Below are 144179 nucleotides of genomic sequence, written 5' to 3'. Positions count from 1 at the left end.
CTTAGCCCCCTGCAGGCGGATCCCAAATAATCCAGCACGTGTCTTCCCATGCTTAGGGGTGCCTGTTTGTAAACATTAGGAGCCATCAACCTAAATGCAAATCCGGTTTGATGTCTAGCCTCCCCCTCACAGTTCCCCTGCCATGACTGCTAACATACAAGGGGTGGAGGGCAGTGGGAAAAGTCTGAAATATTTTACTTCTTTATTAATTATCATGGTACTCGGAGTCTGTTGGTTGGTCTGCCCATGGGATAGACAAGGGGCCAGGGCGAGAATATTTGTTTCTATAAATTAGGTTAGTAAGTTTTGTTTCCTTTCAGAAAGTTGACTACATACACAGCGTAGATTGGGGGCTCAGGAAGTAGTTGGTTTTTCAGTTGGTAGGTCTAAATAATTCTTTTGGGGGAGGAACAGTCAATACATGTACATGGTCTAGATTTCAAAAGACAACAAAAGACCCTATGGTGAAAAGCAAATCCCTCTCCTGCTCTGGACCCTAGCCATCCAGCTTGTCTTGCTGGAGGCATGTAACCTTCCAGCTACATTCTATTCGCACACACGCACACACACACACACGCACACGCACACACACACACACGCACACGCGCACACACACACACACACACACGCACATGCACATGCACACGCACATGCTCACAGATAGGCTTTGTGATGTTTTAACCATGCACACTGCTCTCACCCTGCTCATTTCTCTTAACAATGCATCGTGGAGGTCCTTCCATCAGTGAGCAGAGTTAAAACAAGTCGGGCAGGCCACCGGGACTCCGAGAGCAATCTGTAACTTTATAAATCTTTCTTAGTGGTTGCCAAAGTGAATGTTCATCCTGGGGATTAAAAGATCCTTTCCTCTTTTGAAGCAGCCCTAACCTTTGGCTGGGAAAGCTCCAGGATTTTTCTCATACAAGGTTTCTAAGTATATCTTCATTTATTGGACTGGATGATCCATTTCTATTATATTGGGTGCATTTCTATTTAATTTTCTTCTTCCATGAACTTGAAAGCATCTGTGAATCCACAACATAGTAATGAAGTTTAGTTCAAAGTAGAATGGTATGGAGTTAAAAAACAGAAACCCAAACTGTGACATTGTCTTGGGGGGAGGCAGGTGCTGTGGGAAGAAGATCAAGAAGGGGCAGCTCTGGGGAGGGGGCATGCTGCAGAAGTCCACACATCACTGTACCCCTCGAGTTCTGAATGGTTTCCGTGCTTCTCCGCCAGCATAGGGGGTCTACATTAGAAAGTTTTACTGACTTAATGAATTTAAAGGGAAAAGGAAACTATGTGAAATATGTGTAAATGGGAATCAGTATTTCCAATCAGGGAAGATGAATCTCTGTTCCATCTCCAGGTGATTCGTAACCTTGGAGACCGCGCGTAACACTGACTTGCTCTGTGACTGTCCTGGGCCCCAGGTCTGCGATGCAGGTGGCTGCCAAATCGGCTGGCCCCAGCCTCGCCACGCTTCCTCATTCTACTTCTTCCATGGAAACAGCACCGTTCTTCGTTTTCATAAACCTTCTACATTTTACTTTCATCAGCACGCTTTTTTTGGAAATTCAATTAACATACAGTGTATTATTAGTTTCAGAGGTAGAATTTAGTGATTCATCAGTTGCACACAACACCTGGTGCTCATTCCATCAAGCATGCTTTTTTCCTGAAAGATGCTGACAGTGACAGAGGGCATCACTCTGCATGGGACCGGCTCATTTTTGTCCATCTGCAAACAGGCCTGGCCGGTCTGGAGAGCAGCCGGTCCTCCACACTCAGCTCTTAACATCCATTCAGATCCAGAAAGGGTTGAAGGCCCCCTTCAGAATGCAATTCACCCATATACGAACAGAGCCCTTCAATTCCTTTGGATCCACAAACACTGAGTGGAGAAGCTAAATCCTAACCTCTGACCTTTCAACCTGCCAACGTTCCTAACACAACAGCACCCCATACCCCGGTTGGGGAGATTGGAAGTAAGCAGCAACCCTGCCCAGGGGTCCTCTGGGTCAAAAGCACACACAGTGTTTCTACAAAACAAAGGCAGATGCCTTTGGGAGAATGTCAAAATATGCTGCATGATCCCCAAAATACTCTCCCAAAGATGCACCCAAGGATAGTTCCCAACTGGCCTTGTGTTCCATGAAGACCAGGGCGATTCAGATTAATATCAACATTTCATAGAGTCTAATAACAAAATACTCCACACACAAAAAATGTTGTCTATCAAGAGTACATGAAACAAAGACTCAAATATTAAGACCAGATGTCGGAAATACTGGGGAAAGCAGTTACTTTTGGCTTGGCATACCCAGTGAGATATAGAAAAATGTACACGATATCAAATGGATATAGCTTTCCCCGGAATTTTTTTCTCAAATATTGACCAGTGACAAAGCAATTTATGCTTAAAGATTTTATCCCAAAAAGGAGGTTTCTTTCAGTTCTTGTCAGGAACCCCTTTTAGCATTAAGCCCTAATAGCTCAATAAATAAACAAAGTCACCCTTCATTGTCCAATGTTCAAAATGTCAAGTGCTAGGAGAGGGCAAATAGTTCACCTTCTCTCAAGTACCCATCGATTTAAGTTATAATTACTCCCCTGGTGACAACCAAAGGGGTTATGGAGAATGTAAGCAGGGCAATCCCCAGAGAGATGTGTCTGTCTCCTTCAAAGGAAGATTCCATTAAGAGAGAGCAACCCAGGGTTTAGTGATTGGGGTTTTCTTTGGACAGTCAAGTGACTTCCCTACCAACCCTCTGGGAAGGCAAAGGGGAGAAGAGCGCCCGGGGTGGAGCGATCTTTACAAATGCCAAATCGATACTGGGCAAAGCAGCTTGGCCCACAGAGAAGCTCTGGGCCCACTGACAGCACGGTCAAGGCCGTACCACCAACCCTGAAGCCAGCCCAGCCCAGAAAGATTGCAGGCCAAGGGCCCTCCGGGGGAAGAGCCTGCAGCCCTCAGTTTCAAATTTCCTGGCCATTGTCAATTTGTCCGGTGAACTCCATATTATCTACACTTCAGAGACTTTTAATTTCCTTTCTTAATAATAAAAGATCTGTCTGAAGTGGCTATAAAATGTATATTTATTTACCTCTGGGACTAGGGCTGAGGGCAGCATGAGTGAGCCGTGGGTTAGGGAGGAAAAAGGGGATGAGAAGAGCCTCTGGTTTCCTTTTGCTTAAACGTCACGTGCCCCCCCGGGCCTGTCCCCCCTTGCTCCGGCTGATCTCAGGACCAAAGCTGTCAGGCGAGGAGTACTAGTTCACCTTAACACCCCAGGCCACTTAAACATTTGCTGGGACTGACTGGAGTCCAAGCATCAGGAAATACTCCGTCCCCGGGAGGAAACTGTGGGGAGGCTCGCTGAGCAGAGGGGTCTGTCCAGTGAACAGGCTCGCAGCGAGAGCCGGGCTCGGCAAACTACAGCCCACGGGCCAAACCAGGCCCAGCCCCTATTTCACATGCAAAAATTATACGGGAACACAGCCGCATCTGGGCTCTGTCTGCTTTCTCACGAAGACAGCAGAGTTGAGCAGTTGAGAATTGAGCTGTAGGCATATGGCCTGCGATGCCTACAGTGTCTACTATTTGAGCCTGTATAGAAAAATTTGCCAGCCCCTCGTCAGAGAGGGTACAAAGGGCAGGTAGGAGGTTGTGCCTGTAACCCGGACAGGAGGTAATAGTGTTTTCATGTTCAGTGCTGCCAGTTTTAAACTTCCAGACAGAGTCTTTAACGGCTTGAAGGAAGAGCAGTATATATGTAGGAAGTCTCCAAAAAACTCTAAGGGGCTCTACTATACCTCTGACCCAAGCCCAGATGACAGTGAAGTTACTGGAACTAAGGAAGCTGGGCAGATTCCACACAGGTTTAGGGAACTGATTTAGGTCTGACAGACGGGAAGGAGCAACATAACCAGAAAAGCCTGGTGTCTCAGGGAAGGTTGTCATCATGGGAAACACAGAGACAGCTATCCTCAAGACCTGTGACAGGGCCTGGGGGGCGCAGAGGGCCCCTACTACTTGGCAGCAAAGAACAATAATGGCTACCTTACTCAGTGCTTTTGCTTATATTAACTTACTCTGTGCTTACGACTCCACAAAGGAGGCTGACTTATTATCTCTGTTTTACGGATGAGGAACTGAAGGAGGTTACATAGCAGGTAAGTAGCGGAGCTGAAATTCTAGCCCAGTGAGCCTGACACCAGACCCCATGCTCTAACCACGGTACTGAGAGCAGTCTGCAGAGAAAGGAGGAGGCACCGGGGTAGATTTTTTTTCTTGAGAATTGGGGTAAACTAGTGAGAGTGGTATTTTGGAAGAATTCGCTAGTGACTGAGAGATTCACAATTAAGGAGACAGAGAGGAGATAGTTGCTATAATCTAGATATGAGGGATGTGGAATTGAACCAAGATGGTGGCAGTGGAAATGGGGAGGAAGGTCAAGACCAGCCAAGACTGAGGTTGTCCTCACCAAGAAACATGCATCAAATGCTGCTGTGCATAACACCCTGCACTTCCCTCTCCCTAGTGATTGTTTATGCATCTCTCCCCTTCTCTAGTCTTAAGGTCTGTCAGTGATTTGTACTCATCTCTCTACCCCGAGCCCAAGCATGTTGCCTGACACACAGTGGGCGCCCAGTAGACTCTTGACAGCTGTCTCAGTTCCTAGCCAGGAGCTCTTGAAAGCCTGGCAGAGCCCTGACTGAAATGGACCCCTAGATGAGGCACCTGCACATCTTGAAGGGAGTGAGCAGGTGGGCATACTGAGACCGAGGGCCTTCAGGATATGTGAGGAGAGATGTCCTGTCAGCGGCTGAAAATGCTGTCTGGGCCACAGGAAAGGGTCATGGCGGAAAAGGTCGACTTGCTCAGCATCTGCAAAGAGGTGCTGATGAAACCATGAGAGGAGACGAGCTCATAGAGGGGGGAATGGCAAAGGGAAGGGAGAGGGGCTGAAAGAAGCCCATTGTTGGAGAGTGAGGGGAAGGAGAGGCGTCCATGGAGGGGCAGCCCAAGAGGTAAGAGGAGAAGAGCCGGGTCAGGCTATGGGGCACCCCCTTTCTTCAGGAGCTGACAGACTTATCAGCTGGCACAGGAACTCCCACAGCCAGCAGGGCCCCAGCCTCCCCACCCTGAGATCTCTCTGCAAAAACTTATCCTTTAGAGAACAGTGAAAATGTCCACACAAGGACGAACTCAGGAAGCTCACATGTAATTTCAGGGGGGTAAGCAAACTTCCCTTGCCTGAGGATGCCTGCAATCCTTCCATCGAACCTTCTTTCCTTTACCTTAAAGCTTTGGTTCCAGTGAAAACAGATGGCACCTCCCAGGACGCACGCCAGCCATCGGTTACTCCTGGGGGCAGAATGAGGGCTCTGTGAGCAGGTCTGGGTACAGTGTCCAAGGATAAGTGACAAGTTACGGGGCTCACGAAGGCACAACTCAAAGACATAGGACAAGCAACAAAGCGGACAAACGTTGCCTGTTTCATCATTCTGCCAAAAGGGCATCACACCATGGTTTTCTAGCCATTTCTTGTTGTTTATTTATTAACTTGTCCACATGACAACAATAAACTCAAGCAAACTAGAGCTTAGAATTCACAGTGGCCAGATCCACAGCCTGTGTGGGGGTAAGCACTTTAACCATGCCTACTGACTGGGGAATGGACTCTGGGCAGGAGGCAAGATCGTACCCACATTCCCAATGCCTAGGAAGGTAAAGAACTGGACAAGTGCTTGCAGAGCTGCCCCTTCAGATGGACAGGTGACATTTTTGAAGTGTTGCAGGAGAATCAGGGTGGAAAGGTCCCAGAGATCACAGCGGAGGCAGTGCCGTGTGAGCCGGGTGTTGGAGGCTGCGGGGGGTCTCTGGGGGAGGTTGTTTGGAGGGCCACCAGCTAGTGGTGCAGAGGTGGGGATCAGCCTGCGATGACTGAGGGGGGAGAAGAAAGGTGACTGCAGAGGGCTGGCTGGTTCCCAGCCGTGGAAGACCTTGAACGCCAGAGACAAGGCTTTGGATGAAATGGAAGCTGAACACCAGCAATAGCAAGAAGTACCTGCGTCCCTGGCAAGAGCTTCGCGGAACAGGAAACAGAGAGAATGGGAAACAATTCAGACCCCAGCTCTGCTGCTGACAAACTCTGGGACGCTACTCAGCCTGGGCGTGCTTCGATTTCCTCCTCTGTAAAACTGGGTGAATTACAGTACCGATTTCAAGGGTGGAGAAAAAGAACTAAGGGAGGTAGTGCATCCTCGGTGTTTAACACGGTGCTTTTCACCTCCTGAAGGTTCCATGAATGTTATTTGAATTGCTGAAACTACTACTTATCAGTGGAACATTCAGGAGGTGGACCCTCCCCAGGAATTGACTCCAATGGGCCCTACCTGAAGACCCTAGACTGAAATACTGAATCTGCCAGACAAATCTCGCTCTCTCTCTCTGCTCTCTGTACGCTGGCGGGTGGGCTCATCTAGCCACAGGTACAGGAACCAGACTTAGTTACATAGGCAGGTGTGCTCAAGCATCATAGCCTGGGTGCAGTGGGGACCTACCATAGAGAAGGGTCTTGAAAGACTAGGGAGAAATGGCTCCAACTTTGGGCAGGTCCTGGTGGGAGGGAAGACGGTGGGGAGTGAGCCTCGTGGGGGAAGGCCGTGCCCGTAAGCCGTAGAATAGAACAGAAACTATGCAGGAGACTTGCAGGGCAGTGATTAGTTTGCTGCTCTCTCCCTTGCCCAACTGGGAGCTCCTTGAGGACAGGAACGGTCTCTGTCTCGCCCCTGCGTGATCCCCAGGAGCTGGTACCCAGCCAGTGCTCCATGAACCTTCACGAGAGCACTTTGATCAACTTCATGGCCAGCTCATGCCCTTTCAAGTTCACGCTGCTAAGGACAGCATGGCCTCCTTCACTTTCACACACGCCAGCCTCAAGCAGCGTCAGCCAGTGGCTTTAAGTCAAGTGCAAGGGTTGCCATACTCTGGCCTAAGGCACCTGCAGGTAGAAATGCAGGTGGAAAGCGCTGAGGCATTATCGCACACGGTCACTTCCACTCCCATGTTGTTAATCACACGAATGATAAGAACCACTATTTACTGCACTCCTCATAGTCCCAGGCACTGTACTGAGTGCTTCGTACACATCATTATATTTGATCTTCACAAAACCCATTTTACGGGTAAGGGGACTAAGATACAGAAAGACGGAGAAGTTGCCCAAGGTCACTCGGCCTGCCAATGCCAAATGGGGGCCATCTGATCTGGGAGCCTCTGCACTCTGGGTGGGGCTGGGACCCTGGGCCCTCCGGGAGCAGGTCAGTGAGGGGACCCAGCTGGGACAGACAGGCACCCCCTGGGTCGGTGGCCTTTGGTGCAGCTGTGACTTACCCAAGAAAGCAGGACACAAGGGGAAGTAGCAAGTAGTGCCCCCGGGCCCCCTGCATACACCGCCGCCTTACAGTCCTGCTCCAGACCTACTCTGGAGGTTGGCACCACTGAGAGCGTTTTGGGGGATGTGGGGCTCAAATGGAGGGTCTCGCAGTCCCACTGGCTTTCACTGGAGTTATTTCAGCGTTGGAGAAACCCTGGGCTCCCATTTTAAATGTTACATGCCCAAGGACAATTTGCAACATTTAAAAAAGGTATTTGGGGGCTTCGGTGGCTGAGTTTTAAAGATGGTAGTTAAAATACCTTCTGTCCACAGTGGAGCTGGGAGCACCCAGGCCAGAGATGATGACAAAAATCAGCCATGTGCCAAAATCTGCTCCTGTATTATTCTAACCTGCTGTTTTCCCCTCTTCGACGGTCAGCAACTTCCGTAAGAGACCTGGGGAACAAATTCGAGATCTGTTGACTAGTTATCTATTTCATCCTTACTCCCTGTGAATATGGGGACATCACAATTGAAAGGTTAAACCCAGAGGAAAAATAGCCACCACCGTGGCAATTAACATGAAAGTATGCCGTTAGGACTGTTTCCAAAATTTCCTGAGTTAAGATAAAGAAGAAAATGGCTCAGGTACTACTGATGTCCATCGACAGGATTTTTTCCCCCTTGAGATGAGACTATATTTCAGGTTTCAACTTTAACATCAAAACTACTATGGAGTTCTCTCCTAGAATGCGTTTGGCCTTTGCTTCTGCTTGTCAGATCCCCCCACATGCTCCCCACCTCCCTGTACTTCACATGTAATTCTTGGTGTTATAGGAAATGACATCAATATGGAGGTAAACAGACATATGCTTTCAATATGTCATCCATCCCCATTACATTTGGGGAGCATTTAGGAGCAACAATAACAAAATTGGAACCTTGAATTCTGGAGAAGTTTAAGCTATGGAAATGTTGCAGTCTGGGGCTCACTAAGCCACATACACAAACCATCCATAAAATGACCTTCAGAGTAGAGCTTGGGGTTTTGCAGGTCAAAAGAAAGTGGCCAAGGACACCGATCGGAACACTTCTCACCCTTGCACAAAGGAAACATTACAAGAAGTACAGACGCATGAATCTGCTGCAAAGAGCTGAGGGGTCCCCCCACGACTGAAATTCTTGGAGAAATAGGCTCTTCCCCCCATCCTCCGACTGGACTTGATAATAGGAAAAAAAAGGATCTGAGTGAAAATATCTGTCTGTATTTACTTAGCTGTCCCTTCAAAACAGTAAAAGGGAGAGACCCTGAGTTTATTTCAGTTTTTCAAAATGCCTAAAGAAATTGCACATATCTGTTTTTTCCTTTAGTTTTGGTTGGAATTATCTCAACTCTGTGAGCAAATGTGGATTATCACAGACTAACCAGGTGTCAATATATCTTGAGATTAAGAACCAAGCTAGTTCATACCAGGTAAATAAAGTTTGTTTCTGAAGAAAATCTTTCCAATGCTGGGGACTGTAAGAGGAAAATGAGTAATGGGGTCATTACTGACAGAGAAATTGGGGGGCCCTCAGTGAGCCAGCATCAATATGAAGCAGGGTCCAGCCTCTAATGTGGACCAAATAGGGATTTTTCATTCCTTTCACATCAACTTTTGTTGTAATGATTTTTCAAGTATATTTTATGTTCCTGAAACCTTGCTCAAAGTTTTGAGGTTGAACAACCATTCACGGCTTGTTTTGTAATCTGGATGCTAGAGAGAACCAGAGAAGTAGATTTGGAAGTAAAAGATATTTAATTGAATTGCCTTTTGTTTTGACAGATGTTTTATACAGTACTTTGTCTGTTAAGAACAAGATGTTCCAATAAATACTGGATAAGTGGGAGAGAAAATTTACTACAAGGCCATAAATCAATTGGCAAGGGGTCATAAACTGCAAGATCGGTGCTCAAAGCATTTATTAGATTATCAGAATCTAAGATTGATCTGTAGCTTTATCTATCTTCCCCCATCCATCATTTTTATGGGACATGAAAAAGAGTTATAAAGGACAAATTGCATTTAAAAAATTAAAATACAGGTTTTAGACAAAGCAGTATGCCAGGATAGGGAACTAGATTAAAATAAGTGATAAATCCAGAAAGATGTCCCAAATAGAAATATTTCTGTCACTTGGCAGGAGAGATGGACCAGTTTAGGAGGGAATGAAATCCTAAGATAAAAGAAATCGTGGAAGTTTTAAAATACAAAGGGCTCTAGAGATTGCCTCATCTGAGCCCCCATCATCTTACAAACAAAGAAACCAAGGTCCAAAAGGTTAAGTGACTTCTACAATAACATGGCGAGTTAATGGCATCAAAGACCCTGTTTCCACTAAAGCTAATACAGAAAGTTTTGTGATTTTGTTTTGGGAAGAATGTATTTTTATTGACAGGTATATAATTCTAACTTGAGACACTTACACAGCATAGACTCCTCAAGGACAGGAATGGATTTTCCTTCTTACTACATATTCCCTGAATATTTGTCTGCAGACTTCAGAAAGTTTCAGAGACTCTTCTGTGTCCCTACAGTGTATGTTTCACACACGTGCTCTCGCGTGTTGGCAATGCGCTGGTGGCCCCACGGAGATAGGCACAGACCTCCGCATCCACATGCTGCCGATGAGGGGAGGGGGACACAAGCCAAACATGAGAAGTTTGGGAAACACACCCTACCACTTGGGTGATCCAAGGCCAGTTTTCTTTGGGGCCACGCAGTGAGTGTTCTCTCCCCAAGAGGCAGGGCCAGACAAGGGTAAGGTCAGCAAGACTCCTTAAAACATAAGAAGGTACTCACGGTCAGTGTCATGCAAGCTCAGGGTCGTACTTGCACGACACTGAAAGTGAGTGTCTCCTTAAATCACATGCCCTAGAGCCTGGCAAGGCGGGAAGAGGAGATTTGCCAAAGGGACTGCAGGGCAGCCTAAGGGAGGAGGGTGCAAGGAGAGCACAGTTTCCTGACAACTGGTTCCTAAGGGCTTCCGTTCCTCACTCCCACACCCAGAGACGCAAGTGCTGAGGGGACTAGACCATGAACAGGACAAGATCTCAGTCCTGGGGATGCTTGCAGGCAAATCAGGGAAGCAGACGAGTGACATCTCACAACACGGGGAATGAACTTAGTAGCTCCAACTTGTTTATTAGTCCCAAACAAAATGCTGTGGGGTCACAGAGGAGAAAAGAGGAAAATGTTTGGAAGTGGGGGGATTTAAGCAGGCATTGAGAAGTATGAACATGCTATGTATAAGAGGAAGAGAAGGCAAGGTGGGGGCATTGGTTCTGCCCACCCACTGGATTCTATGACGGAAGGGGTGGAAATGCCAAGGGGAGTCCAGGGGGGCACAGAGGTTTAAAGCCAGGCTGCTTCCAGCTGGAAGGTTCTATAAATCTCGAATGTTCTGCCATTTTGATGCTCTGAACATAGAAGTGCCAGATGAAAGGCAGGACACCATTAAATTTGAGTTTCAAAGAATCAACATAATTTTTTAGTATGTCACAAATATTCCATGGGACATTAGGCTAAAAACAGTATTTGTTGTTTATATGAGATGTAAATTGAAGTGGGAGTCCCATATTTTTATTTGCTAACTCTGGCAACCCTATCTGAATAGAGTGGGTGAAAAAGTGAACACAGGTGGAAGGGATGGAGGGCAGTTGGGGAAGGGGCCTGAGGAGCTTCACAGAGAGATCCCGATGGTCACCCTGCAGGGTGATCCTCTGTTCCAAAAGGAAAGTGGTAGAAAGAATCCTGGAACTGGAGGAGAATTCAGAGCAGTGGTTCTCAATTCAGGGTGCACGCAGGAATCTCCCCGGGGCAGGTGTGACAAACCATCAGTGCCTGAGTCTATCCTCAGAAGCTCTGATTTGATTGGTTTCAATGTGGCCCAGGTATTAGCATGTGTTAAAGCTCCCTGGGAGATTATCTTGCCAAACAAGAGTAAGCACCACTGCTTTGAAAAGCCACTAGGCAGAGGGTCAGACAGAGCTGGGTTTAAGATCCAACTCTATCACTTCCTGGCTGCATGACCGGAAACTATGCCTGTTTCACCATCTGTAAGACAGGGATAATAATTGTTCCTACATCATAAGGTTGTTGAACAGATTACTTAAGACTTGCAGTTAAATACTGCAGATGGAGTACATGCATTTAAATCCATTCTCTACCGAAGTCCTACTGAGATGACAGGAGAATAAAAATTATGCTAACCCGTGCACTCAGTCACCTACTAGAGTACAGAAAGCTGATATGTAACTGTCCACAAGTGAGGGGAAACCAATAAAAAGCAAGCCAACTTACAGCACTTAAATCCAGAAATGTTCCAGAAATGGAGGCAGTGGGGATGCTCTGCAAATCGGTCTAAGAGATGAGCTAAAAACCAGAGGATTCACTGATAGTGTGATAGGGAAACCCTCCCCCGGCCCCTGCATCTGGTGGTGGCCCCTCTAAAGAGAGAGACCACAGAGGGGTAGACTCAAGGGCACTCATGGATGCACAGGGATGGGGAGGCAATTTATTAAAGATGGGGAATGGAGTGAAGGACTACAGTCTGAATGGTGAATACCAGGACACTTACCCAAATGTGGGCAATCGAGCACACCCTGAAGGCAGGAGACTTTCTGAAGAACCTGGCCAGTGTGAGAGGAAGATGGAGAGATGCTGACATTTGGAAATCTCCCAAAGAAAGGCTGGGTGCCCCCATCACTCTAGGCCCCAAATAGATCCCCCTCAACTTTCCAACAACTCACTAGACAGCAAGGATAGAAGAAATTAGAAGAAGGTCTCTAACATGAGAGAAAGACCAAAATCAAACAGGGGGAAAAATGGCACTTGAAAGAAACAGATAGCTCAAGGAGCAGAATAAAACAAAAGAGAAAACAGGGGTGCCTGGGTGACTCAGTTGTTAAGCGTCTGCCTTTGGCTCGGGTCGTGATCCCAGGGTCCTGGGATTGAGCCCCACATCAGTCTCCCTGCTCAGCGGGAAGGCTGCTTCTCCCTCTCCCACTCCCCCTACTTGTGTTCCCTCTCTCGCTGTGTCTCTCTCTGTCAAATAAATAAATAAAATCTTAAAAAAAGAGAAAACTATAATGAATATGAATGAGAGTATAATAATAATCATCCAAGAGATCCAATAGCTGACTATAAGAAGTTGCAGCATGAGAAAATAGAAAGTGGAAATGGGTAAATTATCAAATAACTACTACATGAAAATTTCCCAGAAATCAACAAACACTTTTCTAGATCGAACAAGTCCAGTCAGTAGCAACCCACCCTACATACACTTCCACAAGAAAGTGGGGGTGACTGACACCAAAACACATCATCATGGAACTTCAGTATCCTGGGGGGGTGGAGAAAGACCCTAAATGTTGAGAGGAGAGAGAGAGTGAGCAAGAGCAAGAGAGAGAGAGGTCACATACAAAGTACTTTGGATCGGAATACTGTCAAATTTCTCAGCAGCTAGAAGCTAAAAGACAGTCAAGCCACTGACGCCTCCAAATCCTAGGAGAAAATGATTTCCTCCTTAAAATTCTATACCCAGCCGAACTATGAATCAAGAGTAGGGGTAGGATAAAACCATCAGACCTGCAAGGTATCCGAAATGTATGTCCTATGCTGCTTTTGCTGCTTCCATATTTGATGGGAGATGTGTGCCATCGAAACTTAACAGAAAACCAAGAAAGACAAAGACACGAGATCCAGAAAACAGATGATTTTCCAAGGGAGAGGTAAAGGGAATTCCAAGATGAGAGCGAAGAGGAGTCCCAGGATCACAGCATGGGGCAGGCAGCCCAGAGCAGAGCAAGACACGGGCTCTAGCAGGGAAGGCTCTAAGGACAAAAGAACAGAAGTTTATTTGATTTGTTTGACAATACAGAGAGGGGCTTTATGCTTCTGTTGGAGAACTTGAGACTTCCTTTTCTAGGCACATAGAAAATCAGGCAAACAAACAAAGTGATTATGAATTCCAGAGCAAACTCAAATCATAGAAAGAAGAACATGTAATCTTGCAATATTGTGAAAATATTGTTTATAGTCATTATAACAAAACTGTGAATATTTAATCAAAAACTGGGAGGACGAGAGGAGCAGCAATGTGAGAGGGTAGGTGGGGCATGGGAGCTAAACCACACTGTACTCTCCAATCAGTAGATAATATCTGTTTCAAAAGTTAAACAATAGCACCATAAGCACATTATTTAGAAATCTGGAGATAAATAACAGAGAAACAACTAAAGTCATTGCTTTAGGGATAGGATGGGGTTGGGAAGGGGATTGTTATTTCTTATTGTAAAGCTTCTAGTTCTATTTGACTTTTTATATTATATACATGTATTTCTTTAATGTAGCTCCTAAGAGCTTGGTAAATGTTGGCTGTTATTATCACCTCCTAGATTTAAAACTGGACAAATGGAGACATTGAGGCTTGCCCAAAGCTTTTCCCTCCCAAAATTACCAGCAGCAGAGCTAGGACCTCTTTATTCAAAACATTGTAAAAGGGCCTCATCTGTGCCAAACTCAATGATGAACTAGTCCCAGTCCATGAGGTTCAGTCTGGTCGGGGTCGGTGGCAGTGGGGGAACAAGCGTGAACATAAATATCACACCAAGTACACTCTGGTAAGCACCACGTAACCATATTATTAAACCAGCCCCCAACCAAGATGGCCCTCTCCATGCCACACTCTTAATACCAGAAGGGGTCATATATACTCAGGGCTATCTACTGCAGATGCTAACTTTTAAGGCATGAGAGTTTAGGCTCTCTGGAGATAATATATATGCAGTGCATCACATTTCTCTTTTTTACTTTCAATTTTTAGGGGAAAACCTGTATTCATCTTATAAAATATTCAACAGCAATCAACAGGACCATCCGAGTAGCTTTGGTCACTGACTAGAGACCTCTTTTTACTTGGGTCAAGTTTTTCCTAAAGTTCGGCTCTCCTGAAGCATTACCAGCATGCTGTCCTTCTGATGCTTTCCTGATGGGACTGATGGCCAAACGAGTCCATCCGACAATCATGGCCAAATGAGTCCAAACAATCATGGAACCTGGTAAGAAGAGCTAGGGTGTCCGTCTGTCCCCCTTTTACTACCACTGCTGTCCTTCACTGGGGCTGGCCATGCTGAAAAAGTTCATGGAACAGCAGGGCTGAGGGCCTATAAAAGAGTCTTTCCTGAAAATAAAATAATAAAAAAATCAAGCTCAGCTGGATTCTGATTTAATAGCATCTGGCAAGCTAACTATATTATTTTTGAACACACAGACATAAATTTGATATGAATAATAAAACTGAAGTATAACATGGACAAAGGAAATATAAAATTCACCTAATCTTCAAAAGAAATTCTATACTTGAATAATTAACTATGCTCTATTTATAAAACTAGAATAATTGAAAACAGAATTTTCAGTTGATTCATATAGCCTCTGAAATATTTATTATTGCAAGTCGAAAAGATCTATCTGGGGTTTGTCACTGAAAATGTCTAAACTCAGTGTCCAGATGTTTATTTAAGTTGCTCCCACAGAGTTCTAATGTCAATAACAGGGGTTATCAGAGAGCATCGCTGTGTATCTTCCTTGACTAATATTCTCATTTCTTCTGCATCTTTGATGTTTTCTTTCATTAAAATTCCTGGCCCATAGCCACAAAAATCTGCTGGGCTTGCATTAAAAATTAGTCTGCAGACTTGACATCTGATGATGCCCTACTTCTCGACAAAGATAATATTTAGCAGCAGCTATCATTTAGGCATTACGATCAGCAGCGGAGAGTCCATTTCAGAGAATGAAAAAGAATCCAGAATCTAGATTTTAGCTTGCAGATCCTACCTTCCTGCCTATTCTTTCTCCCCAGTGTTAGATAAGGCAATGTTGGAACTAGAAATGGGATTTCTCACCGTGAGCCCAGATGCTTTCCCCTGCCCCCCCACCTCCCTCTCACATGCCCTGTCTTCGTTGGAAAATCTAAAGTAAGATGACTTTAAAATAAAGGAAACCAGGCTCTCTGTCAAGACTCGCTTCCTAAAGTTTCTGCAAAATAAGACACCTGGGAGAACATTTTAAAGACATGCAATGTCCTTTTCCTTGGTGTGAAAGTGGAAAAGACAGAATATGTTTGAGTTGACCAGATGAGGATTTTGTTTTTAATCAGCTGTACCAAAGAAGCATGTACTAAAAGTTCCTCCTTCCACAAACTAACTGAATTTCACAAAAACTGTTAAACCATCTAGAACCCAAAGAAAGGTGACGTGGGTAAATGAAGTTTGGGTGTACATTCCTAGAAAGTCTTGTGCATCTGAAGTCTGGTCCAGTCCTCTGGACTAGAATCTGACGGGCAGTTACAACCAGCACGAGGTTAGCGCTACTTACCCTCTGCTGTTTCCTGTATTAATTTAGAAGAATTAAATCTGATTTGCACTCCAATACAATTTGAAGAAAAAATTTGGCACTGACGTGGAAAACCACTAATGATACAAAACAGTGCCCTCTGGAAGGAAGGAAGTCAAGTCCTGGGAATTGTGGAGAGATTAATTAGAAGGTATTGTCCATGGAAAAATCTCCATCTACACTGTTTATTTGATTAAATCATAATATTCATAAACTCATGTAATACAGCCCGAGAGGCAACTTCCTAGCACAAAGTAGGCGCTCAATAAATGTTTATTGGCTTTTCAGTGAACATCTAGTCTAACATTTCTATATTAATAGGAATTACATAAAATTGGATCTCCAGGCAAATACATTTGGGAAATGCTGAGTAAACAAAGTTAAATAGGCTTTTCACTCCAGGACCTATGAAAACCTTTAATATGCTAAGGTGATTTTGAATTCCCATGGGATAGTGAGTAAAGGGGTGGGGGGGGGCAGAGATTATGCTGCATTCCCCAAACTCCGTTTTTCTCAGGATTTCTGTTTTAAGACACACATTTTGGGAGATGTTGACCAGGTCCAGTGCCTTCGTTTTAGAAATGGGATGATTTAAATCCCCAGAAGTTAAGTGACTTGGGCAAGCACGCAAGCTATCTGATAATCTCAGAGCAAGGACTCTCCACTCCCTCTCTCTTCTTCTCCCCACCTCCCTCATCCCTGTCACCTAATGTATTTTCATATAATAGCCCAGGACTCTTCCTCAGAGCACTTTCATTGCTCTCTTGCTAATATATTTATTTTTGCTTGAAGTGGACCCCAAAGGGAACGCTCTTTTAAACCCAACAGTTGAGATAATGCAACATTACCTGGTGATGTGCTATAATAATTTTAGCAAGATGGTGTCTTTTTTGAGTGGACGACTGAGGGAAGCAGTTAAGACTTTTTTTTAAGGAGGTGAGTAGAATTCATGCTTCCATAGCATCCTTCCATCACACTTCCCACATTTGTAATTGTTAGTATTCCCCCACTAAACAGTTAATTCCAAGAGGTCAAGAAATCTCAGTGCCTGGTATGTCACGGGTGTTAGTGAACATCAGTTGAATAAATGAGTGAATGAATGACCAACCGAACAAACCAACTAGCTGTCTATTGTCTTAAAGAACCTCTCAGCTCTTTCAAGGAAAAAATGACCAACCACCCCTCTGCCCACCAGCACCAGAAGATACAAAGAGAAAACTGTGTCTGTTTCCGAAGAAGATCCAGGGTGGGACAAAGGGCCGGACAGAGGAGGCCAGCCGGGATGATCACCAAGCAGCCTCGAGGGATGATATTTATTTTGTTGGTTTCACAAAAAGTCACCAAAACTGTGTGGTCAGTAACAAGTTAATCAAAGTTAGCAAACTGGTTTTGTTTCTTGTCTTGTCTATATTTTTAATATATAGATTTATTTGGGCGAGGGGGGCACATAACCCTATTGGGTTATGTACTAATGTATCTAAAGTCAACAGTAACAGTAATCCGTGCTGAGTTACCTAGTTGGAAAGCTCACTTTGCCTGAAAATCGGGAAATGTGGAACAACTGTACCTGGAACATTTTTAAGTGTGTAATTCAGGTCAAGCCCTCTAGTGGTGAAAGCCCAAAGTCCCCTCTGAGTGGAGAGGGGTGCATATGGAAATTTCTGGATAGCCATTGTCCTTTCCTAGTCCCAGATTGTGTCAATGTGAATTTTATCTCAGTTATTTGAATGGAGGAGAAAACTCCTTTTAACATTAATCGCGTGCACAATGGCTCTGTATGCAAATTCTTCTGGGAAGAAATGCATGGGTCAAATGTGAAGGGCCCCTCTATTTGGGTGCCGGATGTGCCAAGGCAAAATTCTTCTGATGTGGTTAAGAGCATTTAAGCAATGTGTGCATCATCTATGCTATTCTGAATTAAGTGATCATTTTTAAGGGTAAAGATTTTTTTTTCTTTCTTTTTCAGAATCAGCCTAATGTGAAGGGAGACATAACACACAGAGACACACAGCCCTGAACTCAGCCCAGGTATGTATTCCTGGGATCCAGAGAAGGGGCAGTTCCAAGAGAGGGAATGTGGCAGGGCCTCCTGATGAAAAAACCCATCTGGGACTGGAGAAATCTGGATTCAATTCTTGGCTCCATCTCCAGCTCACCACATAATTAAGAGGGCAAATCGGCTAATCTCTCTGTCCTTCACATTGTCCTCTGTAAAGCAATTGTGTCTGGCCTCTCCCCACATCTCAGGAATGCCGTGTCAGCAGATGCTGGGATGCAGGGCCGGCCGAGCCAATGAGCTGTAGGCAGAAGGGACCTGTGCCCAGCCCCAGCTGCCCCTCCTGCCCCAGCCTGTCTTGCAAATTAATGTCTTTGGTCACACAGAGTCTGCCTGGGAGAGTGTGAATGAGTTTCAGACAACTCGAAGCTCTTCCCTTCAGATAACCAGGCAAATAACATTTCCTTTGTGAAGCACAAATTTGGTTTCACTGCAAAAAAATGCCATCGGCGTCATGAAAGAAGGCCTGATCAGGCACACGCAGAGAGGGGATCTATTACAGACAAGGGGGTGTTGGCCTGAGAGGAAATCTGGGCTCTGATCCTGGCTCTGGCCTGTGTGACCTTGGATGCACCCCTTATGATAAGAGCCAACATGGGGGGCCACATACAAGTATGAACTCAAGTACAGGTGTGCCTGCATGTAGACAGTAAGTGCCCCATAAATGTTAGCTGCTAGTGTTATCATCGAATTTTGTCTCCTAGGAACCTTATAAGATAGGTCTTACTGTTGCTCCCATTCTGTCAATGGGAAAACCGAGGGACAGAAAAGTGGCTACTAGAATGTGCTGTCCAGATCCTCTTCAGGAAGGCAGAACATCTTCCCCAGGCTGCTGGGAGTGCCTTCAGCCCAGGGCCCTCAGCTGTCGGCCCTCTCTGGGGTCTGCCCCTGCTGAAGAAAAGTGGCTTCCCCAAGACTATGCTTCCTTCCGGGGCACTCCGTATCCAGTGACTGATCATCCAGGGTGAAAAAGGCCTGGCCTCCTGTGCTAGTTTCCTGGGGCCACCATAGCCAATCACCACAAACTGGGTGGCTTAACCCCACAGGAGTTATTCTCTCACTGAGCTGGAGGCCGGAAGCCTGAGATCACTGCCAGCAGGAAGGCTCCTGTTGGAGGCCGTGAGGGAGTCTGTCCCATGCTCTCAGAGGTGCTGGTGGCTGCACGCCATGCTTGGCCCTCCCTGGCTTGCGGATGCATTGCTCCAGGCGGTGCCTCTGTCTTTACATGAGTCTGGGTGTCAAATCTTCCTCTCTTCTCTGGAGGGCCCTGGTTGATGGACTTAGGGCTTACCCTAACTGCAGGATGATCTCATCTCAAGATCCTTAACTTTATTACATTTGCAAATAAGGTCACAGGGACCGAGGGGGAGGACTCAGACACATCTTTTTGGGGTCACCATTCAGCCCCCTAGACCTCCCATGGGGACACCGCTCTGCAGGGCCATCCAGGCTCCCGAGCAATCTGTAAGGTCGCCTGAGGGCTTTGTGAACCTCGGCCCCTCCCAACTTCTCCCCTCCCAACCCAGTTCTACTTCCTTGTCCTCTGTTCACAGGTTTTTCTCTCTGGGGCTCGCCTAACGGACCTCCTGCACGCTAACCTCCTCCTCAGGGTCTATGACAATCGAATACATTTTGAAGTCTTTATAAACTTCACTTTAGGGCTCATATGTATTTTTTTAAATGCTTTCGAATTCGAATCCAATTCTGCATTATACTGGCCAGATACTAACTGACTTCTCGCCGTTTCCCAGACATTTTGAATTTCCCCCCTTCCTGGCTTTTTGCTAATGCCACGTGTCCAACCATCTCCCCAGCCCACCGGTCTGCATGGTACCCACAGCTCAAAGGCCCTCCTTCATGGAGCTTTCCTGGCCCCCTCCTGGAAATGAGGTCCTTGGTCATTTAGCCACTTTGCCCTGTATACTCTGGATAAGAATTGGGTATGCAAGTGGCAGCTCCAGAAGGCCAGTGAGGGCAGGATTTCCGTCCCCTTTTGAATCTAATACATGTCAGGTCAGCCCTGTGCACCCTCTATTGTGCTTTCCCGAGGTCACTGGTCCTTTTTCTTCCTGCTCTGGGCTCTCCCAGAGTGTTTGCATTATGGGCTTCAACCACCTTCTCCGTAGGGAGGGGCCTCAGCCTTGGTCTCCATTCCCAAGGGTTAGTTAAGTTCACTCTGTGAGGACCCCCATGTACGAATCCAAAACTGACTGCATGCTGTCATCCCCTAAACCTGTTCTCTTCCTATACCCCAACTCCTCCCACGCCGGTTCCCCAAGTGAGGACCTGCAAGGTGACAGAACCACCCCCATTACTGAAGGAATGTCTAGTTCCTACTCTTCAAACACCGCTGTCTCTGTGACATGTGAAATTAGGATCACTCCTGAGGACCACAGGGCAAAGCCATGCCCCCTGGAAGGGCCTGGGGCAGGGGGCAACCTGACGCTTCTGTTCTCTTCCACGAAGCAGTGGTGCAGAGGGTGGGGGTGGGCAGGTGTTGAGTGGAAGACAGGCTGGAAGCGGGAAGAACAGCAGCTAACAGTTGTAGACTTAGACCGAGCTCACCTCCACGACAAGCCTCTGACAGTGAGGCTGTTCTTATTATTCACACTTTTCAGATGAGGAGGCTTCGAGCAGTTAAGGAACATTAGTTCCCCTGGGAGTAAGTGGCGGATGTGAATTGCTGGCTCGGGCTGGTGCATGAGTGCTGGGTGGTCCTCCGGGGAGAGGCAGTGGCCGTAGAAGGTAGAACCAAAGAGCTGGGAGGGAAAGAGCTAGAGAAGGCTCACACCCGGGCTGTTTTCATGCTCTTTGCCCTCTGCTTCTCCCTGTTGCCGCTCATCATTAAGGAAAATATCTGTGAAAGGCACAGCCCATCACAGCACTGCTGTCAGGACCAAAGGGGAGGGTCCCCCTTGGGCCCAGTGGAAGGCCTTAGTGACAAGACGTAGGGTGCTCCCCACCCATCCCGGCCAGCCCCATGGGCAAAGCCAGGCACTTGCTGTCTGGAATGCAAGCAAACAGAACAAGTAGGCAAGGCACCCTGGGAAACTGAAAAGGCACTTGACTTGGAGAAAGATGCACGTCTTAACAGTGCGTGACTTTGAGGAAGCCACTGCCTCACTGACCCTCAGTTTCCCTTCCTGGAAAACGCTGGAATAATCCCTACCTCACAGGGCACGTATGAGAAGGGGGGACCCCAGCTGTGAGATCATGTCCTAAAGCACACACGGCTGTGGGTTGGGCATCATGGTTTCCCACTGAAGACAGCGGCTCTCGGGCAGGTGCAGAGGGGGGCTCCCCGAGTCCCCCTTCCTCTTCTCCATCTGCTCGGCTTCTCACTCACTCATTCGTTCTGTTATGGAGTGTCCATTATGTCTAGCATTGTTCTAGGCCACTGAGGATATAGCCATAAACAAAACAAATAAAAATCTTTGCCTTCTTATTCTAGTGGGGGAAGTCAAATAATAAGCAGACAGGAAAACGGACGATTCTATGGAGAAAAATAAAGCAGCTGTGAGGGAGTTCTATTCATTGGCATTCCTGAGGAGGTGACATTTGGAGAAATAGTTGTAGGACATGAGGAACTAGCCTGCTTACGTATGGGGAAGGAACATTCGAGGCAGGGAGAACAGCTGTCCATGCACAGGCCCTTAGGTGGGCACACTTGGGACCTGTTACAGCAAGAGCAAGGAGGCCCGTGTGCCCCAGGGCTACAGTCGGATACGCGACAGTAGGATCGGGTGGGGTGTTGTAGGCCATCGTAAACATTTAGCTTGTTCTGAGATGGGAGCCCGTGGAGGGCTTGAGGCAGAAAAAGGACCGGATCTGACGGTGTCTTTACAGAGTGATACTGGCTGCTATGTTCAGACGGCACTGTAAGCTTGGCCAAGGGCAGAAGCAGGGAGATCAGACAGGAGGCCCCCGCAGCAACCAGGCAATGGAGGTAGTAGCTTTTTTGACCACCAAATCTAATTTTCCATAGGGATTCTGTTTTTAAGACACATGTTTTGGGTGATGCTAACCAGGTCCAACACCCTCGTTTCAGAAACCAGAAAACTCAAATCCCAAGAAGTTAAGTGACTTGGCCAAGAATATTCAATTTGTGAACAGCAAAGCAAGAAGTCTGTTGCCACCACTCTGCTCCTGCCAGTATATCCTGATTCGGAGCCCAAGAGCACAGGACCCTCCTCAGAGCACTTCTGTTGCAGCTGAATATGAATCTGGAGTTCAGAGCTAGAGGTAGAGCTTGGGAGTCACAACGTATCAAGAGTTATTTAAAACCACGAGGCTTGGGGCGCCTGGGTGGCTCAGTCGGTTAAGCGGCTGCCTTCGGCTCAGGTCATGATCCCAGGGTCCTGGGATTGAGCCCCACATCGGGCTCCCTGCTCAGCAGGAAGCCTGCTTCTCCCTCTCCTTCTGCCCCTCTGCCCTGCTCGTTCTCTCTCTCTCTCTCTCCCTCTTCTCTCCCATTCAAATAAATAAATAAAAATCTTTTAAAAAAATAAATAAATAAAACCACGAGGCTAGATGAGGTCCCCAGTGGAGTGAGCATAGATGGAGAAGAGGTTCAGGGAAAGAACCCTGGGCATCTCAGTGCTCAGTGATTGGGCAGACGAGAAGGAACCCTCAAAGAAGACTGACGGGAAGTGGTCATCAAGTGCCTCCAACAGAGAGTGGTATTCCAGAAACCAAGAAAAAAAAGTGTTTCGAGAAAGAGGGAGTGATTAACTATGCCGAATGCTCTGAGGGGTCAAGAAGAAGGACGGAGAATTAACTACTGAATTTAGCAACAGCAAGGCTTTTGGTGGCCTTGACCTTTTTGGGGGGCATGTTGGGAGCAAACACTTGAGACTGGAGGGTATTTAGGAGAGCTGGAGGAGAGGAGTTGAGGCAGTGAGACAGACAGGTGTCCCAAGTGATGCTTCCTTGCTGCTCCTCGGCTGTTGAGGGTCCATCGGGCCCACTTCCTATCCTTGCCCTTCCCCTCCTCCGTTTTCCATTTCCTGTCTTCCTTCTCCCACTCTCCCAAAGTTTGCCTGTTCTATCTCCCATTCCCTTAAGCCCTACTTTCCTTCAGGAAAAAAGTCATCTAATGAACTAATATGCACTGAAAAAGTAATAAAATTTCACTGATGTTTTGTGGCCTCCAGGATCATGTGGATTTGAACAAAGAACTCCAATAAATAAAATGTTTTCTCCCAAAGGAAATCAGGGCAGCCACAGAATGGAGGAAGGAAAAGACACTGAATCTGGGATACCGTATTGTCCCTTATCCATCACCATTCCGTGCCTACTGTTGACCACACAATTTGCAAATATGTAATTTTCTATTTTGAAATAATGCAGAACATTGAGCTCATTGCCTAGGGCAGTACTGCTCGAGAGATGCATCAAGACCCACTGTGAGTCTCCACCAGTTGTGAGGCATGTTAAATAGTGTGTTGCTATAATAAAGTTCCAAAGTACAAATGGTTTTCTTTTGTTTGTAAATTGTCTTTGGGACCCCCATACTGATAAGACTCTCAGTGTGTTCTCTCCGAGAGGATTAAGGCCAAGCAAAGTTACAGCTTGTGGGCTGAGATCTGCCCATAACCCACAGCCACCCAGACCTCATTTCTAGATAAGACTAAGAGGTGTAGGCTTTGAAGAGCAATGCTGGTCCTACCCCTGGGCAGTAAATTAAGCCATGATTTTTTTTTTTTAATGATTAAAAAACCAACAGAGACAACCTAAGAAATGATCATTGGTAACAAGACTATAATAACCAGAGACTTCACCAGAGTAGGGCGAGCAAGACACACTCCGCCATTCCATATCTGACCACTTCCTTGAAGGTATTGATGGCAGAGACTGCCCAGCAGGACATGAGGGAAGCAGACTAGCCTGCCAAAGGAGGACAGAGCCAGAAGATTCACAAAGCTCTGAGAAGGACCGAGCTTTCATCCAAGTGCTCCTGGTTCCCAGAAAGATTATGAACCAAAAAGGGCAAAAGTTAGCTTGCCCCTTACTGTAGTCACAGACCCTTCATTAACATCTTAATTCAAGTCGAATTTAGGGGGTTGGGGGAAATAGGTGAAGGGCTCAAAAGGTACCAACTTCTACTCATAAAATAAGTCCTGGAGATGCAATGTACAACGTGGTGAGGTGACTATAGTTAAAATACTGTATTCCATATTTGAAAGTCGCTAAGGGAATAGATCTTAAAAAGAGTTCTCATCAAAGAAAAAAATGTAACTATGTGTGATGATGGATGTTAACTAGACTTATTGTGGTGATCTTTCTCCAATGTGTAGAATATCATTATGTTGTACACTTGAGATTAATATAATGTTATAGGTCAGTTATACCTCAACCAAAAAAAAATAATCACTCTCGGGAAGGTTTACTCCTCTCAAATCCATTTGCTTCACAGAAGCCATTAGACTTCCTGGAATTTTTGTTAATTATGCTAATTAGCCAGCAATAATACTAGAACCCCAAGACCCCTGTTACCTTCAGAAGGTGGTGGGAGACATGGTGAGAGGTTTTGGTAAGTAGGCAGAAGTCACACTGCTGAAGACTGAAGGAAGAGGTTGGGAAAATGGGGACATTCAAAAAAAACCAAGTGGGGGTGCCCAGGTGGCACAGTCTTGGTTAAGTGTCTGACCCTTGGTTTCGGCTCGGGTCATGATCTCAGGGTTGTGGGATCGAGCCCCACATGGGACTCCGTGCTCAGCGTGGAATTTGCTTGAGATTCTCTCCCTCTGCCTCTCCCCAACATGCTCTCTTTCTCTCTCAAATAATCTTAAAAAAAAAAAAAAGTCAGGCAGCAAAGAGGAAAGAGAGGCATACTTATAAATATAACGAGCAGTACATTATCCCTTTGTTTCACTTTTTAAAATATACATTATCCATTTTTATTTCAAGAAAATTATAGTAACTGAACCCAGTTGCAATAGGTAAGGCTACCTAAGACTACCTAACATTTCTATAGTTTCAGAAGTAGAAAATAAATTTCTGGCACTGTGCTTTTTCTGTCACTTTGCAAAAATGTGTTAAGGAATTAATTACAAGACGATCCACATTAAGCAAAGAACACGGGGCTAGGGCAGAAAGACTCGGCTCTCTTAGAACCAGCTGCATACCATAGGCACATCTCTGTGCCTTTCTGTGCCTCAGTTTCCCTATTTATAGGATGTGGAACAAATTATATTTAAGCTTGCTTCCTTCCCTAAGAACTAAAGATCCTACACTGAGATAAGATTAGCCTTCTATTGTCAGTGAGTTTCCTCATGTGTCGCATTTTGACCCTATTAAATATAGCCGAAGGGGAGAAAAAGATACTTCTTATTAAAAATCTAATCAATAGAAGATACGCCTTCGTTTTTACCACACAATCCCTAGAAGAGCTATTTAATACAAATATATGTGGTACTGGTTGGGAGCAGTGATGTATTTACTAGCAATATTTTCGGACAGAATTTATAAGCACCAGTCTGGGTCTCTGTCTTCTGAGGAGCGATTCTGTGTGCTCTGAATAAGGGCTTGATTTACAACTCTCATTCTTTTGCCTTAATAATGAGAAAATTTTCCATCCGAAGCTCGGGCTTTCCTTAGCTCAGTGTCCTAATATCTATCCCCTTGTCAAAATAGCCTTTTTAGGGAGTCTCTATTGTTCTCAAGTTAATTTTAACACTAAATTAAAAGGTTCATATGGTGGTGATTTTAAAACATTTTACTTCATATGCCAAAAGTTACCTCCCCAAACTACTTCGATCATAATTGTTACCATCGTTACAATAAGGTTTTCATATAGAATCTCTTTTAGGCCTCAAAGTGTTCTCTAAAGACCACACTTTGAAATTTCTGTTCTCTCAAAACATACCCCATACGTTAGATAAGGGGTCGCTGACCTCATCTTACAGACTTAATAGTCAGGAGAGCGCATAACTTCCCATTGGATTCAAAGGAAATAGTGGCATTTAAATCCTAAATCTAATAATCTAAATGCTATTCCAGTGGCTTACCCTCTTTTTTGCCCTTTTTTTTTATTCCAAGTTTTCTAAAATCATCTGGGAAGTAATAGATCATATTTAATTGTTCAGGCTTTTATGCTGCACTTTCAGAATCGCTTCTGATTTGTGGTCTGGCTCTGGTTCAGTATTACCCGGTGCTAGGTTTGTCTCATCCGCCCAGTATCAAAGCTCCCTCACTTTAGCCAGAAATTAAAATAAGAGCTTTCAGTTTCTCCTCCCTGTCAAGGAGCTAGTCAATAATGCAATTTGCCATATTTTGTAGATGACTATACGCTCTCCATTAAAGCAGGATATATAATCCTTTTATTTATTTAGCAGAGGCAAAAAACAGAACCTTTTTTTCCTGATAACTTTACTTTCTTTTTAGCATTACAAACTGTCCTGAAGCCCGCAAAGGGTGAACTACCAGATTTTATCCGCTCATCTGAATAAAGCCTAGGATACCTGAGGTTACTTTGCCTCAAATCTTTTCTCCTAGAAAGTTTTACGCAGCCAAGTGTCGAGTGAAGAGGGAAGAGTGAAGATCCCAACAGTGACCAAAGCGGTCATACGGTTCTAAGATGATTAAAAACAAAACATTCCAAATACAAAAATTATCAAAACAAAAGCCCTTTTGTGGCATAAGTCATAGAGACATGACAAACGCCCCCAGAGTAATCTGAGCTCTCACCTAGCATTAGCACTTTCTAAAGCCCACATGCAACTTTGATTTGTGGGTTTGTGCACAAGGTCATGCAGTCTGGTGCCCAGAAGTCTTGAGGGCTGGGTTCCTTTCTCGGCTGCCTCTGAGTGACCTTGTGCAAATCACCGCAACATCCCAGTTACAGGAGAGATAACCCCACAAGCTATCTGCCTTCCACCTTGACTCACACACCTCCTGGGTCCCCAGAGAATGTGATGTGGACTGGACATAGGTGCTGTGAAATTATCTTAGAGGTGCCTGTATAGAATGAGACTAACTCTCCGACATCTCCCACCTTTCGGGTTAAGCCCCAAACTTCAGCACTTCCCTTAACATCATCACTTGAAAACTGAAGAGTTCATGACCACAGATTCACTCTATTTTCCTACTTTAATCTAATTTTAACATGAAGTCTTCCTTCCTTAAAAATTTAAATAGTTAACTTCTGTTCACCTGCAATTCAGATGAAAACATGTCTGTCAGGGGCACCTGGGTGGCTCAGTCGGTTAAGCGTCTGCCTTCGGCTCAGGTCATGATCCCAGGGTCCTGGGATTGAGCCCCACATCAGGCTCTCTGCTCGGCGGGAAGCCTGCTTCTCCCTCTCCCACTCCCCCTGCCTGTGTTCCTCTCTCACTGTGTCTCTAATAAATAAATAAAATCTTAAAAAAAAAAAAGAAAACATTTCTGCTATGTCTGTACCCTTTTGATTTGTCTTGGAGAGGCAACATGGATTATGAGCTAAAAGTATATTTAGCTTGGGTTCAAACCTTATCCCCAACACTTATTGGTCATTGACCTTGGACAAGTTATTTCAAGTCCTTGTGCCTCAGTTTCCTCTTTTGTAAATGGGAAAAAGTGGTACTTCTGAAAAATAAAAATCTAATCATGTCACACTACAAAAACAAAACCCCTTACTTGCTAACTCTTCTCAATCAAAACTATGTAATACTTTATTTGCAATAAAAGTGTTCTGAATTTTCTATTTAACCGTATAGCCCAAAAATAGTCATCCTAGTTGAAATAGTAATTATCCTTGATAAATGGCAAGGTTCCAAATCTCCTATCTCCTAAGTTTCAAAGTACCTTTTGTTAGGAATAAAAAGTTAATTGATTAACGATGGAATATCAAACACTTTTTTAAATAAATGGAGATTTGCACGACCAAGGGTTTTGGTTTGTTTTGTTTCTTGTGAAATTTAAATCTAAGATTTATTGGAAAATGCAAAGGGCCAAAAATATCCAAACCACTCTTAAAAGAATAGGATGGCAGGCTTTACTCCAGCCTTATCATAAAGCTACCATAAATAATACGGAGTAATAGTAACACAAATAGATGAACAGAACCAAAGAGAGGACTCAGCAACGTAACACAGACATACACAGAGGCTTGATATGTCCCAGAAATACACTACAGAGTGCGGGAGAACAGGCTGGCTACACAGAAGGATCCTTCCTCACATGGTCACAAATAATTTCTGGGTAGCATCAACGACACAGTGGAAAGGCAAAACCATAGAGCCCTTTTTAAATAAAACAATTTTATTTTATTTTTAAAGATTTATTTATTTATTTGAGAGAGTGAGAATGAGAGAGAGTACATGAGAGGGGGGAGGGTCAGAGGGAGAAGCAGGCTCCTTGCTGAGCAGGGAGCCCGATGTGGGACTCGATCCCGGGACTCCGGGATCATGACCTGAGCCGAAGGCAGTCGCTTAACCAACTGAGCCACCCAGGCACCCTAAATAAAACAATTTTAAAAGATAATATTTTTGGGGCTCCTGGGTGGCTCAGTCGTTAAGCGTCTGCCTTCGGCTCAGGTCATGATCCCAGGGTCCTGGGATCAAGCCCCGCATCGGGCTCCCTGCTCGGCGGGAAGCCTGCTTCTCCCTCTCCCACTCCCCCTGCTTGTGTTCCCTCTCGCTGTGTCTCTCTCTGTCAAATAAGTAAATAAAATCTTTAAAAAAAAGATACTTTCATGACTTCAGGATAGGGAAAGATTCTTTTAAGACACTAAACATAAAAGATTGGTAAGTTTGCCTTTAAGAATTTCTGTCCAACAAAAACACCATGAAGGAATGAAAAGTAATGCAGAGAGGAAGAGGTAATTTACAACAATTATAGCTAAATAATGATTAGTATCAAGAACACATCCTACACATCAGTGAGGAAAAGGACAGCCGACACAAACACGACAGAGAGACGAACAAAAGTTTGGAATGGACACTTTTCAAAAGAAGAAATCCAATGACCAGTAAATGAAGATGCTCAAAGCCATTCCTAATTAGGGAAATGCGAAATAAAACTAAAATGAAGGCCTACTATCAAAACATCGCACTGGCTAACATTAATGTCTGGTAATATCAAGTGTTAGTGAACTGGAACTCTCATACGCGCTGGACACGGGATGGTGGGAATATTAAACGTTAAAGATACGCATACCTTGTGAACCACCGATTGAACTCCTAGGTTAATACCCAACAGAAATATGTGCACAAAGATGCTCACTGCAGCACTGCTTATAATAGCCAAAACCTGAAAATAACACACAAGTGCTTGCCACACTAGATTAAAGTGGGATTGATGGAGTGGTACATTACACAGCAATGAGACGAATAAAAAACACCTATGCGACATGAATTTTATAAGCAATGTTGAGTCAAAGACACCAAATGCATATACAGTAGGATTCCATTTTTATAAGGCAAAAGTAGGCAAAACAAACTAGCCGTATTATTGCATACGTAACTGGTAGGACCTTTTTTTTTTTTTAAGCGGAGGGAGGGGTGGAGTATTACTCTAAGTCAGGATAGTAGTTAGCTCAGATAGTAGATAAATAGGGTATCCACAGGGGCCATGGAGAGATTCCAGAGTACTGGCAGTAGCTTTTCTGCTTCTGGTTTGTGATTACATTGCTGTTTGCTTTACCTATTAGACCGCACACCTGTTTTGCGTACTTCTCTGGAGGTTATATTTGACAGAATCTAAAAGAATGAGGGAGAAATTGTATACTAAATATTAATGCTGATGAAATCCACAATTATTAAAATAGTGCAGGAAAAACTACAAGGCCCAGAAATAGGCCCACAGCACAAGATATGTGGGAATTTAATATTCTATTAATGACAGCATTATAAATCAGTGGGGAAATGGTGGTTTATAATATCGAACCAATTGGTCAACTACCTGCAAAAATTAAATCTCACCTTATGCAGCATCCCCAAATAAACTTGAGATACATTAAAAATTTCCTTTTGAACTAAATATAAGTATAAAAGTGAAATTTTTAAAAAGTCCCAGAAGAAAATAAGGATGAATGCATATCCACCCTGGGGCTAGGGAAGGCAGGCTCAGGCATAACCGCAAAGGTAGACTCCTAAAGAAAACTTCTACACCGAAACACCACGAACTGTATTAAAAAAGAAAATAACACACTAAAATAAGAACATAGGACAAAAGCTGGACATCTTAATTATTATCAAGAATTTATAGACCAATAAAAACAGCACACTCTCCAAGAAAATACAGTGAAGATATGAATAAGCAATGCTCAAAAGAATGAACATAAATCGTCAATAAACATGAAAAAATATTCTTCATTAAGCAATCAAAGAAACACAAATTTTAAAAACCATCCTTTCCTGTAATTATTCAGTTTGCACACACTTTAAATAGCAATTTTCAGTTCTGGGAGTTTGATATTGCTCAGAGGAATATAAAGGGGCACAATCTTTGTGGTAAGTGATGTAGATCAAAAATCTCTAAAACTTACCTATACTCCCAACTAGCAATTTCACTTCTAGAAAGGTATCTTCTAGAAAGAAATCATTTTTGTACAAATGTGATTATCTTTTAAGATGTTAATCACATTGTTGTTTACAGTTTACAGTGTAATGATCAAATTGTTAAATAATAAGCTGATTTTAAAAGTTATGGCACACCCATAAAATTGAATATTCTGTAGCTATCTCAAAGGCAAGATATTATGGGAAAATGTTTACCATACATAGAGCAGACTGTGAAACAATGTACAGTATCATTGCATTATTGAAAACAGAAACGTATCGAAGAGTATGTAAAGTACATATACCTGAACCTTAACAGAGGCGCTCTCTGGGTGATCCGACTACAGGGGACTGTGTGTCCATGCATGGGAGCACTTCCACATTACTTGGCTTTCCAGATGTGTATCCTTTTATTCTCTAAAGAATAATTTTATGTTGTGAAATCCATTTACTACTAGTTTTTAAAAGTAGAAATAATAAATTTGTTAGCTCAATATATTTTTACATTTCTGGGGGGAGGGGTGCTGGGGGGAGGGGATGGGAGGGGGATGGAAAGCAGTAGCTGTACCCGGAAGTCCATGCTAGAGAACCGAGCCCTTCCTAGCACTCCTAAGTGTGTTTGCAGGAAAATGTCATATATGAAAATCTCTTTTAAAGCCAAGTTAAACACCCGTAAAACATCACCATTAACATTGTGAAGTTGCTCTAATTTTTTATTCTTTCTTTCAACACTGTTTAAAATCTCCAATATGTTAAAAAAAAATCTCTGATAACAACCGTGTAATCCTTTAAAATTACAAAAACATGGATACATACGAGACTGAGATTTCTGTAGCCTATATATGCCTCTTGGGCGGGGGGGAAGGCAATGCATTGACAATTCAATTGTAGCTTTAAAAAAAAAATTGGTTTTCTTACCAAACTGAACCTGTCACCTCTTAGAGCAATGAACTCAAGTCAGGTCAATCCTAAGAAGAGCTCCTCCCTTCACCTACAGTCACCCTAGACTTTTCCTATACCTCATGTCAGTCCAGGCAAATGTGATCATCCAGAAAGACTATCCACCCTCGAGCACCAACTAAAAGTACTCCTATTCCTAATCAGAAGATAACATTCTTCCTAAGGGAAGACAGAAGAAGGAAACAAACATTTCAGAATTCTCTATTAAGTGTCTTCCTAGGCATTTCACATCCAATACACCTCATTAACCCCATGCAAACATGCATAAAATTCTCTAGACCGCTCCCTCCATTACTTGCAAAAGGAAGGAACTTTATCTTCCTAATTCATTTTAGGTGATGCCTGGGGCAACCAAATATTTCACTGAAAGACATGTAATAAATGTAATAAATGCTATTCCAAAGAGGTAAGAATCAGGAAAAGAGCAGTTACCTGCTTCATTTGGCTTAGAGGAAAGAGTACTGTGCTTACTATGTACTAAAATATCAGACCAACATACAACATACTGCAAAACTTTAATACAATATGGTTAAAACACATTCAAATATTAAACTTTTTAAGTACATGAAAGTCATCTTCTGAAAGACAAACTGGGCTATTTTTATAGCTACCTTTGTGTAACTTAAACAAAATTCCTTCCCTCGACAATGTCTGACACCGATCTTGATACTTGTTTCAAAGTCTGATGTAAGATCGTGACAACTCAACAGGCAGAGATTTAGGCGACGATTCCATTGCCCATCTTCAGAATTCATCTCCAGAGGACTGATCGTCACCTTCATCCCTCACTTCTCGGTACCTCCTCGAAGTCTCCCCTTCTGGATTATAGCTCTGCATCTTTATGTTCAGTCTTTCAGCTAATTTTTGTGCTGCGAGTTTGGCTTGCATCTCCTTTAAAACAAAAATCAAAGCAAAACGTTACACATTCACATTCTTTTCCCTACCACTTTTTCAATAAGAAGTCATTTAAAGAGAAGTGGAAATAAAAGGGCACACCACTCCCCTCAGTGCTCTCTCTAGCAGCGTGCAAGTCTGAGGTGGTGCCTACCACAGGTTGGGGGGGTGGGGGGGGACAATGCTGGTAAGGGCTACTAGCCTGCCACCGTCACGGTCAGACTTCCTTTAACAGACAACAGTGCACTGAAATACCCCACCTCTCTGTGGGAAACTGAGGAACCTGCTGAGCGCCATGACAGTTATAAACATGGACGGATTTTTAAGTATGGGGGATACATGCATGTGTACATACACACTCCCAGAGCAGTTTCAACTACCAAATGTCAAAAATCATTAATGCTGTATTGATTCTCTAAAAAAGAATCTTCTTTCCTAGATGAAATCACAGCTTTTAGGCTTGAGGGTTACATTTCAATGTCACAATGAAATCAAGAAACCAATACTTTTAAAAAGCCAACTATCCCTCTCCAAATTAAGTTCCCATGAAAATTACTACATGACAGAAAGTCCAAGTAAATTTTAGACACTGGCAATGTGCTCATAGACACCCAAGGACAGGACCGCTGACTGAAGGCAGGTGGCAATGCCCATTTTTAATCTGGCTCTTCGCTTTTCTCATGCTTTTCCCCCTACAACTGGAACCTCTTTGTGTCCTTCCCCTCCGGCCATGAATGTTCTGGGTAGGTAGGAATGAAGTGGGAGCTAATACCACTCTGCCAAGGAAACTGGTTTCAAAGGAGTTGAGTTCAACCTAGAGATATCTTAGGACAGGCACTTAAGATCATATAATAATCTAAAAACCAATTCCCCAAGGGTGTAGTCATAACTAGACAATGGGGAAGAAAAATGGCTTTTAAAAAGTGCCCTGAAAATGCCAATCCATGTGCCAAGGCTGAATAACAGCCTAGTTCTGTCTTGACCAGTGTCTAGTACCTGATTAAAATCTAGCTAAGCAATACTAGGAAGTTAAGCTGCTATTTTCGGGGAGGTTCAAACTACTACTATCTAAGTGTACTGGATGCTTTCTTTTCTCCCTCCAGTCTTCACAACTATTTTCTCCCATCTCATTATTCTGTACACAAACTGTCCACATACACGCTTAAGGTTCTATGCAGAACTCCCAGATCTTTGACGTAAGTGATATACAAAATTAAGTCACTAAAAGCAGGCGATTCTTCTGTCTTCACAAGGGCCTGCATATCGTGCTTTTAAGCTCAGTGTCCAAATGTCTGTTGGTTAACACCACACTACTCCTCCAATGTTATGTTCTTCCCTGTCCAGCAGGAGACAGAAACCTGGAAACATTTCCCTGATTCTTGGTTAGATTCTACCACTGAGAACGTCTTGCATGGGGCTTACAAGGTGGAAGAGAGAGAAGCAAGGCTTCTACTAGGCTGACAGCATGGGCTTTAAGAGATTGGGGAATTGTGCAGTGGTCTCCCCACATTTCCTGGCAAAAACCACTCTGCCATTGCACATAGCTATGATCATCGCCAGCTGGGTCCTGCGGATCCAGCAACTTCAAGACTCTCAGAAAACTAGAGGCTCACATCTGAGAGTGAATGGCATGAGCTGACCATTTCTTGAGCACCCTTCTATTAAGTCCCATCCTCTTTGAACTTCCTGGAGTAAATTCTGACTTGGCAGCATCTAACAGAGACAAGAAACATTTAAAACTCTAAATACCTCATAACTCTGTTTCTGCTGTTTCTGAAGTGCCAAAGATTCTTCTATGGAGAGCAGCTGTGTGGGCATATGGTGAAGTGGCAGAAGCCGGGCTGCTGTAATGTCATCAAGATGCTTCTTATCCCTGAGCCGCCTTTCTTCCGAGGAGACGGGAGACCCTCCTCTCTGCCAATGACCAGATGAATCATTTTGCTGTGAAGGTAATCTGAAGGAGGGAAAAATCTGTTGTATCATCAGACTGTTTCTTTTTATAGACACATTTACAACATTCCCACACACAAGCGGACTTTAACCTCAGCAGTTAATTCTTCTACAAAGATAATAGTGAGGAGTTTACCAATATTTCTATTCAGATAAAAATCTTTCCTGTTTTTAAACATATTACTTCAGATATGGGGAGTATTTAAACTGGCACCTTTGTGGAGAGTAATAGGACAATCCACCATTTTTAACAAATAGGTAGACTGATGGGCTCTTTGCATTATCTTTCGTTCTTCCAACCTTACACTTGAACTGAAGCCATCTTTCCGTTCAAAGAACATGCACAAAGGGGCTTGCTGTCCAGTAAAGGGAAATAAACTTGTGAACAGTTTCCGTGCAACATAATCCCACCCGTGTGACACTACATAGAGGTGGTATACATTATACATACTGGTACACTGGAACATAAAGAAGGAAACCACTGGTTCTAATGGGACACAGGGAGGTTGTCAGAAAAGCTTTAAGAGTGAATTTTGAGGAGTCTTGGAATAATAAGTGCTCACCACGTAAATGAGGGGAGGAGGGCATCCCAGCAGGGACTGAGGGGCAACATGGTACAGCACAAAGGAAGTTCAGGGGGTGGGGTGTAGAGGAAAGGCCGCAAGACAAGGCTGGCAAGTAGACCGGGCCCAGTCCTCAGGGATGAGTTCTATGCAATGGGTTCAGATTTGCATCGTTCGAATTTCACTCTAGCAGCAGTGGAGCAGATGGGCTGGAGGAGTTAAGACTAGAGTCCAGAACAGGCGTTATAGCCCAAGAGAGGGATGAGAGCCTTCACTTTTGACAGAGGATGAAAACAAGAATTAGAGATGAAAGTCAATAAAATATATTATGTCGGTCTTTATAGCCAGCAGATAAGGAGATGAAGCACAAGACACCTTGGAGAGAAAAATAAAGTGGTGGCACCATGAATTTAGGGAATATGGGAGAAAGTCAGCATGGGAAGAAATAGAGAGTTCTATGCTGTACACGACAAATCTGAGGTGCCACAGAACACCCACATGGCCAGGTTTCATAGGTAACTGGCCATGCAAATCCGAAGTTCTGGAAAGACCTAAGCTAGAGGGAGGTGAGGGGCAGCCGCTGGCACCCAGGTAGTATACGAGCCAGAAGGGCATGGAGGAGGCTAAAGGAAGAGCAGAGAAGGAGTCAAAGGCTGCTCATGCACAGAATCCCTCGGTCCACACTCATCCAGGCCCAGCCTTCCCCAATCTGCTCTAACTGCACAGGAGGATCTGGCTCTCCTCACTGCCACTTCCAGCTAAATGACCAGGATCAGTGTATCCTCTGACTGACTAGATGATGCTTCTGGTTTTCTGTCTTCCTGGAAGTGAGGAAATACACCTCACTGCACACAAGATGGAGAGATTACTCACTTCGTACATCAAGAGTACGAAGATTACTTTTTATTACTACCTAAAAATCAATGTAATATAATCCTGGTTTTTCTATAGAAAAGAAATAAAATGTTTTCAAGTTAAAAAAAAATGACAGGGTTAAACTTTAAAGTTTTAAACTTTAAAATAATTCTCTGAAAATTTTAGACATTTCTAACTAGAGGTTCCCAGCTTTTCAAAGAAGGGCAGTAGTGACTCAACTTTGTATATGATGTTGCCTCCTGGTAAATGCAAACAGGTAGGCTAAATACACTGGCTACTCCCTGCTGTGAACGTTAGTTACATCTGCTACATCTGCGTACAAGTAAAGAAAATTCTTTTCTCTTCAAAGAGCTTCTCTTTTTTTGGAGATCTCAGAAACAAAGCTATGAGAAGGAACTCAGAAGCAAGGTTAGTTTACGCCTCCTGCCTCGATCTGTTTTTCAGTTTCTTTAACCCCTTCTCAGCTCTCTTCCCCCTCAAGTTGTTATGATACAGTTCAACGTTCCTCCAAGTGTGTAGGCCTTGGGTTTTCGTCTAGATCCTGAACTCTCTGAGGAGCAGTATCTTTACTTCTGTGTCACCCCAGCACCTGCTGCTTACCTATAGTGAGCACACAAATATTCTTCGCTGACAAGTCCATCAGCTTCTAAAGTTGCTTTTCCTTTAGCTTATAGTCTAATCAAAGGAGGAGCTGCATACCAAAAAATTGTTGTGGAAAATAGTCATAATAAATTGTCTAACTCTGGGTTTAATATCAAATGTTGGCTAAGCACCCTGAAAGTTAATACTCCACCTGCTATTTGAAACCTGTTCAATTATTTGGCTAAAGACCTAAAGTATGTGTCAACATGAATCCTCCATTCCAGCCAGGCTGTTTCCACAATATGCTCTTTGCTAACTACAAGTAGGTCCCACACAAAGGCCACTGATCTGAAAGCATTCTTCCCATTTTTTTGAGTTTAACAGGTGGTATGTTCCCGTGACAGGCCCGTTTCTGATAGTACTTACACATTCGTTTTAAATTTATGTGATGGGGGCACTGGGTTTTTGGCTCGAATTTCTAGCACTTCCATGAAATGAGGCTTCTTCTGGGCCCCACTCCCAAGCCTTGCCACATTCTCAGCACTCCTGTCCTCTTCTGAGTGCTCTTCACCTGAGTCCACAACTGTGATCCTTCGTAACCTATCAATAAACAGGTCGTCGGAGCCGCTCGAATTATCTTCCGCTTGCCTTGAAACCTGATGCCGAGGGAGATGCGCACCAGCTTCGGAGGAGGAAGGCGCACTGGCTCTGCTGCTGGAAGCTGGGCACACACTTACGGTGTACTCAACCTCTGGAGCCTCTTCATCGCCTTCCGGAGGAGGCCGTACAAGTCCCCGCTGTTGTGACGTGGTCTTAGGTGCCTTGATGCTACGTACGGAGGAAGAGCCACAAACTAGTGATGCGGTATCAAGTATCTGGTCAGAATTCGGGGCCTTTCCTGCGTCCACGTCAACAACTGCAACCGCTCTTTGCCTCAGCTTACAGTCCAAACGAACAGGATGAAACGGTCCTCTAACTTCTTCACGCTCTGCAATGGCAGTTTTCAGTCTGGCAACAGAGCCCGAGATCTTTTTACCTTTGTCGGGCAATCTGCAAATGAATTTTCTGTTACATGGGGGGAGGGGGGGGAAACATGTATCTGTTAGAGCTATGTTTTTAAGCCTTGAGATATAAAGACCAAGCATTATCCTCAAAGGGAGAAAAATCTATCTTTTAAGTCAAAAATCTGATTTCGAACTGCCTCAAGGCAGGAATGAAGTAACAGTCATTATCTAAATACCCTAAAAACACAAGGGGAGGCAGGAATAAGGAATATCCCTTATGTGTCTAATTAGAATTTCAGCAAAAGTATCTTAAGCATATAATACTCTAGAATATACTCCAAAACTTGCAGTTATTTTTTTAATTTGATTTATTTATTTGACAGGGAGATAGCGAGAGCAGGAACACAAGCAGTGGGGAGAGGGAGAAGCAGGCTTCCCGCCGAACAGGGAGCCCGATGTGGGACTGGATCCCAGGACCCCGGGATCATGACCCAAGCCAAAGGCAGACACCCAACCGACTAAGCCACCCAGGCGCCCCAAAACTCGTTTTTAAAGTGTGATGTCCAAGACCTTCCTGGGGCGGGGAGGTGGATGGGTCTGCAAGGTCAAAACTATTTTCATAGTAATACTAAGCCATTATTTGCCATTCCCATGTTCATTTTCTCATACGGGTACAGCGGAGTTTTCCAGAGGCCACATGATATATCATTGCTCTGATGGCTAATCATTGTGTATTCTTGTTTTAAAACTCTCTCACCTGTAATTCCTTTTTTTTTAAGATTTATTTATTTTGAGAGAGAGAGAGAGAGAGAGAGATGGAGAGCTAAGTAGGAGAGGCAGAGGGAGAGAGAATCCCAAGCAGACTCCATGCTGAGCGTGGAGCCCAACTTGGGGGGCTCCATCTCATGACCCTGAGATCATGATCTTAGTGGAAACCAAGAGTGGAACTCTTAATCTACTGTGCCACCCAGGTGCCCTTCTCACCTGTAATTCCTAACACACCAATAAACAGCAGATTTAACATACATAAAACAAGAGCTCCTTGAGATGCTCAGTAAGTCTTTAACAGTATAAAGGGGTCCTGAGACCAAAAAGTCAATTTGCTGCTATAGATTAAAAACCCATTCTCACAAAGTCAAAGTACTTGTCCCTACCAGAAAGCTCCCAAATGGTCATTTGTCCCTTTTGCTGAATGACTTAAGTTCCTTTTCAGATTCTCTTTTCTTTATCCATATAAGAAATGGAGGGAAGATTACACCTCTGGCTCTATTCTTTCTTTCACACTTACATTACTTCCACAATTTCAACATTAACAGCCCTCTCCAGTTGAGATTCCTGTATGTTCTCAGCCTTTTCTCTCCGGATCCTCATGACCTCCTCCAGCTTTTAAGTACATATAATTAACTCTTCCCTCAACCTAGCATCCCCTCCCGAAGTAAAATCAACCTCAGAGCTATTCCCCAATTCTTCTGTTATTAGTGGTTCTCTATGCAAGCTGGAAACTTCAGCCATCTCCTTCAACTACATACCCAAATTATCCCATGCTGATGTAGTTTTCCCAGTCCCACAACTACCCTTCTTACAACCCCCTTGCTGGGAACTTCTCTGAAAATATCCTCCAGCTGTCTTCTGTCTCTCATTCCTTCCACGCTGCTAAATTAAGCTTCTTTCACTTTCATTATATTGTTCCCCTGCTACAGTCGTTAAGTCTGCCAGCTGAATGAGACAAACTTTTTCTGTCTAATATAGCACTCTATGTCCCATTCTTTCCCTTTCCTACAGGTCCCGTAAAAACAGGATCTAGAGATGAAATTGACAAGATGTTTTGGGCACAGCATGGGCGGCAAGGGGGGCGGGGGTACACAGGGATTTAGGATACAGACCCTCCCTTTAGGGAACCGTCACAGTAGCCAGGTAATTAAAAACAACAAGGAGCTAAGGGAACAGCTGAAACTCTTAAGCAGCCTTTCAGCACGCTAAAGCCATCCCCACCCGCGGTACGTGCCAAGCCAGGACGCGCGGTCCGCTTTGCGGCTGGAGGCCGTCCACTCGCCTGCGGGACTGGAACCGATCTGACTGAGGCAAGGGCACCTTCCAGAGAAGGGAACCCGACGTGGGGAGGGGAAGGAACGCGTCCCAGGGAGACCGAACCGAAGAAGCCTGGCGGTGACTCGGCGGGACCCAAGCTTACTCGTTGCGCAAAAGTCTCTCCTGGCGCTTCAACATCTCCCGCAGCTCCGCCAAACTCCGCCGCCCCAAGTCCTCGGGAACTTGGGGCTCGAAGCCGCGGGCCAGCGAGGACATTCTGCGGGGGCTGAGGCTGGCGAGGCGGCGGGCACTCGGCTTCCTCGGCAGCCCCCGCTGCTAGCGCCGGATCCGCTGCCGGCGTGGACTCCGAGGGACGAGCGGGAGTCGCCATTTTCCCGGAAGAACAGGTCTTCTTCGAGCCGAATCGAGCTTTATTCAAACACCGGAAACAAACACAGGCAAGGAGAAGGGAGCGCCGGGAGGAGGGGGAAGGGGCGGAAGTTACGGGCCGGGGCGTCCGGCAGCGACTGGGCGCGCGTTTGATGCCGAGTATCTTCTGTCGGTTCGTCAGCTCTTCAGGTTTATTCAGAAAGTGTTTGCTAGCGCCACTGTGACCCCGACAAATATCCGCGACTCCTGCCGTTATGGAGTTTACCGAGGGGTGGAGGGAGGCAGACATTAATCAGGTAATGATGAAACAGTATAATAGTAAGATCGGTATGGGCACCAGGGCAAGTGCCTCTGAGAAGTGAACTGTAGGTCGAACCTGAGTGATGAGTTGGTTAGCCATTGGTGAAGTTGGGGGAATGTGCCGGACGGGGCTCGAGAGGCCTTGGTCTGTGGTGCTGCCTTGTAGCCCAAGGCTTAATGGAGTCCTCAGAGTTGGAGGGATCCTTAGGGACTGTCAGCATTTCTTAGTGGGACTCTGTGGCATTTGGAGCAGGACTTTTCTTCATTTGTGGCACTGCCTCGGGCATTGCAAGACATTTGGTGTCTGGCTTGCGCCCGCTAGTTCTATAGCGCTCCCAACTCGGAACAATCCAGAACGCCTTTACCTCCCCCTCCGCCCCCCACCCTCGGCCTGCCAGTCCACACACATTTCCAAAGGCCCGCAAGAGGTGATGGTGGGAGGTGCTGGACAAGCCAGCTGAGAACCTCTCCTTCATCATTTCCTATTTCGCCTGTAGAAAAACAGAGGCACAAAATCAATTAGTATTCCCAGGGCACAAAACTTAGTGATAGCGCCAGATTTCGCACAAATGCCCAGCTACTTTTTCTACCACACCAATTTGAAAATCATTCTTCGCTTTATGCCTATTCCAAATGTTTAAAATCGTTGAAAAGGTTTTTTTTTTTTTTTTTTCAGGCTAAGAATAGTACAGCAGTGTCTTAGGCATCCCGAACAGCTCTTACTTTCTCTCTACAGTTCAGCTGCCAGAGCTGTGTCCCAAAGGAAAGACTAGGAAGCATACAAGAGTCACAACAGATATCAATTGGGAGGTTTGGACACCCCCATAACCAACACCACCTCCCCATTCTTTGATACAGAAAATTTTCATTTTCTCAATCCTATGTAGAGTGCTATAAAAAACAGCAGTTCCCTCCCAGTCAGACAGAAGGTCTAGATAAAATCTGAAACTACTCCAGGTGAAGCCATTTCTGTATCCTCCCAATCTAGTCCATTCTGATCAGATTAAAGTATCAAAATTCTCAGTGTAAGCCCTGCTTTCAAAGACGTCAAGAACGGGCTCCAGCCAGCTAAATAAGAGCTACTTTAGTAAGGCCTTTGAGTCAGGTAGTTGTCCCCTGGCAAGCTCCCCCAAAGCCTCCCTCATCCTGTTCCTGGGCAACAGCTGGAGGCCTTTATTCACCCCACAGTAGTGAACCCCTTCTTCTGGTCCTAGGCCACAGGTGTCCTTGAGGCAAGGATGCCTTTCTCTCAGGACTCAGAATTTTGCCCCCTACTGTTTTCCTTTTGTGGAAAGCTGTCCTTTCTCCCTTTTCCCTTCTCCCTTAGCCCATTATAAATCTAAATTCAAGCCTCATCTCCCTGAGCCTTCCTAGATTATTCCAACCCCAGTTGCTCTTTCTTTTGAGCATAACTATACCTTTTAGAGCTCAAACCTCAGTATATGAAGCATATTATGCTTCTCCAATTGTCGTGCATGGTGATTTCTTTTTCCTTTCTTAAAGTTGGGAAGTCAGGGAATTCTGTTAGGGAGTTATGTTTGTACTTTTCTGTCTCCAAATGCATACAGCAAGTATTAGTTGATGGAATCTCCCTCTCAATTTTTCTCACAGCCTTTCTCTCATGTTCCTCTTCCTCTTAATGAAATGTCCCTTTTGTATATACAAATCTTAAGGGTTTTATATAACTATCAACCGTAGCGATTGTAAAGATATTTTCAGTGTGTGGGATAGTCTTTTATACAACATAACTTAGGACTTCAAGGTGTCCTCATACAAATCTGAATTTTTTTTCTTTCTCATTAAACTTCTGTTTTAACGGGTCTCAAAATTCTGTGACAGATTTTTGGTCAAGTTGTTTCCATTAAAAAGTACTGATTTTAAAAACTAATAACTTAAAACTGCCACACACAAAAAAAACATGGTCCACAAAACATTCTCCTTTCCTTCTGAAGGTTTTACGATGCATTGTTATCATTAACCAGTCTTTTACTATTAAACTTAAATGGCCAATTGACACAAACAGTTCTGAGACCATTCTTCCACCACTGATTAAGACTGGGGTGGCAGGTATTGGGGATAATATTCATTTAGCCTTCTGAGCTTTCTGGGCAGACTTGGTGACCTTGCCAGCTCCAGCTGCCTTCTTGTCCACGGCTTTGATGACACCCACAGCAACCGTCTGTCTCATGTCACGAACAGCAAAACGGCCCAGAGGAGGATAGTCAGAGAAGCTCTCAACACACATAGGCTTGCCAGGAACCATATCAACAATGGCAGCATCACCAGATTTCAAGAACTTGGGACCATCTTCCAGCTTTTTTCCAGATCGACGATCTATTTTCTCCTTCAGCTCAGCAAACTTGCAAGCAGTGTGAGCCGTGTGACAATCCAGCACAGGTGCATATCCAGCACTGATTTGGCCTGGATGGTTCAGGATAATCACCTGAGCCGTGAAGCCAGCTGCTTCCATTGGTGGGTCATTTTTGCTGTCACCAGCCACATTGCCACGACGAACATCTTTGACAGAATACGTTCTTGACATTGAAGCCCACATTGTCCCCAGGAACAGCCTCACTCAAAGCTTCATGGTGCATTTCAACAGACTTTACTTCAGTTGTAACATTGACTGGAGCAAAGGTGACCACCATCCCAGGTTTAAGAAGACCAGTCTCGACTCGGCCCACAGGGACAGTACCAATACCACCAATTTTGTAGACGTCCTGGAGAGGCAGACGCAAGGGCTTGTCAGTTGGACGAGTTGGTGGCAGGATGCAATCCAGAGCTTCAAGCAGTGTGGTTCCACTGGCATTCCCATCTTTACGGGTGACTTTCCAAGGCATGTTAGCACTTGGCTCCAGCATGTTGTCACCATTCCAACCAGAAATTGGCACAAATGCTACTGTGTCGGGGTTGTAGCCAATTTTCTTAATGTAGGTGCTGACTTCCTTAACGATTTCCTCGTATCTCTTCTGGCTGTAGGGTGGCTCAGTGGAATCCATCTTGTTAACACCAACAATTAGTTGTTTTACACCCAGTGTGTAAGCCAGAAGGGCATGCTCACGGGTCTCCCCATTCTTGGAGATACTGGCTTCAAATTCACCAACACCAGCAGCAACAATCAGGACAGCACAGTCAGCCTGAGATGTGCCTGTAATCATGTTTTTGATAAAGTCTCTGTGTCCTGGGGCATCAATGATGGTCACGTAATACTTGCTGGTCTCGAATTTCCACAGGGAGATATCAGTGGTGATACCACGTTCACAATCAGCCTTCAGTTTATCCAAGACCCAGGCATACTTGAAGGAGCCCTTTCCCATCTCAGCAGCCTCCTTCTCAAATTTTTCGATAGTTCTTTTGTCGATCCCACCACATTTGTAGATCAGATGACCAGTAGTGGTAGACTTGCCCGAATCTATGTGTCCAATGACGACGATGTTGATGTGAGTCTTTTTCTTTCCCATTTTGGTTTAGGTTGAGTGGTGGTTTTCACGACACCTGTGTTCTGGCGGCAAACCTGTTGCGAAAAAGCACAAATCTGAATTTTTAGCAACACCCATACACAAACTGACTAGCTTTGTCACTAACCAAGAGGTTTGGCAAGTGAGGAAACATCACCTTAAAACCAGGCTATTTGCACTTCAGAATGAAAGGAGGCAAAGTATTCTTTTATAATCCATCAAACAAAGGAACGATAAGTGTTAGCACACAGATTTTAACGGCAATGTCCGGGGGGAAATGATGTAAAATGGAGAAATTTAACAGAAACAGTGAGTGCCATAGGTTTTAACTGTCTCCAGCCAGAACCAGGCAACTACTTGAAAAGCGTAGCCCACAAACCACAGGCAGCTAATCTCTGCTGAAGAATTCCAATTGCATATCAAGAGCCCATCTGTTAAAAATTGAATCTGGACAAGCATTTTTAGTTTTTGTTTGTTTTGGGGTTTCAGTGTCCTTTAAAAAAAGTGTAAATCACTTTTCCAGTGGTACTTGGACTAATCTCAAGAATATTAATTATTCTCAGAGTAAGCTAATGAATTTGACTGTTTGCAAGAAAAATTCAAAATGAAGAATTAAAGGAGAGGACAGTTTCATGTGAAGTGCTGCCAAGATGACTTAGCCATCCCATTGCCACCAAGCTGTTAAAGGTGTCGTTTGAATGCAGTTTAAAAGGACAAAAACAGGGCGCGCCTGTGTGGCTCAGTCGGTTAAATACCGGACTTTATGATTTCAGCTCAGGTCATGATCTCAGGGTCCTGTGCTCAAGCCCCACATGGGGCTCTGTGCTGGGGCGGTTGCGGGGAGGGGAGGAGTGTGGAGCCTGCTTAAGATTCTCTCTCCCTTTCCCTCTGGTCCTTTCCCCACCTCACCCCCATTCGCATGCACGTGTGCTCTCTCAAAAAAGGACAAAACCAAAAAAACCTGGGAAAGATTTCCATTTGTCCTTAGAGTTGAAGATAAAAATTAGAAATCAGTTGTAAAATCGGTAGCATTGATCAGAATCTCTGGGCTGCTCTTCTCTGTTTTCTCCCACTGGTTGTCAGGCCACAAAACTGGCCGTGGTATGCCTGGGGTCCACAAGAATGGCAGCAAAACTATTTCCCATCCCACATGTTCTTCTTACTATGTGAATTTAACTCTCCTCTCAAGAAATGGAGACTAGACTATGACTAGAGCAGAAGTGATTTTTACAGTCTTCGTAGTAAAAGGTGATGCAACTTCTGCCTAATTTTCTTGGGTACTTACTGTTGGAACCCAGCCAGCAAGCCAGCTATGCAGAAACCTTAGTTTGTGTGGGTGTTTGGTGTTTTGTCAGCCTAAAGTGGGGATTCGGCCAAAACTTCTCATTAACTCCAAGATATGTGAGTGAACAAACCTTTGAATGATTCCAGCCCCCGACTGGAACAGCCTTCTAGGCTCCCAAATTGAGACCTTGACCTACGGAGTTCGGGAGCATAATAAAATGGGGTGGTTGTTTTATACCTTTAAGGTTAGGGTGGTTTGTTGAATAGCAGTAGTAACAGGAGCATTAATCAAGATTAATTCCTCCAGCTGTGATCTGCATCCCATCTCTTTTGCCTCCTTGGAGATCTCATTCATTTGTTCATTCAACAAATAATTATCGTGTGTATGACACTCTTCGAGACTTTGGAGATATAATGGTGAGTGAGACAGAGAAGCCTCCTGCCACGCTGAAACTTGCATTCTATTAGATGGTACTAAGTGTCACGAAGAGAATTAATACAGCTGGAGTGTTAAGGAGTGATTGGGAGGCTACCTTGATTGAGGTGATTGAAGGGTGGCTGAGGTTGGTTTTTCTGAGAAGGCAATTATAAAGCTTATAAAGCTGAGACCTGAATGATAAGAATTAGCCGTGAGAACGTCTGACAGGAAAGCATCTCAAGTAGAGGGAAGAACAAATGCTAAGGTACTAAAAGGAGAGGGAGCTCAGCATGTCCAAATAACAGAGAAAACAAAAGGCCAGGGCTAGATCTTGCAGGGCTTAGACCAGGATACGGAGTTTGAATTTTGCTCCGAGAGAAATGGGAAGCCATCTGTTGTAGGCAGCCTCTAGGATGGGCTCCCAATGGTCCTGCCCTATTGTAATCCCTTCCCATTAAATGTGGAATGGACTTACTGACTTCTAACAAATAGAACATGGTAAAAAGTAATACAAATGGTGAAAGTGACAGGGTGTCACTTCTGAGGTTAAGTAGTAAAAGATTTGAACACGTTTCACCGAAGGTGTACAAAGAAAAAATAAGAACGTGAAAGGTGAGCAGTGTTACTAGCCATTAAGAAAACACAAATTAGAAATACAGTGAGAGAGCCTGGGTGGCTCGGTAGGTTAAGTGCCTTCAGCTCAGGTCATGATCCTGGGGTCCTGGGATCAAGCCCCCCCGAATCAGGCTCCCTGCTTAGTGGGGAGCATGCTTCTCCCTCTCTGCTGCTCCCCCCCACTTGTGCTCTCCCTCTTTCTCTCAAATAAAATTTAAAAAACAAAAATACAATCATATTCTATAACACAATTATCAGAATGTCTGAAATGAGAGAGACTGACCATACCAAGTGTTGGAAAGGATGTGGGACAACTGGAACTTACCCTGCTAATGGGAACGTAAAATAATACAACCGCTTTGGAAAACAATTGGGTAGGTTCTGAAAACCTGCCGCATAACCCAGCTATTCCTCTGCTAGGTATTTGCCCAAGAGAAACAAAAGCCTGTGTCTATCTGAAGACCTGTACATAAATGTTGATAGCAGCTTTATTTGTAATAGTCCAAAAACTGGAAACAACCCAACGTCCATCAGTAGGTGAATAGATAAACAAATCGTAGTATGTCCATACAATTGAATACTGTCCTACATGCAACAACTTCAGTGAATCTCAGTTACACTGAGCGAAGCCAGGAAGAGTCCACACTGTAGAATTTCATTTACATAAAAGTCTAAAAGATGTAAACTAATCTTTAGTGACTGGAAGTATATCAGTGATTGCCTAATGATGTGGAGTGACAGGCAGAGGCTACAGGGAAGGATTATGAAGGGGCAGGAGAAAGCTTTTGGGGGTGATGGCTGTGTTCATTATCTTGATTGTAGCAATGGTTATGTGAGTGTATTCATTTGACAAGTCACACCTTACCCCATGGTAAACTTAAAATATGTCTGGTACATGGCAGCTCTGTTACACCCCCAATGAAGCTGTTAAAAAGTACCCCTTTGTCTTCCACCCTCTTCTCTGTTTTCATGGATGAGCTGCCTAAAAAACTTATCTGAACCCTCTGACTCCATCTTCTGCACTCCCACCAGTGCCATGAACCCTCTTGGGGCGGGGGGGCGGTCAAACCCAAGGAGCAGGTTTTAGTCTCTCTCCTCCTTGCTGCCTCTGACCTGTTGACCCCTTCCTCCTCCTCACAACTCTCTCCTAACATAAATTCCATGCTACCAATTTCTCCAGGATTTTCAGCTCTAGCGGTTTTTGCTCTTGGGCCAGAACTAGAGCCAGTGTTAGGACCTTACTGCCTGGAAGTCCCAAAGGTTCCTCAGGTTCAGCTCATCCAAAGCTGAACTTATGTTCCCTCGCCCCAATGGCATCACCATCCCCCTAGTTGCCCAAGCCAGAAACTAAGTATTCATACCCAGCTACTTTTCCTCAGCCCAACAGTCTAAATACCGTCTTCTCTGGATCCTCTCCCTCTTTCCACTGCTTTCAGCACCTCCCCACACACCCAGCATTGCCTTCATTACCTCTGTCCAGGTCCTTGAGTGAACTGCCGTTAACAGTTCCTAAAAGGTCTCCCCGTCCTGGCCTGATCTGTCCTTTTCCTTCTAAGTGCCGTTGGGTAGCCTTCTTCCTTACAAAAATCTAATTTTGCTTCCTTCACTTAGAATACTGATGAGGGAAACACCAATATCAAAGTAGCAAAAACTGGAAGTATTCAGTTCCACACTTGTTGGGCCTCTCAGCTCACAGAGATGGTCCTCCCACCGTGTTGGGATCACTGGAGGGTCTAGGTGGGGAGCACTGCAGGGGCACACACAGAAGCATGCCCAGTCTCTCTGCCTAGAATTGACAGTGGTATGTGGTCCCAGTGGCGGTGGTAGGTGATGAAAGCATAAATGAAAAATGTAGCCCAACTCCAGTTAAGTAGCAGGAACTTGGGCAGCAGAATGATGGTTCGTGGGAGGTTAGTCCCTCAAGAAAATGTAAAGGAGAGGATAGGCAGATATTTGAACCAGACAAAGTCACTGGGAACAATGATCACCGAAAAACCTGTGATGATTAATTTTATGTGTCAGTTGCCTAGGTTATTTGGACAAACATTCTAGATGTTTCTGCAAAGGTGTTTTTTGGCTGAGATTAACGTTCAAATCGTTGTGGACTTTTAGTAAAGCAAATTGCCCTCCATAATGTGCGCGGGCCTCATCCAGTCAGTTGAAGCCCTTAGTAGAATGAAGACTAACCTCCCCTAAGCAAGAAGGAATTCTGCCAGCAGACAGCCTTTAGACTTGAATTGCATTAGTGGTTTTTCTCTGGCTCTCCAGCCTGCTGCCTACCTGCAGAGATAGTCATGTGAGCCAAATCTCTTTTTCTGAGATTCATTTTAAGGAATTGGCTCCCATGATTATCTACACACATGTGCCACTGCATCTGTCTCTCTGACGAACCCTGACTGGTACGGAGCCCGATAGCATCAATGTGTTAGGAAAACCAAGGATCCATCATGACTTCAGGGGGAGAGGGCTGACTGAGGAGAGGGAAGGCTGACCTTTGCTGTGCCCCTTGCTATGTGGCTAGGCTATGGGCATGTGAGGAAGACATGGGAACCAAGAGTCAAACAAGCTTGAAGCAAATTTTATTTTCTTTCATGGTTTTTTTTTTTAAGCATTCATTTGGGAATGGAACATGCTGAACTTTCAAACAAACCATAGCAGCCATAGCTAATGAAAAATTAATAAATAATGGTAAACCTTAGACTTCATTGAACAATAATGGCTGACATCTGTGTACCATTTACCAAACCTCCTCCAGTCAGTCAATCCCCACACTGCTTTCGCGGATGAGCAGAGCGGTGGAGACTAGCCCCACTTTACAGAGGGAGACACGAGTGCTAGGACCTCCTGCCACTCGTCCGGCAGCCTTATCTGTGCCTCAGCACAGAGCTTCGCAAAGAACCGGTAGGAGCCTGGCCAGTTAGGCGAGAGATAAAGAAGGCAACAGGGAAGTGGAATCAGGTATGAGAAAAGCAGAGTGAAGAAAGGAAAGGAACGGGTAAAGAGAGACAGAACAGTGGAAGGGGCAGTAGGGATAAAGTTTCTCTGCACAGAAATCAGAAACCGAAAGCTTCATTGGAAGCCTTATGCTGAGAAATTCCCAGATAAATTCTTCATTTCCCTTCCAGCTCTAAAATTCTATACTACAAAATGTCACATTTCCCCTCTTTGTATTTTACTGTGATCCCACTGCAACAAAAGGTTTTCCTCAGCTACCCAGGGGCTTAGGCTGTAAAGTGCATGTACTCCACACTAAAAGTAAATTCTTGCATTAGTTATCCAAACTGTTTGAAATGAGGAACCAAATTTCCAACTCATATCTCCCTCTTTATCAGCAAATAGTAATTTAAAGCCATTTACCGGGGCTGTGGTTCCTGGGTAGCAGACTGTGGCCTATTAAAATTAATCCTGACAGAAGATCCTTGCTGCTTTCTCCAAGCACATTCAGACCATTGGTTTATGAACAGGATGAACAGACGGGCCATCCCAGAGGGCTTGAGGGAGGAAGCACGTTAAAATGGACGCCTGCATCTTTGTTTGCTCAGCTGCTTGGAAAAACTAAGACTGAGGGAAATGGGATTAATCAAGGGGGCAGTTGCCCATGGAAAAAAAATAGGAAGACTCTGGTGAGAAAATCTCAGCCAAATAAGGTTCAAGTTGAAGGGAAAGAATTCTTTTCTCTTCAGACTTTCACATGGTTGAGTGTTATTTGGTGACAAATCTCCCATTTCTGGCCACCAGTGTTTTATGATTTTTGTGATAGTGTGGGAAGAGAGATTTTAGGGGAAAAATAATTAAATGTTTGATTCTCAAAAATTTCATGTAATTTTACCTTTAACAAATTTAATGATTATTGGTTAGATAGTGGTTAATTGTGATTGAATAACATCTTTCTGTGATTTTTTTCATATGAAAAAACTCACGAACCAGAAAAAAATATTCTTGTAAGATCACGTTCTTGTAAGTGGTACAGACTATATAGACATTGTAGCTGAGGCCCCTCCTCTCAGTTTGGGAGAAAGAATCTTGTTAGAATCAAGATAGACTCTTGATTTAAAATATCTTCCCCCTCCCCTTGACCTATTTCACTTCCCTTTGACACTGACTGAAATTCCAGCATTAAGATTACTAGGTTAACAAGGATCTTCCTTTGAGACCATTGATTTCTAAAAGGGTTTCTACCATATTTCTAAAAGGGTTGTGGCCTATCAGCCATTTACACATGAGTATGAATTGGTTCGAAATGGCTATCTGACAAAAGGCTAGCTGAGGTGATAACCTACACTAAAAGAGTGGAATTTGATAGGAGGTCAAGGGAGGAAATTGAGAGAATTTTGAGCAATCGGAGAGGAAGAGTAGACCACAGAGAGTATTGCAACAGGGTTTACATAGCAGGAAGACCCCAGAGGACCTCCTATCCAGGATTTGGAAAATACGGAGAGCAGGCAGAAAGGGAGAATGTCAAAACCAAACTTCGCTTGGAATTGGTTCAGATTCCATGCTGGAGGGCAGACCTCCTCTACGTACATGGACCCTGTCAAAGATCTTTCATTTAACTTGGGAGTATACTGTGTACCAAAAGATGGCTATAAAATAACTTCATTAAAAAATACACTCAGATATGTTTACACTTGTGCTCAAGGAAAGATAGTTTGCACATACATTTATCAGAAAATAAGGAGAGTAAGGGAGGTAATTTGCAAAGTCACGAAAGGGTGAGATGGTATAATTTCCTTTCCTTTCAAGTGTTACAGGGCAGGGAGTTCAGAGTTGTGCCTTTCATGGAGGGAAAGAAGAACCAAAACTCTACTATAACGTCAGCACACCATATATCTCACTCTTTGGAGTCTGATGTCTATCAGAGGCTATGAAATAAAGACGCTGGTGGCCAGCAGGAGGATGGCATTAGAGAAAGCTGACTATGCCTCTCCTCTCGCGAGACCTGACCAGAATCAAGTGTCTGGTCACCTTTAATGTTCTGTCTTGCACGAAAAAGAACACAGCTCTGAAAAGCTTCAGCTAGGGGAAGTGGGGGGAGGGGGAGGTGCAAGGGACACCCACGGAATATATAGTTGGGAGAATTATTCAGAAAAAAAAAAAAGTCCTTGATTTTCTTCCTAAAAATTTGGAGTATATAGGACAGTGAAGGTGATCCAGATCCAAGAACTGAAGGGGTGGTTGTCAATCCCCAACTGTGTTTTTGCAGGGAGAGGGTTTATGTACCACTAACTTTGTGGCCAGTCCATTAATTTCTCTGGGTCTCCGTTTTCTCCTGTTTTATAAATGAGGGTATTGAACCAGACAAACTCCAAGATGCCTTTCAGTGCTTAAATTATATGATTCTAGGATGATTAATGTTATGATACATTCTTTGGCAACATCTGCATCTATTTAAGCTCATAAATGTTGAGAAGAAATATTTGGTATGCAGTAAACCAGGAAGCAGGTAGCTCCCTTTAAATAAATACTCATCCAACAGTGATGACGTTTCAGGTTTTATCAACCCTTGCTGTACTCCCATACTTGCCCATATCTTCTGGAACTGGATAGTGTCTTCCATCACCTAGAATTCTTGAGCTTAATTTAATTTTTATATCTAGTGGATGACAGCTCTGAGTAATTTAAGATTGTTTATAAGGTTTAAAAAAACCCTGGAGTTGTCAAAATAGAAGACAAGCAAACTATAATGAATGATGTGAGAGGAACATCATTTCAAGCAGACAAGAGAAAAGGGTGCTTTGAAGGAATAAGTATTTTTTTTAATAATGCATACGAAAAAAACCATTAGATAATGTAAATAAAGGGTTGCAAATTGTGGGTCTGTGGCCACATCCAGTCTACAAATGGATTTTTTTGGCAGGACTGAGTTTCTCAAAATCATGAATTTGAGTGACTTTAAGATGGGCATGTACTTATTATCTGTGTGAACATTCCCCCAACCAGCCTACACCAGACCTTTGCACCTCTGTGCAGACCCTGGGCCACCAGGGCATTTGACTTTGGGTGTGTCATGCAAGTATAAATGGAAAATTTTGCCCAACATTTTTCTTTTCTGAGAGGCTACAGTTAATCCCACAGAAACTTCTGGGTCACTAGTACAAGATATATACTTGTTATAGTAAAGTGTTCTTTACCTCCAAATGTCAGTTTTCCTAAGGTCTTCTATGTTTTACAAATCCCAACAAATGGGGCGCCTGGGTGGCTCAATCAGTTAAGCATCCGACTCTTGATTCCAGCTCAGATCATGATCTCAGGGTCCTGGGATCAAGCCCCACGTGGGGCTCTGCACTCGGTGGAGTATCTGCTGGAGATTCTCTCCCTCTGCCCCTCCTGAGTACTCTCTCTCTCAAATCAAAAAAAATAAAATTTTTAAACAAGAATCCCCACAAATGATTCTCTGATAATTTATAGCATTAATGTCCCCCTAGATTATAAATTTCATTGAGATTGCAGGTTTTTCTTTTTTTTTTTTTCTCTAGAATTCAGTGTAAAAGATGAATTTTAACTCAAAAAGACTCAGCCTTTTCTGGGAGGAAACCAGTTGCCTTGTTTTATAGTGAGACTAATAAGTGCTATCGTCAAAGGTTATAATTCTGTTATTTTGAACATTTCCTAAAGAATTATTTGTATGCATCTCAAGCATTTTTTTACAAAGCTTGATATAACATTTTTCTCTATTAAAAAAACATTTTAAACAAAATGATAAATCTTTATGATCACCATGGAAACATCAGCATCTTTATGACTATATTTTCTATTTTCAATTCCATTTTGGGGATTTGGGGACCAAAAAAGGTTAACTTGAGACAGTCCTAATTTCCTTCCCCAGCCCCCCAAAAATGTTTAAATAAATTCGTGGGTACCATAAAGATATTTTATTTTAGGGTTGGGCCACAAAGTGACCAGTTAAGTTTTTTCAGGCTGAATGTGTTTTGTTTAGGAGGTGGCAAGTTAAGAGGAAAGCAGAGAATTAAAATATTTGCAAGATGTCATTAATCTCCAGCAAGAGCCTAGAGTTGTTTTTTTTTCCCCTCTTCATTTCAGAACTAATCCAGCTTTCTGTTATTTGGCTCAGAAAAGTCTTAAATCTGTAACAAGAGAGTAACTTCCTGTTCTCAAGAGTATGGCTGCCAAAGAAAACATTTACAAGAAAAGTTCCAGGGCCAAAAAATTGCCTACTAATTATTTCTTAACCCCCTCCCACCCCTAATTCAGGAAGGTGAATGCTGTAAATGCTATATGTTAAAACTCGAAAGTATGTGTTGAAAAATTAAGAGAAAACCCCTAAGAACTGTTTGCTATTTATTTATATTTTATTGCATTCAAATTACATGAGTTTTATGGCCCTTGGGCACAAATTAATGTTTCTTAGAATATTTTGTTCGGAATTCCACAAAGATTATACTATACCTTTATCAAAATACATTATGGAAATTTTTACCTGGTACCTTCCCAACTGAAGAAGGGAGAAGCAGCCCTACCATTCGGGATCTGACCTAGTACTACCAGCTAGGCTGTGATATTGCTCCAAGTTGGCCTGACACTCAGCAGTGAGGTTTTTGGGTTTTATGGGTTTTTTTTTTTTTTTTTTTAAGATTTACTTACTTGAGAGAGAGAATGCAAGTGGGGTTGGGGCAGATGGAGAAGGGGAGAGAGAATCTTAAGCAGGCTCCCTGCTGAGCAGGGAACCCAATTGGGGTGCTCTATGTGGGGCTCAATCCCAGGACTCATGAGATCAAGACCTGAGCCATAACCAAGAGTCGGCCGCTCAACCGACTGAGCCACCCAGGCTTCCCACTTAGTGAAGTCTTGGTGTTCTCCTTGGTGATCTATTCATTCAGTGCAATGCCAATCAAAGTCCTAGAGCCTTTGGATAGAAGTGGACAGACTGTAAAACTCATGGAAATACAAGGGATCTAGAATAGCCAAAACAACTTCGAAAAGGAAGAACAAAGTCAGAGAGCCTATGCCACGTGATTTCAAGGCTTATTAGAATAAGATGGGCAAATAGATCAATATAACAAAGTAATGAGTACAGAAATAGACCAATGCAAATATGGCCAATTGGTTTTGACAATGTTACCAAAGCGAATCAGGGGGAAATGGGTAGTCTTTTCAACAAATGGTGCTAAAACAATTTATACTCTCTACCATGTATTAATAATCTAATCCTGTCCAACAAATTACCCCAAAATTTAGCGGCAAGTCTCCCTCTGGTCTTTTTGCCTCTGGCCCCTCTTCCCGGAAACACATCTCCAGTCTCCCTTTGGGGCTTTCCCTTCTCTGACAAATTCAAATGGGTTATTCTCAAATTCACATATGAGGAAAAGGAGACTACAGTTTATTTAATCTGTTTATCCAGGAACATTTTTTTCCCTATTTCTCTCCTGCACAGTCCCACTAATATTCATTGAGTCTCTAGTCTGTGTCCAATAAGAGGAAATCCTTAGATTTGCAAATATTCATGATGCAACACCTCATTCCCAGTAATTACAGTAATGCAAGTATCAACTGTTGGCATGTCTCTGGTGCAGTGCTGGAAAATTTTTCCATTCTCTCTCGCGTGATCTGCACAGCCAGCCTATGAGGGGGTGTAATTCCATTTCTAGGCAAAACTGCGTATGGGAGCACTGAGTTTGACGTGGCCCGACCAAACGGGTATTGTGACTTAGTGGCGGACTTGAGACCGACTCCAGGCTTCCCACCTGTGTTCTGGAAGCAGGCCTGCGTGGTTTCAGACAATTTTCATCTCTCTTTGAGTTTCAGTTTCCTTGTCCACAAAATGGCACTAGTAACATCTTCTACACACAATGAGTGGTTGCAAAGATTTAGTGGATATATGCTGGGCCTAGCTTAGTAACTCTTGGTCTCCTGTATTTCCCCAGCCAGGGCTCTTTCTGGAAGACTTTCCATTTGTAGATTTCTTCATGATTATCGAGGTTTGGAATGAATCCCCTCCTTCATGGGAAATGACCCCCAAGGAGCTCACATCTTGGGAGAGACAGGAAATGGACCTCATGATCAGTTACTAGATGTAAGAAGACAAGAGAAGTCTCGGAAAAAAGTTCCCCTGGGATTCAGAGACGGTAAAGATCAGGAGGAAACCGACTCTCTGGGAACAATTTTGGAGAGGCAAGGGTCTCAAGGTGCACATACCTGTCTCCCCTGCATCTGGCAGGCAGCACCTGTAATGCTTTGGGTTGCACTGAACTGGGCTTCCAGAGTCTGGATATCAAGAAGAGTGCTGTGGTCTAATGTGGCCTGAGCCAAGACAGGAAGGAATCCTGCCCTTCCTGTCACATGCCCCCACCCCACCCCTTGCCCTTGGGGGACCACCCTGGAGCTCCTGGAGCAGGAAGATAGCATTTGTTGGGGAGGAAGAGGGTTCCCAGGGTAGACTCACCACCAGCTCAGGGGCCAGCCTTGGTTGGTGCACCCTCTAGTGGGAGGAAGGCACGTCATCATCACTCAACTCCAAGCACTTGCCAAATGTCCCTCCTGCCCTGCCCTGAGATCTGCCCTCTGGGGCAGGTCCCACCCAGACTCAGTCGCATGGCCTGAATTTTTTCTGTCTCCATGGCTGGCTCTTGCCTCTGACTAAGCAGCAGGCCTTCTCTGATTCTGGGATCTTGGGGGAAAGCCCACTCCCTCAAAGCCCAGGCCTGTTTTGTGTTTGCTGCCATGCTCTCTCTGGGCCCTGGGGACGCCTACAGGCCTGCAGCTCACACCTGCACAGTCCCTCAGCTCAGGGATCCAAAGGCAATATCCTGAAGGAATTTTTTTCACTGCCTGTTTGGGGGACAGGTCTGCCTAAAGCAGGCAACTTTATACAGTCCTTCATTTCTCATTCCCAGTGTTGGCAAAGGGGTCAGGAAACCCCATTCTCATCCTGTTGTAAGAATTTACATGGACACAAATTTCAGCAGGCCCAACTGGACCATATGCACCAAAAGACTTTAAGTTTGCATGATTTTTGACCCGACCCAGTGATTCCTCTTGTAGGAATTTATCCTGAAAAAGTAATTAGGCAAGTGTACAAAGGTGTATGTATAAGATGATTCATCAGAGGACTGCTTAAGAAAATTAAAGACAACTTCCCAAATTCCAACATGAGGGGGTAGGACAAGTAAATCATAGTACATCAATAATATGGAATCCAGTTAACTGTAAGAAACAGTGGCACAGATCTATATATCCATATCTGTATAGAATGATCATAATATAGTAAGTGAAAAGAGGTTACAAAGTATGTAATGAGAATAGCACTTACTAAGTGCCTACTGTGTGCCAAGCACTATTTTAGAACTTCATGGATATTAAGTCATTTAATCTTCCCACCAACTCCAGCTAAGAAAGAACTATCACAGATCCCATCTAATAGGGGCTTGAAGAGGTTCTTTAACTTGCCCAAATCATACACTAGTGACTGAGCTCAGTCTCTAGAGCCCATGTTCCTAAATACCACGATTCTGCTTTTCAACATAGTGCCATATGTGTTTTAAAAACAATAGTGTGCGTGTGTGTTTTAAGAAAGCCAAGAAGGATTGAAATGAAAATATTGATAGAGGCGTTATTATACGATGTTATTTTTTTATTTAGGACAAAACCTTGCATACAAAGATGTTTTTCATTTCAGGAAGATAGAATTACTATGTACTATTAGCGTTAACTAGATAAATTTCAGGGTTTAAACACACACACACACACACACACATGCTGCTACATATGCTGGTACTCTCTCACACACACACCCTATCTTATGGTTTATAAATGCTTCTATGGACTGTACTGACCGAAAAATCCCTAGGTGCTGACTTTGACACTCCCAAGCCCCATTCTGCTCTCTACCCCTTCTACCTGGCCATGGATGAAATCCAGAGACAACGTAGGTAGAACAAAATATATGGCATTTATTAAACATATGTGACATAGGTTATAATATCAAAGTAGAGCATGCATGAACACATTATTCATTTAACAGAAACACCAATTGATACTGAAAACATTAAATGATTACATGTCCACAACATACAAAATTCTCTTTCAGTTAGAAAGGGAAAAAGAAAAATCACAGGTGAAATAAATACACTGATTTCGGTGAGCCCCATGAAGGCATAAGGCACAAATTAAACCAAGGGATTAGCACATCGGAATGAGGCACTTGTGCCTGCAGGAGGCCAGTCTCCACCCGTGGCTCCCACAACCCCACACAGATCCTGGACACCAAGAGAGAGCACCCTTCCCTGGCAGGGTCAGGTCTCCCCAGGTGCCCCTGCGCCTGTGGACAGGCTTCTGGGCACCAGAGAAACACCACCTCTAATACTTTTACGGGTGAATAAAACCTTCATGCTGTAACAAATGATCCTGGCGGGAATAACATGAAATTTCAAATTAATGCCCTTTTTCCTCCCAACCAAAGGCTAATAAACCAGAAAATAAATTGTGAGGGAATTCTCCTGACAGAATTTCAGTGTCTACTCGGAAAGCTAATGATGGCCCAGTAAAGCATGGTTGGGTGTTTGAAATATGACCTTGAAAGCTCTCTTTCCTGCCCTCCCCCACTTTTCCTTAATGTTTTAGAAGTAGATCAGGACCTCAGCAGTCTTTGTGGCTGAAATTTGTATAGGAGGAAGCAGTAGTCACCCTTCCCAGACCTCAAGCCTCATGGTTCTAGGGCTTTTGTCCATCTGTACAAAGTGTGTGTCTCCAGGTGCCTAAGTCAGTGTTTTCTTCATGGTTAACTCCAGGACCCGTGTGTATGGGGTATAGTTCCTGGAAGGCATCGAGATTTCACGAGTCCTACCTGTTGGGCTGAGAAATGAGAAAAGGCAGGTCAGGAAGATGGAACAAAACTCACCATATTCTTCATGTAAAACAACTCTAGGAAATGGTTTTGCCACCGCTGTAGCCTAAAATTTTATAAACTGATTGAGTCAGTTGAATTTTCCATTTAAATATTATAGGAGGGGTCTTTATTTTTAGCAACTTTTTTAAGATTGATTTTTTTAGAGAGCTGAGCGGAGGGAGGGGCAGAGAGAGGAGGAGAGAATCTTAAGCGGGCTCCCTGCTGAGCACAGAGCCTGATGTGGGGCTCGATCCCAGGACCCTGAGATCATGACCTGAGCTGAAATCAAGAATCAGACGCTTAACCGGCTGAGCCGCGCAAGTGACCCTTTAGCAACTTTCAAAGGTTGTGCTAAGCATCGATAATTCAGAAGAATAAAAAACCATGTATTTAAGGAACTCCTATTTTGGTGGGAAAGGGATGTGCATGAATAACTGTAATAAGAGACACATAATGAGCCGTGCTGGATATTCTCCATTTGCCCGTTCAGATTAACTCTTCCCTGTCTCCACCTCACTCTGTGCCCTTGGGAAGCTGACCTGAAGGTCAGTGTCCATGGGTTCCCTTACCCTTTAGCTCCCAGTGGGTTCTGAGCAGTTGGGAACTGGTAGCGGGGGATGAGAGGCTGCAAGGACAGACGGGTCAGGACCTCTGTTCCCTCCTGGCCAGGCTGCAGCTTGGAAGTTGGCCGCATTGCCCTAGCAAAGGCCACAGCTTACAGCTCTCCCCTTTGCCTGTCCTCCCGGCTTCCTCCCCCTGCCTCTTCAGGCCCAGGCTGGTAACAGTTCCCACTATGCCAGCTCCAGAGTACGCCACTGCCCCTTGTTCACTTCTCTCAGAGCTGCCGCAACCTTCATAAATAGTCCCTTCATCCCAGTCTCTTCAGTCTTCCTGTCCTGTCAGGACCGTGAGCAATACAAGAATTAACATATTATGGGCACACTGAGGGCAGAACGAGTTAGCGGCACTTAGGAGGGCATCTGGAAATGTGCACAGAGAGGGGAGTCTTGCAGGGTGCCCAGGCAGTCCTCAGGTGGTCAAGGAGGAGATGGGAATTCAAGTGCAAGGGGCCAAAAAGGGTGAGCACAAGGGCCGTGGGTGTGGAAAGGAGACCTGTTTGGTAGGACTGGAGCAAAGAGCTCTTGGTGGAAAGTGGCAGAAGACCAGGCCTGTGTGCCCTGCTAAGGAGTTTAGAAGGGGACACAGAGCCACTAAAGATTTGCAAGGACGGGCAGGATATGCTTATCTCTTTATTCTAGCAGGGTTCCTGGGCAGGTTGACTGCAGAGGGGTTAGTCTGGAGGCAGAAGGTGAGTTAGATTTTTTTTTGATATTTAGGTGGTAAGAGATCATGAGAGCTGGAATTCTAACTAACACTGGAGGTGAAGTATCAAGGAAAGGGTAGGGAGATATTGGGGAGGTAGAATTAACCAGGATTTGGTGGCTGAGATGGAGAAAATCTCCCATTTCTTTTTCCTCCTGGACACACAACTACCTTTCCCAGCGTCCTTTGCAATTTGATGGGCCATGTGACTAAATGGACAGAAGTGATGTATATTACTTCCAGGTTTAGCCCATAAAATTCTCCTACATAATCCTCTATGCCCAGTCTCTTCCCTTTCATGCAGAGAATATAGTGGAGGGCTCAAGAGGACTCCAAAGCCCAGGCAGGGTGACTAGCTGGAGGAATCCGGGCTCGTGAATGACTACGTGCCGTGAGGCCCATGCCAGCTGGTCTTGCACTGTAACATGAGAAATCGGTCTTGGTTTTGCTAAGCCGAGGTCTGTGGGCTTTTTGTTACAGCAGCTACGTTCCTTCTCCCCACTAATGCAGTGACGAGTTGCGTGTGTGAGATTGGAGTCAGCTCCCTTCCCTGAACGGCCCATAGCCTGTCATTCACAAAGCGATGTGGAATCTACCTCCTCAACTACTGTTTTGTCACGTGCCTTCTCTGTTCCCTCAGCCCCTGGCCTAGTTCAGGTTCTCAGAATCTATCTTTGAATCCTGGAGTAGTATTCTAAATGGTCTCCCTCCCTTTGGTGTTGGCAGAGTCTTCCTCCTCCTCAAATCCTCTACCCAGCTTGCTGTCAAAGAGATCTTCCTGATGATCGAAGTATAATACCATTCTGAAAACTTCAAAGTCTCCCCATTGCTTCTGGGATGAAATCTAAGCTCCTGTGTATGGTCTTAAAGGCCCTCTGCTGTCTCCTGTCGTATCTCCCATCTGGCCTTGCTAAGAAACACAGTTGTCACCATTGCCACACTGCCATTCCCATGTCATCCCCTTTGCCTTGACTGCTTCCCTAATCCAATGGATCTGAAGAATTCCTGCCTATATTTCAAGACTCAAACCAAATATCCCCTCCTATATGACAATTTCCCAGATTTCCCACCCCAGTGATAGAAATGAGCATTCCTTTCTTTTTGTGCTTTTTGTCTGTTCCCTTGAGTAGTGGTGCTCAATTTTCTGCTTCCACAAGGTCCGCTTTTGCTAAACTCTCCCAGCAGTTAACACTTCCCACTACCCTGCAGTGATTGTCAACTGTAGTTGGCGTATTGCTTCTTAATGGGGTGTATTAGAAGCTTGGGGGAAATTTTAAATTCACCTGTCTCCCCAAGAGATTCAGTATGTCTTTTCCGTGCTCTCCAAACTATCCTCCCCACATATACCTTGAGAAGGGCTGTCATACAGGCTTCCTTTTTGTTTTTTTAAAAGATTTTATTTATTTATTTGAGAGAGAGCGCGTGAGAGAGCGAGACAGAGCATGAGCTGGGGGCAAGGCAGAGGCAGAGGGAGAGGGAGAAGCAGACTCCCCACTGAACAGGGAGCCGGATGGATGGGGGCCTATCCCAGGACCCTGGGATCATAGTCCGAAGGCAGACACTTAACCAACTGAGCCACCCAGGCACCCCTAGGCTTCTGACACACCACTAGAAGCACCCCGTTGTCCCCTCTGGTCTACACATCCTCTGCTAGTCACAATTTCCTGAAGGCTGAAAGCCACACTCCTCTTCATGACTAGCAGCTCACTCAGGCCGGGCATAGAACTATCACTAAATGTATGGATGAGGAAGGAAACCAGAGGACAAGGGATTTCCAGGAGTGAATGGTCAGAGTGTCACCTGCCACAGAGGAATCCACAAGATCTGGGAATTCAGGGGTCCCCAGGGACCTGACCAGGCAGGTAAGTGGAGTGCCGGGGCAGAAGCCAGATGGTGATTTTGCCAACCACTGAAAATTCCATGTAGAGGAAATGGTCTCTGGTGATAATATCCTAAAAGCCCGTAAAATGCAGAAATATTTATAAAGGTGAGCTTTCCGGGTTTCAAAAACAGGCTCTGATATCCCAACCTTTCAAAAAGAAGTGAGGTATTTTATGTGGTTGATCACTAGGAAACAACAGGATCTCAAGAACACAGATAATTTCAACCACAGAACTGAAATTCAACCATTTTCTTTGAGGCTATTGGTAACCTTTTATTATTCCATAAAGGGGCAGGTCCTCTGGGGGAAACAGCAGCAGAGTCCGCAAATAAAGCTTTGACAAAAAGCTACTTTGTGTTCTGGTCTCTAAAACAGAAGAAGTATGAAAATGTTGGCATTTTAAAGCGCTTACTATGTGCCCGGCACTTATGACCATGGGGAATATTTTTCATTACATCACACCTATTAAGACATAATTTATGAGCTTGCTGGAAAGCAAGTGTCACTAAGGGGCAAGGAGAAAAAGTTTCTTTTCTTTTTGTTTCTTGTTTTTCATCTTTCTCTTTGAAGGCAGGCTAGCAGACTGGAAATTGCTCTCAGTGGCTTTCATTAACCTGTATCAAACCTTTAAATCAAACTCTTGAGTCTTTTTTAAAAAATAGGTGTTTAAAAGTCTCTGAAATCACAGTGAGTGCCTTTCTCACCCCCTCCCTCCCTCCTTGCTCTGCTGTAAGATCCTTGCTCTCTTGAAAAGAATGGAATGCAAGGGTTAGATGAAGAGAGGAAGGAGTTGAGAAACTAGAGACAGAAGGTGGTATTCAGTCAACCAGACCTAGAGAACCCAGGTCTCCAGCAGCCTGGTGGCAGTGGGACTAAAGGGGGACAGCCCTGTACGGGCACTGAGGCTGTCCTGGAGCACAGGTGTCCTCAGTGAACTGACCTCAGGGCCGGACCCGGGAAAGTCGTGGCAGCATCAACGGAAAGAGGAAAATGCACCCACTCCCCTGGGCACTTTTTGCCTGTATCCTACTTCACCAGCCCAGCAGGGCCCCCAGGGAATTCTGTCAGAATCTTCCAATTCTAGCTGAGAAACTGAGACTCAAAGAGATTAGGGATTTGCCTAAAGCTGTAGATACAGCGAGAGGCAGGTCAGCCAACACATGTTTATGGAGCATCAAGAAAGTGCTGAGCTAGGGGATGAGAACCCAGGGTCCCTGTCCACTGGAGTCCACAGAGTTGGCACAAATAGGGAAGTGGTGGTGATGTGGGGAGGAGGTCACAAAAGGGGTTTACTGGTCTGTAAGTAAAGAAAAGGCTGATTTCAAATTTTTCCAGCATAAAAATCAAGCAGCAATAATTGTAAGTCAAACGCTGTTAGCACAGCATGAAAGCCCTCCAGGTAGAGGGAAAAATGAGTCCGAGGTAGCTCACTCCTCTCCCGTGAGGCCGCGTGCGCAAGCACACGGAACATGCCGTGACCCCTCTGGCATCTCAGCTGACAGGGGCCTCATCCACCACGGGGCCTTCCAGAGTTTTAGGCACTGTCTAGAGGGCTCCAAACCACAGAGAGTTTAATTGGAGAGCTTAATGCATACTGAAGCACTATCAATCCGTTGAACAAAATCACTAATAAGTTAATGAAATTGTCTTAGCACACCCAAATTCACTTATATTTGATCTGGTGTCTTACATGAAAAATCAGGGCTTTGGTTTAGTTAATAGTAATAGCTATTCTTTATTAAGTACTTAAACAGTTACCATGCTAAATACTGTATATACATGTTTTCATTTAATCCTCATAGAAACCCTATGAGATTTGATATTGTCCTCTTCATTCCCATTTTAAGGATGAAATAATGGAGCCTTCAGAGCGATTAAGTAGCTTGCCCAAGGCTGTGCTCGGCTGGCAGCTGGCTGGGCAGCAAAGCCCCACGGCCTGAAGCTCCCCAACTGGACCACACTGCCTGGTTCTTTGTAAGAGAACAGGTAGCGAGAACAAAACTCATCTGCAGAATTAAGGCTTAAGGCAATACTTTTATTCATCTAAAACATTTCAGAGGAGGCCATTTTCAAAATATTCTGGGAAACACCGTAAGATCTTGTATTAGGTGCAAGTTCAATGTCCAAGTAAGAACCAGCAATTTTGTTAGAACATACACAGTACAATTTAGCAACTCTATTGAGTATTTTTTAAAATCACACAAGTACCACCCCAGGTTCTAATCCTGGCTGTGTGGCTTTCAGTCAATCACTTACCTCTCTGAGCCACGATTTTGCTCTCTATCAAAACATGGGGATTAAATTCCACCAGGGGGTTCCAGTTTCTTTATTTAAACGAAATCTTACTTGGGGTCCAACATCTTACACTAAAAACTGAGTTTTTCAGTTTTGTGTCGTTTTGTTTTTCAGGAGGGGGAGGGTCCCCGCAGGCCAGCTCCTTGCTCACCTCATGCTCCCCAAGGCATCCGGAGGCCTCTCCCTGAGCCCCAGCACAGAGCCCAGCGAGGCAGCTCAGAGAAGCACAGGTGAGAAACTACTGCTCAAATCTAACGACCCCGTGTTCCTTGCCACTCCAGCCCGCGTAGCCCCTTTCACGTAGTAGGCACTTAATAAATATCGGAGAGGAAACAAATGGAATCTTACCCTGCCTTTTCGGAAACTCGGATATGTAGCTTTCATTTCCTCTGCTGACTGACCTACGCAGTGAAAGCGCTAAGATGGATCCTGGGGGAAACCAAATGCTACATTTATGGAAAAGCTGCTTTTAGATGCTGAAGTGGCTTCCAAGTTCACCATGGCCATAAGTTAAGGGTCTGTCAGCACTTCCATTATGAAAACCGCTTTGTGGTTTCATAACTTAGCCATAAAAGTTTGCTTCAGGCTATCCTTCGGCATACAAATTGAAAACCTTGTTTTAAGCCAAAATGTGGGAATTAGAAAACAAACAATTTATTGGTTTCAGACATAGTTTTGTGCCCGTCTTAAGCCAAACAAGATTTATTATGTGGGCAATTAAAGTGGACTAAACCACTTGGTTCCTGAAAAATAAAAAAGGAGAGAAATGGCGAAACTATTTATATTTCAGAGTCCCTGGACATGACCATTCTTTTTGCCTATATTTTTATCATGGACTTCGTCCCCCATATTGATGGGACCTCAAATCTATTTATGTATCTTTTCCCTGCTTAAGCTGGTTAAACCTGAGAAATCATCTACTCAAAACCACTGACTTCACAAATTGGGAAACGGAGGCCCCAGCAAAAACAGTCCGGCCTGAATGCATCCTGCTGCTAGCAAGGAGGACTAGACCCAAGGTATTTGACATCCCAGCTTGGTGATGGACTCACCACCATTTCCCACCAGATTTAACCATTCAAGGTTCCAGGATTCTGCATTTTTCTGGCCTAATACCAAACACAACACACACAGATGCCCCTGATCACACAGGAATTTACCCTCCTACACACAGTATATGAGGTACTTTGTGACTTTGGTTACCTAAATCACAAGCCACATGCCGTTGGCATCCTCATTATCACCTTGTTTTATGTCCTCTTTGAGCCGAGCACAGTTTCGAGCACCTAGAGATGGTGGGTTGGTTACTAGATCACAGACTCTAATCTTATTAGGGAGAGACCCAGGCATGGGTATGGGGAGCAGCTTAAAGACAAACAGGTCAGCTCTCGAGCTCAGAAAGGCAACTGAACAAACGAGGTTGTGGTTACCGTTCATCTGTGGTGACTGAAACAGATCAATTTATTTGTGACGCTGAGCCAGTGCTTGACTAGACTGTGTCCTGGCACCGGGGAAGAGATGAAATTTGTTCAAGCTTTAGACCCCACCCTCCTCTATGTTACCAAAGCCCCTCACAGGTCCCTCTCACACTGTTGTAAATGTCTGCCTCCATGTCTGTCTCCCCTTCCAGACTGCATGTGGAGCAGGAACCAAATCTCATTCCTCTCCATAAGTGTCTGGCACAGGGACAGTACTCACCAGATGTTTGCTGAGTGAATGAATGACTGGATGGGGGATCAAATGCATGCACTTCCTGACAGGGCCTATCCCTCTCGGACGTGGCTTCCCCAGCCTTCTCTTCACTACCCCCTCTGTCCTGCACAATGCCCCCGCTCCCACAGGAACGAGCCAGACCCCTCGGCAGTTGCTGTTTATCTTTGCAAAAATATTTTTGATAGAAAGAATGCAATTCTGGTAATCACAGCCCCATAAAGTATTTTCTTAAGTCAGAGAGGAATTTGAGTCAGAAAAATAGGAAATTTCCAAATACCTGGGGAGAAGATCGCAGCCCACTCCAATCTCTCTGGTCTCCACCTCAGGCTTGGCCTGGATTTCTATTAAATAGTCCAACCTGCTTTGTAGTTCATTATTCTAGAGAAAAGGAAAAAAGTACTTTTAGTCAAGCAAATAGGTTCCCCCACAAACATGCGTGATAATATGTGTTATCCAATTTTCCCCTATGACATGGATATCTATCATAATGATTTTAGTGAGCATCTCTTACACAGTAGGAATTAAAGAAATAGATTGTTTGCCTCCTTACAGATAGTTTTCTGTGCATGTACATACATATGTATCCAATTTTACATCAGTGAAAACAAACAAAATACCCTGTTCTGTGCTAAATTTGGGGTTTTTTCACTCAGCAATTTGTTGTGAATATCTTGCCATGTTTATTAGTTTTCTTTTTATGTCAACAAGCTATTTTAATGGGTTCATAGCATTCCATTGTGTGGATGTACATTATTTATTTAAACTAGTCTTATTGATGGCATTTAGATATTTATCACTTTTCTTACAATTATAAATAAGGTACAGCTCATGTTTTAATACTCCCTTATTAAACTATAAAATGAGTAAGTCTATTAATTTAATTTAGTGGGAAATACCTCTATAACTTAATAATTAGTATTTCATAGGTTTGGAAAATTCAGAATCTCAAACATATAAAGTAGAACAGGCTCCTTGGGATTAAAATTAGCATTCTAAATAGTTTTTTTTTTTTTTTCAGGCCAGAGCCAAACATTACATAGGTTGATGATTAGATGCTTAGGAATTGGAAATTTGCCCCATGGGGGAAATGAAGGACAAAGGGGCAAGAGGGTTGAGGCTCTTGGAATGAAAACAGAAGGGACGGTGCCTGACACCTAAAGGGCAAACATACCCAAAATCCAGAAAGCGGTTAACGGTGGTTATCTCTGGGTATTGAGTTTTTTGAAGTTCTTCTATATTTTTCTGTAATGCTAAATTTTTTTTTGTATATTACTAGTTTATTTTTTTTCATCATGAGAAGTGTACTCTTTAATCCCCATCACCTATTTCTCCCATCCCTCAACCCACGTCCCCATTGGTAATGATCAGTTTGTTCTCTAGAGTTAAGAGTTTGTCTCTTTTTTTTTCCTTTGTTCATTTGTGTTGTTTCTTAAATTCCACATATGAGTGAAAGCATATGGCATTTGTCTTTCTCTGACTTATTTCGCTTACAATTATACTCTCTAGCTCCATCCATGTTGTTGCAAATGGCAAGATTTCCTTCTTTATGGCTGAATAATATTCCATTGTATAAATATATACCACCTCTTCTTTATTCATCTATCAGTGGACACTTGGACTGCTTCCCTAATTTGGCTATTGTAAATAATGCTACTATAAACATAGGGGTGCATGTATCCCATTAGTTAAAAGTTTAAAAATTAGTATTTTTGTATTCTTTGGGTAAACACCCAGTAGTGTGATTACTAGATTACCCTAGTAGTGTTAGTTCTATTTTTAATTTTTTGAGGACCCTCCATATTGTTTTCCACTGTGGCTGCACCAGTTTGCATTCCCAGCAACAGTGCAAGAGGGTTCCTTTTTCTTCACATCCTCACCAACACTTGTTGTAAGACTAAATTTTCATGAGGCAATACCATATCTATCTTCTTAGCTATATTCTCAGAGCATAGCATGTCAGAGATGCAAGATAAATATTTATTGAATAAATAAATGTATAAATACTTTTATAAGGAGCATGTAATTTGCATGATTAGAAAAAAATTAAAAGACAAACGCTTTAAGTTGGACCTGAAGCTAAATCACTCAAGACATTAGATTAACACATGAAAGTTGAAAAGTTCTTTGAAAAAGAAACTCATTTGTTTCAAAAGAATGTGGGGTACAGCTCAGTAGCTCGTGCTCTGAATGGGTGATACTAAGGAGCAAAGCAGCGGCTGTGGTACAAACTCATGTTCTGTAAAGGTCTATGGATCCCTTCAGAAAAAATGGGAAATGGTGGATAGGGAGAGAATGCATTCCAGATTTCCCAGCAGCTGACGAGCCATGGCAGATGGATGGGCTCCAAATCTATCACCTAATGCTCAGATGGGAGAATGTTGCTGGCTTACTACCTGAGGCATAACATTTGCGCACACAAGGGCACACACATACACACAGCTTTCCCAGCAATAGTTGGATTCTCGCATTCATTAGGAAAGACAGGGACAGAAGAGGCTTGCCCATTAACAAGCTCCAGAAATCCCACTGCCTTGTCTCTTCTCAGTGTAGTTTAATAATGAGGATTTCACATAATTCTGAGCTAACTACCTATAGTTAGGGGGCATGAAAGAAAGACAAGGTTAGTAAATATGCCCTACTGATACAATGAATACAGTGAATGGTGGACAAGGAGCCACAAATCCTTTGTCCTATTTCAGAGGAATTCTATGTGTGCACAGCAGATACCCACTCAAAGCTGAAATGAAAAACCTGTACTCTTAAATTTCAATGCAAAAAAAAGTATCAAAAACTATATATCAGGTAGTGTGTAAAGTTAGGTGAAGGGAGCTAGGTAGTGGTTAAAGATTGGGGCATGATTTGCGACCCCTGAGTTTGGTCTTGTGGGGGTACAGACAACCAAGCAGAAAATAACAAAGTCATAAATCCCATGCCAGAGGGACTCACAGAATATTAAGGGAGAACTCAGAGGGGATGCGGAACTCAAGACAGGGAAAAATGAGTGAACTCCATGAAGGTTTGCTGGAGTTATGCAAGGGAAAGAGAGTAAGAGAAAGGGATGAGTATTCCAGGATTGTGGAACATACCAGGTTGAGAACAAGCACCTTGCTGCAGTGTACAGGTAGCAAGAGTTAGTTACGAAGGGCTACATCTGCCTTTACAAGGACTTTATACCCAACCCTGTAAGCCCAGAGTCAACACTAGATTTTTATTTCAGTCACTGGGCTTCCAGGTGGAAACTGTCTTGGAAGGAAATAAAAATCTGGGCAAAAGGAAATATAACTCCTTGATTAGTCAAGGAGTCCACTGCAATTTCCTAGTTCAAGGAGCGAGAGCCACATTTATAGCATTGAGGAGTGGGGCACATAACCAATGGATCCTCCTACAAAGAAGAGCTATAAACTCTGGACAGAAGAAAAAAAAAAAAAAAACATCTATTACGGTCTTTGGATACTGAACAAGGACAGGCAAGCTGTAGGGGGCTGTGACATGCTTAGAATGGGTTCTCTGTGACTCAGTTGTTTGTTTTTGTTTGCAGCTTTGCCCAAAAACAGTATAGTCATCATGGCAGCAGCACAGATACTTTAGAAATTCAACAGAAAGATCATCTTTCTGGTAGATAAAAAATAGTGGAAGGAGTCCAGCATAAGCAGGACTGCCAAGAGTAAAGGGGAAGCCAAAGAGGGAGTTAGAGAAGGCAGAAACTTTAAACTGTATATAGACTCCATTCAAGTCTCTGGCAGAATCCCCCCCACCCCCGGAACCATGCATGTGTTGGGCTAAATGAAAGAAGTTTGCAGCCAAGGCTTCAAGAACTGAACTGAGATCTGAGCCATCACCCACAACAGCACGGCAGGGTGGAGGTGGGTCTAACCAAATTCATTAGCTGAAACAAAAACCTCAACACTGTTCAGATCAATAAAACAATCCAAAGTCTCCACAACAGAACCTTTACAATGTCCAGATTATAATCCAAAATTACTGAATTTGTGAAGAGTCAGGAAAATGTGACCTATTTCCAAGGAGAAAGAGAATCAACAGATGCCAATCCTGAGATGACTTGGATGGTGGAATTTTCAGACAAGGACTTTCAAGCAGCTATTATAACTATGCTCAATGAGGTGAAAGAAAATATGCTACTAACTGATGTAGTAAAAAAAAAAAAAAATCCACAAAGAAAAATATAAAAAAGAACCAAATGGAAATTTTAGAACAGAAAAATAAATTGCCTGAAATTTAAAAAAATCATTAGACTGAAGAAGAGAATGGAGATGACAAAGGAAGGAGTCAGTGAACTTGAAGACCTGTTAACAGAAATCATTCAATCAGGGGCGCCTGGGTAGCACAGTCAGTTAAGTATCCAGCTCTTGGTTTCGGCTCAGGTCATAATCTTAGGGTTGTGAGATGGAGCCCCACATTTGGCTCCATGCTCAGCTCAGAGTCTGCTTAAGACTCTCTCTCCCTCTGCCCCTCCCCTGTCACACTCTCTCTCAAATAAATCTTTTTAAAAAAATCACTTGATCAGAATGAAATGAAAGCAAAGATTGGAAATAATAAATGGAGCTTCCTGGAACTATGGGACAATTTCTAATGCCTAACGTAGGGATACTAGAATCATAGAAGGAAGGGATAAAGAAATTAGAGCAGGAAAAATAGTCAAAGAAATAATGGCTAAACATTTCCCAAATTTGGTGAAAGACATAAATTTGCAAATCCCAAGAATCTCAGCAAACCCCAAACAGAATAAATTCAAAGAGAAATCTACCTTGGCACATCCTAGTCAAACTACTTTAAAAACATAAAGAAAAAAAATCTTGAAAGCAATCTTGTTATATATATATATAGGAGAACAATAATTTGAATTACCACAGATGTCTCATCAAGAACCATAGAAGTCAGAAGACAGCACTAAGAGAAAGAAACTCATCCCTGAACGCTCTATGATTCAGTAATGAAGGTGAAAGAGCTCACTTTCAGATCAAGAAAAACTAAGTGAATTTGTCCCCATGTTGCTACACTACACAAAATGCTACATAAAAAGTCTTCAGGCTAAAGAGAGATGATATCAGAGAGAAACTGAGATTTTCAGGAATGAATGAAGAACATCAGAAATAGATACTGTATGAGTAAATATGAAAGACTGCATTTTCTCTTAATTTCTCTAAAGTACATATGACTAAAGCAAAAATTATAATGTATTGTGGGTTTATAATGCATGCAGATATGATACCTATAACTATGACAGCAGGGGGAGGGGTAAATGGACCTATATCATTGCAAGATTTCTACATTTTACACAAAGTAGTACAATATTACCTTTAAGTGGACTAGGAACAGTTAATAATGTATGTTGTGATACCCAGAGCAGTGGCTAATATTTTAGAGAAAAGAGAGCAAAATGCCAATAGATATATTAAAATGGGATTCTAAAAAATAATGAAATAATCTAAAAGAATACAAGAAAGAGGGAACAAACAAATAAGCAAAACAAACCAGAGGGAGTAAACAGAAAACAATAAAATGACAGCCCTAAATCCAGTCATATCAATTATTGTCAATGGACTATACGGTCCAATAAAAGAGACTATCAGAATATATTTAAAAAAACAAGACTTAACTATGTATGGTGTATAAGAGATGCACATTAAATATAGAGACATTGATCAGTTGAAAATAAGAGGGTGGAAGGGTGCCTGGGTGGCTCAGTCGTTAATCGTCTGCCTTCGGCTCAGGTCATGATCCCAGGGTCCTGGGATCGAGCTCCACGTCAGGCTCCCTGCTCAGCGGAAAGCCTGCTTCTCCCTCTCCCACTCCCCCTGCTCATGTTCCTGCTCTCGCTGTGTCTCTCTGTCAAATAAATAAATAAAATCTTTAAAAAAAAAAAAGGTGGAAAAAGATACACAATACAAACAGTAAACTTAAGAGGGCAGGAACAGCTATATTAATGCCAGATAAGAGAGACTTCAAGATGGAATATGAACAAGGCAGTGACCAACATTTCATATTAAATGAAAAGGTCAATTCATCACCAAGACATAATAATCAAAACTGTATATGTATCTCATAACGGAGCTTCAAAATATATGAAGTAAAAAAAAAAAAAAGATGGTCTAAAACCATAATAATGGATTTTAACACCCCTCTGTCAGCAATTGATACAATTACACAAAAATCAGGAAGAACATAAATCAGATAAACAATACTACCAACCACCTAAATCTAACTGATATTTATAGAACACAAAAACAGGAGCATGCCTATTTTTTTTTTACACTACCCAAGAGAAACCATGTGCTTAAGCCATAAAACAAGTCTTGATAAATTTAAAAGAATTAAAACCATACAAAATATGTTCTCTGACCATAACAAATTAGAAATCAAAAACTGTGATATCTAAGAAAACCTCAAATATTGGAGGTTAAACAACACACTTCTGAATAATCCATAAGTCAAAGAAGAATCTCAAAGGAAATTAGAAAATATTTCAAATTGGATGATAATGAAAATACAACCTATCATAGCTTGAGGGGTGCCGCTGAAACAGAGCGTTCAGGGACATTTATAGCTGCTGATAGTAACAAAGAAGTGAGCTCTAAAATCAATGGCCTAATGTCCACCTCAAGGAGCTAGAAAAAGAAGAGCAAAGTAATACCAAAATAATTAGAAGGAAGGGAATAATGAATATCAGAGCAAAACTCAATACAATAGAAAATAGACAACAGAGAATATCAACAAAGCCAAAAACTATTCTAATTTTTTAAAACATCAACAAAATTGATAACCCCCCCAGCTAGCCTGATCAAAGAAAGGGGGGGGTACAAATAATAACAGGGATAAAGAGTAGCTAAAAGGAAACAACTGGATATCTATGTGGAAAAAAAATATATTCCTTCACACCAAACACAAAAACTAGCTCCAAGTGGATTACAGATCTCAATTAAAAAGCAAAAACTATAAAATGTTTAGGGAAAACCCTAGGAGAAAATATAATTTTTTGTAACAGGCAAAGATTTCTTAGCACACAAAAAGCATAAACCATAAAAAAAAATTGATAAACTGACCTTTATCAAAAATAAAAACCAAAAACCATGTCTTCAAGAAAATGAAAAAGAGGGGCACCTGGCTAGCTCAGTTAGCATGTGACTCTTGATCTTGGGGTCATGAGTTCGAGCCCCACATTGGGGATAGAGTTTACTTAATAAAAAAAAACACGAAAAAAGCAAGTCATGAAATGGAGGAAGATATTCACAATACATATATCTGACAACTGATATCCAGAATATAAAAAGAACCCTTACAACTCGATAATAAGAAAACTAAAAACAAAAAAGTACAAAAGAGCCTATACTCTAGGATTTCATTTACCAGAGAATGCAGACAAGTCCGTAGTGACAAAAAGTGATAAAGTGACCCCTCCCACTGGAAAAAAAAAAAAAAAAAAAGACCACTGGCTGCCTGGAGTTGAACAGAGAAAGGGAAACAGGGAGTCTTTGGGAAGTGGTGGAACTGTTCTGTATCGATTGTGGTGGTGGTTTCACAGGTACATACAACTGTCAAAAGTCACTGAACTAGACACTTTTTTTTTTTTTAGCTATAATCGACAGATCACATTATAAGTTTCAGGTGTACAACATGATTTGCTATTCATATATACTGTGAAATGACCACCATAATACGTCTAGTTCCCATCTATCACTATACACTTTACACGGATAAGGTTTATGTAATTGAATACACAAGGTTGACAAGGAAAAAAAAGGTGAGAGCCTGAATATGGGCAGTAGGAGACAAGTTGGAAGAGGGACAGATTAAGAAATAGTTAAAACCGAAAAGTGCCAGGACTCAGTCCAGGAAGACAGACTCTGCACTCTGTCCCACGGACTGTACCTAAAGCAAACCCACAAAGAGCAGGCTCACTACTGCCTGGCTTTGTGCTCCCTAGAAGGCTGCTTGCTTCTGGGACTGAGCCTCCAGTTCCAGGGTTCTCCTGCTTTCAAACACCGCCCCCTGGTGTTCAGATGTGAAATGCAGCTCACGAGGCTGCATGCCTTCCAGGAACCAAGGACCTGGTACCGCACCTCTTGGCATTTTTTGGAAATTATGTCACAAATGTACAGCAGCCACCTCCTCCCCCAACTCCCTTGGGCCAGGGGAGGGAGCGGCCGAGCCGTAGCACATGCACTAAACAAGAATGTATGTCCAATAAAATGCGGACATGGAGCCCCGGTGCCTGGAGCTGCCGCCCCGCTAGTACCCTGGAAAATTAATAATAGTCCCAGGAATGTGCAACGGACACGCTGAGAGGTTTACGTACCATACAACACACATTACGTGCAGGATGAACAAAACCAGAACATGAGACACCTTTCCTCTGACCTTTGAATTTCACTGTAAGTTCAGAATTTTCAGCAGAGAAAAATGGAATGGAATCAGTTCAGAGTTTCAGAAAGCTGATCGACCTTATGGAGGTATATACTTAAGATTTTATTTCAGTAACAGTTTATCGGAAATAGGGAATGGGATATTCCTTTTTCAGGAGGTGGGCAAATATAAATTGTTGGGAGAAAAAAAGAATGGGCATATTCTTGTATCAGGAAGATTTTGCATTGGTTGATGAAAATGCAGTCTGATGAGGCCAGGCTAGAGCAAACTTCTAGGGATCTGGTGGGGCTGGGGGGCTCAAAATCTGATGAGTAAGCATCAGTAAGTACCAATAATGGATTCAGAGACCAAAATGATCAACATTTTGTGTTTTAAAAAGGAAGGGAGGGAGGAGAAGGAGGAGGAAGAAATATGTATCAGTGACAACGAAAGGAGACCCTGGGGCCCAGACAACTGGAAGAACAGTAAACACAGATGGCATTTACAGTGAGCCACGTACTTTTTGAATCAATATTAACTAATCCTCGTAACAACTCTATAGAGAAGACACCATTTTAGAGAAGACTCCCTTTAACAGATGAGCAAACAGAGGCCCAGAGCACTTAAGTAACTTGCTCAAGATCCTATATGGCAGAGCTGAGAACTCAGGCAGCCTAGCTCCAGAGCCCACAATCAGGCCCTTAATAAAAGTTAGCTACTTTATTAATAAGATGGAATATAAGAGGTTACCAGATATGTCTATCAAAACTTCGCAAGGATATTTGAAATACCACTTTTGGCATCATCTGGTTTAAAGCAGGCGATGGAAAGCTGTGGTATAAAAATGGTGTTAGAACAGGCCAAGAGCATAGAAATTCTAAGTGGCCAACAGAACCCTGTATTGTAGAGTGATGTAATTAAATTTGGAAAATGTCAGTGTGGCTTCATAATCTCAGAAAGACACATATTGCCCCCAATTCCGTCATGATTAAAATTGGCCTAAGTGTAGACACAGTGCTTTAGCCATGACCAGTTCCCATGCCCAGGTAGTTTTCAATATAGTTCACTACTAAAACGAACCAGGCCTCCTTGGAGACAAGCCAATACCATATCTTGACACCGGACAAAAATGAGGATAGCAAGAATGAACCCAGAAGCATCAGGAGCCCTGCTATGCAGGCAAAGAAGTTGATGGACGAGAACTCTCCCCAGCTGAGTTGTGACAATTTGGGCATCAAAAAAAGGAGGAGGAGAAGTAAATTATTATTATGGAAACAAGGTGAGTCTGAGAAATGCCTTATGTTCAACAGTGTCTCTCAAAGGGAAAGTTAATAGAAAGTGTACACAAAGATAGTTTTAAGAGAAAAAAGGGTGACCGTAATAAGCTGTGTCACAATTTATATTGATTTTTAAAACTAGAAAGCATTAATATATAAGGTGATGTAGTTTCTTTTATAGAGTATTTATTATATGTTTGTTTATAAAATTTCTGTGTCAAGTAAGAAAGAGTAACAAAATGAATTATAAGTCAGGTCATCCCAGGACGTTAGGGCCCACGGAAGGACTCCTTGGCCTCCTTGGCGTTGGTAATCCTACAAGAACCAGGTGGAAAGGGGGGCAGAGATCCACTGCCATTAGTGGTTACATACAGTTAACGAGGAAGCAACAGTCAGCAGTGTGTTTGTACCATAATAAACTAGTCACGCAGCCTAAAGAGGAAAACCAAATACTCAAACTCAACCTCTCATCTCCTAGGAGATGAAATCTATCTACCTGGCCCAACAAAGTAGGGTAAAATATTAATAAGGAATACATAAGTTCTTAATAGTTCTGAAAACTAGGTCAGTGCATCACGATGATAAGGGGTCCTGACTCTGAATCACCTTGAAGTCACCTCATCCTGAGTGCACCCCCGTCCCCCCAAGAATCAGCACCCTCTGACTTTAGCTACTCAGAAAAGTTATTCTGTCTCTTTTGGATCTGAAAGATCCCTGCACCTGTCTGGAAAGTGTTACAATGATGTTAACTCTAAGAACACATTGAAATAAGTAAAACAGCCCTGGGAAGATATAAAAAATAAGAACAGAAACAATGAAGAAATAAACTCTAACCACCTGACTGCAACTGGCTCTGAGGGCAGGCCACAGCTGCCTGCATCCCCCAGGAGCAGGCCTCAACCAATGGCAGGAAGGGAGTTAGTGGACCAAGGCCCAGCTCTCTGACCTTTAGGTAAGGACAACTCAGAGGCCAGTGTGTAGCGTCTCCAGGAGACCCCCCGATGGGAGTGAGCTGCGGCTGCCCACGGTGGGCAAGACACCATCCTCTCCCTGACTCATCCCCCCACGCCTCCTCTAATGGAGCTTCCTGGGATCACACACCAAATCTATGTGGACTAATATCCACATCTCAGGGTCTGGACAAGAGGGGCTTAAGAACTCGAGCATTAAACAAAGCCCCCACGTGTGTAGTGCTGTTCTCTAGGCACAGGATCCCCTGCACTTTCATAATCTACCATCAGGAGAGCTGGCTTGAGGGGCACGGGGGGGGGGGGTTGGGGGGGAAGGGCCGGTGGGCACTGCCTCTCCTGTCACCATCCCCTCACCTCTCTGGACTCACGGGCTCCCACCAGGACACTCCCTGTCAGATCTCACTGGGGAAGAAGGTGTGATTCCTCCCACAGGGAGCTGTGATTTGGGAGGAAGTTCTTAGAAACGTCCATTTGTAAGGCTGGAGCTGCACCTAGGGACTGTGGAGAGGAAGGCGGGAGGGGGACAGGGCAAGTGCCCCTTCACTCAGCTGTCCCAACACGGGGACTCTTGAGCCTGAATCTACCCCCAGGTCCCTGTGGTCCATGTCTTTTATAGGCAGCTCCCCAAACACAGAGTACGTGAAAACGCAGTTCGTCCTTCCCACAAACACAGTGGTTAAGAGTTCAGGCTTTGAATTCAGGCTTACCCATTTCTACTGTCACCTTGGGCAGGCTTCTTCATGCCCCTGAACCTCAGTCTGCCCGTCTATAAAATGGGAGAAAGACAATCTAATTCCTAGGGCATTAACTTAAGAGGTTAAGAAACATGCCAGGCACATTCTCTGCATTCTCACTGCCTGGTCACACACATGCAGGTGCAGCTACCGTCTCGTTTTATAATTCTAAGAAAGCTCCCCAGCATCACCCAGCTAATAAGAGGCAGATCTAGGGTTCAAACTTGGGCAAGTCTGATTCCGCTCTTAGCCTCCACATTACACAAAGGATGTGGAAAGGAGTTAACAGCGCCCAGCAACACAACACCAGGTGCTTCACCAATGTCGCCTCTGTCCTGTCTCCGTCCTTCATCTTTGTCTCCTGGGCTGTCTCCCTCGGGGGAAGAACTATGTTGAGGGGCACAGACAAGAGAGATTCATGAGGCTCAAAAGGAAGAGGCTCAATGCCAAGCTCTTAATAAAGAGACTCCAGAGCGAATGGATTTTGGCTTCTCCTTCCATTAATACCTAAGCTCTTAAGGTTCTTCCAACTCCATAATTTCCTTTTCTGGAACCTACACCAAACCTTCAAAAAAGCCAGAAAGTCAGGAAGACTAAATATCCTCAAAGTTTCAGGTGAAATTAAGTCACCTCTAAACCTTCTGACTCAGTGTCACACAGAGCAGTGGATTTGGAACCCATCTCTCAGCTTTGGCTCCAGCGTTAACCAAGCTGGGTGATCGTGAGCAAAACCACCTGCCTTCTCTGGGCCGCCTTTTATTTATTTTTTTTTCCTGAGCCTCCTTTTGAAACATTTGTTAATATAAAGTAATGATCCTTGTCTTGCCTTTCCTAAAGTTGCTGAGAGAACCATGTGAGGAATGTCCCTGAAAATACCTCACAAGTTATAAAGCCCTACATACATGTGGGAAATTATCAGTGTTATTTAACAGCTTATCAGACTTGCTAGGAAAATTCTTGAACAAGAAAAATGAGAGCCAAAAAGCAGAGGTGGGCAGCAGTCTGAGATGAGGAGAGTCAGGTGGTAAAGAAAAACTAGCTGTCAGAATCTCATTTTCAGTGTTGGCAGTTAACCTTCAATCAATTTTATAAGGCCAGGAAATAGCCATATTTTTAATTAAGTGTCGGTGGTAGGCTCAGCAACATAAAATTTAATGATAGAGAAGACACCAACTTAAACACAGCCTCTTACCTCTCCTTCTAAGAAAGAGATCTTTTCTAAAAGCTGCAATATTAAGAGCTGTTTCTGCTGCATCTTTTTCTTTAATGATTCAATCTAGAAAGAAACAAATTAAAAATTGTTAATAAAAACAATAAAGAATTGTAGAAGTACAAGTTAATCAACCGGAAGAGATGCCTTTGGTTTTCATCTAAATAGAACCCTCACTTTGGTTCTCTGTGTCTCATGGAACAGTGTTTAACACAAGTTGCTCCCCGGAATAGAGGGTTCTGCGGCCACATGATTTTGGAGTCACATCTCATTAGGTTTGTTTGACACACTGATTTTGCTGTGTAACCCTTTTTAACATCCCATATATGTGCCAGAGAGCATGCTTTGGGAGATGCAGATGCAACTCTACATAAGATAATTATTCAGCGTACATTTGTGAGGCAGCCCACATTTCAAACATTCAGCGCTGTTATTCCTGCTAATAGATTCATATTTGTTCAACCAGGTGTCAAAAGTTTTGGTCTGGGAAAAGGGTCACTGTCACTAAAAGTGCAAATGGAATTGAGAGGATCCAGGACTCACATGGCCCGGGATAAAGAGACTTGAGCTGGGTGTTCACCTTTGTTTTTACAACATGGTCTATCTTCAGCTACTCTAACTCTACTTTTCATTCATGTCAAGTGCCACAGACAAACCATAGATGCCCTAAAAGCAGGAACCAGGGTGCTCTATTCCAGGCTATCTTGTAGACGATAGACAATCCTGGGAACAGTGTGCGGGTTCACACAGTCAATAACTGGTGATTTTGAAGAACACACTAATTTTCCAACAATCTGGTATATTCAATTTGTGCATTTGTAAAATCTTTTCGAAAAATCCTTCTCAGTGCAAAATGACACATGATCCCCCTTTTAGAAGTGAATCTGGAAGGAGCTAGGATAAGACAAAAGTACAACCGCATTGCCCTTTGACCCAGCAATCCCATTCCTAGAAATAGATCCCCAAAGACACATTGGCTAAAATATAAAATGACTTGGACGAAGGATTTTTAGTTTTTAGAAGACACAAAGGAAACAACTCCATCAATCAGTAAGTGGCTAGTTAAATAAACCATGGTTCATCATGACAATGGACGGCTACAAAGATCTCTAGAACAGATATGGTGTATTGTAAGGAATATACAGTATGAAAGCTTTAGCGTAAAACAGATGAGGCCATCTGAATGCATATATATTTGCAAGAAGAAATTCTGCAAAGATAAAAGAAACTTTAATTATTAAGAAATACTTGCCAATAGGGAAAGAAGGAAATTAGAGGAGGCAGAAGAAAAGATTTTTTGATAATACCTTCTTACCTACATTTAATTTTGAAAGCACATTTTACAGATTCAAGAAATAAAACTAAACCAAAAAGAAAAAAAAGTGAATCTGAAAACTTGAAAACAAATCGAAATAAAGGAACTTAACTGTATATCCAGTTGGTGAAAAGAACTCAAGTGTTGTTTGAACAAGCTAATTTGATTCTGTTTTTAGTGGATTGTATTGTAAAAATAAACAGAACCGCAAAGAAGTCTCTTATTCATTAGGAAAACTGTTGGTAATGATATTGTATTGTTGTTTTGAAACTATTTGGGATATTGCAGTATAATAATGTTTGGAACCAAGGTTTTAGTGTAAGAGAAAGAAATACAAGTGTAAAATCAAAGAAATAAAGTTTTGTTAAATTTGAAATGAAAATACCAGTATGAATTCATAATTAATATTTTATTTTCATTTGTTAAATATGCATTTCCTAACTCTGTCCACTGAGGAAACTTAGATATAATAACAACAATAAGCACATAACATATCCAGATTGTGGCATCTAAATACCAACCCTCACCAACAAAACACAGGTCATCTTGGAGGAACAACTCATTTCAAGGGGTAAAAATATGCTAGGGGAACCCAAGACACCTTGTGATGCCTGAAAACAAATACTTGAAGGGTCTCCCTTGGGCCAAGGATTGTGACAATGTTAGCATCAAAAAGAATAACGAATGTAATTGAGTCAAACACATGGAATAAATATGTTTTTAAAACCCCGAGTATGTTATGATTCTTCAAAAACTGAAACCAACAGCAACACCATTGGGAGTGACTAGGGAACCAATTCCTTACTTAGAAACTTGGCAACTTAGAGGCAGAAGAAAGCATGTAGCCTGCCTTTCTTGTTCAAACTGCATTTTGAGATTACTAAGAAGTCCTAGTTAATGAGGGAAGAAGTTTTATTTTTCAGAAGAATGCCAGTGAATAAATGGGGAAAGAATGACGAATTTAGAAAATCACCATTGTGCAATCCCTAGGAAATAACTGGCTCATTATATAAGATGAATTAAAAGATGAACCAGTCAGGGGCACATTAAGGAGGAACTTTACAACTGTGTTTTGGGGTGACCCCATCTGAATCCGTGATTGGCCTCAGCATCATCCAAGGCAATCAGACATGAGTGCCGCTGAAGACAGAGTAAATCGCACAGCCCCAGGAAGTATTCTTGCTTCCCCCCGCCAAGAAAGGTAAAACTGAATCTCACCAGGCTGCTAGAGCTAATAAAAAGTCAAATCCCAAACGTGGGAACACTTATAGGACAACTGACTCAGTTCCTGCAATGTCACTGGGTGTGGGAACCTCGGCAGGGGAGGAGGGTACACAGGGAGAAGCGTGTTCTAGATTAAAAGACTCTAGAAACATCACCACCAAACAAACGGACCTTCTCTGTATACTGACTGAAACAAAGTTTCAGTAAAAAGGCCATTTTAAAGACATTTCAGAAAATTTTAGGACAGATGGGTATTACATGATACCAAGGAATTATCATTAATTTTGTTCAGTGTGACAATGGCATTATGAGTATATAAGAAAAAGTCCATATGTTTTCGAGATGGATAGTGAAGTGTATAGGAAGCATAAGCAGGATGGCTGGGATTTGCTTTAAAATTACTACACGAAGGGGAAAAAGAGGAAAAGAAGGGGCAAATAGAGCCAAGTTCTGCTGTTTGTTGAATCTGGTCATGAGTCTGGGGGCTTCATCAATTAGTGTCTGTCCTGAGTGCATCTGACATTTTCATGATCAAATATTTCAAATTCCACCCAGTGCCAAAAAATATAATCCTCCCACATAAAAAGTAAGCCATACAAAACAATATAATAAGAAACACATTTAAGAAAAACTGTCCAATGTTGATAATAATTAAAGAAATTATAATTAAAAACAGTAACAAGTTACCCTTTAATAACGATTAACTGTACCCAAAACTACCAGCTGCAGAAATCAGTGTTGAAAGAGCTGGGAGAGGCAGCCTGCCTCGTGTGTTGCAGGTGCCATTGTAAATTAGAATGACCCTTTGGGCAATTTAGTAATAAATATTAAGAGCCATAAAGCTGTTCATACCCTTTGACCCACTAATCCCACTCCTGGGAATTTATCCTAAGGATATAATTCAGACATAGGAAAAAAAGCTATATATACAAAGATGTTCTTGCTCCTATTATTTATAATAGAAACTGGAAATAACCTTAATGTCTAGCAGGAAAGCACTGGGTAGTACATTATGGAATAGCAATTTGATGGGATATATGACACAGATACTACAAACAAATATACTGTAAAATGTAAAAATGTTTGCAGAAAGCCTCAGGGATAAAAATAAAACAAAAAACAAAGCTTACAATGATCAAAGGTAAGAGCTGGATGTTAGATAAACGAAATCGTACTGAGGTTAGAGTAGGATTATGGGCAAAAGGAAAGTTTCTTTTTCTTTAAATTTCCTTCGATATTTGTAAGAATAGTTTTCAAAAATCATCCTTACAGTGTTCCTCTTTCATTCCTTCCTACAGTATTGTTTTAAAAATTGACTTGAATTCTTTAAATGAGAGGCAAGATGGGTACTGAAATTAGCTACAGTGTTCCAAGGAGGTCTATGTAAATTTCATCAACTAACATAAAAAGAGACTTTGAATACACTTGCTTCACTCTCTCTGAAGTAATCGGAATGGTGGGTGAGTCCAGGGAAGCAAGAGATATGGTTGAGGGGCACCCTAATGAAGAGTTCACAGGAAGATACTGAGGATTTTCATTTTAAAAAGGAGTAGATACAAGGCAGAGGTGTCACCTGGAGGATGCAGAGAGAGGGGAAATCTGGGAGTTCTAAGAGGACAGAGGGCTGATGGCTGGAGCAAATAGGCCCCACCTTCTGGGGAGACAGAATGGCTCTGGGAAGGACTTGGGGGTGCTGAAGCTTCTGCCAACAAGTCTCACCTTTCAGCAACTGAAGCTTCAAGAAGCGCTCGTGCTCTTGCACTAAGTGAATGCTGTGCCCACGCATTTGCTTTCATCCTTGAGCATTCCTTACGGAAGCTTCTTCAACAGGGGTTGACTTGTTCAGATTAGAGAAAAAAGGACACCAAGGATGGCAGGTAGTGCATGCCTTGGCCCTCCTGCCCTACAAGAGGTGCCAACTTGGAATCCCAACTCAGGACTGCCCCGGGAGCACAACCCACCTGTCCTCCTATGAGACACCCATCATGAGGCGCAATCTCTAAATCCCACATTTGAGTGGTAAGTGATGTTATTTCTGACTGCCAACTTCAAAGTGCTTTCAAATATTGTCTCCTATAGAGCCCAGCACAGGACAAACACTCAAAACCTAGCTACTACCCTGTTATCACTGGTATTCCTTCCCCCCCCCCCCGCCCCCAGACTGTGAGCTTCTTGAGAGTAATGACCTTGGTTATCTTTCAACTCTAACGAATGAATGAATAATGACTCCATCCATCCATCTCGCAACAGTCTATCCCTTAGACTCCAGGGGCAAAATTGTCTAGAACAGACTCTTGGAGGCCCTGATGAACCAAGGTGGATGTAGCCCCAGAAGCACCCCCAAAATCAGGGGCCACTCCAAAATCCAGGGTACCATGCAGATGGCATGCAACCTTTGCTCTTTTCCGTACATTAAAGTTTGTAAATTTGACCTTGAAGAGCTTTGTGTCTTCTTCATGAAGCTGCATTTAGGTCTAGCTGTCACCAGGTGGTGGTAAATGACCCAAGCGCCCAGGCTCAAATCAGGGCATAAAGAAATGAGAAATTAGAAACGCTTATTTTCCAGACCTCATCCATTTTACTTAACAGGAACATAATCTTGTCACAACAGTTAATTTTCAACATCAAATAGTGGACCCCCTTACAGAACAAAGGAAGAAACCCGTCTTGGTAAAATCTGGAACCTCTTAACTAATGTTAATAGAATTTTTTTCTTAGTTTTGTCTCGATAAGCATGTTTTTTTGTAATTCAACTGAATATATGAATTGCAGCCTAATGCTCATGCGGGATGCTAAATCTCTTAAGGCTACAGCCAGTTTGATATTTACAGTGGTATGGGGTGGGGGCACGGAGGTGTATCCTAAAGTTAATGGCTTTTCTTCGTATTAACCACCATGGAGTTAGCTCCCTAGGTGATCTGAGCTAAGCAGTCCCTCTGAGGCCATGGCCACACAATGGAATCACCTACGGGGAGCTTTTACAAAATACTGACTTCTAGGCCTACCCCCCAGAGATGCTGAATATATCACTCTCCTCCTTAAAAACCCTCCCAAGCTTCTGACATTTAAACTCTCTAGCATGGACATGAGGCCCTCTTGCTGTGGTCCCACTATCTCCCCACTGTCATTTCAGGCCTGTCCTGTCCCAGGTGAACCCTACATTTAAACCACTCTATCCTCTCAGCACTCCGCAGACATATGGTGGTCCTGCCTCCGGGCCTTTGCACATGCTGCTTCCACCACACATTGCCTTCCCACCTCCCACCCCCCTCTCCACCAGGAAATCTGCTGTCACAACATACTCACAAATCACCTCCCAGACCAGCAGTTCCCAAGGCTTCTGGGCTGGCTTCATGTTTCCCTTTTCTGTTCTACCTCAGCCCTTCGAACAAACCCCCGTTAAGGCCCCTGACCACCCCGACCATCCTTTGTTCACATCTTTCTCTTGCACTAGACAGACAGCACACCCACAGGGGCACGTATCTACTGTATCAATGATCTTATATAAAAGAACTGTTCTCTTAGAAGATGTAATCGCCCTTGTCCATCCGCACATTTTTATAACCTACTTTTGGGGGAAAAAATGCTATAGTGACAGGACTCCTCCTGATTTCTTTCGAAAAGAGCTTGTATGTCAACCAGAACAAAGTGAAACTCTACCAAATTTTAGGAAGGGCCTGTTATGGATTTGAAGCAACCCTAGAAGTTGCAAGGCTTCTCAGCTTCCTGAAACTTCTTTCCCATTAGTGACAGACATATAGGTCACAGGTCATTTCAGGTCAGTGTCAGAAGAAGATATAGCTCTGTGATTAGAATTATGTGAATAGTACCCGATTGTGTGAAACTCGCAAAACATAACTCACAATTGAGGTTGGGGATGTGAACAGAAAGTAATGAAAGTAAGAAATGCAGCTGCACGTAAGTATTAAATACTAGACAGCACTTGATAGGTTGTTTTGTTTTGTTTTTTGTTTTTTTTTTTTAAGAAACTGTGCTTTAGGGTGTCGTGTGTTACCAGCTGGCAAATGATAATATGCGTGTCTCTGGAAAATGCCTTAAATAAAACCGTAAACACACCGAAATGGAGCACAATACTAGAAGGTATGTTAAAAATGGATGATCACGTCGAATCACATTAAAATCTGGCAACATAAAGGGAATTAGATTTTTTCAATGCAGACTAAGTCTATGATATAATTGTTTATTTTCTTTGAAATTTGTTTAATTTTGTTTTCATTCAAAGTTTAGGAATAACCAATTAAGGCCCACAGGCACATTTATTCAGAATCAGGGTATGAGGGCTGTGTGTGTGTGTGTGTGTGTGTGTGTGTGTGTTTGGTGAAACTTGACCACACGTTAATAAATAAAGCTCCCAACCTCTATCACCGACACTTCTGATCTGCTACTCTTGCCCACAGACGCTCATTTCAAAAGGCTTTCTGCTTTAAACCGCATTTATGAATAATTCATTTTCCCACTGAAAAATGTATCAAAGATGAATAACTGCCAACTAAAACTTCTAATCAGGGCGCCTGGGTGGCTCAGTTGGTTAAGCGACTGCCTTCAGCTCGGGTCATGATCCTGGAGTCCCGGGATCGAGTCCCACACGGGCTCCCTGCTCAGCAGGGGGTCTGCTTCTCCCTCTGACCCTCTTCCCTCTCGTGCTCTCTATCTCTCATTCTCTCTCTCTCAAGTAAATAAATAAAATCTTTAAAAAAAAAAACTAATCAAAAATGAGATGACCAGAGTTATGAATTCTAGGTAAAAGTAAAGCAATAGGATACTTTATTATGAGTCCTTGTTGACTTCTCAGGGGGAAATTTATGCTGTTAGAGTGTCTGAAAAGCTCACAGGAAAAACTGAAGATTCCCATTACTGTTTTCAATCCCCGTAGAGGACCAGTGAATCCGTGAAATGACCAGAGCAGGCATGGAACAGGACAGCCAAGAACCTTCTAGAACTCAGGCATGTAGTCACCTTCTCCTTTTGCCTCCTCTTGTCCTAAAAGGGCTTTTGCCACCCAAACTCTTGTTCCCCTCTGTGATCTAGAAAATAATTGTCCTCATTTCCCTTAACAAAATCAGCATCATGCTCGATCTTCACATACCCCACCACGAGAAATGAGAATAATGGATACTCTCCACTCTTCCTCTGAAAAGGTTTTTCATGTTTGCAACAGCCACTCTTAATTCTATCTCAGAAGTCTTGTAACACTGTAATTTCATAGTTACTGTATTTTTAAAGTGCATTCTCCTTGATAAAGACCACCGCAGTAAGAATTTAAAAAATAATAAAGTTACCCTCTTTTCCTAAAAAATAATAAAGCACAGGGAAATATGACAAGATCAGAATCTGCCCTGCACTAATGCAACATAAAAGAACAGTTTAAAAAGGACAAGGAAAATGGTACATTATCTCATTCTGGGGGAAGTAAAGGGAATGAATTAAGGCCACAACAAAACGAAACTGAAAAATTGCTAAATGAAGCTCTGAGTGGGGAAAATGAAAAATCAATGAAGGAACGGAGGGAAAAAGGTACATTTTTCATCTTCATGATGCTTGATTGGGTTTGTAGAAATTCATTTCCAATTAATGTGTCTTGTGGCATTCCGCCAGGCTCGATATGAGCAGGGCACATATTTTAATCAATTTTTTTCTATTAAGTTTGAAGTAATATATAATAATAGAATGATACCATTCAAAAGGATCAGTTGAAACTGGCTTCTGAGGTAAAATAATATAATTTGGTTTGATTTCTGTCTTATATTAAAGATAACCCAACTTCTCTTTAAGGAGAGAAACCGCGCCTGCTTCTCCCCGGTGCCTAACGTGACGGGGCCTATAAACATTAGGGAAGGATGAATAAACTGGCTTTCCGACCTTAGGGGGAATAACGTACCACTGGGAAGGAAGATAGATGGGTGTCCTGGGGGCAGGGCTGTTGCTGGGTTTGCTCATTATCAGAAACAACCTAGGAGCGGTCATCCCCACAGAGGAGGAAAGCGAGCTTCCTAGAGTTTCAGCATCCGTCATTCCCTCCGTGATCACCTAGGATCACCTCTGTGTCAGGCCCAGTGTTAGGCGCTGGGCGCAGAGCAGGCAGCCAGGAAGACCTGATCTCCACCTTCACGGCCCACACGGCCCACTGAGGAAGGCAGGCAGTAAGCAGAGAAACACCCGAGGAAGTGTGATAAAGGGAGAGGCACAGAAATGGTTTGTACCCCCGGAGGTAGGATGCACCTGCCGACTGCCGATGGGGCGAGGGAAGGAAGGGGTCAGACCTGGGGGCTGAAGAGGGCGACCGGCTCATCCCAGCTTGCCCAGGGCTGCCCAGGCTTTAGCACTGAGGTCTCATGTGCTGGGAGCTTTCTCCGTCACAGGCAAACCAGGAGAGCTGGTCACCCGAGAGCTGGATGCCGGCAGGGCTGAGATCTAAACCTACGTCTCCCTGATGTCGAGGCCCCGGCTCTTTCTCTCGCCACACTGATGTTCAGAGGCGTGCTTCCACCCGCCCTGTGGTGACGGCCTATCACTGCGATGGGGCCAGGAATTAGGCAAGGCTGGGAGGAATGCTGGCTGGGATCTTCCTTTATAGAGCATCTGCGGCAGCCCGAAGTCTTGAGGCTGTTCTTTTTCCCTCTGACTTTAGAGGAGGAAAGTGCAAGGGAGAAGTGGGGAAGAGGGCACTCGACGTGTCCCTAGCCCCATGCTTTCCTTGGCACCTGCATTATCAGGGACAAAAGACCCTCTGCTGAACAGGAATGTCCAGGAAGAGAATGGTTTCAGACAAACCTAAGATGAGGCATCTCAGCCCGAGCTCCACACGTGGGACAGAGCTGCTGCCTAAACAGTGGTGGTTTTTAAAATGTTCCTAAGTTCAAGTGTCCTGGAGTGTGGCCCCTCACCCGCACTGGCCAGGCTTCTCCTGGGAGCCGCCAAGCTGCCCTTCTGGCTTCTCTCCCCTCCTATTCGACCAGCTCCCTCCTGCCAGAGGCGTCACTCTGGGGTCAGATCTGACCAGGCAAAGGGCCCCACTGAGGAATCTGGAGCAGGGTAACACCGGACATTTTCTCAGCTTGGTGCTGAGGGGGTGCGAACCCACGACTGGTTTCCATCTCATTTCCAGGCTCTCAATTATCCCTCCCCACTCCAATCCAGTCTAATTAGACTGGTAGCTCTCTGAACTCACCCTATACTTTCTGGTCTCCATGTCTTTGGTTTCTCTTGGCTTGTTGTTGTTATTCTATATTTTGTCTGGCATGTCCTTTTCCACCCATTCAATCCCTGCCTAGAAAAATCCAACCCAACCTGCAAGATGTGGTCAAATATCACCTCCTCCCCAAGGCCTCTGCATCCACACCAGCATTAGTGAACGCTTAGGGACTCTGCGCCAAGCCCCTAGCCTGTGTTACATCAGTCAAGACTTACAACAGCCTCTGAAGCAGGTACGATTATGATCATCCTCATTTGTTTGATAAGGAAACTGAATGTTGGAGAACAAGTAACTTGCTCAAGATATAAAGCCTAGTCAAGGGAGGAGCAGATGCAAAGCCAGATTCAATTGACTCAAAGCCTATGAACTTAATCACTCCTGTCTCCACCAGCTTCTCTGTCCCCAGCACGCAGTTCATACCCCCGCTTGATACTTGTCGTAGTTTGCCTTGAGTTCTAACAAGTTTTAGTATCAACCAGAAAGTCCTTTGAGGGCAAGAACTCATGTCGATTTTTGCATTTGGTTCATGAAAGGTGCTTCTTAAATGTGTTTTGACAGACCCATCAGGGCAGGAGAACAGGAGTATTTCAGACAGCAGCACAAGGGAAGTGACTCCAGCTTGATAAAGGGGCCATGCAAAACTCAGTGGGGCAAGGATGGAATATTTGGTAAAGGCTGTTAGAGAAACAAGCTTTTCATGAGAAAAAAAAAAACACAAAATGAAAAATGCAGCCCTGTTCACACTATAAACACAAAAATAAATTCCACATGGATTATTCTTTATTTGTTCAGCAAATATTTATTGAGCACCTACTATATGCCAGTGACTGCTCCAGATGTTAGGAGCATAGCCAAGAGCAAAACAGAAAAGCCACTGCCCTCGTGGAGCTTACATTCTGGTGGGGGCAAACAGATAACAAATAAGTAAGCGAAACAGAGAAGTGTAGAATATACTAGGATGTAAGTGCTATGGAGAAAAAGAGAGAAGATAAAGGGTATGAGTGTGGTGGGGGTTGTAACTAGAGCCATAAAGATGAAAAACAAAACTCTGAAACTATCACAAGAATATCCTGCTGGCAAACAAACAAGACACACAACACAGCACCAAAGGATTGACAAGTTTATACCAAAATGTAAAACGTGCGTGCATTATACAAGATACCATAAACAAAGAAACAAACACGGTGGCTGGGAGAAGATAACAGCATCCAAACACTTTGTGACAAATGATCAGTATCGGTAGTACACAGAGTTCTGACAAGTCAGCAGGAGAAGTGAGAGCCACACGGGAAAGTGAACAAAAGAGAAGAACGGCCAATTCTCGAAGGTGGAAGCCTGCATGGTCAACACACTGATGAAAAGATGCTCAGCGGCACCCGTAGGGATGAGCAGTAATTGGGCTGGAGCAAATCACAATCAAAACAAAGAGCTACTATTTCACAACTGGCTAAAATTATAGTCCAGCGGTGCCAAGGGGTTGTGAGGATGTGGGGAAACCCACCCTCCTGGTGGGTGGAAGCGGGCGTGCCCCCCGGAGACCAACTGGGCAGTATCTAACAAAGGGGAGACTGTGCAACCCAAGGCCCCAGCAGCTCCTCCTCCAGCCACGTTCCCTAACTACAGAAGCAAAGAGACTGTTTGGCATTGTTTGCAAAAGAATACAAATTTGGAAACAAGCTAAATATCAATAGGACACATGATGATACATTAATACAATGAAATATTAGAGATCCATTAAAATAAATAATGTAGCTCTATAAGTAGCAACATCAAAAACAAAAACAATTGGGGAAAAGAGTAAGTTGAATACTATATACAATAAAATCTACTTACTTATATGTTATAAATAAAGATGGACATAACATTTTTAAACACATACATTAGGCTAAATACTGATAATAGATACATATGTATGCAGTAAAAGCATCAAAATATGGCCTGGATGGAGACCAAATGGCTTCTGAAGAGGGAGAGAGTGGGGAAGAAGAAAAAAGATCAGAGGAATAGAAAGAACCTCTTCTTGCTACTGTCTTCTTTTACTTGGAAAAAATCTGAAATATGCCAAAATGTTAACATTTTGTCACTTCTAGAGGAGAATACCAGGATCTTTGTTTTTACCATTCTCTATAATCTTCCATAAAAAAATTTTTTTCCAATTAAAAAATACACAAAAATAAGCAAAGAATGAACACTGGCTTTGGAGCCAAAGATCTTGTGGCCCCAGCACCATCATCATTTAGCTGAGAGACTCCCAGCTACTTATTTAAGACCCTAAGCTTCAGTTTCCTGGGCCAAAAAAAAACTGTGCTAATCATATGCCCCATAAGAGGATGAACATCCTCTTATGTTGGGTCTAGACGCATGGCCGAGAAGCATGAGAAACATTCGGTAGCTGATAGTTACTTGGAACATGAGTGCAGTCTCACAAACTCTGTGGGTAGAACGTGGGCACACAGGTCTCTGAGAAATATTTTACAGCCAGTTACAAACCTCAACAAAGAAGAAAGTGAATTCAGTGTCATTTACAAAGAAAAGACCCGCTCCCTTAAAAGGACAGTTTGTGTCCTGAATATATTTATCAGCAGGTATCATAAAATAATATTTCCATAACATATAGGGGGAAAAAAAGGTTCGCACACACAGTGAGCTTTCTGATCCCCTCTAAAAACCTCACATTTTAGATAAGGTATCTAAGCTTTTAAAATAAAGAAGTGAATAATATGTTGAACATGAGAATTTGAAACCGTAACATTTTTATTTACCGTATATAAATTCTGCCTCAAACTTCTGAGTAACGCCTCCTTTGGGTGGGGATGTGAGAGGCCAAGGGACAAAACAAAGCCTTAAGAATCCAAGGCTTCCTCCGCCGTCCACTGCCTACTTGCTACCGTGGGGTAGAAGCATCTGAATGAAAGACCAGAGACAAATACTGACAGGCAACCATTTACCCGCCCACTCTGCCACGGAGAAGTGGCACTGGAGAACCACCCAACACCTAAGTGACACCCTGCCCCTTAATGCAGCCACTCCATCAGCCCAGACTACTAGTTTATTAGGCTAACCAACCCACTCATTATTACTGCTACTGGGGCTACTACCACTACTAGTCTTCAGTAACACTGTTAAGTTGGGCGACCTACCAGCCCCTGCGGCTTGTCTCAAGAAGATCTCTACAAAAACAAAGCAGGCATGGAGTGTATTTCACTTCAATATATTTCGATCAAATATATTTCTCTTTTCTTCAGACAGACTTCTCCTTTCCATGAAGTTAGCTGAACTGCCAATTCGGGCAGAATGCCCATGGAGATAAAAAAGCAAACCAAACCCTGCTTCAACAAAGAGAATGCTACGTTGACTAGTGCTTTTGATCTCCATTCCGAGAGGACATCCTCAGGGCCACCTCCCACATGCAAATATAACCAAACTACACAGACACTTGATGGCTTCCACATTATGGTGGGTGGAAGCGGGTGTGTGGGGTGTGATCTGGTGGGGGCGCTTCCTTCCCGGAGCACTCGAGTTCTTCAAGCCCACGTCCCAGCCTTAGCAGGTGTCCTTGGCAGCTTTTCCGGAAGTGTGGCTTCCTTTTCCAAGATCTTAGAACCAGCCTCCACCTGCTTTCCTGAATTATTTTTTAGTATTATTTTTCATCGCAGCTCTTTGTTCGATGTCTAGGAACCCAAGTTTCTAAAAATATCCTTTTGAGTTCTCTTGACTCTGCAGCGTGAGGCTGGACAAGGCAAGGTGACAGTGTGTGGTATTTTCACAAATGAGAGCCCTACGTAGTCAAATTCTCCTTTCCACACCATGTCCTTCCTGTTTTGTTCATCGGCTCATCACAGAGGGACATGCCCCCTCTTCCCAGCAGAGTACTGCTTCTAATCACGAACGAGTATTCTTCTAATCACGAACAATAAAAGCAATTGCTTCCAACCCAGGCTACCATTTTATCATCTTCCAAAGAACCGGAGACTAAATCTGGAGAAGAGCTCGTGTGACATGATCTGGAAACAGGTGAATTGAGTGGATTAGGGCTGTGGGCTCAGTGCTATGGCTCTGTTCCCCTACCCCCAGTTGGCTAAATTATCAGTGACGGAAACAGTCACCTAAACGCAGGGCATTTGGCAGAAATGTACTTTTGTGTACCTTTCAGCACACCACACGGTAGTTTTAAAATGACTTGAGTGCTAACAAACACCTGATCCATTTAAAATGGAAGATTCTTGGGATGGAGAAAATGTAAAAAGGTTTTGTCTTTTGTGTAAATAAGAATTCTACTCAAAGGACTGGTGGCTGAGATGGAACACAGCACGGAGCATAGAAGAGAAGAGAGAGGCATACCCAAAGATTCCATTTGGCTCATAAGACTCCCGAAGGAGAGAAGGGCAGCTCTGTGTATCTGTCAAGAAAGCAACTCAGCTACTTTTGCTTTTGATTCATTTAACTTGACTTTGGGTATACACAGCAGGAACCCATCTACCCGTAATAATAATAATAATAGCAGCTAGTGTTTATTGGGTATTTCCTATGTTCCGATGAATAGAAGTATTTTATGTACATCCTCTCATTTAACTCTTACCAAAAAAATCCTCTTGGATAGATACTGTTATTAACCCCATCTTACAAACAAGAAAACTTTTTGAAGCTTCCGCAGCAAGTAAACGCAGGTCTGATTCTCAAGTCCTTGCTTATGTCCATTGTCTCTGCCACCTCTCATTGTGTACCCGTCGAAGTCTCTAATTGCACTTCTCCGAGGTCTCTAACTGCAGCGGAGTGCCTGCGAATTCAGGGCTGAAGGGATAAGTTCTAGGGACTTGAGAAAAGAGAAGGGAAGCCCTGCTTTGAGCACTGGCTCAAGAAGAGCCAGAAACCAGAAACCCAAACCTCAACTCTACGAAGAGTTACACCTCATCTGTTCTCTCCAATCCAGGTTGTTTCCCCCGAAAAAACTGTTGCATTATGACAACTGCTCTCAAAACAAAACCAAACCAAACCAAGGGATGATAATACTTCCAAATTCATTTCTTAGGAATTGCAAAACTGTCCTGCTTTGTTTTGCACTCGAGAAGCGGCCACTCTGCATACAATTATTTCAACAAGGTCCTGCGGTCTCTTTCTAAAGAGGTACAGTGGGACCAGGTGTAAAGTCTTGTGGGTAGACAGAAGGAATTTAAACCAGGGCGAGGCCAGACACCCGCACCCACAAGCAACAGAGGGAAGGAGATCCACGAGAACCACTGCTGGTCTCTTCATTAGTGGCAGGTTCTCAGCTTCCAAGGACAGCAGGCGGACTGGATCCTGTCCCATTAAGTCTAGTATCTATTTAATAAGTGTGCCTCATCTACCACCTTGGTGACATCTTCTCTCTAGATGCATCTGGGGAGCATCTGGGAAGTTTTTTTATCTGGATACCACCAGGCCAGTATGGCATTAAGAGTGAGCTGTCAAAGCATCCTCTCCCAATGGGGCTGGCAAGAAATGCGAGATCCCCTGACAAGACTAGATGGTCACATGTTGGGACCAGCTCTCCCGCGTCCGTGCTCATGGTCCTTGCTCAGTGGTCCCCCTGGTTCTCTTCCCTGGAGCCGTTCTCACTCCAGTCCAAGTTCCCACCTCAGGGACAGCAGCTTGTGAGGGAGGCTGGCTGAACATATGAACACATGGAAACCCTGCATAGAGACCCAAGCCAGCTAGAACTGCAGAGCATGGTTCTCCATCCTGGCTGCATCCTGGAATCTTGTGCAGCTTAAAAACAAAACAAAAGAAAACAAAACAAAACTGCTGCCCTGCCCAGCGCCTCCCTCCCACTGCCATCTGCCAGGTCTGGCATGTTTTAGAGCTTCCCAAGTGATTCTGCCACGCAGCCTGGGCGGAGAAGCACTAATCTGAAAATCAATTCCTTCCACCTTTGCACTCATTAAACACCTAAATCACAGAGGGGTACAAGCGGGAATGGAACGGCTTCCTGCAAAAGAAAAGTCTAAAGCCAGAACAGTATCTTCTGCCACTGAAAGGACACGCGGCGAGTCACATCCTGCCGGAAGAATCACTTAGCCCACCGAGACCACAATGCGAAGCAAGAGGGAGATGGCAAACCAAAAGGATTCCTACGGTTGAAGAGGGAGAAGATCAAGGAGCTCCCTATGAAATTACTACGTAGTCAGCTGAATAATAGCACTGCCTATTGGTTGGCAAAAATGTAAGATTCTCCCGCTTTTCGAGGGCAAATAAGAATTTGTTCTTTCCTCCAGGTAATTACCCCCTTGGCAGGAAAGCTGCTTTGGCTGGCAGGGGACAGGCCGGGGTGAGAGCAGGTGAAGAGGAGTGAATGGGTGTCCAGGGGGCTCCGCTCCGGCGTCAGGCTCCGCCCAGCCTTTGGCTCCTCCCCCATCTCCGGTTCCGCAAAAGGCAAGCTGAAGAATGCAGCCGGACTCAAGACAAGAACTCCCGATCCCAACAAGATTTTTCAAAAGAAGAAAGAAGCCCATGCGCAAGAATGACTCTGGAAGGCAGGTCACCCCAGATGGTAAGATCCAGGAGGGCTGGCCCACACCTGCTCAGGCACAGAGAACGTGCTGGTGCATACCTGGTGAACCCACAGACCAGTGAATTTACCCACAAGGGCTATTTTCAGTCCCTCTATATTTTCTGGCAAACCCTTAAAAGTCTAAAAGGGTCATATATGGGCTCATTTCGTTTTTATTTTTATTTTTTTTTTGTCAGAGCCACAACCAGTTAGAATTAGTGATGGGAGGGAGGTAACCAATCCCTGACATCTACCGCAAAAGGAGATGTAATTTGCTAGAAAGATCTAGCTGGGTGTGGGTATCTGGTCCCACACCTCACACAAGACACTGTGCATCGAGCTTGACCCCATAAGACATATACCAGTCCTTCATTCAAAAGGGCCTATCCCGCCCATCCTGCACACACAAGGGCCTTACTGATGCGTGCCATCCCACACAGTGAAAATCAGTCTATCCAGCCAAAGACTGCAAAACTGAGGCCGGTGGGTCCTCAGTCATTATATTATTGTTGTTGTTATTGTTATTAAGAAATTATTATCTTACTAAAGGTGAAGGAAATACATGGCTTAACACTTAAGGATTCCAAGAACCTCAGAACACCATTTTCAATTTTGAGGTGAAAAAAGCAGCCCACTGTTTCAGTAAACTAAGTTTCTTCATAGACATTATGGCTAAAATGACGCCAGAAGTGGGTGCAGACTGGATCCCCACCCTCGGGAAAGGTGAAGCCAGCACACGGACAAGCTTTCAGGCTTCATGTGAGTGAAGCAAAACTGTCCCTAACATCTGCCGCACATAAAGTTTGCCTCTGTTTCTAGGTCAAGTTTGTCTCCATATCTAGATAGCTGGAGTTCACAGATAAAAATAAATTAGTAAAGGCAGAGGTTATGAATTTGCTAATCGTACTGCTTATGCAAAGTAATGATAATGCTGAGATCGCATGGCCTCGTAAACAATAAAGCGTTCTTTATAGAAAGAGCTTCTAGCTCAAGCCCTGGATCATAAGGAATGCACCCATAAGGAAGGGATAAATACCTTCCCAGGGCAGCCAATATTAGAAATGCTTTTTTTTTTTTAAGATTTTATTTATTTATTTGACAGAGAGAGACACAGTGAGAGAGGGAACACAAGCAGAGGGAGTGGGAGAGGGAGAAGCAGGCTTTCCGCTGAGCAGGGAGCCTGATGCGGGGCTTGATCCCAGATCATGACCTGAGCCGAAGGCAGACGCTTAATGACTGAGCCACCCAGGCGACCCTAGAAATGTTTTCTTTATGTGAAACGAAAAGCTGAAATTTGCCTCTTTGCAAGTTCCACCCAGGGCTTCTGGCCTGGCCTTGCAATTGTAATACTAAACAAGAACACATTCTGAGATGTGAATTCAGCTCTCAGGCCTCTCCTTGGCCATCTCTCCCCCAAGTCCTTCAGCCACTCCCTGAATCACTAGAGCTCTCAACTCCTTTCCAACCTGGCTCTGCTCCACTAAAAGTGCTCATCTGTTGATGTCCCTTTTCCATGTTTCTAACTTTAAAAAAAAAAAATTTATTCACATCAAGGGCTGCAGCAATTGAGATTTTAAACCATCCTTTTGTGGTGGAAGTTAACATGATATGCAGGGCAAACACACTAATTCTTACTACCTGATTTAGGTAGTGGCTTAAATTTAGAATAAAGTCTCTCTTCTTTCCAGTGCCCAGGCACTGTTGAAACCCAGCTGGCCCCGAGGTAGTGCTCACTCTGATGATGCCGTCCTAAATTTCAGCCTGCGATTTCATTCTGATGCCTGTGTCTTCTAGACCACATCGTCCGGACTTAGAGAAACTTATTTGGGAGATATTAAATCACAGGTATAAAAGCAAGGCCCATGGACAGTGATCTTTATATGCTTCCCTATTTTCATATATCGATTTTCCCCTGCTCCCTTCAAATTGGTATGTCCATTATATTCCACAAGTTAGAAAACAGAAGAATCCTAAACCACTTGAAAGTGTCTTTTGGAGAAGGATCTCTGATCGGGGTCCCAATCTTAAACCCTGACAGATAATAACTGAAACAGAAGCCCACCGGTAGGAGGCTTTTGTTCCCTGGTTCGCTAAGGTAAAATCTAAGAACGATGCACACCACCTCCCCGTGGCGAGTTGGGAGAAATGCAGGGCTCCACAGTCAAAGAGCCTCATGGGCAAACAGGGACACCCTTGCCCTAGACTTCTTGTGTGTGAAATTCAGAAGCAGAAAAGCTATGATCTGACAGCCATAGTTCCCCGAGATGCTAACTTAAGTGTGATGAAGCAATGCTTTTCCTGGGGAAACGTGCTCCTGACACCTAGCTAGTGTTGACACCTGGGCAGGATCTACCCATCATGGTCACGCCTGCCTGGGTGTGCAGTCAGAGTGCAGAGGGGCTCCTCGTTCTTCTATTCTGCTCCATGACACTCGCAGATGAGCCAACATAAGACTCACAGGAGTCGACACACTATGACTGCAATTCTTGTTTAGGCAATAGATTTCACCTAATATATATGTTTATCCAACAAGAGAAAAAAAAGTATCCCTCCCCAACCTCACAATCCCCTGACCTTAACCTCACTCCACTAGTATCGCCAACATTTTAGAGATTCATAAACATACTTTTAATCTTCCCTTTGTTACGTGTGTGATTTATTAGTAGACATGCTTTTAATTTCAATAATTCATTAAGAGGTAACTTCTCAGTGTAGTGCTTAATATAAGGAAAATGTTTTTTTCTCAGTTTTTCCACTGCCAACCAAATGTTTAATTAAATTAAAGCCCTTTCGATGCGAGATAGAGAATTAGACCGTCAGGAATTTATAACCGTTAGGACTAACTGTTCCTTTTTTTCTACCCGATTTATTAATAGCGAGAAAGATACAGTAACATGTGATTTGCTATACCACAGCTTGGGCTTTCTTCTACCGATCTCCACGAGAAAGAGAGACAGATTAGAGTAACACAGTTAAAAGATTTCTTTTTTTCTCTGGCAGAAATATAAATGTTCAACTTACCTGTTTCCGTTTAGAAAAACAGAGAAATAAGCTATGTCCAGCATAGAGTAAACATACAACTTGGTCTGACATCCCACAGACAGATGGAGAGAGAGAATGGAGAAGAGAATGAGGGAAGAGGGGAGAGGAGGGGGGCACAGACAGGGAGCAGGGGAAAAAGAGACACCTGTCCACCGGGGAAGAAAGGATGGAGTGGCCCCCGGGAGAGAGACAGCCAGGTGCAAGCAAGTACAGAGACCTGAGCTAAAGGAAACTTTCCTTGTCACACCCGCGGGTCCCCTGAGCTGTAGGCACCCCCTTGGGGAGTCGCTGCCCTCTGAAAGCCATGAGCTAATGAACTCGGCTTCCCAGCCTTCTTCACTGTAACCCTTTGATCTGATTAGAAGGATAATCACCAGTCCCCGGCCGGGGGGGCGGGGGGGGGCGGGGGGGATGCCATATGAGGAAATTTCCCTCTGGGCCATGAAGACAGTGGCCTGAGTACGTTCGCTCATGCTCCAGGGAAAACTGAGCTGAGAGTCAGAGCTGGCTCTCGGGCTGACATGTCCCCACGACAGGCAGCCATCCTGGCCCGTGACCCTTGCCAGGGGCTTACCTCCTCAACCATCTGCTTGACTTTCTTCTGCTGGCAATGCACCATGTCGTCCAGGTGCCGGATCCGTTCCCGGAGGCTGGCAGACGCCTCCTCCAGCTGCTGATACCTAACACAAAGAGCAGAGCGAGCCATGGGGTCCTCAACCGGAGCAGCACCACCAGCGCTGGGAGTCCCGGCTGAAGGGACCATCGCCCAGAACACGAAAGGCAGCTCCACCACACATTCTTCCTGCTCCATGGGTCTCTGGGGGGATTCACTCCAGGTGGCCGACCACCCCACCACAGGAGGAACACGGGACTCCTACTCGAGCTCCCACTTGCAAGGTTTACCTTGTGTAAGGACAGCAACACTACTTTCCAGGGCCTGAAACAGAATTTTGGGGGCACCACTTACAGAATGGGGGGCTCTCTGTTCTGGAGTTAATACAATATTATACACTATACATTATACAAGTCAAATGCCTTGAACTGGAAAAAGGAGAAGGAGAGGAGTCTAGTACAACACGGTATCTGAAATCAAGGGGCCAAGTCCTGGGAAGTCTGGAACTGTAGTTGCCTACACACCATTTATTTTGGGAAACTGGGAAACACAGTGAAAGAACTTCTCTGCATCAAAACAGATGGGGCCGCTTCCTAAGACGCTTCATAGTTCTGTCTTAAAACAGCACAAACTATCCTCTGACTTTGCTTGGTTCAGTGAAACCAAAGGAACCAGCAGACACTCTTCAGTGCTTTGGGGCCACTGGAACGGAGCCGTGGACAGAGGGCCTGGTGGTCGGCTTACCCCTCCCCTCTCTGCCAGGCTACGTTAAAGTCTACAGAAGACCGCCAAGTCTGAAGTTGCAGAGAGGAAGGAAAACAGACATTTTTCAGCACAAACCACGTGGCAGGCAGCATGCCCCCCAGCTCCCTCACAGTTAGTGACCCAATGAGACGGGCACTGCCCTCCTCACCGTAACCCCCTCCCCCTTTAAGAAGAATTCTCCATTTGCAGATAAGCAAGGAATCTCAGCAAGGTTAAGCAATTGGCTCAAATTGCTCAAATCATCCCAAACTTGTTTTCCTTCACCAGAGGGCCGTGCACGGCCTCTCTGCCTTCCGATTTCTAGTGGAGACCACGTACTACTCCATTATTTTCGATGCAGGGCTTTATATGCCGACAGCCAGGGCACAAGGCCAGGTTTCAGCAAACAATGTATGGAAACAAAAAAAGACATTTTAAAATCAGTTCCCATTGCAGAAGTATTAGTCACAGCTAATGAGTCTTCTCATCAACAAGGTGCATCCTGTGGAGTTGAAGGTTATGGAGAACATTTATAGACTGAACTTTTGCACCCGAGACAGCCTGTGCTGTGTCTCTCTGCAGTTAACAACCAGCCATGGGCTGCGAGACGTGGCTGTGAGCTCCTAAAGAAACTGGCCCCATAGCGGAAGCTCTCAACCCGTAGTGGAAGCTCTGCAGACTTTTACACGTAGGAGTCTGCAATAGTGATGACCAAATGAAGGAAACTGCAAGGCCCTGGCGAGCCCACAAAAACACAGCATGTCCGCCGTCCACGTCCATTACAAGCTGAAGGGCATTCGTCTTACCTTTCCTTGTCAGAATCCATTATCTCCCCTGACATTTCTGTTTCATGGTCCAGGAGCTGGAGTTGCAGCTGATGACGTTCCTAAAACAGACACCGATATTTGAAGCAGTGGGTCCCACGCTGGACAGAGAATGTATATCTAGCAATTCCAGCACTAGTGGGGTCAAGTCTATAGAACTCCCAGTGGGGTCTACGCATCCACCCACCAGAGTCCAAAGCAAGCTCAAAAATGCCACATCTCCTGGTGTACGTTTATGGATGTATTGATGAATTAGAGACAAATACCCCAGATAAAGCCATTCAAGGTTTCTTTTTAATGGGGCGCCTGGGTGGCTCAGTCCGTTAAGTGTCCAACTCTTGGTTTTGGCTCAGGTCATGATCTCAGGGTCATGAGATCGAACCCCATGTCAGGGCTCTGCGCTCAGCACAGAGTCTGCTTGAGGATTCACTCTCTGCCTCGGCCCCTCCCCCTGCTTGTGCGCACTCTAATAAATAAGTCTTTAATAAATAAATAAACAAGTATTCCATCCTCTTAGGTTCAGATATCTTGTGAGAATTTATAGTTCTAAAAAATGAAAATCCATACTCTTAAGTCAGTGGCCTGTGATATTGCAAAATTCTTGATTATTTTCTGCATCTCCGGAATTTGGGTAATATCCTATGTACTAACCTGGTGGTGTTTACACAGATAGGTTCACTTGTAAAAATGTATTGTGACAGGATAATAATGGGTGCCCCCCGCCTACAATGATGTCCACATCCTAATGCCTGAGACCTGTGAATATGCTGCCTTACCCAGAAAAAGGAACTTTGCAGAGGGGATTAAGTTAAGGGTCTTAAAAGGGGGGGGGGGGCGGAATGACCCTGGATTATCCAGCTGGGCCCTTACTGGCAGGAGGAAGAAGGGCTGGAGCCGGAGAGAGACAGAGCCTGGAAAGGGCCACACTGCTGGCTTTGAAGCTGCCGGCTGGAATCCTGAGTCAAGGAATGCAGGCAGCCTCTAGAAGTTAGAAACGCTGAGCAAATGGACTCTCCTCTAGAGCTTCCAAAAGGCACCCAGCACTGCCAGCACCTTGATTTTAGCACTTCTGATCTCCAGGACTATAAGATAATAAATTGGGGTTGTTTTAAGCCACTAACAGTGGTGATTTATTATAGCAGCCATAGGAAACTAGCACATATATCAAACTGCACATAAAGATATGTACCCTTTGCTTTATATATGCAAACTTAAAAGTCTATCCAAAAAAGGTAATGTAAGAATATGGACTATTATTTCTTCAAAGTGGAAAATGTTAATAAAAGCGGAGCACCCAGGGGCGCCTGGCTGGCTCAGTCGGTTAAGCGTCTGCCTTTGGCTCAGGTCATTATCCCAGGGTCCTGGGATCGAGTCCCACATCATTGGGCTCCCTGCTCAGCAGGGAGCCTGCTTCTCCCTCTCCCTGCTGCTCCTCCTGCTTGTTCTCTCTCTGCTGGTCAAATAAATAGATAAAATCTTAAAAAAAAAAAAAAATGTAGCACCCATCATAACCAAAACTGCTCTAGAAATACGTTACAGATGTTGGTGTCGTAGATTTCCTTCAAATGAAATTTATCAAAGCCTGTTCACTATATTGGCAGGAGATTATTTTACATTAGGCCCTAAGTACTCCTGTGCGTCATCATCATTCTCAGAAATTCTCCCAACAAACTCTTACTGCCAAATTATTAAAAGCAAATCTTTGAAACTTTAACTCCCATAACTCCTGAAGTTACAAGCCGTGGTATCCCTAGGAACAGACTGAAGAGATGGGGCAACAATCCGCCCTCGCAGGAAGAGTATACATTATCATTGATGGATTTAGCATCGTCAAGGAAGACCAACTTTTAGGGAGGATCTGTTTTTGCTCTTAAATCTCTCCAGCAAAGACACAGCATGGTTCGCTGCTGGCTGGAAGTCTACAACAGCCCTGAAATAATAGTGATGGACCTTTCAGAAACGAGCACCCCCATGGCAGACGCCCAAAAAAAGCCGTTATAGAGCAGGGTAAGGCCTCACTTCTGACACACTTTAAAAGTTCGATTTTTTTTTCTAAATTGAAGTACAACAAATCCTAAAAGCACACTACATGATGATTTCTTACATTTGTATATGCCCGTGAAACCACCACCCAAGCAGACTATCACCTCTCCTGCAGCAGGGTCCCTGAGAGGTCACACTCCTTAAAAGGTTTCTACTAATCAGGAAAAAAAAAAAAAAGGTGTTTTGAAAATCCAAAAATAGGCACAAGCAGGCTAGGACGCTGCCAGCGTTCATGCCTGGGGAAACGCTGCTCACGGGGTGTGGGAGAGGCATCTGACCTCTTCTGCTCTGAAACGGGGATCTCTGAGGGAGAAGCAGCAGTCAACTGGACTACCTAATCCTAGCGAAATAAAGCAAGCCTATCTCTCGCCTAAATGGGAAAGGGGATTTAGAGAAAGGACAATCCATTTTCATTCACTACAGAAAAAGCCAATGGGACTTGGGGAACACCGTGTGTCCCATAAATGCTGGCAGGGAAGGCTGACCCTCCTCCCTCCCCGGCCTCCCGCCCATCTCCTCTCACACAGGCTCCATGGGGAAATCAGTGGGGGAAAAATACTATTTTCAGAATCCCAAGGGTACAAAGAAGATAAGCTAGAAAAAAAAAAGTCCAGCTAAAAAAAAGCTGACTCTGGGGGCAGAGACATAGACAAGTCTGTAACAAAGTAAAAATCGGAGCCCCACATTTTTGAGCCATGACTATATGCCAGGCACTGGGCTAGGCACTGTGTGTGGACTTTTTTCGTTTACTGCTCACAGCGCCTTAAGCAGAAGAATGATGAGTATCAGCATGTTACAGAAGAGGAAACTCAGTTTGGAAGAGTCAAGTAACTGCCCACAACTAGAAAGAGGGCAAGATTCAAACCCTAGGTCTATCTGATTCTAAAACCCATATTTTTAGCCACCTCATGGGCAGGAAGTTGGCTTCCTACCCAAACCAGGCTGCCCGCTCACTTTGTGCCTGAATATGGCAGGAGAATCTGTCACCCATAGGGAGCATTCACATGACCAGTATCTTCTACTGTTGCCAGGGAGAGGGAATATGGGAGAAAGCTCACCTAAGTTCTAGAAAATGCCATCACTGTCCAATCTTTACTACCACTGCCAACCAATCCTGATGTTAGTCTTAAGCATGCTGCTTTACCCTCTTCTCTTCAATAAAAAATAGGATTCTGTTTTCCCAAGGAGGAGAGGTGACACTGATGGACTCTTCACTTTGTTCAAGTCCCTCCCAAAGACATTGCCTAAAGTGGGAGCCCCCACAAGCCCCGAAGCTCCAGAGTACGAAGTTTCATGCCATCCCCACCCTGGTTACACCTTGCCTCATCAGGGGACCGTAGGGGGGGTCTTCGCTGCAGATACCAGAGGTGAGGAGACAGACCTCTCTCAGAATCACTGGAAGCCCCCGTGTTGACCTTGCGTACACTGTCATTCTCCCTGGCTCATCACCAACAAGGGGGTTGCTCAGCATGCGTTACCGGGGGCTCTGATGTCACAGTCTTGGCAGGCGGCCACTGCCCTGCAGACCCACATGCTGCTGAGAGCCATTCTCCAGAAACCAGCCACAGCCTTGTCCCCAAACTACCCTCCCCCAGAAGTCAGCTGTCACCTGCTAAAGGTCACCCTGCCTTTTTCTTCTTTCCTGCTTCTTCTCTTTCCTCTTTCCCACCCCTTCATCCCGTTTTCCATGTTTTGCCTAACGTCCGGCTTCCTCCCTTGCTCTCAACTGGCTTCATTACCTCAGCTGAGCTCCTGCCTTCCCCCACCCACCCCATCCCCACCCACGCCCACAGAAACAGGGTGTCCTCCACTTGGCTGGCAGATGTGGGGTGTCCAAGAAAAGCCAACCTTCCAGATGCATGCCCACTCAGGGTATGGATGGAACACTCAAAGAAGGCTTGGTTACTCGATGAGTAAATGGAAGTTCGTGCTTGGGACCCCAGCGAAGCAGGGTGCGAAAATACTAGTTTTTGTAAATAATTATATACAGAATGTTTTTTAAAGTATCAAAATAGTTACCATAGGAAAGATGAGAACTTTGTCGGACCTCCTCACCCTTTATTTTATAGCTTTGTCTTTCCTGTTTCAATCACAAATTGGAGGGACGGGCAGGATGGGTGCTGAAGGCACCTCACACCTTCAGACAGGCCTGCCGGGACCACAGAGGGGCGGGAGTCTGGGCAAGTGGGCGCTGGGCCCAGAGCAGTGTCTGTTACCTTTTCCATGCGCTCAATCAGCCTGTCCAGCTCTCCGATCCTCTGGTCCTTCTCCTCGAGGCTGATCTCTGCCGCTTCCATCTTTTTATTGGCTTCTTCAATAGCTTTCAGAAAATTCTTGGTTTCTTCCTGCAAAAGAAGTACATTGTTCTCAGCACAGCCTTGGAGTCCCGAGGCTGCTAACTATGGTCCAAACAGCGCCAGCCTTGCTAAATCATGATGTCTCTCTAAAAGCACACCCTTGGGGCCTAGGAGTGTAATGAACTCAGATCAGGGACTCCCATGATGCTGATTCTCACCTGGAAATAAACATCGTGTGGCTTTTTAATGGGCCCAGTTCTTTTTTCCCCCCGACTCCTTATGTCTTAAAAAAAACAAGCCTGCAAATGTTATTTCTCCCTTGACTGGATGCTCAAAGTGTCAGGCTGGCTTTTCTCGGACACCCCAGTGTCAGTGTGTCAGTGTATTTGCCAACAATATAAAGGGAAGTAGGGCCATATCTGGAATTGAATGCAGAATGCCTAGACCCTTCTGCCATATTGCAAAGCCCCAAAACTCGGTCAACCATTCAGCGCATTTATGGAGCTTTAAGAACACAAGATAAGGCAGGCGCGGACTCCCGGCCTTCAAGGAACCCACACTCGCTCCTAGAGAAGCCAGGATGTGAGGTGTACAGTCCAACTCTAGTAACAGGGACCACAGAACGCCACAGTGAAGAGCGCAGAGTGTGGGATTCCCAACACAGAGGACACTTCTCACGGACGGCAGAGACTTCATGCATGGGGAGGGTGGCATTTTCAAGGCTTTGCAGGAGCTCAGGGAGGAGCAAGGGCAGGGAACAAGGGCATTTCGGGGAAAGGGGAGCAAATGGAGGGAGAAAGGGCACAGCTGCACGCGAGCCCAGGACCAGCCGGGAGACTGGCAAATGGGGAGCCCAGCCAGAGAAGGGGTGTGGTCAGAGGCAGAGACTGGGGGCTCCTCTGAGCAAGGAGGGGGATGCATAGAGGGAGGGAGGGAGGGAGGAGTGGGGGAGTGAGTGAGCCAATGAATAAACACCTTGACCCTCACCCACGTTAGAGCCCGTGGACACCTCCCAGCAGAAACCCTGCTACCTCAGCCTCCCAGCAATAACGGAGCGAGTATTGTCTGTCACGTCATCGGCGGCTGTGACATACACACCAGGAGAGCCTCCATCTCAGCGCTGTGGTTCTGCCGCTCTTCCTGCAGCTTCTCTTCGTACTGGTTGTACAGCCTCTTGGTCATCTCTCTCATCACCTCGGCGTTGGCTTCCTGGGAGGATTCCACCTACAAAGATGCTCGTGTCAGAGCTCCGGCTTTTGCCGGCTCCAGGGAACCAGCACCTCTCACCGCGTGCGCAGGAGACAGAGCGGCAGGAACTCTTGGGAGGGGAACAGCAAGAAGGTGGGGCTTAGCCGATGGGTAGAAAGAGACAAAGCGGTACTTTACACAAAGACCCTCCACGTGAGTGAATTTTTCAAAAGACAAAAATGTACCTAAGCATCAGCCCTGTCCCCCCAGTTTTGCCACTTTTAAGCTGAATTCTCTCAGGGCACCGGCTGGCTCAGTCGGTTAAGGGTCTGACTCAGTTTCGGCTCAGGTCATGGTCTCAAGGTTGTGAGATCCAGCCCCAAGTCTGGCTCTGCGCTGGGTGTGGAGCCTGCTGCAGATTCTCTCTCTCCCTCTCCTTCTGTCCCTCCCCCATCTCTAAAAAGATTTTGAATTCTCTCTAAAATGCGACCATGCTTCACTGTCTTCTTTATCCCCATTTTTAAGGACTTTTCCTGCCTAATGTCTTTTGATCTTGAAATTCTATTATCTTTTATGTTACCAATTTTAGCAAACTTTTTTTTTCTGGATGAGATTTCCACACCCGAATTAACCTCAAAAGAGATGCTTTTTTAATTCTGGAGTATTCTGTTGTAGGCTGACAAAAAGATCACTACATCATTAGAGTTGGGTCAGAGTAGGATAAGCAATAAAATTCAAAAATTCGAAGGTTACCTATTGAAGGAAGGAATAAGAGACAAAAGGGGGTATTACAGATATTCTATTTCTGAATATATTGTTTTGTAGATTTGACTCTGAATTAAGTAAATCGTTTATGCGTTATAAAAAAAAATAAATTTCAAGAAATTACCTACCAAGACCATTCAATGGGAAAAGAATGGTATTTTTGACAAACAGTGCTGGGACAAATGGACAGCCACATGCAAAAGAACACTGTTAGACGCCTAATGCACCACAGCCAAAAATTAAGCCAAAATGGATCAAAGGCTTAAATGTAAAAGCCAAAACTATAAAACTCCTCTAAGAAAACATAAGGTAAATCTTTATGACCTTTGGTGAGGCAGTGGTTTCTTAGGATACCAAAAGCACACATGACAAAAGATAAACAGAAAGACTTCATCGGTATTTAGTATTAAAACTTCTGTGCTTCAAGGGAGTCCATCAAGAAAGTGAAAAGACAACCCAGAAAGTAGGAGAAAAGATCTGCAAATCACGTATCTGGTAACTTGTATCCAGAATATATAAGCAGTTTTTCCAATTCAATAATAAAATATCCAATTTTAAAATGGGTGAAGGCTCTGATAAATTTCTTCTTTGAAGAGATATACAAATGACCTAGAAGCGCATGAAATATGCTCAACATTGTCTGTTATCAGAGAACACAAAGCCACAACGAGATACACTTCACCCTCCTGGGATGGCCATCAGCAATGAGGCAGTAACAAGCGTCGGTGAGGATGTCGAGAAATCAGAAACCTCACCCTGCTGGTGAGAATGTAAAATGGTGCGGGCATATTTCTAGATTACCTTTCATACAGTTTGGCTCTTCCCCCCCCGCCCCGGCCCACCACATGCATACATTATTTTAAAATTTTGTTATGTCAGAGAAGTGGGGAGGCCTTTGAAGGCAAGTTGCCCACGTGGAGTTGAAGCAGTCCCATTAATTACACTGGCCAAACAGTACCTAGGGGAGACTTAAGTTCAGCTCATGTAAGAAATCTGGAGCCAGCCTTTCCATACATTTGTGCCTTCCTAAATATTGCATCTAGAAACATTCTCACCTGGTCTGGGGAACACTCAGCCAGGGACTCCTGGTTCCTGTGCGGGCCCAGCTCAGGAGGGAAGAGAAAGTCAGTGGTACTTTCTGGCTTGTCCAGCAACACACCCCTTTTTTCAAAGCTAACTCTTCTTCAGACACACAGTATATGAAATAATAAAGAGAAGAGCTGCCCTGTTTGAAGTGAGGCAAAGAAGAGCTGATCTACTCTTGAGCAATCTGGTCAGGGTGCTTGTGTTTGGCCAGGCAGACTGTGCGGGCCCAAGCCCATGGGGTTACAATCACAGTGACAACACAGTGAAATGTGGCAACCCCTCCCTCCGTGTGAGGCAGCCCCACACGAAGGGGGACCACATGTTCCTGTGTGTGTCCCTAACTCAATTAAAAAAAATTATTTATTTGAGAGAGAGAGAGAGGGCGTGCAAGCAGGGGGAAGGGCAGAGGGAGAGGGAGAGAGAATCCTCAGCAGACTCCCCGATGAGCACGGAGCCCAACGCAGGGCTCCATCCCACGACCCTGAGATAATGGCCTGAGCCGAAACCAAGAGTCAGGCGCCCAACTGACTGAGCCACCCAGGCGCCCCCCCCCCCCCCAACTCAATTCTTAATAGCACCACTTTCACTCCCAAATGTATTCTGGTTTGAGCAATAGATTATATGGATACACTACCTAGGAGGTACTCTCCCCTAGGATTGCCTACTGCTGTGTTGAACACAATTGTAAAGCCACAGACTTAAGTACGAACAAATTCATTCAGGAAGTAATTTACTGAGTGCCTTCTATGAGCCACCCAGGGGTCTGCTCCTACCAGGGGGTAGGAGATCAATCCAGGCTTCATATCCGGAAGGGGCTCTAACACCTCCAAGGCAGGAGAAGCCCCACTGAGGAAGAGGCGCAGCCTGGTGGACAAGAGGGACACTGCCCGGAGCCCTCAGTCACCCACGGATCTTCTTCCTGCGTGCTCTCAGGCTCTTTCTTCTCACGCCAGAGAGAAAGACCTTGAGACGTCAGAGAAAATCTAAATAGTGAAGCTTCTGAAGTCCCAGGCCTGTGGGCACCCCCAGGGCCCTCTCAGTATGTGACAGCGGCGCCCTGACGATGGTCTCAGCAGCCCTTGAGGCCACCGGGGCCGGGGCAGGAGTGCCCACTGGGGGTGTTCATGGGGCACCCCAATCTAGACTGACAGCAGCGAACACAGAAACCCCCTCGGTGCCCTCAAGCCCGGCCCTGTGGAGTTGGCCACAAAAATGTGGGAAAGGAGATGGAATTACCGAAGATGGGAAGAGAGAGGAGAAACAGGAAAGAAGAGAAGGGTCAGGGGGACATCAGTGCTCCCCCACTTTACCTTCATCTTCAGCAGCTGGTTTTCAACTTGCGCTACCTCCAGCTGCCTCTGCTTTTCCCGCAGCTGGCCCATGGATGCTTCGTAGGTCTGCTGCAGATCTCTCATTTGATCCTTAATGCTGCTATTTTCCAAAGTAACATCCACCAGGGTTTTCTAGGGACATGGAAAAGAAATCAAAACCAGATCCGGCAATGTGAGTAAACATGGCCAGAGTCATGCACCGGGATGTCCCTTTGCCCTTAACCATTGAAAGAGAGGTCAGGCCCCGGCAGTTGCAAGCCAGGACGCTGGTGTCTGAGGGGCTGAGGGTCCCCCCAGCCGTGGGCAAGAGGTCAGCGAGCCTCTGCCCACCCAGCGAGCCTCTGCCCGCTGCTTAGGATGGACGGAAACAGCCTAAAATGGAGTCTTTCCAAGGAAAAGTGTTCATAATGCATCATTTCACATAGAAAAAAATTGAGTTTTGAAAATAGTAAGGCTAGAACAAATCCCATTTTGAGAAGGAAAATGTATAAGCATTTATTCAAATGTGTTTATGCAGAGAAACTTTAAAGACTAGGATGAATTTCACCAAAATCCAAATAATAGGTTATTGCTATGTGGGAGGATTATGGAGGATATCTGTTTCCTTCCCTGTGTCTTCTGTATCTTTCAAATTCCCACAACAAAATCGAAAAACAAAACGTGTTGTGGAGAATGGAGGTCTTGCCCTTCTTCCTTAAAGGGGCCGTCACTGCTGTGTTTGTGGACTGCCTGTCAGCACGGGACAGCACGGCTGAGGTGCTGGTAATGCCTGCAAGGGCGTCACCTTCCCCTCTTAGAGAACGGTGGTGATGAAGGGGCACCAGGGAGCAGAGTTTGGTGACTCTGGACAGGTGCCTGACAAGCGTCAAAAGCCTGTTGATTACTGCTCCAGGCCACACACTGGAGCAAGAACGATTACATTAATACTGGTGTTAGTTAATGCTTTGGGTTCTACTTGGTCAACTCCTCATACAGAGAATGGCCTCCATAACCCGAATTCTTACCACTGGGGACTGGGTTATGGGCACCATCTACCACCTCCCCAAGTTGTGTTCACTTTCAAGTTAGACATGGAAACTCTGGTGTTGGACCCATTTTTTAACACCTTTCTTCTTTGTAGATGATCAGTCCCTGAAGCTTCCTCAAGTCCTTAGCCTCCCCTTTGGATAAAAAGCCTCTCATTCCTAAACCTCCTTGAATCAGGAGAAAAGACTTTTGATGGAGGTACACTGACATTAAAGAATATACAGAAGCCATTTGGAAGCACAGAATCAGAAAATATTTGAGCTGCAAGGGGCTTTCGAAACCACCTGGCCCTACCACCCTCTCTCCAAGGCCCGCTGGCTTTACAGATACAACTCTTGTGCTCATGAGCCTACATCTGGACCCAGAGACCAGAGTTCTAATCCTGGCTCTGCTACTTAGCTAGACACCTTGTTCCAGTCATTTCTCTCTGCTGGCCTCAGCCTGTTGATCCATAAAACAAGGGGACTGGAGATCAGCAGTTCCTTCCCATTCTGACTTTCTGTGAAATCAAACCAAGGGTCTGGTCTCACGGTCAATAATAATGAAAATGGGACCGTCTGGGCAATGGGAGAGGTCAGGGCCTTGCAGAATTAAGAAACCAACTATCTTCAGACTCACTTGAATTTCCTGGCTGTGATATGGTGCCTTTCTTTTCTTTTTCTCCCTCTTCTTCTTTTTAACAATAATTTTTAATCTTTTCATGATAAAGCTCCTCAGTCTGCCCCGGGCCAAGAGGCTGGACCATAACTAGCAACCAGTCAGGGTACCTGGGTCACCCCTGACCCTGTTCTAACAGCTGACCTCACGGCCTGGGGCGCCAGTGGGATGGCAGATCGGAAGTAACGGTGGGGAAGAAAAACCAGAAAGTCAGTACCTGTACCAACCAGGTCTGAGCTCAGGGGAGGTGCAGCATCTCCCAGTTAGCCAGGAGTGAGAAGATGCCCCAGAGAGAAGGAAAGGGAGCCTGGCCAACCCCTCTGGATGGCAGCAGGAAGGGAAAGCCAAGGCTACTGACTAAACCAGACCCAGAGCAGGGCCAGGCTGGAGGCCAGGGGAAACTGGGCGTGCACTAAGAAGGAGCAGGAAAAGGGAGAGGCTCCGAGACCGCACCAGAAATGGCCTCCCAGCCACCGGGGCCCACTGCTGCGCCCACTCTGTGTGGTTGGCACTGCTGCTCTAACAGCTGTTACTGGACAACATTAGGTTCATGGGGAAGGGGATGATCCCAACATGAAAATCTGTTTATCTGACGAGTCATTTGCGTAGAACTGGGAAGGACAGTAATAGCCGTGGGACCTTTAAGAGGAGGGTAAAAAGATAAGAGCCAAATGAACTTGGAGGAGAGGCAGAAACGATTGTTTGCATATCTGGAAACTAAAGCCAAGGAAGCTGTTTCTGGTGAATGTTAACACTCTGTCCTGAACACTTCCAGGTTAATTTGCATAGGAGACGCAGGACTCAGCCAGAAGGGTGACAGCAGGTGGCACTGGCCTGGTGAGCTCCCAGCAAATCAGATTACTCACGAGAGCAATCGGAAGCAGAAGTGGATTGACAACACACATCTGGAGGACCCCGAGTCTCTCTGCTTCCCTGTCGGCATGCATAGGATTTCTTTTCTTGCGAAATAATTTCTAAGTTAGGGAAACGTGCTTCACAGCCTCTGGGAGCTCCTTGCCACGCAGGACTACAGACCGCCTGTGATTAAGTCTGTCTGTCTTGTGCCTGGGTGGGGCTTCCTGAAACCGGGGCTACAGGGAGCAGGGGCTGATGTGCTGTTCTAGGCACTGACTCGCAAGACCCACTTGGGTATCTGCTGGAGAAAGGGCCGCCTCTAGCATGGAGCTCAGGATCTAAACTCCCATTTTAACAAAGGCAAAAACAAATTCAACTCAAAGGTTGAGAGCCTCCGCTCGGAAGCACTTCCTTTCATTTCCTTCACGTCCTGGCGGGGTCTTTACTGGGGCCATGCCTGAAGGATCCCGATGCATAATGTTCTGAAGACATCCCGTGACTTGCTTTTCTACAAAGGCACAGGGCCCACACCTGGTGAGGCGTGCCTGCCCCCGCAACAGAGGGCCCCCAGGCTAACAGTGAGCAGATGAGTACCTGCAGGCCGATGGAGTCCGACGTTAAGGCTGAGTTCGTGGCATTGAAACTGTCCAGGGCCGACGACTGTGCCTGGACGTGATTCTCGAGATATTCCTGCCGAGCCTGGGAAGCCTGGGCAGAGGATGAGGTAGTTACACAAAACCCTATATACCCGCAACAAGTTTCAGTTAGGCTAGAACCTTCTCCTGATAGTTCAAGGAGAGCTTAAGATTACAAAGTCAACATCTGCATGACCCAGAGAGGGGAAAAACATGAACACTTTTCCTTCACATGTCCCCCCGCAGGGCCTCGCTTGGTCCTCACAACGCATGCGGCAGCCAGAACACCCCCCTTTATATGGTGGAGGAAACCGAATCCGAGGAGGTCAGGGATTTGCGCACCAGCAGCTGAGACAAGGCCCTGCTGCGCCTAGGACCCAGTTGGAACATCTTCTCCTGCCATCTAAGAGCTCTTCTTACTCATCACGGAAAGAACACACGTGGGGCTCACGCCCTTCTCAAGCGTGTTATGGGGCTGCCACTGCTGTTGTGTGGTCTTTGCTGGGCGTGCGTGTTTAGCACGCTGGAGACGCTTTCATCAGAGAGAGTTCCAGCAGTGTCATGCCAGACGTGCAAGAAGGGCTGGCTATACCGCAGCAGGAGGCAGGGGAAGTAGAGGTAAGGGCTCGGGGTAGGCTCAAGGGTGGACGCCCGTGGGGTGTGTGTGCCCACGGAACGGGCGGTGGCCTGTGTGGGGGGACCTGTCCCTGCGGGCCGGTGAGAACAGGCTGGGCTGGGCGGCTGTGGCGCGTTTATCCGCCCCCACCCCTATAATCAAGGCCGTGGCTCTTGCTTCAGCAGATCACCGCCCAGCCAAGCCACGTGCCAAACTCTAAGGCAAGACTGTTGCAACCGTGCTTCCTTCCTGCAGATATTTACCTTTATGGAAAGTGTGTCATATGTACGTGCACTTTTTTTGCTTCAACATTATGAATCACAAGTATAAAAAAAAATTTTCTTTCCTCACAGGCATTAGCTTGTTTAAACCAGAGGAATGTTATTTTTTCTTAAATTCAAAAGTAATACCTTCACGTAGTTCAAACATTTACAAAATATAAAAGGTAGACACTAAAATAAATCAATCACTCCTGTCCCATCTGCTCAGGTACCACCTTGCCCGCTCTGCCCCTCAACTAAGAATCACGGTTAATTGGTTTCTGGATTATCCTTCTAGTAACTACTTTTGCACCCACAGAACTATCTAACCATACTTATTTTCCCCTCCTGTTTTACACAAGTGGTAGCTCACTGTACATATTTCCTTGTATCTCTTTTTTGTTTGTTTGTTTACCATTTACTCTATCTTTGAGATCTTTCCGTATCTCTTTCTGAGGCGCTTACTTGCTCTTTTTATTCTTACCTCCCCCTCTCCCATTCCCTCCTCCTCATTTTTTTTAAAGATTTATTTTTAGAGAGAGAATGGGGGGGCGGGGGGGCAAAGGGAGAGAGACTTAAGCCTTAAGCACACTCCACACACAGCGCAGAGCCTGATGCAGGGCTCGATCCCACAACTCTGAGATCACAACCTGAGCAGAAATCAAGAGTCTGATGCTCAGCTGACTGAGCTACCCGGGAGCCCCCTTCTTTTTTTTAGTTCTGTGTTTTCTATTGGAGAGTGGTAATTTATTTTACTTTCCCCCTTTTTTTTTAAGATTTTTTTTTTTTTTTTTGACAGAGAGAGACAGTGAGAGAGGGAACACAAGCAGGGGGAGTGGGAGAGGGAGAAGCAGGCTTCCCGCCGAGCAGGGAGCCCGATGCGGGGCTCGATCCCAGGACCCTGGGGTCATGACCTGAGCCGAAGGCAGACGCTTAACGACTGAGCCACCCAGGCGCCCCTTACTCTCCCCTTCTTGATGGACATTTAGGTCTCCAATCTTGTTACTGTTGCAAACAATGCTGTGATACCTAAGCTCATACATACGTCATTTCACATGTGAGAGTTTATAGAATACATTCTTCAGAACAGAATTGCTAAGTCACAGGATAGAGGCCTTTGCAGTTTTGTAGATACTGCCAAACTGCTCACCCTCAGAGGGATTCAGAATTACGTCCTACCCAGCCATCCGCCTGTTCTCCACAGCACTGCTAGTTGTGTCTTGTCCACTCCTACAGGGATGCCGGTCTCATAGGTAAAAATTACATCTCAGGATGGTTTGACTGACTTTCTCTTACTGAGAATGAGGCAGAGCATCCTGTCAGACATTTAAGAGTTCTTCATCCTTCTTTTACTATAAGTTATGTATAACAAATATTTTCCCTATTTTTATGAGTTGTGGCTTTTTCTTCTTGATGTCTGTACACTCTTTAAATACTCAGAAAATTAGCCTGTTATCTAGGATATGAAGGGCAAATCATTTTTGCTAGGTTTCTCATTGGACTTTGGTGTTTTTGCCAGCACACATCTTTCATTTCAGTGTAGTCAAAGTTACGAAACTTTTCTTTTGCGGTTTTGGGATTTCATGTCAGAGTAACAGAAAGTCTTCCCCATCCCAAGAGTATAAAAGAACCCACAGAAGTTTTCTTCTGGCACTTTTAAATATCATCTTCAGAATTTAAGTCTTTGATCTCTTTGGAATTCCTCCAGATATAAGTCTGTCATGACAGCATATAAGTTGTCCCCATAGCATATACTGACTTGTCCATTTCCCTGCCTTTATCTGAGTTGCTACCTTTATCATATACTGGTGTACATTTCCAGGCTTTTTTCATGGATGCCTATTTATTCATGTGTCAATATGATACTGTCCTAATCTTTGAGGCTCTCTCAGCTTCTTGTAATATTAGTAGAGCTAGTCTTCCTCATTGCATTTTTTCCCCCAGAATTTCCTCAACTCTTCATATTTATTTTCTGTATACTGTGGAATCTTCTAGTCCAGTTGTAGAAACAGCATAAAAATCTCTTGGCACTTTTATGGAGTTACATTACATTCACACACTAACCTGAACAGTACTCACATCTTACGAAGTTGGCGCTTCCTGTCTAAGCACATGGTATGTCTTTCCTCTTGGTGCAGTTTACTCCTAGATATTTGGTAGTTTTCTGTTGTTCTTATTTCTTCTTACCAGTTGTTTTTCGTATACTGAAATCTATTCGTATCTATTAATTTTTTTACCCTGCTACCTTACAAAATTGTTTCTTATAGTTTCTTTTTTTCATTGGTTCACTTGTGCTTTCTGGGTATATAGTCATATAGTTTGTAACAGTGACAGTTTTACATCTACCTGTCCAGTTTTTATACCTCTAAATTCACTTCTCTTGTTTAATTCCATTGGCTAGTCTCTCAGGTACAATGGTAAATAGTAACGATGATAACTAGCTTCCTCGTCTTATCCCTGACTGTGGAGGGAATGCTTTGAATGTAAAGATTATTCTTGCCACAAAAACATCCCTTTAAATAATAAACTTAATTCTGTGATAAAATTCCCTCAGTTCATTTAAAATATGATTCCACTCGCAAAGAACATCATAAACTCAAATATGTTCAGGCACCAGCCACTCAGAGGGAGTGCTAAGCCCTACCACCCCTCCATATTTCCAAGTCACTGAAATATTCACTTACTGACAATTCCTGGGTGAGCTGTCGAATCTTCTGTCTCATTTCATCATAGTCTCCATACATTCGCTTCCTTACTTTTTCCAAAGTGGCTCTCACCTGCAGCCCACAGAGATGCTAGTTAGAGATCAAGCTATAACATTTTCATGTGAAGTTTGCTGAAACCCAAATGACAGGAGGGCCCCACAAAAAAACAATTTTAAGAACATGACAGTTTGGGGGATGCCTGGGTGGTTCAGTCGGTTAAGCGTCTGCCTTCAATTCAGGTCATGATCCCAGGGTCCTGGGATCAAGTCCTGCATTGGGCTCCTTGCTAGGCAAACCTCTGCCTGCTGCTCCCCCTGCTTGTGCTCTCTTGCTCTCTCTCTCTGACAAATAAATAAATATTTTTAAAAATAATAATAACAACATGACAGTTTGGGAGATTAAGTGAGAAAATCACTCCTAATATCTAGTTAGAAGCCAAGAGAATTATCCAAATAATACCAATAATGATAAATATACATTTTGATTATATATGATTATAATTATTAACAAAGGTTAATTATCCAAATAATAAGCTCTGAAGAAAAAATGGTTTGTTGAAATTCAGCTATCACCTATCAAAACACATTCAGGCAAGACTTACCCCTTTTCCTATCGTGCATTTTTATAAGTAGAAAATTTATAACAAGTCGGCCCTACAAACAGGTGGCTAGCAGAACCAAAAAAACCCAAACCAAAAAGCAACCTCTAATTTTCCCTGTCTCTGCTCTGACTACCAAAGAGCAATATCTGGAATATACAGCAGGGAAGTATGAGCTTAGAGAGACCACAAATTTGAACATTAGTTCCTCAATAATCACCAATAATACACAAGGCACAAAATATAACAAAGGTCAGGGTGATCCCCTAAACACCTGTTTACACAACCACTGATTAAGTTCCTCTATAGCAGCACTTCTGAAGGAGTAACCAGGTCCTTAAAAATTTTATAAATAAAAACAAAAAAACCTTGACACCATCTCCTCCCTTCCTCTGCTGCCCCTCTGATGGAGAGCTCAGGGGTCCTCAAATAGAAAAGAAGTCTCAAGGGAGCCCTCTACAGAGAGCTCCAGAAATTTTACCACAGAAAGGGCTGGAAGGCAGCAGTTGGTTGGGATAAGGGGTATGTAGGGGACAGCAAGGCGGGGGGGGGGGCGGCAGAGACTTCACCGTGAAGCTGTATTTGCATAGCCAGCACATGGTTTTAAATCAGACTGCATGTTTATTAGGGCTGACTGCATCTTGGTGAAGATTTCGGCAGCAGGGTCCGAGTCAAGGTGCCAAGCCTTCCCTAAATGAATTCTGATAACAGAGTCTACTTTCGTGCTGTTATCTACAAACATTTTGGGAAAATGAGGCCAAAACACAACTCTTCACACTGGGCAGACAGAATGGCTTTCACTGTGGCCCTGAGTTGGCGCTCATGCTGCTCACCAGGGTGCAGTGGGCTGGCTCTCAAGCCCGGGTGGCAAATACTTCAGGAAGCCAGCTGGGCCAGGCTCACTCATGGCAAGAGAGAACCAACAACCCCATAAACATGCTTCGGGATAAGCAGGCCCGGGGTGGATCTGAAGTCACCTGTAGAAGGTGGGACTTGGAAATTAACTTTAAGTTGCAGGTCCCAGTGGAGGCTGGTAATTCAGGCCAGAACCACCCCTGTGTCCTAGGCACACGTCCCCTGGTTCACAACCAGCCTCCACCTGCTGTTTGTGTCTTGGGCAACTGGCGACTCTCAGCTCTGCTTCAAAGGTTTACCTCTGAAGCAGTAACATGTTATCTAAGATATATGAGAAGGGACTAAGTATTTCCATGAGAAAAACGGGGAGACGAGGAATGTTCCCGTTGCTTCTATATAGGAAAAATTATTAAAAGTCGTATCTGAGGGGTAGGATGAGTAGGGATTTGAGGCTGGTGGTTGTCACACTTGTCCTGCGCTTTTGTGTGTGTACCTTTTCGGTTTTTTTCATTTTCTCTGTTAAGCCTTTATTATTATTATTTTTAATCAAGACGTTTTTATTCCTTTTAATTATGTAAGTATCCAAATCTTTCAAGACTCATGAAAGAGGGTGCCCAAAAGTTATTATTTTTAATATTTGATAAGAGATGTTCTTTTAAAAAAATCCTTACGAAAGCTGACAACATGACTTTGTGTCTTCTCTGCAAACACTCCAAATAAAAAGCTGGCAGTTTTGACTTCAGGGGTCCCCTCCCAACCTCCACAATCTATACAGGAAAAAACTGAAGTGCAGAGAGAACAAAAGCTTGGCTGGGCCAGACACAGAGGTGGACATTGAACTGAGGTCCAGCGGGTACCCCACTGCCCCACACTGTTCTGCTCCTCCACATGAGCACTTTCTAGTCCACAGGCTGGTGCTCAGGGCCCATCAGTGTCAGAGAAACTCATTCCCTCTCCATCTAATCACACTGATTTGGTCAACAAAGGCACTGGGAGGCCAAAGAACCAAAAAGGAATGGAGGTGGATGGATGGATGGATGGATGGATGGATGGATAGAGAGACAGATGAAAAGAAATGAAAAATTTAGAAGGAAGTACTCCTTAACCAGGGTTCTAATTAAATGATGGAATTGTGGATGGTTTTATTTTCTTATTATACATTTTTGTATTTTCCAAATTCCTTTGAAAAAAGTGTGTAATTAAAAAACTAAGAAATGTAATATTAAACACAAAGAAATGACATTGATTGGCCTGAGATGGACAGTGTCTACTGTGTTTGACTTCTCAGCATCTGTTTCAACACAACTGATTGGTCTGAACCAGCCATAATCAATTTCATTCCCCTCACCAGGGGATCCATCCAGGGATGGATTGGGAATGGGCATGTGACCCAATCCTGGCCAATGAGACATGAGGAGAAGCCTAATAAAGGGCCTCTAAAAAGAAACAAGAGATAAGTGGCTTCTTTTCTTCCTCGAGACACCAAGATATTTTCAGATGATGCCACGAGCCTGAAGCTGAAGGACAGAACCAAGGGAAACTCAGACAAGTAGGAAGGGAGCCTGGACGTGCCCTGGTCAGAGCCTACCTACCCCTACACATATCCCCACACAAGACAAATTTCCTTTCTGAGTTGGCTTCTCTGTTCCTTACAACCAAAAGCAACCAAATGTATACAGTTTTTGAAACTCATGTGCTGGGAATGGAACGTCCAACATAATAAGCAAAAATCACTTAAAAGCCTCCATATTATACATGGAAGATGGGAGTTATTTGGTCTCCTGAGCATCCCTTAGTCACCTCCAGCAGTTCACTCTAGACCTCACTGCAGAATTACATCTGCACCTTTCACATTACTGTGAAGATATGTAGAAACATTTCCATCCAAAACGGTAATGCTAGGAATTCTTCCAAAAGGCCTTATTACATTCATGTCCATGCTTCCCACTCCACCGTCTCACATGCTACAAAAGGAGTAAACCAAACAAACAAACATCCTTAAATGACTCACGTCTCTGATGTAGTTCATCTCTTCTTTCAGCTGGTTGGTGGACCACCCGTAAACCACCATTTCCTTCTGCTCATTTGGATCCGATCTCCGCACCACGCCGTAGACAACACCCTGAGGAAGTTTCCTGGTTGGCTCCCCATTGCTTAGGTCAAGGTGCTTCCAGAAGGGAGAAAAGAGTAAAGAATAATGACTGTTTAGGCCTCGTGGGAGCAGCTGTGAGAAGGGGTGCACTGGGTCTGGGCATGCGGGCTGTGCGGGCACTGAGGAGCGGGTGGCAAGGAGAGGCCAGAGGAGACCCAGCCACTCACCCTTCTCCCGCTTGCACCTGGCCTGGGCTGGGCCAGCTTTTGCCCTAGAGGAAGGGCATCTTTCTCAAATTTCTACCGAAGCCCTATCCACCCATCTAAGAGTGCATCTGCAGGGCCCCTCCGTCCCGGACGGGCGCCCTTCTCATTCTCACGAAGGTGCCAGATGGACCTGTGTCGTCCCTTCAGAACAAGAGCAAGTGTCTGCACTCTCACAGTCCTGGTGTCCTGGTTATGCTGCTTTTCCCCACGATATCAGTTCCTCTGGATACCTTCAACCCCATCGTGCTAAATATGACCCTTGAAATGCATGAGGTTGAGATAATGCGGGAAGAATGCTGGCTGCCCCCTGGCAGCCAAATTGTCCCCTGAGGGTAGGACTGACCCTGGATCAGCTCTGAGCAAAGGAGGGTGGGGGGATGAGTACACAACCTGTTGTGACCATTCATGAAATATTTCTGAAAAGGCAGGCAAAAGAACCTTCCAGCACCTTAATTCCTTCACCTAAAGCTTTGATCGGTGTTGAAATGCAAACGCCCTTGGGAAGGGGTAATATATCCAAGTCCTAACACACCTTTATAGAATGAAGGCTCAAGAAGCCCGAGAAAGGGAAATTAAGATTTGTTCAGCTTCTACCATAAACCAGATACGTTCCTTAGCACGGTGAATCTTTACAACCACTCTGGGACAGAGCGATGAGCCTCTCCGCTTGATAGCTGAGAAAACCAAAATTCAGAGGGGTTAAATAGCTTGCTTCCAGCCACATATCCAGATTCAAGGCCGATTCTCTGACATGAAGTATACCTCCCCATACTGCAGGCTTTGTTAGGTGCAGGAGGCCGGAGTAAGAGCCCCCATGAGGGAGAAGGAAGGGCAGGACAAAACCAGGGACTGAGAATTCATAGACAAACAACCTACATCCAGTCTCCCCTGGGGCTGACGCTGGTACCTTGATAATCACAGTACAGAACCCTGAATTCCATAATGGCAACTCTGCTCTCCCACTAATTTTTTATTTTTTTAAGATTTATTTATTTAGAGAGAAAGAGAAAAAAAACATGAGTGGAGGAGGGGCAGGAGGGGGAGAGATTCTCAAGCAGACTCTCTGCGGAGCCCGACTCAGGGCTCAATTCCACAACCCTGAGATCACAACCTGAACTGAAATCAGGAGTCGGATGCCCAACCAACTGAGCCACACAGGTGCCCCTCCCACTAATTTTTTTTTTAAGATTTTTATTTATTTATTTGAGAGAGTGAGAATGAGAGATAGAGAGAGCACATGAGAGGGGGGAGGGTTGGAGGGAGAAGCAGACTCCCCACTGAGCGGGGAGCCTGATGCGGCACTCGATCCCAGGACTCCAGGATCATGACCCGAGCTGAAGGCAGTCGCTTAACCGACTGAGCCACCCAGGTGCCCTCTCCCACTAACTTTTAAACCACCGTTGCATAAATTCCTTCCATGTACCTGCAAAATATTTTTGGCATACAAAATTGTAATTTGCATTTTATTGTATTTGTTTTTTAAAGATTTTATTTATTCATTTGAGACACAGAGATAGAAAGAGAGAGAGAGAGAAAGAGAGAGAGAGCATGAGCGGGGCGAGAGGCAGAGGGAGAGGGAGAAGCAGGCTCCCTGCTGAGCCAGGAGCCTGACGTGGGGCTCGATCCCAGGAAGCTGGGATCATGACCTGAGCCGAAGGCAGACGCTTAGCCATCTGAGCCACCCAGGTGCCCCTGTAATTTGCATTTTTAAAATCATTCATTTGGGCAGAATAAAAACTTTATGATTCCATTCATTTAAAGTTTGTCAAAGAACGGTCTAAAAAGATACATGACAAATTATTAATAGTAATGACCTCTAAGGAGGGGGCGGTGTAGCGGGGCAGGGGTACTGGGTATCAGAACATCTTTCAATTCTTTCTTTATACCCATTTGTATTGCTTGTCTGTCTAGGATTGAAGCTTTAAAAAAAAAAAACTAGAAAACAAAACATCCATTGCTTCCCACGCTTCGGTACATATTTGGCAAGAGATGGGATATGAGGGGCTGTGACACTCTGTATCTGCTTCCAGAAAATGATTCCGCTTGAGTCCTTGGTGCTTGGGCCCCACAGGCACTAAAGCAACTCTTGAAATTTGTATATAAATTTAGGTGGAGAGGCGGTTCCATGGCTCTTGGTGGAGTGACAAGCTGGGATCCAGACCCCCAGTTTCCCAGACATATAATTAGGAAGAGGAAAAGCTCTAATGCAACTCCCTGCATACCAGGCAACAAAAGCATGCTCTTTCAGTCAGACTCCACCCAGTTCCTGAAAAACAAGCTGATGAGGACAGGAGGCTTTGGTGAAAGGCATTTCTGCAAGTAAAGTCTTTCCCAGATGGACTGGGTTTCAGGAAAATGCTCAGGTGGCCGCATACAGAGGACTCTGCCTCCCTGCCCAGTGGAGGGACGAGGACCAGCAGCCGTGGAGGAGAACACACACAATGTCACAGACAACACAACAAGGTCTGCGAAACACAGCTCTAGACGTGGTGGCTCTCACAGTTATGCACGGAAAGACACTGAAGATCTGCGAAGTGAAAAACAGTCATTTCCATATTCTTGGGTTTTGTTTTTAACACGTATGTTTGTGTGCATAAAACATCCAGAAGGACGGAATCCAGACTTTTAATACCAGTGGCCTCAGTTGAAACGGGATTTCATTTTTCTGCCCCTTATGCTTCTGTAGGTCTGATTTTTAGCCAGAAAAAAAAAAGGGGGGGGTGTTATCTTTGAATGAATAACTTTCATTTCAGTTTTCAAAAAACTAAAAAGTTACTACAAAGCCAAGGATAAATAAAAGAGCCCAGAGAAGGGCCCAGCCCAGGACTCTGGTCAGGAGCGGGGCCGTCCTCATGGGCCGCTCCACACCGAGAGGGTTCCCAAGGCAGCATGAGCAGCTGCAGCACTGTTTATGAAGAGCGAGCAGGGGACAAATATTGGTTGTCTCTTTTATTACACAGCATCTTCTTTAATCCCCACAGTAACCCTACCACATAAATATTATTAGTTCTCCCAAGGTGGCGACATTCAAGCGCCTGAGTACATCTTCCCAAATCTAAGCTCTTCCCTTTGACCACAAAGCCTTCAATAGCTACGAGTCAGGAGTGAAACGGAATCTCACGTCTCTATGTGGTAGCCCAGACCTCAGGGGCAGGGAAGCCAAGAGCCAGGGCCCCGGGCCGGTCAGGGCCACTGGGAAGAGGCAGGCTCAGCATGAGGAGGCTCCTGGGCTCCATCTTCCCCTATGCCCCGCCCCCCCCACCTCCTTTCTGTTCCTTTATCAGTCAACCTCCTTCTTGTCACAGGGCATTACATGGGCCATTCCCTCTGTGTGCAGTGCCCACTGCTTGTCTGAAATGTCTCTCCCTCAAGGACATCTTCACTCAGACTGGTTAAGTCCCTACACCTTCACCACAACCATAACAGAGTGACTCTTAGTATCATCCTATAGGTAAGGTCTGCTCGCCCATCCACTGGGCCTTGTTGGTCTTCTTTTCCATCACAGTCTCTGACACCTAAGTGACCGACAATGAATTTCTCAATAAATATTTGCTAAATGGAGAGGGAGCTTTAGAAGTTGGAAGAAATTCTGGGGACTTTTCCAGATTATGTAAATATGGTCCAGCTGAAGGGAACATCCTCTGCTCTTCTTAGATGGAGGGACAGGGAGCTGATGTTTGCCCCGGTCATAAAATCTCTATCCAGAGGAGTTGCAAAGGAGCCCAAGACCGCTATCGTTCTGACAAAATGTCAGTATGCTTTTGGTGAAAAACTGGAGAACACAGAAAAAAATAGAAAAAAGAGTTGACATGTTTAGCACGGTGTCTGTGGCAGAATATTTTTCCTCTCAGGTCCTTTAAAATATCTCCCTATAAGATAAATATTAGTTTTTTAGGCATGATAACAGCATTGTGATTGTATTAAGAGAGAACCTTTATCTTTCAGAGAAACATGCTTAAATATTTATGATATCTGGGATACAGGGTGGAGGAAGCGGATGAGAGTACAGACCAGGCAGGACTGAGCCTGGGTTGAGGGTTCTGGGGCGGCTGGGTGAAGGGTCAGTGATTCATCACACCATTCAGTCTCCTTTTGTATACGTTTGAAATTCTCTGTAATTAAAAGTTGGATTGTTTTTTTTTTTAAACTTCTTTGTAAAACTGCTTGGTCGGTATTAAAATATCAAATTCTTAAAAACGTACTAGGCCTACGAAAAGCCTCCTGGGCATGAAACAATACGAGGCAAAACTGCCTTGAAAACCAAAGCCCTAACAAATGCACAAAACAAAAAGAAAGTCAGAGCCAAAGAAAGGAAAAAGTACCAGCCAACTGAAAGGCATCCCGTAACCCATACGTGAAATGCAGCGGAATTAACAACAAGCGGAATCAGAGAAACGTACGGAGAATCTCGCAGTTAAACTGTTCCCTGGGCTGTACTCATTGCTGAAAACTTACTTACAGGCTCGTGCTATTTTCCCCAGAGATGAATGTAGTGGAAAGTGCCTTAGAAAGAAGGACAAACTACAGAAAAGGAACTTCACCTAAATTCCTGCCGCAAGGGCTTTCCGGCTGCTGGAGAGCTAGACCATATTTCCCAGAATGTATGATCTTCCAGGAGATAAGCTCCGTAACGCAGTGGCTGGATCTGCCGCATTCACTGCTTTATCCCCAATACTCAGCATAAAGAGATGCTCAATAAATACATTTTGAAGGGAGGGAGGAAGACAGAATATTTGGAATTGGGTCTATGTCAGAAGATTTGTAGCATCTGGTCTTCCAAAACACTGATCTGTGCAAAGGAAGACAATCCTTTGGTCAAGAAGGGTTCTCAGCGAAGAAATACCAGCAGACACACACAGTTTAACATAAATCCAAACCAATGGTGGTAGCCTGCCACAGCCAGCCCGTGGCCCCGGAGGCCAGGACGGGCAGCCGGTCACCTGTCCGGTCTGCCAATGCGACTTAGATGGACCATTACATGAACTAAATGACATGCAAACTAGAAGCCAAGTTATTTCCAAAACTTCTTGCTTTGAACCTCTTCTTCCAGCCAGGGGGCAGCAGCTGACCCAGGGATGGCTGAGCACTGAGCCAGGGGCATCCTACCTACCTTGCAGGCAAGGGACCACACTGTCAGGAATGTGCTCTGACCTGTGTGTCCATCCTAGCAAATGAGGAGTTCCCAGTCATGAGTCACACTTGACATTTTTTTGTCTCCTTGTGACGAAAATGAACACTACAGCCAGCCTGAGAGGGCTTCCCACAGCCTGGGAGGCAAATAGGGAGGGGACAGTCTCCTCAAAGGAATGGATATCTCTCGCTTATTAAGGTATTTGTTATTTCTGAGAATCTCACAGACCGAAGAGACCATTTTATATAAAATAATAATCTCATGCTTGGACAAAGACCAATCATTTTTAATGCTTAAAGAGAAGGAAAAGAACAACCTGTAGCCAAGTAGAAATCCCAAAGGGAGTGTAGTTCTAATAATAGTATCCTGATAGGAGGTAGCTTCTTAAAGCTATTACCTTCTAGCTTCTAGGCAGTCAACAGCTGGTTAGGCCCAACAACCCCAGAGAAAAAGGAAAAGACTATCTGGAGGGCAAAATCAGGAACTTTTTGGCTGGAACCCAGTCACACAGTACACACATCACGTAACCTTGACTGATAAAATACAAATATCCTCCATAGACCTTCCCTGATAAGAGAAAGTGTGAGGGTTGACATTCCCATGGCCACGTGGCCATGCCACAGAACCCAGTTGGAACTGCAAATCCAGTGTACTAGCTGCGTGGTCTTGTGCAAGTTATTTACTGCACTGAGCTTCAGCGTCCTGAACAGGACAAGGGGGATGATACCACCCACTTCAGAGGGTCGTTCTAGAAATACACAGAATAATACACATAAAAGCTCGTGGACGCTGCTGGGCATACTAGGAGATATGGAGAGATTCTATTCTTAGTGGTGGGATCTTTCCATTTCTGAGTATCTGGGATCCTGCTGAAGTCTACACGTTTGTCTGGAGGCTTCTGTCTGTCTGCCTCTCTCTTCTTGGGTCTTTTTGCTGTTTGTGTCATAGCCATCGCCGTGACAGTGAGATGTTCACCCCTCGACTGGTCTTGTGGCTCTTCCTAGGATGATAATCACAATCTCAGGAGGTCAAAAAATGGAAAAGAGCTGTGTAGTCCAATGGGCTTGTAAGCGGCACCACAGCCGTCCTCGGTGTCTGACGAGGCTGGGGCGGGGGGTGTGGGGTGGAGGGTGGGGGGGCAAGACTGCTGGAGCGGCCGGCACAGCCCTGGCCTTGCTTGAAACCACAGTCCCTAGGCTTTCCCTCTTTTAGTGATGGACTTCCCTCTATATTCAGTTGGATACAGAGGTCCACAGCTAAAGAAATTTGGAAAAACACTGGGTCCAGGCTAATACCTACATTTGCTAGAAGAGAAAACTGAGGCCCAGAGATGACCGGTCTGGCCCGACCACTATGGTGGCAGGTGAGGGAACCAGCACCAGGACTCAGGCCTCTTGCCATCCTCCTGGGGCTGCTATCTCGGAGAGCACACGGAGTCCTGCACGCCACCGGGCACCACCAGCACCGATCCGAATCCTGGCAGCACGCTCCCCACCCTGGCAACAGCCCGTGCTGTTGTATAAACAGTCACGCCAAGGACGAGGACTCAGCATGCTTACTCATCTAGGGCTTTTAAGGGAAAGGGGACTATAAAGCTGAATGGCAAGGGTTTGCTCCTTTGAAACATTATACTGGGCTATGAAAGTTCCCGACTTTGCATTCATACACACGTACCTGCTCTCCCTCACTGGAGTTCTTAAAGATCTAAAGAGAGACCGCTTCTGTAAAAAGACAGGTCACTAACGGACACCTACACTGGTGGGATGTTAACAGCTACTGAAAATATCATCTGCTTCGAGGCACCTGGGTGGCTCAGTCATTGCGCATCTGCCTTTGGCTCAGGTCATGATCTCAGGGTCCTGGGATCGAGTCCCGCATCAGGCTCCTCGCTCAGTGGGGAGCCTGCTTCTCCCTCTCCCTCTGCCTGCCGCTCCCCCTGCTTGCTCTCTCTCTCTCTCAATCTGACAAATAAATAAAATCAAAAGAAAGAGAAAGAAAAGAAAAGAAAAGAAAGAAAGAAAAGAAAAAAGAAAGAAAGAAAGAAAGAAAGAAAACAAATATCATCTGCCTCAAATTACTTTGTCATTTGCAAAAGCCTTCACCACCACACAGACTCAGCAGAGCTCAGGTCGTGCTTGCTAAAATTCAAGTACGCAGTGAGACCCTGATTTAGCTGATAAATCTGTAATAGCTGGTGTTAGTTCTCTTACTGCCTTTGTGTGTGTGTGTGTGTATGTGTGTGTGTGTGTGTGTCTCTAAGAACACACTACATACAGATTTGCATAGGAATATGCATACATACATTCACAAAATTCTTTGGAAATGATGGGGGTTAATTTCAACATTACACCAATTTGAATTTTAATGTTCAACAATTTTATAAACATTCTATTCCATATTTATCACTTCCTCAGTATGAAATGTGTACCCACAAACTAAGAGCATTTCCTCTCCCATATTTTTAATAATTTTTAATATATAAACAAAAGCCCACAGCTAATTTATCTGAGTTGTTAATATAATTTCAGGTAACATTCTCAAAGAAATTTGTTTTGGGCTGAATTGTGTCCTGCCAAAAAAGATATGTTGGAGTCCTAACCCCTGGTACCTCCAAACTTAACCTTATTTGGAGAGAAGGCAAATTAAAATGAGGTCATTAGAGTGAGCCCTAATCCAGTATAATGGGTATCCGCATAAAAAGGAGAAAATTTGGACACACACACACACACACACACACACACACACACACACACACACACACACACACACCAGGAGAACACCACGTGAACACTAGGGTTAGGCAGCCACACACCAAGGACTGCCACAGCCACCAGCAGCTGTAAGAAGCAAGGAAGGATTCTTCTAGAGCCTGCAGACAGAGCATGGCCTTGCTGACTGACACCTTGACCCCAGACTTCTAACCTCCAAAACTGTAAGCCGATGTATTTCTGTTGGTTAAGCCATGCAGTTCATGGTACTCTGCTATGGCAGCCCTAAAAACTAAAACAAAACAAAACAACAACAACAAAATCATAAGTCATCCCTGAAGCACCTACTGTGTGCAAGGCAAGGAGCTGGGCTCTGGTACACAAAATAAAAAGACATCACCTATTGCAAATGGCTCTGAGGAAATACCTATGGGGAACAAATGCAAGAAAACACACTCCTTCTCGCTGGTCATTGGGCAATGGGAATGTGAGATGCCTCAGGAGACTTTCACACGGAGGGAGGGTGGGGTCACTTCCTAAATGTGAATACGTAGGTTCCATTCCAAACTCTCATGCAGCCTAGACCTTTCTGGGTATGTCTATTCATTTAAATGATCCAGATTCATATTTTTAAAATACCAAAATAATGGTAATGCGCTGATGAGATACCTGTATCCTAAAAATACCACATGTAAAGAACACGGAAAACTGGCCCGGCCACCAGCAGGACAGGGCTCAGCAGGACAGAGCTGATGTGCAGGGTGAGCATCTCCCCAGAGAAGCTGGCTCCCAGCCAGGAAAGGAGCAGCTCTCGGAGGTAAAGTCTGCAGAGCGAGAAAGCAAGGCCTGAGGACACGGGCAGAGAGAGGCTCAGATTTACGGGGAAGGGCATACGGATATCAAACTAAGATGCCACGGGCACAGCCCAAGATGAAGATGCAGGAAAGGCAGTTCCAGGAGGGGGAGTAACTCCCAGAAGCCTAAGGGAGAAAAGCAAAGAAGGGCCACTGTGCTTGGCATTCGAAGTGTTGAGCCTGGCCCCGAGTCACTGCCTCTCTAAGCAATATTACAGGCCACTTTGGTGGGTCTTCTCATATATTAGCTCACTTACTCTTTGCAACCAGGCATTACTGTGCTTCCTTTGAAGACAAGGAAACGGAGTGGCAGAGAAACTAAGGGTTTGGGAGCTCATCTGTGGCTGGCAAAAAGCAGTCTCGGGGCTGGCAAAAAGCAGTCTCGGGGCTGCCAGTACCTTCTAGAAGAGAAGAACTAAAAGCAGTAGGCAGGAACAGCCTGCCATAAGGGCAGGAAACCTCCCCCTTACCCCCCTGGAGCCCGGGACTCCAGAAAAAGACGCCTCTGCGGTGACTGCCTCCAGAAGTCTCCAAACACACCATCACGAAGCTGGGCAAGATCCACCAGGCGCCAGAGCCCTCCCCTGTAAAGGGTCTCTCTGCGGTGACTTTGGGAAGAGCGCGCGGAAGAACGGCCCAGCTGGCATGTATGTGTGATCAGCTGCCCCCGGGATCCCAGGTGCTCGGAACACACAAAGCATCAGCCACAACGACGTCAAAGAATAAGGCCCAGGCCCGCCCTCCGTCAGCAGCAGCTCCAGCAGGATCCCAGACATGGTCCTACCAGTTCGGCTTCATCGGACACCTGGCAGGCCTTCCCACTTCCCCCTCCGCACCAGCTCCGATCCCCCCAGCCCTTGTACACCCCCGGCCCCTCCAAGAAACCCAAGTCCCCTCCACAGGGAGGGTGGTCCCGAGTTCTTGGCGCCCTGCACTTTTGCGGGGCCACCACGTCCCGGGGGAGGGACAACCATGGTGGAGGCGCATCACGCGGCATTTTCAGGGCCTCCTTGCCCGTGCCTGGCCCCTGACCCCAGTGACTCAAACGCAGGAAGCTGGCCAGGACATGGTGGCAAAATCACTCAGAATGGCCTCACAGCTATACCACCAGTACCTTCTGGTGCAACCACCACCCAAGGACTTCAGTCCTGAGGAAACGGCCGGCCCCACCCTCCTCCACTCTACCCCGATTCCTCGGCAGTGAGTCACCGACGCATCACAGATGGGCGCTTGGCTGCACACCAGGTCCACCCAGCAGCGTGCGAGGCCTCCTGGAGCATGTTCTGCCGCCACGGCTCCTGCCCAGTGTTCCTCACAGCCCTGGGCTGCCCCCGTGCCCACAGGAGGGACTGTGGCCCCCATACCGCCACTTTTACCTGCTTTACATACAAGGGCTCATGATAATATCTGGATTAAAAAAAGAGAGTCTTATGGCTTTGAAAAGTTTGAAAAGCACTGTTTAAGACAAAATGGGCACATCTAAGTATATGACTAGGTTACCAACTCCCGCTTGATGTAGAACACGCGCCCTCTCTGCTTGGGAAGACTTGATTCCTCTCAGCGCTGACGTGCCCTCCAGTGCCTCGCAGCAGCAGAAACCCTTCATAAACCGCTCCCAGGCACGCAGCTGGGGTCTAGCTCCAACAGACCAGACTCCCCACTTCCCTTGCCGCGCATACGGAGACAGCCACTACGGCCCCTCTCCTTCACTCCCTCCAGCTTAGGCCGCTTCCTCAAAAAGTGCTCCTTCTGATTCCTCATGTGTTAAGCAGCCATGAGCCCCTGGACACAGCTCAGGTCCAGTTCCCTAAAAGGACAGACAAGGCAACAGAGAGGGCAGAAGGGACACCCCCCCAGCATCACAGCGCCCCCCTCCATCTAGTCAACAACAGGTGTCTGGCTGGGTGGTTCTGGTGATGAGCTTTAACCCCCAAACTTCTTCAGAGAATGTTCAAAGCTACACACAGGCTGAGAAAATAGTTCAAGGTACCATTATCACAAGTAAGAAAAGTAAGAGTTATTCAATAATATCGAATATGTGGTTCATATTCAAAACTGTACAATTACCCCAATATAACTTTTACAGATTTTTTTTGATCCCAGATCTAACCAAGGTTCACTCATTATATTTGATGTTAACCCTCCTTATAGTCTCCTTTTGGCCAAATGTTTTTGCAGAATGCCCCACATGTGGGGTTTGTTTCCTTATTATTCGATTTAGTTGAACAAGTTGGCATGAACATCACATAGGTGATATCGGGCACTCCTTGGCTGCATCACTTCGGGAGCCCATAGGTCAGGCTGCCCCCTTCCTGGGAGAGCTAGACTGGAGCTTTGGTTGAAATGCTGGCTGCCAGACTGTACCATTGTACCTGTGGAGCCAGGAGGTAACGTGTGAGGGCATGCTCTGGGAGCGTGTGAAAACACTGTTCCATGATAATCTTCCACCAACTAGCCTTTGCGTCCACTGATGAACTGACCTAGGGGTTACAAAATAGAGATTTTCCAAGTTTATCAGCTGAAGTTCTATAAAAGAGCTTGCCCTTTGTAAATCTCTGATGATTACTGTACACTCGTGAATCTTTTTTTTTTATTATGCAACATGTCAAAACATATTACTGGCATTACTTTTTTTTTTTTTTTTAAAGATTTTATTATTTATTCATGAGAGACAGAGAGGCAGAGGGAAAAGCAGGTTCCCCACAGAGCAGGGAGCCCGACGCGGGACTCAATCCCAGGACGCCGGGATCACGATCCGAGCCAAAGGCAGACGCCTAACCGACTGAGCCACCCAGGGGCCCCTGTCATTACTTTGATGTTCACATTGTTCCGGTTTTGCCAGTTCAGTGAGACCCCCTTCAAACCGGCTTCTGGGTCCTTTGCTATGACCCCTGCCGTGTGAGTGCCCGCCTCACTCTCCGGCAGGAGACATCCCAGGCTCGCCCTGGACTGGCCTTGCTCCCACGTGGGGCCAGCCATTTTTTTCTGGATCCTTTGGTGGGACTCATCCTCCCTCTTTAAGCAGACAAGCAACTTCACTTTCTCTCAACCTGGTGCTAGTCATTTCCTCATCCCCTGCCCCCTTCCCCCTTCCCCTGTCATTCATCATTTGAATTAGTACACACAGCTCTGTACTTAGTAGGAAGGGGGGGGAGAAGGGGCTAAGAGAAGGGGAGGAGAGACAAAGACCAACCCAGTAAATTTAAGGATTTTCTCAACCATGTACCACTCACAGAGGAGCTTCCTTTTTTACAGGTGGCCACGTTAGCGGTCAACTCCGTAGCAAGGCTTGTCATTGTCTCATGATTCCATTCATAAAACTTCTATGATCACATAGCCTATCATTTTACTATTTTATTTTATGCTTACACAAAATATATGCACAAGAACGATTACTACCTACCCCTGGCACTCGTGTTCCCTTCTCTGGTTTTATTTGTCTCCATCAGCACTTACTACCTTTGAAATTCTATAAAATACAATTTTTTAGGGCTGCCTGGGTGGCTCAGTCGGTTGAACGTCTGCCTTCAACTCAGGTCATGAGCCCAGGGCCCTGGGATCGAGTCCCAGGTTGGGCTCCCTGCTCAGCAGGAAGCCTGCTTCTCCCTCTCCCTCTGCCTGCCGCTCCCCCTGCTTGTGCTCTCTCGCTCTAATAAATAAATAAAAACTTTAAAAAAATGAAATATTATTTTTTAATTCTCCTTCTGCCCCCGACTAAGAGGTAAGTTCCGTGACTGACAGGCACTTTTTGCTCACTGCTCTGTTCACCTCTGGACTTGCCGCGGAGTACTGGTACCCTACACCCAACGCACAGTGCCCGGAATACAGGACATGTCCCATAACTCTCTGTGGGTGAGAAAAATGGCTTGCTCGGGACAAGACACCTAGAGGTGAGCAGCACCTCCTATGCCTCTGCTGGGCCTCCGCTTCAGTGTCACCCCCAGCAGTCAGCTCTTCCCTTCCCCATGTTCCCAGAGCCTCTTGCCCTTCCGGACCCTAACACTTGAACTATCACGCCAACATCGCTCCCCAGTCTGTCCCTCCTGAAAAACTTCGAGCTCCTCTAAGACGAGGACAAGGTCAGATAACTCGCGGCCCAGCACTTAGCACAGAAATCTGCTCCGCCCTTGAGCCCAGTGCCCCTGCCGCGAGTCCGGGCTGCCCGCTGGGCTCATTCTCTCCAGGCGGCCTTCCCCGTGAGCTGGGCTTCGGCCTCCAGCGGCGGAGACAGACTCGGCCTCGGGCAGCTCACAATGGGCCCTGTGACTCCACAGGACTGGGCTCTTTCAGGAAAAGCCCGTTCCCTGCCACGGCACCTGTCACTAAGGCCAACGTCCCTACAGCTTCAGGGCCCCACAGAGCCAGCGTTCAGCAAGAAACAAGAGCAGGGCCAGGAGGCCGGCGGAGCCAGCCAGGCAGGGCGGTCGGACTTCTAGGAAGACGGAGGATGCGGTGGCAAGGTCAGGAGGGCCTTTTCATCAGCAGAGTCACTGACAGTCAGACTCTGAACAGCCTGCATAGAGGGCGGGCGGGGGACGGGGTTCAAACAAAAGAGCGCAAAGATGAGAACTTGTCAGAGCTTTGCCTCAGAGACCGCTTACTTGTTCTTTTCTTCCAACCTTCTTTTCACCTGACTCTGAGGTTGGACTCTCGGGGGGTATGGTCAGCCGCAGTCTGCAGACATTTGCCTAGGAGAGACGGAGAGGAGAAGCCAGTTAGGAACCCGCCTTGAAGGCAGAAATATGCTGGGTGAGCTTGTGCTTCCCAGAGCCTGTTTCCGCCACCGAGCAATGAGGTGGTCGTACCAACCACACAGGAGACCCTGAGGATAAGACCAGTTTTTGCCCGGCCTGCCATCAGGCACTCACCAACCTGCTCTTCCAAACAAGGACATTAACAAGTAATTTCACAGCAAACATTTTTTTTTTTTAATTGGTTCAGGTTCCATAACAGCATGTACAGAATGATCACAGCTCACACGCACAGGTCAAAATACACACCGTGGTGTCTGGGCTGTGAAGGTGCTTTCTCCGGGACTATCTGTTGAATCTTTCTCTAACGGACAAGCACACGCATAAGCACAGAGTTTTTTTAAAAAGTCCATACACTCATGTTCACAGCAGCACCATGCACAACACCAAAAGGTGGAAGCAACACCAATGTCCGTCACTGGCTGAATGGATAAATAAAATGTGGTATCTACGTAGACTGGAATATTATCCGGCCTTAAAAGGGAAGGAAATTCTGACACATACTGCAACACGGATGAACCTTGAGGACATCATGGTTAGTGAAAGAAGCCAATCATACAAAGACAAATATCGTATGACTCCACTTGTATGAGGTACCTAGAAGAGTCAAATGCATGGGGACGGAGAGCAGAATGGTAATTGCTAGGGGCTGAGGACACAGAGGAATGGAGAGTTATTATTTAACAGGTATGGAGTTCCAGTTTGAGAAGATAAAAATAGTCTGGAGATGAATGGTGGTGACGTCTGCACAACAATGAGAATATAGTTAATGCCACATGATGTCTATTTCACCCTAATGTCACAGCCTGGTCCTGCTGTGACTTCCTACGGAGAAGTGATTGGGCCACTGGAAAAGGCCAAAGAGGGTCCCAGCAGCACGCAGAGTACCCAGCCCACAGCCATGTGGGCCTGACTCATGGGAGTGCTGCTTGTCCCTGTTATGGACTGCATTGTGTCCCCTGAAAATTCCTATGTTGGAGTCTTACCCCCCAGGACCTCAGAATGTGACTGTATTTGGAAACAGACTCTTTACAGAGGTTATTAAGTTGAAATGAGGTCGTTAGGGTGGGCCTAATCCCAAATGACTGATATCCTTATAAAAAGGGGAACCTGAAGACAGACACACATATAGGGAGACCACCATGTGAACATGCTGAAGAGAGAGGCCTAGAACAGGTCACTCCCACACAGGCCTCAAAGGAACCAACCCTGTCAACACCTTGATTTTGGACTTCCAGCTCCAAAACTATGGGATAATAGATGTCTGTTGTTTAAGCTACCTGGTTGGTGGTACTTTTTATAGCAGTCCTAGCAAATTAATATACCCCCAGCCTTGTCTGCAGGGTCATGGGTCCGCACGGGTCCACAGGGCGGCCTCTAAGCAAAACTACCCTGCAGCCTAGACACCCAGAATGGGATAGGATTGTAAAGACCTTTGAAGTCCAACCTGCCAGCCTAGGAAGGAACCCCCACACGCACCCATGTACCTGGCAGGTGGGCGCTGAGACTGAGGATAGCATTTTCCATGAGCAGGTAAGAGAGTCCATTTGGGACATGCGTTAGCACCTCCACACACACTGTCACCTCCCTTCGAGACATCCCATTTTGCTCCCGGGTACCTCCAGCTTCCTGATGATGAACTTACATGTTCCCTCAGAACTCCGACCTAAGGGACCCGGGGTTCCCCTCAGGGACAGCAACAGAATTCCCTTTTCTCCACATTGGCCTCCTTCCCTCTGAAGCTCTTCTCCTCTGGACTTAAAAACCCCAGCTCTTTCGGCTAAATGACTTGGCCTCACAATCATTCTCCATCCTCACTCTCCTCTGGGCAAGCTTCATCCCCCAGGGACCACAGGGCTCTCACTGTCCCTGATGTGGCCAACTTGGCACCGAAGCTTCAAAGCACACTGCTAGTCATGTTGGCCAAAGACAAACCACCCATTCCAGCTAGGAGGTAGCGCGCTCTTAGCTGACGGCCGAGAGCGCTGCTGGGAATCCGAGTTCCTCCAGAGAAGGGCAAACCTCTGACTTGGGGCCGCCCGGACTGGTCGGAACCAGCTGGCATTTGCACAAACATCAAAGTGTAACTCACACCAGGTAGGCAACCCAAGTCTGTGACGGTCAACAATCATCTGTGATAGGCTGATCTAGTCCGCAGCATCATTTTGCAGAGAAAAGGAAGTGCTTTTCTCCTGCACCCCATTCCATACACACACGTGTGTACATACACACATGGGTAAATACGAGCACACACTTGCACAAGTGCACACACAAAGGTATCAATGCCTACTGGCTGTGTTGACTATGGGCAAGCTATTCAATCTCTTTGAATCTCAAGTGTAAATGCAGATTAAAGGAAGTCTGGCACACAGTAAGCCTCTAACGGTATGAGAGATTTGTATTGTTACTGAGATGCGATCATCATCCTATAAGCTCCAAAATGAAACAGGCCCAACTTGGCTTTATGGTTCTGCTTTCCATGATAACTACCATTTGGTCAACGGATCTATTGTAAGTGATACCTTTTGGTATGGTAATTGGTCCCTAATGGCAGGAAATTTCAGAATAAACTAAAGACTGAAGAGGACACAAGGCCCAGAAGGGACCCCACTGGTCCAATCACCCAAAAGTGCAATGCTCCCTTCCCCTATTTGAGACAATTCTTGATCTGTCCGCCCAGAACTCTGATACTCCTCAGCATACTTCCTGCAGCACTCCACACTGAGCCAAGTGTACCCTGGGGGATGACAAAGCCCCAGGATAAATAGAATGTATTTCCCCTAAACCATCAGTTTTACCTGGTGATAGATAATGAATGAACATAAAACGAACCTGTAAAATCACACATTTGACCTCAAAGCTATCCGGCAACTGCAGCAGGTTCTAAACACCCAGGCCCCTGTGTTAAATGTTTACTCTTGTCCTTAGAGGTGCTTTAAGGCATGGGCTCCTCTCATCAGTGCTGGCCCGCTGACGGACGGACTACACACAGTTTAAACCCAGCTTGGAAGAGGGTCAGACACCTTCCTGATAAGATGGCCAAATGTGTTGTCGTGTGAAAAAAAAGAAAATTGCAAGAAAAAATGTGACTAATAATCCCATTTTTGTTTTTTAAATGCACTCTAATAATCTACATAGATTGATGGAAAAAATTGTCTTGAAGGAAACACAACCAACTGATGGTGGTGATGGTTACCTCTGTATGGTGGGATTCCCACATTGTTTCCAACTGTTCCAAGTATGTGTCAGTTTTTTTCATTAAAAATAATGGCAGTAATAGCAGTAATAAAGATTGAGAGGCAATGTATTCAAAAGAGAGAGACAGATCAAGCTTTCCTAGACCCATAGGACTGCCTCAGGAGCAGCAAAGAGAACAACCCAGAGGTCTAGAAAATATCCTGAATTCCTCAACAGAAGCACTAAGTAACACTTGAAGGTACCCACTAGGTTGACCTGGTATAGTTTACCTCCTTTAATTCATTCACTTTCAGGTAATCTCCCCGTGGGAAATTTTCCCACTGAGTAAGATCAAGGCACAGTTGCTTATCTCTCTGAGCATTTTATGATGCTGATCTCCACGGCTTCCTTAAACTCTAATACACAATACCCAGAGCAGCCCAGGCTGGGCAGTACCGGAGGAAGGTAGAGTACTTTATTCCCAGGGACTCCCACAGCACCTGGCTCAGCCCTATGTTCTGAACAATGAGAAGAACTGAATCTTACTTACCCTGAACACCACAGCTATTGGATTAGCTGTCCCTCCAAGCAAGGGTCCTTTCCACTGGATCGAAAGCAGGAAGGTGGACTCAGTGTATTTGATCATTAGGTTATGGAGCACCCACTACTTATAAAATACTTTTAAGGGCAATGAGGGTACCAAGATGAAAAAGAAATAGCCATGTTCCCAAGAGCTCAGCATCCAAAAATACACCCAAACAAGGCGAATAAGAACACTTAGTGTAACCAACACAGGGTAGCTTGGTGGTTAAGGCTTGGTGGAACTGCACTTCCTTATAAAGGGGTAGGAATATAAAAGGAACCACAGTCTTAACTGGAGGTGGGAGTTTATCAAAGGCTCCTAGAGATGACACTTGAGCTGGGTATAGAAAGACAAAAAGTCCAAAAGGACTTTGTGGTTCATTGAGGTTTGGAGAATCCATCATCACAACAGCAAACAACTACCAGGCCAGGCATTTGCTCCAGGCTGTGGCCAAAGGCTCAGATGTGAGAATGTTCTGAGAACAGTAAGTGGGCCTACAGCGTACACTAGAGTGGGGCAGGAAAACGGACAGACAGGTAGAGGCCAAACTCTAACAAGCTACAAAGGCCTGATGGAGAAGCAAGGTCTCTAGTGGAAGACAATCAGGAGTCATTCACCTCTTTGGAGGAAGGGACTAACACTCAAAATCTGAGTTCAGTGATTCAACAGCAATTCATCAGTACCTCCTATTATATTCCATGCATTACAACATGGAGGGAAGGGGGGAAAATATCGGGAGAGATCAAGCAAGCTTTGTGCTTTAATTGCTTTTGTTGCCCTTATAGGGCTTAGCATAGTATCAACACATAATAAGCGCTTGCTCAGTAAATTAAATGTCAGTATGACTTTCTTTTTAGGTTGAACTAAAACACAGTAAGGCGAATATACCTGAAACTCCCCAGAGAGCCTTCTACTTTCTTCAAACCAACCCCTCCTGGGAGGGACATTAAGGGAGGGGCAGATAGTATTCAAGCCTCCTCCACAAGAAAATACACAACCAAGCCCTTGTCTGCAACTCAGGGCACCTGGGAGCTAGGCAGGTCCTCTGGGACCTTGTTTCTGACCCCCGCATTGTGGAGGCAGAAGGCAGGTCTCCATCTATGGGAGAAACTGGGGAGCCACATACCATCATGCTCTTAGCTTTAGCACATGAGCTCACCCAAGAGAAAACTATCATCAAATTAAAAGGGGTGGAGAACATGACCCAGGGAGGGGGCAGGGGTTGCTCAGTTGACAAAGACGTACTTCCCTAAGGAAATTAGCCAAATGCATTTCCATTTCTCTAAGGCCTGGTTCACTTTGCGACTGTGGGTTCCTGCCCAGTTCCACCTAACAACAGGAGGTGTGGTTTCTGTGATGTGGCTCGAAGGACAGACACCACACTCTGCTCGGCACAAGCATTACATCTCTGGACTGTACGGAACAAGGCATGGTCCACCTGGAGGTGGCCTCTTAGCCCTGCCGTGGCCCTGAACTTACAGGCCTGGTGATCTACATCAGAGTGGGGCAAACCTCTTCTGTGAAGGGCCAAATAGAAAATATTTAGGTTTTGCAGGCCACTGGGAAAACCATTCTTATCTCAGAGGCATCCAAAGCAAGCCAAGAGGGCCAAATATGGCCCAGGGGGCAGGAGCTGATCTACATACTTGGACTCTTTGTAGGTGGTGTATGGTGTTCTCCAGCCCCTCTTTCCCGTGTCAGGACAGACTCCAGACAAAATTCATAAATATAAAGACAGTGACCTCTCCTTCCTGTCCTCACGGGCTCACTTCTGTACCAGCACACAATGTGCCCAGGAATGCCAACATGCAGAGAGAAAATGCAGGTCGATGAATGCACACAAATACCAGCATGACCTGGAGTGTTAGGAACCCCCCCTTCCCACACCACCACCTTGACCTTTCACAAAGCCAATGGGACCTTCCAGAGCACTGTCCCAGGAATGTCTGTATTCCCAAGAAAGCTGTAAGAAGACAGCAATGACTAAAGAAGTAGTTCGCATTCTTGGCTGCACATTAGAATCACCTGGGGAGCTTCCTGAAAAACACTAGTGTTATTCTCTACTTTCAGAGGTACACATTTAAACTGTCTGGGGTGGGGCCGGGGCATAGATATTTTAAGCTTCTCGGTGATTCTATGTATAACCAGGGTTGAGAAGCACTGACTTAACCAAAGGAATGAAACTCCAACTTGTGCAACAGGATGAGGCAACTGAACTATTTGGAGGCCTTCCCAGAACTGTCAAACCCTTCACCTGGACCAGCACTGCCATCCGTCACCTGCTTCCTGCCCAGGTGGGCCAGAGGTGATGGGCTGGCTTTATCCCAAGCTTCTCTTCCTCGTTTCCTGTTTGCCAATTCAGCGTGAAGTATGGCCCCTTTAGGACCCCAGTGACATCCTCCTCTTCTTAAGCACCAATTATACCAGCCCTGGGGAGGGAGGGTCCCTAACCCCTCTCCTCATGTAGTTAATCATAGATGATGCAAGCAATGACCGGGTGCACAGGCCTCTAGGAAAACACGGAAAAGGCGAGTTCAGACAAGCTCCTTGGAGGAAGTGACCCTTCCTCAAAGAGGCATGAAAGAGGCAGAGAACAGCATGGAAAGCTTGGGGAATGGCAAGTAATTTGGAATATCTGGACAAAGTGTGGGAGGGGGACAAGGAAGGCAAAGGCCAGGAGAAAGGCCTGGATGCTCTAGCATGGAATTTGTACTTGTTGCTGGTAGTACCAAGGGGGGCTTCTGAAGCAGGGTCATGAGCTGACTGGATTTCGCATTTTAGAAAGGGCACTCTGGCCTTTAAGTACAAATAAGAGTCAGCAGTATGACTGAAATTTAGGAAATAATCACTCACCTAAAGCGAGACAGAAGGAAATACCCCTGTGGCCCTCTTCTGTGTGCTAGAGAACACGGGAACTGTTTTAGGCTGGAGGAGCCAGCCACAGGAAGCTCTAAGACCAAGACGCAGGTAATGGCTGAAAGTATTTCAGATGGAAGCTTTTCAACATGGTCTCTGGTTAGTTAGCCCTGGATCCACAGCTCCTCGAGCACAACTAGACCATTTTTGAGGCTGACTGACTTGAAAGCCTTTTCCAAGTGATCAGAAGCTCGGGCATCTGGGTTTCTTGTTCGGGAATGGGCGCTCACGACAGATGAACTGTGATGCAGACCACATATGCAGCCCTCCCTCTTGCAGGACACTGAAGACACGGAAGGGTCCAGAATCCCACTCCACATCCTCTGCAGAACCACGGGCTCGCCGTCTTGAGGAAATCAAGTTTCCTTAAGAGTCCCCAAGACTCAGGTCTGTTCGTCCTACTTCTGACACGGCAAGTTGGGTGAACCAAAGCACGGAGGCTGGGACATTTTGTCTCAGCCTGCAACTGTCACACTTTAGTGAGAGAAGCTTCTTGGCTAAGGCCTGAGGATGCCAGGGCTCCAAAACTTCGCAACTTGGCCTGTCAAGGGCCGGGTCCAGGGGGCCCTGGTGAGGAGCCAGCCTGCTTTCTGGGCGCAGTGGGCCACCTGCCCACCCGTCCCTGGTGGGTGCCGCTGCCAGCTTCCTTCCACCAGACACCGAGGTCCCACAATGCCACGTCCCTTCCTCAGAGCCCACTGATAGACAAGTTATGCACACAGATATTTCTGTGAAAAGGAAGTAAATCTGACCCATTCACTGGCCAGCTAAGGAAAATTCTTTGAGCCAATCAGACAGAAATGGGACCTAGGAGAGTGTGTGTTAGCTAGGGAGTGAGGACTGGCAGGCCAATTGGGTTTTGACAGAGGAAGCCGTTGCCAGATAGAAATATCAGCAAGAGCAGGGTAGGAGACAGTCCTATCCTGTGGCCTTTTTGGGTCTGCTTCTGTTTTGGTTTCCTTTTTATGAGCCACTGAGGGGCCATGACCAGCAACACCAGCCAACAATCTCTTATTATCAAGACAGCGTGGCGCTGGAGGAAACCCCTGACAGATCTCGGTCTCTCACCGCCCCAGCCAAACAGCTTCACCAAAAGCATTTGGCTGCACGAAGCAACACGTGCCTTCCTCCCTCAACACACACAACCTGGCCACACAGCCGACCTTTCATTTCAAGGGCTCATTTAGTGGGATTAACTTCATTTGCAAAATTCCCTTCAAAATCGTGAAGCGATGTCGGTATTTTTGGAAATGTTTTCCCTCATTCTCTAAGGGGCATCACGCTGTCCTTACTCTCCAGCCAGTCTATCTTCCTGCTGTTGCCATAGATAAAACTATTTTCAGTGCACAACTGGTTTGAAGGTAGATTTTTTTTTTTCTAATTTCACAACCCCTGCTGCTTGGCATCCATAAATGCCTCTGCTTATCAGCTGATACAAATTACTTTCCCACCAGTTTTTTTTCCTTTGAGAGATGATTTCAGATAAGGAAGTATAAATGGTAGGTGGCAGCCATGGGACAGGGGATAACCGGTGACAGTCTGGTCTGGCTACACCACCCTGGGTGGCTGACTCAGAAAACTCCCTGCTCAGTGTCAGCTGTCACCACCATGTCTAGCTGGCTTGAATATCTGGACCAACACAGCCTGGTTCTCCCGCAGTCCCTAATTTGGTAAGCTCTTTGGATAAAGCAGAAACACTATGTTGATAGCTAGCATGTTCTCGTCCAAGACCACCACCTGTCCAACGTCCAAGAGGAAAGACAGGATGACAGAGTTTATTGACAAACTACTTTCGACTTCAGGAACACTTTTCATGATTACTTGGTCTACAATTTTATTTTCAAGACATCCCATTCTTGTTTTTCTAAAAAAAAAATGTTTGCAAATTCAATATGCCATTATGATACAGTATATGCCGAGACTTACATTAAAATGAGTAATAGTTTCTCCTTTCGGTAATCCAATGTCGATCGCCCCACAAACTCCTATTCACCCTACAAGACTAAACTCAAATGTCCCCTGAAGAGGGACATCTTCCTCGGTTGCTTTGGGAAGAACCCTTCCTTTTAGCTTAACCCAACTTTGTTAACACTGTACCCCACTATAACAACCCTCACTTTGTACGATGGTAGTCTGTGACAAGGGCTGCCTCCGTGGGTAGAGTGGACCCCAATGCCTAGCCCTGTATCCTCCAGAAGGATATCTACAAATGTTGTTTAAAAAAATAAATAAATCAACGGATCACATCTTCCCACCATGCCCCCCACACATATACACATAGACAGGACCTGGGGCATTTGCAGATCATGAGCGGAGGAAATCATAAAGGGAACCCTAGAACCTTTAGATATCTTCTTTCCTGACCAAGTGTGCCAGTACCCATGTGCTCAGAACAGCCCTACGTGGTCTGACTCAGGTCCCTGACCCTGACCCCTCCAGCTCAAAGTATTTTGGTTGTCTTATTCAAAAGACAAAGCCTCTCAACAGTCTGTCTGTCCACTGTACTACTTACAAGTAAAGAAATACCTGAAAGTAAACATTTGAGAAAAACAATCTTCAGAAAGGTTCTTCAGTGTGCTAGTCACATCTGCACCCACCCACTCTAGCTGCCCATCTCTGGAGGGGCACTTGACATTTTCATGCAATCTGGTTCCATGTATGACTCTGTCCAGGCTCAGGCCTGGCTTTTCAGTGACTTCATTCTTTCTCAATCACAGCTGTGTTCCAACTGTGCAGGATTTCCATAGAAAAAAAGGCAAATGCCTGTCTTGGAGTAAGGCTTGGAAACCCACTTGCACCTGATGGGGATCTTGCTTTGCAAAGCTAATAACTGGACAACCAGGGTTCTGTCAACCCTACAGGTCTGGTGTACGTGCATGCACACGCAGACACACACACCCGCACCCACCCCCCCCCCAGAATCCATCACTTGGCCCACACCCAAGAGTAACACAATGCCTTTCTTCTAGAGCTAAAGAAAGCACAGAAGGTGACCGCCAGTCACTTGTTTGAGGTATGGAAACGCAAATAGGCATGTGTACAAGACTAGAAGTCCGGAGTGCCAAAGGGGGTCCTGACTTGGACTTACGCATCTGTTTAGCTAAAACTTGGGAAACATGATTAGAGAAGTCTCAACCACAGAAAAGAGGCACCAAGTGGTAGATTCCATGAATACTATGAGGAATGGATGGACTAAACAGCCACAAGGCCAGCTCCTGGCGGTGCACTCTGAGGCGCTGATCTTGGAAGAGATACCGAACCCGACAGATGCAACCTACATGTGCCCAGCATCCTTCACAGCGCATCTGGAGAGGGGAGGAAAAATGCAACCAAGGTGACAGAGAAACAGAGCGCTTCTAAAGGGCAGCTTCCCTGGAGATGGTGCCCAGGGCTCCCAGGGCTCCCCTTGCTACCACTGTGCTGGTATTTAAATCCGAATGAAGAAAGTGATTTGCAGAAACCCAAGTCCCATACTACTGGGCTCCTGGGGAACCAGCTGTTGATCTCTCCTGTAAGGTGAAGCCTACACCTTGGCTAAGCTCACTCCAGAATAGGTGTTATTCTATCACCAGTGGGGACAAGTGACCTTTTCTTTTAACCGCTGAAAAGAGGCAAGTTGGGGTGTTAAAGACATTCATTCTCTTTGAGTCTCAGGTAGGGACACTGCAGGAATCTTTTCCCCTTGCTTTTTAAACTCGTGCCACCAATAAACGTGGCCGGCCAGAGGGGGCAGGAAGGAAAGGAAAATTCTGGGAATTCCAGAAAGTCCCCTAAGCCCTACGAGCCGGGGTCTGGACGTCGAGAGAAGGATCACGGCCGGGGCTGGGACAGGACGGGACAGTTGAGTCCGGGGGCAGGGGGAGGTTGAGGCCGGGGGACCGGGTCCCGCGCGTCCCCAAAGCCAGACCCCGCTACGGCCAGGCGGCCGGGACGGGGAAGCGGGACGACGGCGGCGGCGCCCCCCCCCCCCCCCCCCCCCCCCGGCTACTCACCCTCCTGCTGGGCGCCCTGGCGCCGCCGCCCGAGAGCAGAGTGACGGTGGACGTGGAGCGCAGCATCCCGCAGCTGCAGCCGGCGGCTGGCCGCGCTGCTCCCCGCCGAATAAGCGCGCGGCTCCCGCCCTGCGCGGGGGCGGTGCGGGCCGGTGGGGCTGCGACTGCGGCGAGGTGGGCGCCGAGGGGGCGGCGCGGGCGGGTAGGCTCCCGGGCGGTGGCGGGGCGGGGGCGGGCACGGGGCGGGCGCGGAGCGGCGGGGCGGGGCCGGGGGCGGGGCCCCAGCGCGCTCGCCCGACCCGTCCGGCCACATTTTCTCCCCAGAGCGCAGACCCGGCCCAGGTGTCGCGCCGTCTCCTGCCCGCGGCGCAGCGCCCGCCCAGGGTGCCTCGCGGGGCGGGAGGGAGCCCTGGACGCCCGGGCTCTCTCTCCTGCCTGCGGTGTCAGGGTCCACCGGCCTGTTCAGCCTCACGGTTCTCAGCGGCCCACCGCCAACCCGCCTGCCCCCCAGGAGGCTTCCCTCCCCATCACTGGAACCCTCAGCCCCTGTCATTCATTATTTGAGTGCCTACCCTGTGTCCCTCCCAGCAGCCAACACAGTCTGCTGGCGCTGTCTGTCCTCATGATGTTTGCAATCCGGTCGGGATACCTAGAGGTGACAGGTGCCCGTGTTTTGGTAGAAAAGGAGATACCAACGGGAGCACGCAACAGGGACTCCGAGGGGAGGCGATGACTAAGCTAACACCTGAAATAGAAGCGGGAGCAAGCCAGGCGTAGAGTGTTGATCACAACTGCTCATATTTATTCAGTGATTACTGCGGGTCCAGCTGCCAAGCACTTTGCATGCATTACCTCATTTAATCCTCGCAACCACCCTTTGAGGCAGGCACTATTATTATCCTGTATCCCCATTTTGCAGATGAGGACACTGACCCACCCAGAGATTGAGTAACCCAGCAGAGCCCCATCAGCTGGCAGGGGCACAGCTAGGCTGGACACCACAGTCTGACCCCAGTGCCGTCCTTGTCCGCTCTGCTGCACCCCTCCCCCAGCAGAGGGAGGGGCAAGTTACAGACCAAAAGAACTGGCATGTGCAAAGACGGGCGGGAGGCAAGAGAAGGTGTGGCATATTTTTTAGGTACTAAAACTATCATAATGTGAGGGGGCACTGGTAGGGGCAAATAGAGAAGCAGCAGAAGGATGCTGAGCCAGATCGTGAAGAGCCTGGTGTACTTAGCTAAAAGGTTTGGCCTTTATCCTAAAGATAAAGTGTCTTTCAGCAGGAAAAGACAATCTCTCTCTACTCACTCTTCAAAGCCCAGGTCCAACACTGCTCTCCATCAAGCTGTCCAGGACCCTCTTGCCCTGAACACTCACACTCATGAACCTCGCAGCTCTTTGGGATCTTGTCTTCTGTTAGAGTCATCTGTGTGCATGTGCGTGTGCATGCGCACGCACGTGTGTCCCTTCCCTAGTGGTGAGCCTCTGGAGGGCGAGGGCTTTGCCTTGCCTTGCCCTTCTCTGAATCCCCAGTGTAGCACCAACATGAAAGATGCTCAAAAACTATTGCTGCACAGAATTACGAATGTTCCTGTGGGACTCATTCTGTAGATGAGGAAACTGAGCCCAGAGTTTCTAAGTGACTGTCCCAAAGTCACCTCGCCTGTTGTCATCACCACCACCACTGTGCCTGCATTCTACGTGCTTTGTATGCATTTTCTCAACCAATTCTCACCATGACCCCCCAAAATGGATACTGCTATTGTCCCTATTTTGCAAATGAGGTGCAGGGACATTAGGTTAATTGGTGAATAGACTGGAACTAGACCTGTAGTGTTCTAACACCAGGTCCACTGCCTTTGTACCGCCCTCCCATCCCTCCACCCCCCACGAGAGGTCTCTCTGTACCCCACTTCCATGTAGCCCACTCTTCTTCAGAGAGTTTTGTAAAACTAAAAGCTGGGTCTGCCTTTCAATAACTAGTGATGATGGTCAAAATG

General features: G+C 45.1%; 2 protein-coding genes across 4 annotated transcripts; both read right to left on the bottom strand.

Annotated features, from left to right (window-relative positions):
- Positions 1-30038: 30038 nt before the first annotated feature.
- On the bottom strand, positions 30039-39637 carry POLR2M (RNA polymerase II subunit M). Of its 2 annotated transcripts, none has more exons than XM_027568991.2 (4): positions 39382-39637; positions 36613-37236; positions 33965-34169; positions 30039-32212 (listed from the first exon to the last, which is right to left on the bottom strand). In XM_027568991.2, the coding sequence occupies exons 1-4, from the start codon at positions 39492-39494 to the stop codon at positions 32066-32068; spliced, it is 1089 nt and encodes a 362-aa protein (XP_027424792.2). In that variant the 5' UTR covers positions 39495-39637; the 3' UTR covers positions 30039-32065. The 2 variants fall into 2 exon arrangements, with proteins under 2 accessions (XP_027424792.2, XP_027424791.2); XM_027568990.2 differs by having other exon boundaries at positions 36613-37251; positions 39382-39636.
- Positions 39638-56570: 16933 nt separating this feature from the next.
- Positions 56571-142385, bottom strand: LOC113908686 (myocardial zonula adherens protein). Of its 2 annotated transcripts, XM_027568988.2 has the most exons (13): positions 142180-142385; positions 131362-131448; positions 117721-117876; positions 114236-114328; positions 110635-110748; positions 107482-107634; positions 104231-104356; positions 103052-103180; positions 98775-98854; positions 97186-97291; positions 77274-77357; positions 65016-65116; positions 56571-57491 (listed from the first exon to the last, which is right to left on the bottom strand). In XM_027568988.2, exons 1-13 carry the CDS (start codon positions 142243-142245, stop codon positions 57395-57397), a joined length of 1392 nt encoding a protein of 463 aa, XP_027424789.2. In that variant the 5' UTR covers positions 142246-142385; the 3' UTR covers positions 56571-57394. The 2 variants fall into 2 exon arrangements, with proteins under 2 accessions (XP_027424789.2, XP_027424790.2); XM_027568989.2 differs by lacking the exon at positions 77274-77357.
- Positions 142386-144179: the final 1794 nt, after the last annotated feature.

The sequence above is a fragment of the Zalophus californianus genome, chromosome 6 (genome assembly GCF_009762305.2).
Source record: "Zalophus californianus isolate mZalCal1 chromosome 6, mZalCal1.pri.v2, whole genome shotgun sequence".
NCBI classification, from domain to species: Eukaryota; Metazoa; Chordata; class Mammalia; order Carnivora; family Otariidae; genus Zalophus; species Zalophus californianus.
Note: the sequence above shows the minus strand (reverse complement) of the source record. Positions and strands in the feature narration are given on the sequence as shown.

Coding starts and splice junctions, on each gene's coding strand:
- POLR2M (XM_027568990.2), bottom strand. CDS start 39,494: ATGTCCTCGCTGGCCCGCGGCTTCGAGCCCCAAGTTCCCGAGGACTTG. Junction 34,170..36,612: donor CATAAATTTAAAACGAATGT/GTAAGTACTATC, acceptor TCCCTCCTTCAG/ATTACCTTCACAGCAAAATG. Junction 32,213..33,964: donor AGCAGAAACAGAGTTATGAG/GTATTTAGAGTT, acceptor TTTGTTTTAAAG/GAGATGCAAGCCAAACTCGC.
- LOC113908686 (XM_027568988.2), bottom strand. CDS start 142,245: ATGCTGCGCTCCACGTCCACCGTCACTCTGCTCTCGGGCGGCGGCGCC. Junction 103,181..104,230: donor CTGAGATGGAGGCTCTCCTG/GTGTGTATGTCA, acceptor CTTCTTTTGCAG/GAAGAAACCAAGAATTTTCT. Junction 65,117..77,273: donor TCTCTTTCTTAGAAGGAGAG/GTAAGAGGCTGT, acceptor CCTTTTCTCTAG/AATAATGAACTACAAAGCAG.